Source organism: Mastigoproctus giganteus, chromosome 12, assembly GCF_048544385.1.
Source record: "Mastigoproctus giganteus isolate SK-2022 chromosome 12, ASM4854438v1, whole genome shotgun sequence".
Lineage (NCBI taxonomy): Eukaryota > Metazoa > Arthropoda > Arachnida > Uropygi > Thelyphonidae > Mastigoproctus > Mastigoproctus giganteus.
Window position 1 is genome coordinate 28,435,328 of NC_143586.1, and position 121,896 is coordinate 28,557,223.

At 37.4% G+C, this 121,896-nt stretch overlaps 1 protein-coding gene across 1 annotated transcript; it reads left to right on the top strand.

The window, feature by feature from the left end:
* Window positions 1-29,694: 29,694 nt before the first annotated feature.
* On the top strand, window positions 29,695-115,253 carry LOC150076821 (uncharacterized). The gene is made up of 2 exons (XM_090385691.1): window positions 29,695-30,174; window positions 113,995-115,253. The coding sequence occupies exons 1-2, from the start codon at window positions 29,695-29,697 to the stop codon at window positions 115,018-115,020; spliced, it is 1,506 nt and encodes a 501-aa protein (XP_090241817.1). The 3' UTR covers window positions 115,021-115,253.
* Window positions 115,254-121,896: the final 6,643 nt, after the last annotated feature.

Here is a 121,896-nt window from a genome sequence, read left to right on the forward strand (position 1 = left end):
TCAGAGGATGGAATCATCAAAGACAATTTAAAATTAATTCTTACTAATTCAGATAGATTTTCATCCCATTTGGTGACTGTTGATGGAGCGTGGCTACATTTTTATGATCCTGAATCCAAATTAGAAACCATGCAGCGGGAAGAACAAGGGATCAATAACCCTGAATAAGTTTTTAACCCAACCATCAGCAGCTGGAAAAGGGTTGGCCTCAAATTTCTGAGACACAAAAGGATTTTTGTTAATTGATTAACTGGCACTTAAAACCACAATAACACGGGAGTATTATGTCAGCCTTATGCGAAAGTTAATAGCTACAATTCTGGAAAAAAGACGAGGTAAGGTGGATCATCAGGTTTTTTTTCTCCATAACAATGAACTCGTGCTCAGAGCCAGGGTTGCACAGGCTGAAATTCATGGATGTGGATTTGAACAACTAAGTCACCCCCGTATAATCAGATGTGACTCCAAGTAACTATTATTTTTCAGCCACCTCAAGTCTCATCTCAGTATAATTCATAGAACTCATTTTAATGATCATGAACAGCCATTAAAAGCAACTGTGGAAGCCTGTTCGATGCCCAATCTGAGAATTATTTTTGAAGAATTAAACCTTTTTGAAAGTTAAATACAAGTGTATTAAACTTCGGGCCAAATACATTGAAAAATAACAAAAACATATAATTTTGTTCCTATGTGTTTTATAATCTGTTCTCAGAACTTTGACTATTCCTGCATGTGTTCAAATTAATTATTTAACGAGAATTCTAGATTCGAAAGCATGACATAATTTAAATCGTATATCGGAAAATGGAAATAATAATTACATTATTCTACTTACTGAATATATAAATAAATGTATAGAATTGTGTTTGCAATGAAATTTTATAAAACTAATTCAACTACAATCAAAATAAGATTTTTCTTTTATAGAAAGCAACATTAGTGAGTATTAATGCACGAATAATTTTCTTATATATACCAGACTTCTAGTAATTGGAATAATCTTCCTCTTCATCGGGGCTGTTGAATTAGTATTACTGAAACTGAAAATTTAACCAAAGAGAAGCTGATTTTTCGCAGTCGAACATTATATTATTCCGAAAGTCAGCTCTGCTTTCAGTCAGCAATAACATTTACATACAGTTAAGCATTCCAGTTGCAGCCCAATCAAATTGAACGCAAAAATATACCCCAAAGGAGTCGTTATCCAAGATGTGCATATGTCGTGTTGAGAAAAATACACTAACTTTCTGAAACAATCCGAGCCACGCATTGTTCCCACCAATTCCCATAACATAAATGATGCACACTGCAAGTCGACATCTAACTTGAATTTGATAACTGACACAGGCAAAACTCTACAGGTTTTGCGTGACTTGATTCCAAGGTAAAATATTTGTATATTTCTAATCTCGCTACCTTGCATGTTACGTTAAAAAACTTAAGTTACAATAATCGTATAAACATTAATAGATCCCCCTCATAATGTTCAAACTATTTGAAGATTTTCCACGAACGTTTAGGAAGGCTTGTCAGATGTAGTCTTCTTCAGTACTGTTTGAAAATAATGCTAATAATATGAAAAGTTCTTATTCAAAGCCCTCTGTACTACAGTGGTTAAAATCACTGTCCTCCGATGCCGGGCAGGAAAAAAAACCTAAGTTTGAATCCCATCAGCGATGTGAGGAATTTTGATGGGCTTTTTTCATAGCGTGGTTGAGTTAGTCGGCCTGAGGTGATGAGTTTTTAATCCCGGAAACTCGGGGTTTTGCTCCAGCAAACAGCAACTCGACCGAAGAATAAACGTAATTACCAGACACAATATACGTAAACCTCATAGCCTTAGTTGCTTTGGCGCTTAACATCCTGCCTTTCACCACCCAAGTCTATATATCAACTTATTCAAGAATCCAATGAACATAATGCTAATGAAGTAGATACCTTTAAATGCTAATGCTAGCACTTATCCTCAACCACCAGTTCAACTATATGATTAAAGATTATGATGATCCAATATCTCAAATCAAAATACATTACAAGTGTAATCTCTGAATAGAAATTGTTGATCGTTTCCCATTCATTTTCAGACGGTCGGGTGTCATCTACTAATCTGCTATCAGGTAAATGTGTTGGTGAGATTATTTTTGCGCTTGCGCAAATTATTGACGTCACCCAGTTGGCCAAAAAGCAATCGATAACCTTATTCAGCAACCTCGTCACAGATGATATAGGGCCCACTCTACTTTAAAACTCCGCCTGATGTACTTTATGTCACTTGCGATAGAACTCTAGCAGTTTATTATGTCGTACGTGCATGCGTGGGCATTCTACACACCTCCCTCCCTCCTCCCCGTTCCTTCCATGAATACATCAGGGAGCGAGAGAGATTTGTAGTTTATGCTTATTATCACCTGTCAAAAATCAAAATACTGAAATTTTATGTTAATTATATTATTCATTATGTTAATTAGATTTTGTACAATGAAACTAATGTCAAAATTACTCTTCTGTTTTTCTGAGAACGGAAATAACTTAAAAACACTATCTTTGTAAAATTTACAGTACAGAACAGTAACTGACGTTGCAAACTTAAATGGGCTCTTTAATGAACATATTCTCTTTAAATTCTCCTTCCTCTCGACGATTATTGTGGACTATTTTAAACTGTTATTTATTTAATCATTATTTATAGTTGAGCAGCAGATGAACTGCACATTGTAATGATTTTTACCATTTAATTATTGACTTTCCCCTTTACAGATAAGAAAACATGCTTCATGAGACAGAGAGATAATGTCCTTGAGGTTGTCACAGACATTCTCTCAGATATGCCAGACAAGCTGTTCTTGCTACCTGGGAGTCTAAAACGCTGATGGAACTGATATTCGGGTGACACTTAAGTCAAGTGGACCCAATTTCGGCGAAGTCCGGACAGTCTATGACAGCCAAATCCTCTGCTTGCGCCTTCACGATGGTGGGACTGTTAGTAATCCTGGGTATAACCTCCATGCACAAGTACATGGTGGGTGACCACCCAGGTGTGAACCAACGTAAGCAGGGGTCGAGGTGTGGCGCCCACACCACATGGAGGAACGCCGCCCCGCTATGTTAACAGGCAGTACTAGGTGGTAGATGACTCTCATCAACCGGTGAAATACCACCACTTTGCTTATTGGAGGCTTGAAGTGGTGGAACCCATGTTTAGTCTCTAGAGCTAAGTTCCGGCCAACCCTTCCCTATCTCTTGCATCATGCAGTATGATTGATGATTTTTGAGGTTATGATGAATGTCGTGGCGAGATCCAATATTCCTTACATTTCGAGGGTACAGCTCTAAAACGGTGTTCGCAGGCCGGCCGCTAGATAGTACACCGGACCAAACCTATTGGTAACTCTCTAGGAGGCTTCCGGATCAGCTAGTGTATAATCTTGCTACCTCTACTCTGCCAGATAGTGACTGGAGGGAGTCCGAGTAGTGTGTATGCGGGGAGCATTGTCGAGGCCACGTTATGTCAAGGATCTGGGTATATTCTTACCACATGTATGCCATATCCAAAAATTTCATTACTTCATACAGCATGTCCCACCCACTTTTTCTTACTATTGAATACACCATGAATTGTCAAAATAATAGAGCAAGCTTATCTGCGAAAAGACCTAAACCTCCCAAGGACTTCCTAATTCATTTCACAAATATACGTGGTCTCAATTCCAATCTCAACGATGTCCATTTCCACTTGCAGTCTTCCAAACCCCATGTACTTTTTCTGACTGAATCTCAGTTATCAGTTGATTCAACTACTGCTCATCTCAGATGTCCAAATTATTTGCTGTATGATTCCTTTCGCCTCAAAGGTGGTACTTGTGCATATGTCCGTTCTGATATTCCCTGTCAGAGACTTGGCAATTTGGAATCTCCTCTCTTTGATCTTCTCTGGCTTAAAATCTCTCTACCTCATTGTGTCAAATTCATCTTTTGTCTCTACCGTTCTCCCAACTCCACTAATCACTTGGAGCTCTTTGACTTCCTCTCTTTGCAACTTGACTTTCTCCAGTCCAACTTTCCTAACAGTGAGGTAATTTTCCTTGGTGATTTTAACGTTCACAACTCCAGCTGGCTTCCGTTTTCTAGTTACACCGACCCAGCAGGTCGAGATGCTGAGGCTTTTGCAATTACTAACGACCTAGCACAGATTGTTCATTTACCTACAAGAATACCGGACAATCCTAATCATACAGCCAATACGCTTGATCTTTTTCTCACAAACAACCCTTCTAAGTACAAGGTCGAAGTGAGAGGTCCTTTAGGCACTTCAGATCACAACTTGGTGATTGTCTCTTCTCCAATGGAACCTTTATCTCATGGCTATTCCCAACCTCGTATTGTTTGGCATTACAAGAATGCAAAATGGGATGACCTGCGAGACTTCTTTTCTTCTTTTCCTTGGTCTGATTACTGTTTCAAAACTTCTGATGTCAACGTTTGCTCAGATCGTGTCAGTGAAATTATTCTTGCAGGAATGGAATCCTTTATCCCACACTCCACTTTAAAATCTCGTCCTTTATCTAAACCTTGGTTCTCCAACAAATGTGCTAAGGCTGTCCAAGAGAAGAATGTTGCATATCGTAATTGGCTTGTTTCTAATTCTTCAGTTTCATTTTCTGCCTACACCAAAGCTCGCAACAATTGTAAAGCAGTTATTAATCAGTCCAAACTAGAGTTTGAACAGGCTAAGAGTAGAAAACTTGCTTCTTGCCCTAATGGTAGCCGAGCATTCTGGTCTCTTGCCAAAGCTATTGGCCGCAACTTTTGTCCATCTCTGCTCCCACCTCTGTCCAAACCAGATGGTTCTGTTGTCACTTCAGCCAAGGATAAAGCTGACCTGCTAGCATCCCATTTTTCTTCCAGCTCATGTATTAATGATCTTGGTAAAACACCTCCCACCATTCCTAACACGCTCCATTCAATGCCTTCTGTGGTCTTCCGTCAAAAGGATATCAGAAGGATTTTGATGAATCTTGATGCTAAGAAAGCTCCAGGTCCTGATGGTATTTCTCCACTTGTTCTCAAAACCTGTGCTCCTGAACTTACTCCTATTCTTTGCCGCCTTTTTTCACTTTCTTATTCCAAAGGTGTTTTTCCTTCTGCTTGGAAATTTGCTCATATCCAGCCAGTTCCTAAAAAGGGTGACAAATCCCTCCCATCCAATTATCGTCCCATTGCAATTACTTCTACTCTTTCTAAAGTAATGGAGAAATCAATTAACCGGCAACTCTTAAACTACCTAGAAACCTTCCGTCTGATCAACGATCGCCAGTATGGATTCCGTCAGTGTCGATCCACTGGTGATATTCTGGCTTATGTTACCCATTTATGGACTAATTCAATGGAAAGGTTCGGTGAAACACAAGTAGTTGCTCTTGACATCTCAAAGGCTTTTGATCGTGTTTGGCATAAAGGTCTTCTAAACAAGCTTCCATCTTATGGTTTGCCAACTGTTTTTAGTATTTGGTTATCCAGTTTTCTCTCTGATCGCTCACTGAGGGTGATGGTAGATGGCTCTCTGTCTTCTAACTTCTCCACTAATGCCGGTGTCCCCAAGGTTCAGTTCTTTCCCCCACTCTTTTCCTCTTGTATATCAATGACCTTCTTCCACTGACTGGAAATCCTATCCATAGTTTTGCCGATGATAGCACATTGCATTCAACTTTCCATTTTGAGAAACCTTGTCCTGCCCAATCAGCTTCAAGTTTTCGAAAATCTGCTGCCAATTCCTTAAATGCCGATCTTCAGGTAATTCTCCAGTGGGGCAAAGACAACTTAGTTGATTTCAACCCTTCTAAAACTCAGTCTTGTCTTATATCTCGCAAAAAGGATTCTTCTGCTCCTATGCTTATCTTTAGTGACACTCCGATTTCTAGGCAAAATGATATATCTCTTTTGGGGATTACCCTGACTTCTAATCTCTCTTAGCACAAGCACATTACAAATATTGCTTCCTCTGCATCTAAAAAACTTGGTTTTCTCTTTCACTCTCGGCGTTACTTTTCTTCCAAACAGCTGCTCACTCTGTACAAATCGCAAATCCGCCCTGCCATGGAATATTGTTCCCACATCTGGGGTGGTGCCCCCAAAACCTCTCTCAGGCTTCTAGATTCCATTCAGAAGAGGGCAGTTAGGTTAATTAATGATTCATCTCTAACAGAGTCTCTCCACTCGCTTTCTCATAGACGTACTGTTTCTGCTGCATGCCTCTTCTACAGATACTTCCATGGGCACTGTTCTTCTGAATTGGCTTCTATAATTCCCGCTCTCTCTTTCAAAACAGTCCGAACACGTGCCGCCACCAGTCAACATCCATTTACTGTCCAGCTTCAAACCCACAGAACCAACTTTTCATCTTCCTCATTTATTCATTCAACTGCAGTTTTCTGGAACAACCTTCCTTCATACGTATTTCCTGAAAATTACAATCTACAGAAGTTCAAGTCCAATGTCAACAAATATCTTCTTTCGTCTTTTCAACCTCCAACCCAAGCACGGTACTAAGTACTATAGGTTGTAATACCTCTCGTGTTTGGGGTTCTCATAAAAAAAAAAAAAAAAAAAAAAAAAAATGTTCTCTGTACTTCAACTTAGGGGCAAACTTAAACATGCTACGTTTATGAACTCACACCATTTTCAACAGAATGCCTTTCAATAACCTCGGAAACGTTCCCTATTATCTATAAGTCTTGGTTAGCATAAGATACTCTCCTACATTTTCCAAGAGTCCATCATGATCTTTATCGCCTGTAGTACAGCTAATTTCAATCAAAATTTCAGTAACTATTTGCAAAAATTTCACTAATTCACACGTCACTTGAGAAAGATTCCCCTTTCTCAAATGATGTGAGGATTCTGGTAAGTTTGAAATGTGCGTAGTTGCTCATGGTGCACTTCAATCAAAACTATTAATAACAACTTTTTTTTACATACTAAAAATGCAGCGGAAATCCACGTTCCGCAAGTATTCAGAACGAGTTCAGGTAGCAGTGAAAAGTCCAGGTGTAATTTCCTTGAACACTTGTTTACGTGTGGGGCTTTCACAAAAATCTCCTTGTCATTGGTATGTGAACCAATGAAGGAAATGAATTTCAAGGATTCTCGCCCCTTTTTGTATTCAAGGAGCATTGGTCAGGAGTGTTAGGATGTTATTGTACTTAATTCCAGTCGACCAAAGCATAGAAACAACACCAGTTGCTATTTACCTTTTCATGCACCTCAGAAGAAAGTGAGAGCTTTTTTTGCCTCCACGGTTTCAATGATTTCGATGACAATATACCTTCCCACATTTACTGTCTCGTCGGTGGAAACCTAAATATTACTGCCGAGTTAGGGGGATCTCGCACGAGGCTTTTTCCCGAGTTTTCTAGGAAAAAACTCGGGTTTTCCATCAAGTAAAAAGAGCCGAACCGGCCATACAATAGACGTAATTTAAAGACGCAATTTAATGTTTTGTTGAAGTACGCAACAAAACATGAGTATAAAAAGATCATTTTTTCTTAACATTCGTTTCTTAAATCGCTGCCCTCGCGGATAGCACACCGATTATAATCACCATTCCCACGCAGTGTGGAAAAAGCTAGGTACCCCTACCTTTTTCAATTTATTAGGTACACCTACCTTTTTCATGAACTATAACACTCCTTCGAGTAACAGCATCACTTGTTCATACCCATGCAGTATAAAAACAGATGGAGAGATATACAGGGATGATATACATGTACAATTCAATGAAGGGATGGGCAAGATGAAAGAATTTCACCGTGGAAGTGCGAATTGTTAAAACAAGTATGGTAATTACCTTGTCAGTTGTCGTGAAACAGGAGTTCACAATTCTGTACTGATTATCAAGGATTTGTTAACAAAGCTTAGGAATGTGGAGCTAAACTCTCCCCCTTATTCTTTTGACTTATCTTCTCCCAAAGTACCAATTGTTTCCCAAAATCAAATTCACATTGAAAGAACGATATTTGATGGTACAGAAGACATTAAAAGAAATACGATAAAATAATTGGTTCTGGATTTAATTCTACCAAATTCTATAATTATGCCATTTTAATATTAAAAGCTTTTCTTCATTCTAACGTCTAGTTTTCTTTAAATTGACTAACTGGAACTTAATCGTCCAACCCTGTAGAACTCAACCGTTGAACCCTTTGCGATTATAAGTCTTACGGTATGTAATAATTATAATTGCAGAGACAGAAAATGTCAATTTTTTGTCTCTGCAGATATTTGAAATTTAAAAAAGCAAAGCTAGAGATATTTGAAATTTAGAAAAGCAAAATCGATAGTTCAAAACACATCCACATTATTGCTACATCTCCTTTTCGTCATTCGGGTAGGACTTCTAAGAGTTGTTAATGTAGTACCTGTGAATTTGTATGAGTGTGAAGTGAAAATAGCCTATTCCTCTTCATAATGCCTTTTCTCGGAGTTAAAACAATGAAAACTGTTCTTTAACACCGTATGGTCAAGGCCTTGGTTCTTATCTGTACTGGTAGTACTAGTAGCCAAGTCAAACGGAATTGCACAATTTTTTCCTCTTCGATTATATGAACATAAGAATTACCTTTTATTATTCCATCAGCACCCCTTTAAGCTGGGAAACAACAACAGCTATTCGTAAATCCTCCATTTCAACAAAACACTGCGTCGAAAATGTCATGAAGGAGTCAAAAATACACGGTTTGATTAACGAGCCTGTGAATCTGAAGTGTGAGTGTCATTGGACTATTAAAGACTAAACTTGATTAACGAGTTTTGCAGACTAGAGATATTTGTACCAACGCAGCACAATCACGTATGAATAATGAAAAGCATTACCTCATCTAGACCAACCTACCACATTATGTACGGTGACGTGCGGTATTCGGGTGACCAGTTAGAAGAGTGCACTACGGCTGCGACAATAAATGTCATCTAAATATCACAATGTGCGTGCGTGTCAGCCTCCACGCTTGTGGAAGCACAAAACAGTTCACAAAATGTTTTCCTGATTGGACTGTGTTTAGAAACTTTCCGATGGTGTTTCCTTCCGACGAATAAAAAAGTACTTCGCATCTTTACAAAGGAACTATCTCGTATTTTACATTATGAAATGGGTATCTCTCTCTCTCTCTCTCTCACTCATACACAACGTACTTTTTGTCATTAAGTGGTGCTACACATATATAATTTGACCAAGCTCTCATTTTGCATTCTTGCGGTGCATTTGGAAACTGTATCCTACACTTGAGGTTGGTTAACAGTAAAGGCATTGTGCTGTCTACGTAAAATATTAAAACACGCGGCTAGGAAACTGAGAACATGTAGCAACCAAGAATATGTAATTATTCTAGAGTATAAATCAATACACCAATCGAAGTTGCGATTGCGACATAGCTTTAAAATAGAAAGTACATATCCAGATTCTTCTTCCCAATTTATACTTGTTTTATCAAATAAGTGTTCCACAATCTTCCTAATTAAACTAGCTTTACTTTCAGTGACTCAAAATTCAGTAGAAATATCCCTAGATATTTTATGCGTACTGTAAACGATAATGCATTGCAAGTGGAGTTGGGAAAATAACACGGTGAAGCTTCCATCAAAATAAGAGTTAGCCTCCATAATACAGGTGGACTCAGAACTGACTTTGAACCTATAAAATCATCTTCGAGATGAGCTAATAGGCCAGGTATTAAATATTTCCAGATATGTCATCTTTAATATTATTAGCTCTGAAACAATATAAATAACTTAACCCAGCGTAAGATTAACAAATAGTAATCGATCAAAGCATATCGAAATGAAAAGAAAAACTGACGCTTTTTTTCAGATGAGTTTAAAAGAAGGGTCAGCTTTTAATTCTCTGGGAATGATCCTAATAAATTTAAACATTTTTCAGACTTGTATTATAGTGTAAATTAAATTACATAGAAGTAAATCTGCAATAAGTCTCTATCTGTATTCTCTACTTAGACGTTATGTTGATTCTGCAGCTCGTTGATTAACTTAGGAGTCTGGGTTCGAATGCCATCTGGATGAATCTCTTAAGTCTTTTCGCTCAAGCAGAGACGCTGACTTTCCCTAACAACTGACATTATAATCGCTGTCCTTCCATGCTATGTTGAAAAAATCTAGGTTCGAATCCCGTCTCTCTTATGAACATTTTTCACAAAGTGTTCGTAAAACTTCGTTGATTTTTAAAGACTAAACTTGATTAGACTATCCCTCCAGCAAGCCCTCGCGGTAGAATAATGGTTATAATCACCATCCTCCCACACTGAGTGGAAAAGGCCTCAATTAGAATTCTTTTTCATAATGTGGCTGCGTTAGTTGATCTCAAGTGATGGACGCATATTTTTTTCTCCAAGGAAAATCGGAATTTTCATCCAGAAAATAGAAAACTGGCCGAAGAATACACGCAATTATAGATACAATTTATAGACACCTCACAGCCTTAGTAGCTAATAATAATTATAACATCTTAAACAATAAATTTTAAATTTTCAGAGTGATCTACAGAAGATTTAAAATTCCTAAACCATGTTCATTAACTTCATAACGTTAACGTGAAACATTAGCCAGCCCACCATGTTTCATTTCCATATCCTCGTCCATCAGCTAACCGCTTCAGTCGATGAACACACACACATACATACATATGCGCGCACACAAGCACACACACCCATTCCTTTCCTCTAGCAGACACTTCTAGACTGTTGTAATGAAACTACGACGCCACTGACCTCTACTGACATTTCCTCCTATATTCCTGAGTTCACGTGCAAAGCCCGCTCACATACACGCACACACAAACACATGCCCTTATCGTGAGGTAGGCTGATGGCACGTGCTTTATATCCTACCTTCGCAGGAAAGTAGAAAGAATGAAACACCAACCACAATACGTATCAGGAAGACTCCGGTGAACAATATTTTTAATGGGCGCGCCATTTCTTATTTACGGAGGATAATATGAAATAGATAAGGATGGAATTCAGGCTTCTCATGGGTTAATTTACCGATGACTAAGAATTAGACTACCTCCACGGACTCCTAGTGGATATTTTTCTACTGGAAAGCTACCACAGTTCTCATTCCAGTCGAATATCGGATTAAAGTACTTTTGATTCTGCTCTTCAGTACCGCTCTTACTTTGTATTTGGATTTTAGAAGGTTTTTTTTTTTTTTTGGTTTAAAACTATTAGAATTATATCAAACTGTTATTCTCAAAATATAAAACGACTTTTGAAGAAATCTGTTTTTATAACAGACATCTTACAGCCTGAAAATAAATACTTAAATAAAATTCATGAGCATAGAATATAAGCGAAATTTACCAAAGATGGACCGCATAACTTTCCACTAATATTTGTAATTTATTTTAATGTTTAAATTTGATTCAGCTACATAAACTAATTTGGTAATGTTTAATTATCATTAAAAAAATAATTTAGTAAGCCAGCTTTTTTTATTTTTGCGCTTTACATTTTAATGCAACTAATTATACATTTCCCATCTTAGGTATACCCTCACAAGTAACAAAGTGGTTATAATCCTTCCACATTGGGTGAAAGAAAGCTGAGTTCAAATCCCCTGTAAGCAAGAGGAAGTTTTTTTTTTTTTTTTTTTTTTTTTTCATCCAGAAAAATAGGCAAGCCGGCCACATAATATACGCAATTTGTAGATAGAATTCCTCCGCCTTAATTTCTTTTACACAAAAACAAACCTCATCGAATTTCCAATATGCTAAATTTCTTCCACAATTAAATTTCACAATTTTAGTTTATCATCTTCACTAAGATCTTGAATCTGGAGCTGTTCCAAACTTCCTTTTTGTTTAATCCATGCAGCTATAGGGTTTTTAGAGTTGGGCGACTTTGGCCATATTGCGCCGTATATAGTGTCTATGAATTGCATATATTCTATTGTCGATTTGCTGTTTGCTGGACGAAAAAACCCAGTTTACGAAAAAAAAAAAAACATACTCTCGTCTGAGACCGACTAACTTAGCCATTTTGTAAAAAGGACCATAAGAATTTCTCATGTGATCGACGGGATTCGAACTCAGGTCTTTTTCGCCCGCTGTGTGGAGGGCTATTCTACCAATGTGCCACTCGCGAGGGCAATCTATATGGAAATTTTCTTATTGAACAACGTGGACTACGCTAAACATTTTCAAGTAAAGATTCATATGTAGTCATGGGTCGCTCTAGAGAAGATTATTCTGTTCCTGGAACAATGCCCCTATTGTAAAATTATTTTCAATTTTCTTTAAGCTTCAGTTATTTTTAATATAGTTCTAGGGTGATCACAGTGCTTTATAGCCTCATTTTCCGCTAAAGTATATAATTCTAAATAAGTCAAAACAGAATCCTTGTTCTCTCAATATATGCCCGCCCACCACTGAAAGAAAACTTATAAGGGTCCTTTAAAACCCTGAAACTAAGTATCTCAATATTAAGGTCCTTAGATGTCAAACATCAGTTAACGGTACAAACTTACTGTACAGTTGCGAGATGGTTTTTGCTTAAAAAGAAGAAACGTTAGTATAAAATGGCCTAAGTATAAGGAGTTTTATTTATTTAAGCCTTCTAAAGTTCATTGAGTTCGTCCTTTATCATGCAGATATTCGAGTAACATGTAAATCTGAAAAACAGAATTAAGCAGGAAGTTTCTCTATAACTTATGCAGATTACCAAAATATGTTGCATAAAAGAGACTCTTTATAACCATTTGATGAAATCGTTGTAGAGGACTGATCAAAAAGGAAATCACAATTAGTCGGAGTATCTAGTTTTAAAACTACGTGGAACAGAATAAATCGAGGAAATTATTGGTAAATACGGTGAACAATTGCTCTATTTTTCGGTTAAAGACACTTTAAAAATTAAAATAGCATGTGAACGAAGACTGACTCCGGATATTCATCCTCAGTATGGCAGAAGTCTCCATCAGTGCGTCCATTACTGCGATGCAGATATAAGTTATGTCTGGGAACCACACCATATGACAGTCTTTCTATGTGCATAATAGATGAGTTATCTTCTGCACACTGCGCAGAGAAAGCCTTCATTTCGGTAGCGAATTGGTGATACAGACGCTGGCACGGATAGCGTGCAGCAGCCCTCAGAACGTCACGAAGGTCGACTTTTGGGGCTGTCTGCAGACTTGGAGAGGAGACTGTGTGTGTGTGTTGTTTTGTGTATAGGGTTGAGGTGCGTGAATAGAGGCGGAGGAAGAATATTGCATCTGTCAAATAATTATATTTATATTAGACTTATTAGGTTCAGTTTTATTGACACTACTACCATCACGTAGAAGGCGCTGTTAGTCCCTTTTGTCACGTGTGGAAAGCTATAACACGCGTACGCGCACGCGCACACTCCCACGCAAGACAGAGGAATTTGTTCGCTCCTACGTATATATTATATTGAATAGACTGTGGTTTCTAATTTGTAGTAATAAAGAGTTCGTAATAACTGAAATTTTCAAAATAAAAAAAAATTAAAGAAACTGAACCTCTGAAGCCTAAAATTGTAATTGGGTCGTACTTTCAGCTAACCCGGCTCTTCTCTTATCGTTTTTTATCATCTCTTTTCTTAAGCGTTTCAGAATAAATATTAAGTAGAGTCTGAATCGTTTCAAATACTTCTACGTCCTACAATCTTGGTATTATTGTACAATACAGTATTTGTATTTACAATGATTATTCGTGTGCGTTCTCGTGCTACGTATGGTGTAAAATCCTGCCTCATCTTACGGTATGTTTCTCTGTAAAGTTCATCGCGTGTACTGTAAAGCTATCTTTACGTTTCCTAACAATGGCCGGATTAATGAGTGGTCGCCAGAAATACGAGAATCGTACAATTAAAACACGTTCTACTATAACAGTTCTCAGCAGGATGGGAAAATCCGATTCTTAAACCAATATGTCAGTATGCTGTTTCATAACATCACCAGATTCGTATCATTTGTTCTGCTCTCTTAGATAGCACAGTGATTATAAGCACAGCCACACTGAAAAAGTGCTCATTTCCAGCGGGGGAACTGTTGTCGGCTTTTTTTTTTTTTTTTTTTTTTATTAACATGGCCGAATTAGTCGGTCCCAATCGAAGGCTGTACGGCTCCATCTCCAGGAAGCTTTTGTTTTATTCTGTTTGCTTATTTTATTCAATAAACAGGCAAACCGACCGAAGAATATACTGAATTATGACACAATATCTGGCGCCTCACAGCTTTAGTTGCCTAGGCACTTCATACACACATTATTGTTACAGTTGTCCGTGCGTTTAATTTTTGGGCAAATATTGGGATCGGCAAAATTCTACAAGGAAGCAAGCTTATGGTGCAAAATGTAGCCAATATATATATATATATATATACGCAGTGATCACTGAATTATGACCACCCCATCCGTAACTGACTATGCTGCATAGCTCGCAGCAATGTGCGTACCCTGGAGAAGTGCTAATTTGCATCTTTTCGTGCAAGTCAAAGTGATAAAATAGCAGTTATGGGATACGTAATAAAGATATCATGATTCTGGGAACTCGTGAGTCGGGTGCTTCCATATCGGAAACGGTACGTCTTGTTGGTTGCTCACAGCCTACTGTGGGTTAAAGTGTACAAAGAATAGCGTCGAACGGTTATACCACCTCCCACCAACAGAAATTGTAACGGATTACGAAAGGTGGCTCGTGGCGAGCGAAAGCTGCAGCAGATCACTGTGCGACAGTTGACATCGCAATACAATATGGGCAATGCAAGAACAATATCCCAGATGACGATGCGCGGCACACTCAAACGTATGGGATTCCACAGCTGATGACCCAAGAGACACCCTCTCCTCACCGCTTACCATTGTCAGCGGCAAATGCTGTGGCGTTAAGAAGAAGAACAGCAACACGCTGATTGGAAACTGGAGGACTGGAAATGATTGTGCTGGTCGGATGAGTCCAAATACTGTACGAGCCCATGGGCCTATCGTGCACGGTGCCCACTATCCAGGTAGGTGACGGTGGTTGTTTAATACGCAGGTTTTGCTGGAAAGAACTACTACTCTTGTTGCATATAGACCAACGTTTCACACGCGAGGTTTACCGGAAGCTTTTAGACCATGTGCACCCTGGGATCTTCCAAGACGATAATGCACCGTGTAATTGAGCCCGCACTGTGCACAAGTGGTTCGAGGAACACAGCGAAGATATCACCCATCTTGATTGGCCTGAAAATTCGCCTGACCTCAATCGGATTGAACACTTGTGGAATGTTTTTAAATGGGAAGTGAGGCGTAAGGACACGCAACCGTCATCTATTTCGATACCGTGGAAAGACTTTCAAGCAGCATAGCTGCTGCTATCCGTGCGAGCGGTGGCCGAACACGATATTAGGTAGCTGGTCATAATTCAGTTGTCACTGAGTGTATATACAATAAATAAATATAATTTAAATTAAATTTAAAAAATAAAATAAAGTAACTACTGTCACCTTACCACTTATCATTTACCTATTTCCTCAAAATATTTACCCAATCTACTTTAAATTTAGATAAAATTCCAAATTACACAAGTGTAGGTGGGAGTTTATTCCAACAGCCAATCACTCTTTGACTAAAGGAAAATTTTCATGTGGCATTTCAAATGTACCGTGCGTACAAACAGCTTCATGTGCACTGATACAATTTCTAATTATTTAAATGCAAGAATCACAAGAAATCCAGAATAGAATGTTGGCTAAGTGTGGGTCAAAATCTCCGTCGATGAACTATAGTCTAAGTTTTTCCAACATGCAATGAAAGCATCCAGTCTCCTTTTGGTAACTTAGCACCTTGGAGGAGTCATAATTGAGATGCATAACTCTCTGAGAGGAGAAAGTAAAAGTGAATGGGGTAAAAGTTTTTCACTGTTTTAAATGAATCCAGTCTAAATCTCTTCCCCGTAATCTGAATTTATATCCCCTAGTTCAGGATTGCAGAACGAGTTGATTACGTTGAAGACAACAGAATCATTCCATTTTATGATAGCACCCTGCCTCAAATGATCAGCTGGGAAGCATTCAAACTCCAGATTTGTCACCATGTGTTGGCCCACTGAAGCTTTCATGTTTTGGTTCATAGAAAACCGATTTAAAAGAAGTTTTAATTCGGACTCTGAAGTCAAAATAACAATCGAAGAGTATAATAAAATTTGAAAAGGATTAAATGGATTCAGCAACCATTGTCAATAAAATTAAACAATAAATAAAACGCTAACGTTAATTAAGTCTGCACTGACATTTTCCGGATAATTTCTTGTAGAATAGTTAAAGATCGAGTTGTAATAAGAAATAATATCGAATGTTGCACGCTAATCCTACAATTGAATTTCGCATTTTATCAGTTATAATAATTCCTAGCACGCATCTAGGGATAAAGGACATTTATGATGTTGAGTCTGATAAGACCAAGACTCCTCTAATGTTCCTACAAGGACAGAGTTATCAGTGATGATCTACAAAGATAGTTCTTCACTAGAAGAACTGATAAGGTGAATACCTAATTTTTCCGGGCATAATCTTCGTCCCACACCAACATCCACCCACTTATTGTTACAATAAAGAATCTGTTCTTCTGATGTTGCTGCTATTCTACAAATATTTATTTTTTGCTATATCAATTCACTACTCTTAGAAGCCATTTAAAGATAACTGTAAGGGAAGATAAACAGATATACATGTAAAAAAGGATGCTTTTTTAAAAGTGGAATTTTTCTTCAGTTCATGGGTGCACTGGATGGAAATATAATAGCTGTCAAAGGTAATGATATAGCGTTTAAAAAGGATGCTTTTTTAAAAATGGAATTTTTCTTCAGTTCATGGGTGCACTGGATGGAAATATAATAGCTGTCAAAGGTAATGATATAGCGTTTTGGATAAGTAATATTTGAACTACAAGTAATTTTGAAAATTTGTATATATGATAGCGCAAAGTTCAAAACTCTCTTTCTTTCTTTTTCATATTCACAAGCAAATTCATTTAACTTGCGAAATAGATACACCTTAATTATAATCTTCGTCGCTGAGGTCTCCCGTTTGCTCTCTCATTTTCGAAATAATCTCCTTCGAAGTGAACATGTGCGCTATCGATGATCCCACTCGTAGAAACACTCCCAGAAGACATTTCTTGATAAGTCTTTGAGAATAGTCATTGTGGCTTCTTTTTGAGCCTGTGACACGTGAAAATTTCGATTTTCTTCACTGACATCTCTCTCTCTCTCTCTCTCTCATCACATAATTCCTTCATACTACGGTGAATACAATAGCAAATAGTAAAACGCTGCTCAGACTTCAAATCTTCCATTACGCAGCTTATAAAACTGTTTATACTTACAACACGCAATTGAAGCCTATTTTGCAACACTAGACCTGTTAGAATGTACAACTGTTTCAGCGTATTCTTAAATATACACTCTCCTACCATCCCATCTATAGGAAGCTGGACGAAACTTTGAGTGGTTGTACGGTGGCGCTGCCATTCCGCGAGTTAAATGATCAGACTGTTCTACGTTTTTCTTGTGTTTTGGCCTTTTCATTCTCGAGAGGAGAAGGTCTTGCTGTTTCAAGTATACTTAAAGAAAAGGGAGAAGAAAACGATATCGTAGTTAGCGTTAAGCGGAGTTCCTAAATTTAAACTGAATTCGTAATTAATGTAATATAATGACCGAATGTCTGCTATCATAACGAGACTTCGAAGCCATTATAACTTATAATGAAAGTGTATCTGCTGAATATCTACCATTAAGGAAAATTGTTTATTGATTAGAGAGGGTTCTTCCAATTTATTATTACATTTGTAAAAGGAGTACAGATCTATAAGTAGAAATACAGCCGTAAAAAAGTTGCGTGATAAACATTTAGAACTTATTTTGTGATATCATAAGTTTGTATCTCATAAAAGTTCATTTTATTCAAAAACTATTAAGCCATCCCTGTTTATTAACTGTGCCTATGAACACTTTTTAAGTATTTCAACAAATGAACGAATATTTTCAAAATTAGGGTGCGACATGGTGGGATATGTATTTATTTATTATCTGCAGGAAACAGAAGAGAGGATTGTTATTTGGTTTTTAGGAGCATTAGCAACTAAGGCCATATTGCTCCGGGATATGCGGTGGTCATTCCTTGACCTTTCCGCATACTCCGTATTTGGTGGTGACGGGCTCGAACCCCGGTCTAATCAAGAAGCATGTGCTACGCACTGCTGCTCCTTCCCACCTGGCTACGGAGGCGCCCAGGAGAGAGGACTAACTGTTGAGCGGTGGCCACAAGGGCATTGAAAAGTAATTTTTAATGATGGAAATTTAGAAGTAGCTTTTAAAAACTAAAAAAGTTGTTGTTGTTGTTGTTGGGGTTTAAAGTGCAATGGCTACTTAGGCCATATTGCACTTTTAAAAACTAAGGAGAAAGGCTTAATTGAAACAGAGAAGTGTGTAAGGCTAGGATATTATGAGGTCGGTGTGACAGGAGAGATGAAGCTCAGATATAAACAAAAGCCCTAAGTCATTTAAGGTACCTGTAAATTCAGTAGGAGAGGAATCAACCGCGTAGTTGAAAAATAAGCGTCGGACTACTCCATAAGAACGGAGCGACATAATTTACATTTCAACAGCTTCAGAAATATGTTATTTTTGTTAGATTATTAAGAATAAATAGACGTGGACCTAATGAGCCTTAAGGGACATCTTTCAGTAAACGAAGGAAATATATTATTTTCTCTCATAATAGATATTTGACTATTACTCAGCAAATTATAGAAAAATTAGTTTGTATCCATTTATGCAGAGGTAGTATGAATCAGAGCTGTACTACTCAATATGTTCTGCGTTGATAATAATATTAGTAAAATAATAAGAGGAGTTTACCTCAATATAGTACGTAGAATACTTCCGTATGATACTCTCCAGAAATTAAAACGAATTTTCATTCCTGTGATCACGACATACGGTCAAAAAGCGTTGTCAGCTTCAGGAAGGAAAATCATTTTGAATATTTTCGTTAGATTCTTTTAATTGCGTTAATTTGATTTTTAATTGTTTTAAATTGATTTGAATTGTGTTAAATTGATTATTTAATTATTTATATTTTACTCTAATGTACCGGTAAGTTGTCGTTTTTTTCGTTTTAATTTCTGGAGAGTATCATACGGAAGTGTTCTACGTACTATACTGAGGTAAACTCCTCTTATTATTTTACTAATTTATGCAGAGGATAAGATCCTTAAAAATATTTGTCAATATTAGTGGGGATTATTATGTAGTACAATAAATTCGATAAAAAAGGCGACTATTCTTTTTAATAAGTATATTATTTCGATGATAAAACCATAACTGCCGCCTTAGTAGTATTTCCATTGTACTTTAAGTTTTTTTTTTTTTTCGAAAGAGTAGTTACTAACAATAATAAAATACTAAAATATTCCTAAATATTTGTTACTAATATTCTACAGCTACTGTTATTTCTTAAAATGTTCCAGACTTCAGAGTGCAGGCTCTAATTGCAGTTGTGTTTTATTTTATCATGATCGATTTACTCCCTGCAGTTTATGAAATCATCACAACATACTCACCTTCCCCGCTTCAGTTCGGAGTGTTTGTTATTAACATACAAACGACTTGATGAATCACCACCGACACTCGATTTTAGTGTACCCATTAAATTTGGCGCCAAACCAGCACATGAAATTTTTGAAATTTTCAGTTATAATCTCAGCACTTGCCATTTCAGACTATAAAGCGAGAGAAGAGTTGTATTCAAGAGGAAGGAGAGCTTATGAGATATCACTATTGTGTGTGTGTTCATAAAACAATTCTCCTTGTGACAATTAAACATAATCCATAGATTAAATATTCTTGAGTGAGAGGAATGTTTGTATTATAACAATTACCTAACTCTTATTTACAATTAGCTTTAAAGTTCAAAGTTAATCGCAGCACATATAGCACAACCAGTCAGTTCAGTACAGAAGATGGGGAAAATATCTGCGATATGATCTGCACTCTGTATGCTTTATCGTGGTACAGTCTATCAATATCAAGGTGCTGCAAATTCCAATATAGAGGTAGTATTTGATGGAGAAAATCCACTTAAGTCGCTCCAAATTGTAGAGTTTGGTGGACGGCCACTGCATGTTACGGGCGGTGTGGTTTATGGGTCCATTCCTGCAGCCCAAAATAAGCTTTCTGATGTTCTTTTCCACAAAAGTATGAGAGCAACAGTATTTTTTCAGAAAAAGTTGAGAAATACTCCTCTTAAGAACAAGACAAGAGATTTTATGGGTTTTCTACTACATGGTCCAATCAGCTCATCGGCGATGATTATATTTTTTTATCTTGGACTCCGGTTTTTCATCCGGAAAACTAATACAGAATACATGCAATTAACAGAAAAACAAATTGACGCCTCACAGCTTACCTTACCTCGAAATTATTAATTCTTTACGTAAATTTCCATTATAAAGTCTGCATGCACTCTAATCAAAGAAAAAAATACAGCGATACGCGCCAATGGTTTCCTTCTTGTCTTAAAATATATGCAGGTAAAAGTAACTATCTGTATTTTTATTTTGCGATATCCAGAATTAATTACCTAAAACGGAAAAGGAAGCATTTACGTAAGACTTCACACAAGAATACTGAAATCTTGTCTATTCACCCGTATTTTTTTATATACAGTATTCCTTTTGTAAAACAAGTATGCAGATATCTTCAAAGAATCATAACAAATAAACGTAGATTTTCCTAGTTTCCCCTAACTCCTACTGCAGTAAGGCATACCACCTACATTACTCACTCGCCCTTCCTGCCACCGTCAACCCCTTCTGTGACCTCTAATCCTTCATCGCAAGACTTTCAAGTTATTTGTCTTAACGGGCCATCAGACATTTGTAATTTGCCCTACCTTCCACATTAGTTCCGGGAAGAATAGATTTCGCGTGCCAACGCACAGGTGTGGTCAGGGACAATGCCCTAACGTTGCTTTTATGCCGAGTCGCACGGCAATAGCACGGCCATCACTGTTGTGAGAGGTGTCGAAATGCACGCGATCCTTTCATTAAAAGAAGGATAAACGCTTAGTTTCTCCTTTCTGGAGATGTTTTTCTGAGCTCTGCTTGTCAAAGCAATAAACAGCCTTCTTCTTCTCTATTAGAAACAGATTTCGATGGAATAAGATTGCTAAATGACAACGCGTTAGGAGAAGATCCTTTTGTTTCATCTATTTACACTTAGCTGGGAATCCCCATTTACACTAAGAGGAGAATTTTCCGCCACTAATAGGTGGAAGATTCTCCTCTTAGTTTTGCCTCTCATTGACATGAAGCCATGACAGTTCTCTTGTGAAAAAGGTAGAGAAAAGTGGATAAGTAGAATCAAAGCTGGCTACTCCGAAGTGTACACAGAACGATCCAACTGTCACTGCAATCAGAATTTGGACATTTCAGCTAATAGGAGGACACCAGAAGCAAGCAAGCTGGAGTTAAATTGTTCTCAGCATTGCTCATGCCACAACTGGAAGGCAGTATCGTTACTGTAACGATAGAGCACTAGTTCTACCACTGCTAACAGTAGTAATTTTGAGGTACAGTAGTTATTAGTTTCTTAGTTGAGAATAGGTAGTGGCGATTTAGAACATCATAGAAAAACTCAATTAATAGGAATTAAACATTATTAATGTGACAGAGAATTGGCAGACCACAAGAGCCTTGCGGTAAAAAACTAATCACATTTGTACAGAGGAAAAAAAAGAGAACCAAGTTCCAGTTGAAATTATTACAGTTTAAAAATTTGAAAATATCGATCGTGCACGCCAAGAAAGTTTACGCAAAAAAAACCTCGTATCCAGAAGCACAATAAAATCAATTTTGATGGATTTGAATTACTGTTAAAATCACACATACTAACGTAATATGAGTATCAGAAACATAGTGTCATCCTGATAACGATTGCAGAATTTTAAAATGGTATTTTAAACTAGTAATGGCATAATGAAATGATTAGTAAACTGGTGTACAAAACTTAAGGACCAACACTATTTCTAAAGTTTACAACCACGAAATCAAACGAAAGGGCCTGTGGCGATTTGCATAACTGTGACCGTTCAGTAGGAAGCTGGTGCACATGCAAAAATTTGAATCGTGATGAGAGGGCTCACATCAACAGATAAAAGCAGCAGTTCAGCAGTTATGTGCAAATTACCGAATGGTGAGCACGATTGTTATAGACGTTCGATTGGTTTTATACCGTGCTACAGACAACAAAATGGCCACTAGACAACATCTGGATGATTTTACCCGGGGTCGAATAATTGGGAAGCTCGAGGAAGGTCGAAGTGCGAAGAGTGTGGCTGCAGAGTTCGGTATCGCCCATGGCATCGTCTCACGTGAGTGGTCGGCCTTCAGAACGACAGGTTCAGTTGTTAGAAGGCCCAGTGGTGGTCATCCACGAAAAACAACGCCCAATGATGAAAAAAAGTGTAAAGTGTATTTAGTGTCTAACGGCACCAGGGGTTTCCCCCAACTTCGCGTTGCTTTCATTGTGGGTGTACCAGTTCACTGGGAAGGCCAGAGATTTAAAAGTGTGTGGGAATTGTTCATGTGTTGTGTTCTGTACCGTTGTTCATCTGGCCATTTAGCCGCTGGACCCCTACTGAGGCCCAACGTTGCCCACACTAAGCCCCGTGGAGGCAGACCAGGCACACCAGTATTTTTAGATAAGTACTCTGGCAGGTCCTGCCACCTAATTTCCTGAGATTTCAGTGGCTAGGACCTATATAAAAAAAAAAAAACCTATATAAAAAAAAATGATGACTGCTATATACTGCTACAAGCCAAGAGGGACCGACACCAGACAGCGGGATCCACTGCAAGCTAGCTGCACACGACGCAGGACATCGCGGTTTACTGTGGCCAGGCGACTCCATAAAGGTGGACTGTTTGCCCGACGGCCAGTACGCTGTGTCCCTTTAACACCTGCCCATCAGAGACACCGTTTACAGTTGTGCATCGAACACAAGGACTGGACAGCAGCGCAATAGGGTAAGGTACTCTTTACTGATGAGAGTAGATTCAGTCTCAGCAGCCATTCTGGATGTCAGGTAATCTGGCGAGAGGTTGGCACACGGTATCACCCCCGCAAACATCACTGAAAAGGATCGATATGGCGGTCGAGGTGTTCTCTGGAGAGACGCCTAACGGCACGTCCACACCCACCAGAAAATGTTCACCAGCTGAAGATGGCGCTGACAGAGGAATGAACGATGTTACCGCAAGAACTTATCAACAACATTGTTCTAAGTATGGACAGGCAGTGGAAAGCCTGCATCGACATTAAGGGTGGCCATATCTCCTATTGAGGACCACCTCTTCCCTTTGTTCCATCTTTGGCAGTGATGCATCTGTATCATGGCAGCCAGTCCTATGTTGCCATTTTTGAATAAAGTCCCTCTGTACCGTTTTGTTTCCGTTGTTGTGTCGGTGTTGTTTCTTTCATCATTTCTGTACCTCACGAGATTCCTTTGGTATGCTTTTCCCATATCCAGGCCACTCCTATGTAGTATAGTATTTTTTTAGTGAAAGGGAACGTACGTTGAGCTATCGACCTGGGCGCCGGGTGCCCTAAGGTCGGCTCTACGTATCTGCCCACCTACTTCATATGGCATTGTACCAACACCTGCTGCTGTTACGAGTGCTCCATTTTATGAAAAACTATACTAAAATTTACTCTTTAAAAAGGTTTGACAAATTATAAGTGAATAAAATTGAAGGTACGTAATAATAATTACGATAAAAACAATTTTTAGGATAACTTTAATACACAGTCAAAAGCTGTATAAAAGTTTATGCCTCTCTAACATAGTTGGAGGAGGACGTCACGTGGTGGTTTTCCATGGAATCTAGATTTCTATAATGACCACTCTAATACCAAGTGAATATTAAGACGGTTTTTTTTAGCTATTAGCAGCATATGTATGATCCGAGGGGGGGGGGAGTTCCAGCAAGGTTCCAGAAACGTTACCCTAATGTATAGTGATTTAGTTAATAGCTAAATAAACTATCTTAATATTCGCGTGATATAAGAATGGTCATTACAGAAATCTACGTACCCCTCTCTGATCCTAAAACATCAGTTCCTTCCAAACTGCTTTTCTTCAAATCCAATAAAAAATAATAGCAAAAAATAAATCGATATTTCTCAAACATTTAAATGACTTTTTTTTAGCTTTGAAAACCGAAGCCAAGAAAGTTCTTAAAAACTGTGGATAGTTGTAAAATTTTCTCCCATATTTGAAGTTCTCATGAAAAAAATCTATTGGATACACCAAAAAATGTCTTTTTTTCTCTATTAAGCATGCTACTGGCTAAAAGAATGTAAGAGAAACAAATGCTGTTGACCAGCGTTAATATATGTACATATTGATGTATTTCGTTAATATTATACACTGAGTGGCGACACTATTAGTCACACTTTTAATTTTCATGAAATGAAGAGCTCCATCAGTGACAGTCTCACTTGTTCGTACTATGAGATATAAAACAGGTAGCCAGATGATTTTGGCGCATCCGAGGTTTTCGGGGGAAAAATCTATGCTCCCATCGCCTAAGACCGACTAAGTCAGCCAGGTTGTGAAAAAGCCCATAAAAATTTCTCGCGTCATTGACTGTTTCGAAATGAAGTTTTTTCACCTGGTGTGAGGAGGTGGGCAGATACGGAAGATGCTATATTTGTACAATTCAATGCTAGAATAGACAAGATTACGATGACTCGACGTTTCAATTTTCCAGGATTTTCCCGATTTTGGGTATAGTGTCCCGGTGTTTCCAGAAAACGTCTTGGGAACACTTTTTGTCCCGATTTTCAAGTAAAGTTATTTTTCTAAACTTGAAATGATGATGTTAAAATTAATAATATACTAGACGGCTTTGCTTCTTTTGATAAAGTAAAACAAAATACAATAGCTTTCGACACTCCATGTGTCTCTTCCTCTGCTATGAATACATAAATACGTTACATGTGGAAATCAAGCATGGTACCGTGTGGTCATGTTAGATAAACATAGCGCGTGACCACGCTTAAACAGAAGCTTGTAAAACAAGATAATAGGCATCAAAAAACACAAAAAAAATGATTTATTTATTTATTCATTACATTAATAATAACAGAACTAATAATATAACAAACACAGTGTTGCATAAATCGTTGCAAAAACCGTTACATACGTAAAAGTAGATTTAAAAGTAATATAAAAAGGAGCAATTCGAACTGGGCATTCCGCCTGCTCATAGTAGTAGAGGCATGTGATGCAAGAAAGCAAGCTTACGTAGCATCAGTCAAAAAAAAAACATTTCACACATCCATTCCCTCTAAACGTTTGCCCAGTTCCTCCTTGAATTTATTTAAGCTATCAACTTCTACAATGGCAGATGGAAGTTTTTTCCAGCAATCAACTACCCGCAGGCTAAAGGCAAATTTCCGCACATCTATTCTACAAATGTCTTTCCTCAATTTGAATTTATGCCCCCTCAGGTTCGTAATCTGAGCAAGAGGAAGAATCCCATCAGAAATCAGCCTGTTCAACCCATTCAAGGCCTTATACACCTCAATCAGACCACCTCGCAGGTGCCTCCCGACGCTGCAATTTTCAGAACTTAAGCCTTTCTTGGTAAGACCACCCCTTCGTTCCTCTCAACAATCAAGTTGCCCTTCTCTGTACACGCTCAAGCAATTCTATATACTTCCTAAAATGAAGCCTCCCAACTTGTACGCAGTACTTAAGGCGTGGCCTGACAATTGACTTATACAGAGGGATAATCATTGACGTTATGTCGTGCTGTTTTCATACTACCTTTAATAAACATTTGTTTTCTGTCCATTTAGAAAATATTTATGTATGATTGTATTTATAAGGAACAATATTCGAACGCATGGACATTTAACAAAAATAGATCGAACGAAGTTGAATGCACCAATATACGTGAATATTTTTATTAGCGGGCATGGTGGTCGTGCAGCTATAAAACCTTAAAACAAATAAAGAAAACAGGAGCAAAACTGCAGAGACTAAATTCATTTCAGTCTAATCCGAAGTATTTGAATCTAATCAAATGAATCCATTATACCTCTCGATTACATCCATCATCAACTTTAACGTATACAGGTAAAACGAATATGCCAGGAGGAAGAAAGATTTTGCTTAATATCAAAAAGCACTTTTCGAGAATAGAGTAATGATAAAAGAAAGTTGTCAGTCGGATGATCAATCTGATACTGCATAACGACGAAAACGAAATTTGATAACTATGTAACGTGTTATGTTGTATTTAAGGACCATTCGATTATCAAATACGGTTTTTTATAAACATCCCTTGAGTACAGTTCTGTACTCAAGTGGTGTTAATAAAACTAAGTCACGTGGTGTTCACGTGAAGAATGACTGTGCGATGGGATTTATGTATCTGTACTTCTGAAGAGGGGCCTGTAAAGGGAAAACAGGCTAACTCATCAACAAGAAATTTGGTCAAAAGGGCCTAAAAATATTCCAAATCAGTTTTCAAATTCTGAAGGGGATTGGGGGCTTCTTCAAATGTATGATAATGTTTCTGCGGAGGGAAATGTGTAGAACCTTTCTGGGGACCAACAAAACGTCAACTTAAAATTTGATGTCGATCTGATTTGATTTATCAAAATTTGTCCGATTCTGAACAACTCTGGATCTATGACTGTTTTAAATTTAAAAAAGGCTAAGTTTTGTATGGTAAAAAATAATAAATAAGTGTAAGAATAAGCAGACGTACCCAGTATATAGTTCAATTCTAAAAATTTTATATGGTATATAGTTCTATTTTAAAATTTTATAGAGTATATAGTTTTTTTTAGAACTGGATATAGTATATAGTTCTATTTTACCTTAATATTAAAATCTCTCTCTCTCTCTCTCTCATGGGTAACACAGTTGGTATAATTGCCGTCCTCCCCAAACCGGGTGGAAAAGACCAAAGTTCAAATCCTGTCGATGACGTGAGGAATTTTTATGGGCCTTTTTCACAAAGTGGCTGAGTTAGACGGTCTCAGGCAAGAGTATAAATCATGTTTTTACTCCCGGAAACTCGGGTTTTTCGTCCAGCAAACAGAAAATCGATCACAGAATATACGAAATTTACAGACGGAGCAATATGGCCTTAGTTGATAATGCTCCTAAACCCTACTATAACAGCATCTTTATTTGAAATGTTTTTATTGTTTTCTCTTTCACATGAATTGCATACACTTTCGCAACACTTACGTATTTCGTGGAGCTGCTTGACATATTTGATGTACTTTATATGCAATCATTCTTTCTTCCTTTCTTTTTAGCAATAAAATCACTCGTTCAACACTCATTTCATCGCTTTCCTGTAATAAGTCTGAATAACATGCAATATTCTTTATTTGATTTTTTTCATTTTCGTTAGCGAAAATTTCAGTAACTTTGTGATATTAATGTAATTATTGTAATATTGTATAAACATTTATTTAATGTAATTATATTCATTATAATTCAATTTCTAACTGCGGATATTATTTTAACCCACTGTATAGGTCTCACCGTAAGAAACGTAACTTTTCGAAAAGTGCCAAACTGTTTAAGCGTTTCAATTGAGATGTGTTCAATTAACTTGTAGCATTTTCAGCAGCTTAATCATTACACGTTGTAGATTAATCACTCATTATGTTTCATATCCATATAATGAATAACCACGTTACACCCCTCTTTCAAGTAACTATTTTTATCTGCTAGTTCAAGCATTTCGTATGCATTGCAGTGAGCTTTAGACCAATTAAAATTGGTAACGTTTAAATTCAATAGTTTTAATTTCGTTAAAGGAACAATTAATATTCGGTATCACTCCTTGGACTATGAGGTAATATGCAGCGTCTCCACGAGAGAAGTTGCATGTTACCACAATCTAAATATCTCATATGAATTGAAACTGTTCTGATTAACGCAATATGAATTTTAATCTAATAATAAATTAAAAGTAGATAATTTTGGTAAATATCACCACAGCCGAGTGGTGAAGAGCGGAAATAGCTAGTATATGCTACTTTGAATAGACCGCAATTCAAACCTCTGACTTCCCTCAACATAAGTTATTGAAGAGAAACTCCATCCTACTGTGCATTCGTTTTTTTATTTATTTAATTTTGGTATACCAATAGATCTATAATAAAAATAAATATTAAAACTAAATTGAAATATTACAAATTTCAACAAAAAAACTTGATAACCGAAGAATCGATGGCTAAAAAATACCATTTCTTGAAAACAAAAATGAAAAAAAAAAAGCAATATCCTTAAATAAGAAAAGAACAATAAAGACTTTTATAAGTCTAAATGAAAACCACACTTTTCAAAGTTTAAAAAAAAATTATGAAACAGCAATTATTACCTTGCACAAGCACACTTCAGAGATATAATCCTTGAAAAAAACTTTCTGATGTAAAAAAAATATAAAATTTCATGAAAATCAGTCCACTGGAAATTGAGCTATTACATATAGACGGATGGACGGACAATAGGCGTTTGCGACTGTGCATAAAAATGAGAGTATATTGAAGACAAATGATCGCGATAAGCATGAAAATCATTTTAAACTAATACAGTGACAAGCAGATTGGTGTGTCTCATAGAGCTTTATTTTTTTTTTTTTTTTATAAATTTAATAATAACCCATATTGATTCCCACAAGGCAAAATAGTATTAGTTACACTAAGAAGTAACACATTAAGAAATAACTAATTAAGAAGAAACCCATTAAGAATTTTCAAAGTAAAGCAACCTTGAAAATGGGTCATAATTGGATTATTACGGGACATGTTGAAAGAAATGACGAATTCCAAGGAAAAGAAAAAAACTTTTCGTTTGTCTTGTTTGAGGGTTGAAACCGAGTTTTTTGAAGACCAATGCAAATAATGGCATAACTATTATGTCCACCTTTGCAGAAGGGCAGAAGAATCAGTAACGGTTAGAACAGTTTGTTGGAGAAACTGTTATTAAGGGGGAAGCAGAACATCTCGAAAATCTCGCAAAAGAATCAGGAATACAACGGTTTGTTGGAATTGCTGTTAAAGAGAGGAACGTTCCATTACAGTAATAACCTTCGGGACAAATACGAGCATGCCACAAAAAAAAAGAAAAAAAAAGCCGATTGCAGAACTCAGTAATCTTGGTAAGTTGTGTGCTGCATCCTACGTTCATTGACACAGATTCGCCTAAATAAAACATTTTCAGTATAATAAATAAAAACAATTATTATAGAAAACAAAAAAGAAAGAAGTGAAAGAATAAAAGACACAAAGAGAGGGAATTAAAATAAAAACAGAAAGAGAGAAACAAAGAAAGAGGGAGTGTGCTAGACAGAGTGAGCAAAAATTTTAGAACTAAAAAACTTATATATATATATACAGATCGATACATTAGTATCTATATATTCTTAAAGATGATCGTGCAATTAGTAGTCTAACTGATCAATCTTTTTTTTTTTATTATTCTTTATTTTTTCTAGGCAGATTGTTCCCCCAATTCTACCGCAACGCATAACCTCTTCCGTCCATATGCACTTAGCATTCTGGTAGTCACGTGACACCGATGACCTTCAAGATGCCAATTGTCTCCAAAGATGAGATGGCCCTTCGGTTCCAAAGGAACTGGCGAGAAAAGAATCCCGACGACATCTTGGCTAGTGACGGCTCCTCGAATGTCGATGATTGTCTTACGAACCTGAACTGGCTACAAAACCTCAACATAATGACAAAAATTGGCGCGCCTACTCCAGACACCCCTCCCGCAAGTCCGGTGCCGTCACCTGAAGGCTCATCGAAAGGATTATCACTGATCACGGGGGATAAGACTTTTCCGGGAAGTAATCTGAAGTCGAAAGCCGGTTGTAAAAGTTTCGTTGAAGACATCGATTACAAGACGAACGGGAGCGTCAAGCCGCCATATTCTTACGCCACCCTGATTTGCATGGCCATGAAAGTCAATAAGAACAAAATGACCTTATCTTCCATTTACAAATGGATAAAGGAGAACTTTGTGTACTATAGGAATGCTGATCCAAGTTGGCAGGTAAGTTTATTTTCATATCTGCAATTAGTAAATGGTTTTACGAGAGCTACCATCTTCGAAAAGGTCCAACTATTAAGCGTTATGAGGTTAAGTGTGATTAATTGTGTTGAGAAATATACTTATACCTTGCTCTATTGCTTTCACTGTTTTCGGAGTAAATATAATATGAAAATTTGTCACTGATTCCGCCTTACTGATGAACTGTATGGCTGGAAAGGGAATCAAAAATCCGTGACTCACCATTTCGTGTAATTTCCTGCCATCTGTTTCTCAGTAAAATTAGCCTTGTTTTAAGAACAGTAGCATAGATACACTTGAGGTGCTAGGCATTTACGAATACGGGTATTTCAGCAGTGTCCAGGGCTTTTTTCTTTCTAAGATTTTTTTGTTTTCAGTCAAAGTTTCATCTATTCATCTATTTTGTTTTCAGTCAAAGTTTCATCTAACTGTTTGTCCTGGCCTGCAGTGATTATTGAAAACAATTGCAAACCTCGAAACAGTTGCCTAGTCTTATATGAAAGCACACGCGCTGTCCCAAAAGATTTGTTCGTGTCAGTAGAGCAAAATTTTGTGTCCCTGAATACTTTTTTGCAATCATTTCAAGTCCTGAAAACCCGGACGATACGCCTTATAAAGCCCATATGAGTAGTACACGAATCATGTGATTAATATAGCTCTGTACTAAGATAATAGGTCACGACTGTTGATAAATACGAGGAAGTAGGCCACGGATTTATCTCTTTTACAGGCAGCTTGCAATCGATTCAGACATTTTATCTTACTGCCATATTTTAACTACGTAATCAGATGCTATTTCAGATAGGCAAGTGGAAGATACACGTGTCTTGAAAAATTTCGCGCCTTTCATTAATTATCTTTTATATTGTACCCTCTCTCTCTCTCTCTCTCTCTCTCTCTCTCTCTCTCTCTCTCGTTTCGTTTTCATTGCCTATTCTGTTTGGCTTGTTAAGCTCAGTTTCGTAAACCACACTTTATTAATGGATGAAAAGTCGCGAAACCCCAATCGTAGACAAACGATTTCAATACAGTATGTGGCATTCAACACAAAGCACTGTATGTAGATTCTACCGTTTATAACGAGTTTCAACCGGCTGTTGTTTTCTCCAGAATTCTAATGCTGCAGAGCATCTTCTTTTCCCATAAGGGACACTCTAAACAGACCCCCTCCTGTCATTTATAGTTTGTCAAACACGCTATCCAGTGATACATGTCTCGAGTACACGAGGAATTACTCCAACTTATTAACAATGGGACCGATGATCATTCCCTATCGTGTTTAGCCTACACGTGGGGCAGTAATTGTAATTCCTTCGTACCATCTCTGATTATGAAAACCGTGTATATCGTGTCACACCACTCCTCTAACTAAAGACCATGAGATACATATATGTTGAAGAATTTGTTTCCTAAATAATTTCCTGACACTTCAGGATATTTCTATGGCTGCGTGAGACAAAGAACATCCTCTGGGTTTTCCACAATTTTCAAAATACAGTACTTGCATTGAATAGAATTTGCAGAAAAGTATCACTAGGAAACTTCTAGCTTAAAAGAAATGCTATCATTTAGTCCAACAAAACAGGAAAAGCGACGAAACAATTTATGGACATATTACAAATGGGCAGATGAGTTGGTTTTCGGGTGGCCCTAATATGACAGGTTTTTTTTTTTTTTTTTTTAGTATTTTGAAACGACAAAGAAGATTTTTAAAGCAATCTAAAATAATCCATTCTACGATTTTTTTATTTTTTTTTTTTTGTTTCCAGAAGGCAAACACTTAGTGGTAGAAGTTTGGTTATGAATTGAGAAACACCTCCTTCTAACACGTTTCTATTAGTTGGAAGGTAATTCTTATGAAAACAGTTAAGTGGATTTTTAATATAGCGCAATTCGATTTTTTTATGTTTGGATCGTTTCCAGCTCTCTCTCTCTCTCTCTCTCTCTCTCTCTTTCCTGCTCATGACTTGTATTCCAGTCTTACAACTGAAAATTTCTCGATTAAGTGCTCTTTTGGCTGTCTGCCACTTTAGAAATGAATTAGTAGTTCTTTTTGTTTTGGTTTCCTGAAGTTGTAAAAAAGTAACAACTGGAAGCGAAAAGCCAAGAAGGAAAAAGCGATCGGTTTTAAAAAGATTTAAGCGAAGCCTACAAGTCCAGGGCAATGACAAATTCCACAGAGAAAATATCTGCGTAAAAAACAACTAGTTTTCAATTATTATCGTATGACTAACAATCATAAGTCGATTAACTGCAAAACCATGTTGTTATCTTATCCGAAGAATGCTGGAAGAGTCTTCAGAAAAATCAGTAAAGGTTGGAAAATTTGAATTCAAAAAATTAGACTACGCATTGTCAATTAAAATTATAATATTAAAAATGGAAAGTTTGTATAATATAAAATCGCATTGTACCATAATGGCATATATTTAATGCAATTTATGGCAAGTAAATATCTTGATAAATTTGCTATTTTTTTTTAGATTAGTGCATTTGAAATAATAATCAAACAAGTTTTGCAAGATCATTTTAACATGGATTTATACAGCCGATCACTGGACAATATATACATTTTTAGAAGGAATTTTGGTGTAAACACGGCCATGTCTCCAGTGAGCAACATGTGACTATTGATCATATTTTCTGCGATAAAAATTATTTGAAGAGATTGACATGTCACTAAAACGTAATGATTGATATTTATGACGATATTACTTTTAGGTGGGACAAGAAACAGTTCTTTCTTTATTTCTCAAAGGCAAAATTTATATACAAAATTTAATTTTATTACCTAATATATAAGCTTTCACAGCGGTAGTGAGAAAAATTTTAACCACTTCTGTACACTGGAGCGTTGACCAATGCCGGATTTAGGAATCTGGAACCCTGGCACAAGTTATAGGCTCTAAAATAAGTTAATGGGGTCATGAAGCAATTACAATGCAACTGCTTCATGATCCCCACTAATTACATTGTTCGGGGCCTCCAGCTACCTTGGGGCCTCTGAAACAACTGCACCTAGGTAAATCCAGCCTTGATCATGACAAATTGTTCAGCTGTGTTGCATACCTTCTCCAAACCTAACAAAAACAGTCCTCAATCCCCCTTAGAGATGGTGTTTGTTCCCTTAACATCACCCGCATCAAATAAATGCCGCCATCAATCAGAGTAAACAGAATTCACACCTTTGGCATCAGTAATTCATAGAGTAAAGGGGTGTCGACGATGTCAAGCAATATTCGAAATTACTTGTCATAAATTAGTCAGTTATTTTGGTACGGAGGCAATGGCCGATTCATCTGAACGTCAGAAAAAGAAGGCCAACGACCTATAGGTGTCGCTGCGACAAGTTTATGGCGTTGCGGAGGACGAAGAGGTCGAGTGGAAACGGTAGAACTCCCGCGAGGTCCTGTTTCATGAACCTTTCTGTGAATATTAATAACACTTTTGAACATTGACGAAGTCTGCATGGATATACTTATGGAATTGTGGTCGGAACTATGTGGGGATGATGTTTTATGGTCCTTCATATAACAGTGTGCGACAGCTCCGTTTTCAGACGAAAGCAATTTGCGAAAGTAGACAGATAAACAACATCTGAAAATGTATTGATTGAATGTCAGGCCTTTCCATTCCTACGACTCTTTATGAGAAACGACCACTTTAAACGACAAGAAGATGTAATACTGCACAGGGTGTGGCAAAAAAAAAAGAACACATTTTAAGATAGCATACAGCTTTAAATGAAATTTCTTGTGTAGATTACAAACTGATAGAGATTTTCTCACAAATGTGAAACACTAGGTCAGTGGACAGAAACTGGTAAACAGAACAAAGGTATATTTCGAAATGGCATGTTTATTTTGTGAGCTTAGTATAAAGAGAATTCTACGCGAATTTTGAAGTGCACCAAGTGGCTTTGTCAACTGATTAAACTTTGCGTGAAAATATTTTTAAAATTGAAATCCAGGCGGACTTTGCTAAAGCTTAATCCTCAACTAAGATATATTATTAAATTCCAAATTTTGCAGAAATTTATCTGAATTCTGTACACATGCCAATTGTATATAATTCAAATTATACAGAGAACCTTTAAAGAGATATTTCAATTATAAACGTATTTCACTTTCTGTATACATCATCTAAACGTGTATCTCAAGCGCTAAGACGGATTCTCATGAATTTTACTATTATCTGTTCGCCCTTCTCGTGTTCGAAATATTCATTACGACTTCTTCGTAATGAAAAGTTGGAACACAGTAGGTCGATAAACATCATTTCTTAAAATTCGTGCTGTTAAGTCTCAACTTAACAAAGAATCATAGTTAATAAATGATATTTAGTAATTTGTAATGAAACAGGGAAAGATGCTCACAGACATCAAGTAAAAAATAATACAGTAGAATAATTAATTTATGTGTAAAAGAAAATTTAACAATTTAACATACTAATAAGTTCAATTTGGAACTTTTTCAATTATCGTTCTGTATCGATTAAGTGAAGTAGCAGACATTTTCCAGACATTGTTTGACATGTAGAATCAGAAAACAAAGCATTTATAACTCTAAACCTTCAACGAACCTTCTTATAGCATATCCATTCTAGACTATCAGAGAGTCACGCAATCCATTGGAGGTTGGCCGTAGAGGAACCAACAAAAAACAACAGGCGAAATATTTCGAAAAGCCACGTCAATCAATTTTATTTAATAACTATTTTGCTCCTGAATAACATTATCATGTAAAATAGCTTATGAGTAGCTGTTTCAAGATTTATAAAATATTTTCGAAAGGTGGTAGAGATTTCTGGTTCCCATTATCCATACTTACAGGGCTTTAAAAATATAAAACCATAGTTTGGTCTTTGAAAAGAAATACTTGTTCGCTTACAGATTGTTTCTGCCTTCGGAGAATCGTGCAAAAAAGTAATTCTTTATGAACATCAAAGTAGTCGATGTGTCAAAAAACCTCAAAGCATCCAACCAACCCTTAATTACTGTGGCTGTGCTAAATGCATTAAAATTAATTATAAAATGTACATTTTTTTATTTTTAAATTAAAGAAATTTTAGAAATATATTTTTTTATTTGATTTAATTTAATTTAAGATGGCGAAGGGCAAAGTGCAATAATAAATGCCCTCGCACACAGCATAGTGTAATAATGATTGTAGAGACTTTGCGTACAAGCAGAAAATTATAATCACCGTCCTTCCTTCCACACCGGGTGAAAAAGCCTGAGTTTCAATCCCAGCACATGCGCAAGCAATTTTTATAGGCTTCTTTCACAAACTAGTTGAGTTAGTCGGTCACCCCCCCCCCTCCCGGGAAACTTGAGTGTTTCGTCCAGCAAATGAACCGAAGAATATGCGCACTTTAAACACATTAACTAATGCAGCAATAATAAATAATTTTTTACATATATAAACATTGATGGGGGGGGGGACTGAATATTGATTTACTGAAGGATATCTTTGCAGATGACCTTAAACGGATAGCTAATGAGATAAACAAATTTTTCGTATCAGTATTTAAATGTGATAATTCTTTTAGGCTTGACAGTACATTGAGTGACAGAAATCATGAAATACACTCTTAGTAACGCCCACCTTTCGCTCGGATAAGGACAGTCACACAGCGAGGTATCGAGTCCACTAGTTCACGAAAGCGTTCCACAGGTATTTTCATTCATGCTTTCTTGCTGCAACCGCTGTCCATAATTCCGTCACATTCCTTAGCTCGAAAGGACATTTCCACAGCATCCCAAACATGCTCTACAGGGATCACGTCCGTTGATCGGGGAGGTCGTTCCATGGTGGTAAAATCTGCGGAATGCTCTTCGAACAATGTTCTAGTCACCACGGCTCTGTGGGAAGGTGCATTGTCCTGCTGGAAGAGTCATTGCCCTGTGGGAACACGATGACCACGAAGGGATACAGATGGTCTGCAAGGATGGACACGTAACCTGGACCGTTCAGAGATGTGTCAAGACCAAGGGTTCCCAACCTTTTTGTGCTCTTGGACCCCCTGATTCCTAACTTTACGTATGTGGACCCCCATATACGCATATGTAATATTCCTAAATGAAATATTTATTTGTAGGTTAGTAAAAGCTAATAATTAAACAATTCCAATATAATATAAAAAATGTAAATTACAAATTTTGAAAATTTTAATTGATAAAACTGAAACATTTTTACTTGTAATGACAAAATTAGTAAAAAAAATTTAAAAAAATACTATTTCAAACAACATATATAAATTTATTCCTAAGGCTATTAAATATGATCCCATTAAATAGGCCCTACTAATGAGATCCTTGTGGCTGATGTTTTGATATTAGCATTTTAATATCTGGCTCCAATTTTCTGAGAGTCAGACGAAGATCACCTCTTTTTACTTTATCAAGTCAATTACGATTTTTTGTTAACAACTGTGTTATACGACTAAAGCCAGATTCCACAAGATAAGATGATGGGAAAACAATGACATACATTTTAGCTTTCTCCCATAAAAGCAGATATTTACATGCAATGTCACTATTCTTCCATACATCATGCTTTCCTTTTTTGAATATACTTTGGACTGTCTGATCAGACCGCAATTCAACAAATTCCTCTTGTAAATCAATTTCAACATCAGCAACATTTACCTCAAATGGGATCAGCATCCAATCTGGGATGTTCAGTTCTAGTATGTCCTTGAACCGAACTTGCATGCCTTCATAATTTTTTTTTTAAATGATCAACATACACAACACAATCATCACCTTTTAAATTACTGCTAACTGAAGCAAGGTTTGGAAACTGGTCAAACGCATGGCGTGAGATATTAAGATTGTACAATTTGAGTTTTCCCAGGAATGCATTAATGGCTTCTTTGCTAGATATGAAATCACAATTATGTCCTTGCTGCAGCTTATTAAGAGAATTCAGTTTTTTACACACATCTGAGAGGTAAAATATGGCTGTTTTCATGGCAACCAACTGTTTTCCAATCTCCTTTTCGTTTAGAAATGATACAATGCTGTCCCAAAGGACGACGAAGACAATTGCCTTTAGACAACCATCGCACCTCTGTATGCAGTACAAGACGATCAAATCCTTCTTCATTTTCATCACAAAATTTGTGAAAGAGACGATCTTGAAGAGCATTAGCCTTAATGAGGTTGACTACTTTTATTACAAGAGTTAAGGCTTCATGAAGACGTCCACTCAATCTCTTCGCCACCAGATGTTGGCGGTGAATCACGCAATATATGCAAAATACTTTTAGCAATGCACTTTTTAAATGAGTGATAAACCTCTGTACCTACCAACCATGGAAGGAGCGCCATCAGTAGCACAAGCCATTAAATTTTCGAGTGGAATATTTTTTTCTCTAAAATAAGACTGGACTTCCTTAAATATTGTTTCACCTTTAGTATCTGTTTTGAGGAATCTTGCAAAAAGCATTTCCTCTCTGAGTTGATTATCATCCATACATCTTACATATGCCAATAAAAGTGTTTCATTGCCCATCAAAGTTGATTCGGGCGCCTCCGTAGCCAGGTGGGCAGGAGCAGCAGTGCGTAGCACACGCTTCTTGATTAGACCGGGGTTCGATCCCGTGACCACCAGATACGGAGGATGCGGAAAGGTCAGGGAATGACCACCGCATATCCCCGGAGCAATATGGTTTTAGTTGCTAATGCTCCTAAAAACCAAATAACAACAACAAAGTTGATTCACCGAGTTGCATTGCAGACTGTTTCACTCGTAATTGAGCAATAAGTTGATTTTCTACATCTTCAGACATTTCATCAATGCGTCTGAATATTGTGTTATTGCTCAAAGGAAGGTTATCGGTAATTTCACGTGCATTTTTGTGTAACATTGTTGAAATTACAACTGATATCGAAGGCAAGATAACAATTTCACCAATGCTATGTGGCTTTCCAGATTTTGCTATTATTTTTCTGATTTCATACGGTGATAATAAACGGCTATCTTTATTGCTTGCTTGTTTACTAAAAATCTGATCCAATTTGTTTCTTCCTTGAAAATTGTCTCACAGTTTTCGGAAATACCCCACTGATTTATTTTTCTTTTCGCTGTGCCTTGTCTCCAAATGGTGACGAAGCTTACTTGGCTTCATGCTATCATTACACAGCACAGCACATTCATACATATAAGACACATTGGTTTTGTGATATTCTCTGTTGATTCAATAAAACCATACGACAGATATTCAGTCAAATATTGTCTCGTTTTCTTCTTTGCATGAGCCATGGGTAATCTGAAAACAATAATAATATTATTAACCTCAAATATTTAATGTTGGAAATGCTTGTAGGTACTAATGGAAATTTGTTCACTAGAACAATAACGTTCAATAACACAAACAATAGACTTCACCACGACGATGCCAATTACTCACTATAGAATGAAATGGCTGCCTCTGACTGACTCTTCCTAGATTAGTCGGTGCTTAAATAATGTTTTCTTCTTCGAGAATTTTCTATGGAAAGAAATTTTTTTTTGAGTCAACTAAAGAAGGTTCCAGAAAAAAATAGTATCTTCTAACTGCGAATTTGTGAACTTTTCTTTGACATTAGTTTATTTTATTATTATTTTTTTTATTTATTTATATTCAACAAATTATTTTATTTATAATATTTTATCATGAACTCCTTAGCTCATATTATGGACCCCCGAAATACAATTTTTTTCTGTGGATACCCTCAAAGTTTCTATGGACCCCGGTTGGGAAACGCTGGTCTAGACGTACGATGTGGGAATACAATGACCATGAAGGGATACAGATGGTCTGCAAGGATGGACACGTAACCTGGACCGTTCAGAGATGTGTCTAGACGTACCAGAGGTCCCAACGTGTGCCAGTTAAACACGCCCCAGACCATTACCGACGGCCCACCTGCCTGAACAGCTCTTTGTTGACATGACGGGTCCATAGCTTCAAGCGGTTTCCGCCAGATACGCACACTCCCGTCTGCCCGAAATAACTGAAAACGGGACTCATCGGACTAGGAGATACGTCTCCAATCATCCAAGGTCCAGTGCCGATGTTCTTTCGCCCAGTTGAGTTATTTTTTGTTATTTGGTTTTTAGGAGCATTAGCAACTAAGGCCATATTGCTCTGGGATATGCGGTGGTCATTCCCTGACCTTTCCGCATCCTCCATATTTGGTGGTGACGGGCTCGAACCCTGTTCTAATCAAGAAGCGTGTGCTACGCACTGATGCTCCTTCCCACCTGGCTACGGAGGCGCCGCGCCCAGTTGAGGGGTAGAGTCCTGTGTCGTGGTGTTAGCAATGGGACTCTGGTGGCTCCCATAACCTATAGCGGCTAATGATCGCCTGATGGTATTGGTGGAGACGTTTCTGGCACCGCCCTCATTGAAGTCGGCGGTGATTGACAGTGGCGGTGATTTGTGCCACTGTCACTCTCCGGTTGGCAAGAATAACCCCATGGAGATGCGGATCTTCCCATGATGAAGAGAACCACAGCCATTGCTAACAGACTAACAACGAACCTGACCAGTGTTCATAGCTGAGGACAAATCTGGATACCAAACGCTACCAATGACAGAGAAGACCGACGAAGATAGAGAAACTCCAAGTTGCTGCCTCAACGGAGCCATATTGGCTCAAGGCTCTGCACTCTCTTGTGCAGTGCAATTCTTTTACTCCCACACCCGGCAGGGGAGGGAGGTGACGGCTTGCTGTCTCCTCTCTTCCCTGCCACACCATTCCTTCCCTCTGGTGGGGCATGGGCATGCCTCACTGAATAATTGGAGGTCACCTACCCTATCGACCCTCTTCTTCCTATTTCACCCCCCAGCCTTCACTCTCCCCTCCCAGCACTTTCTCTTGCACAGTGTATAGCCCTACACGTCCAAATTTAAAATACACCAAAAAAAAAAAAATTTCGCCCAACCTTTTAGGCACTTCAGAAACAGGCCTTCAGCGTCAAACCCCATATTAGCGGTTTAATGTAAGTGAATTAAAATCAACCGCGGTCGTTCCAATTTTATTTTAGGTCCTAGCCACTAAAATCCCAGGAAAGTAAGTGGCAGGACCTGCCAGAGTACAATTGACTCAATGGTAACACCCGGCTAGCCTCCACGTGGCGAGGTATGGGCAACATCGGGTCCCATTAGGGGCCAGGCGGCCAATAAGCCGGATAAACAATGGGCACAACATATAACACTACTCATGACCCACACACTTCTAAATCTCTGGCTTTGACAGGGTACTGTCACCGATACATAGAACATTCGCGGAGATGGGAGAAATCCCAGGAGCCGCTAGACCCTCAATATACCTCATACCTCATCTCCGGTTGGCTGAAACAATGCGAGACAGATGTCGACGGCCACGTTCATCCACTACTTTTCCCCACTCACAGCGCTATCCACGATGAGATGTTATTCCGAAAATGGCGTATTCCCGATACTCTCGACACTGTCGAACGGGGATAGCGCAATTTCTGTACCACTTCCGCGACAGAATGACCCATGCGTCGGGCACCTACTATCATCCCTCTGTCAAAGTCGGTTAACTCACGACGTTTATCCATACTGACATCGAAATACAGTCTATGTGAATGCAATGTACCTGCCAAGCGGTGGGTTCATCCACTAGTGAGAGGGTGGACAGGGTGGCGTTGCCCAGGAACCAGTTATCCCATGAATTCTGTCCTTTCAGTGTACTACTTGCATAAATACTCCAGCGTTTGCTCAGTTCTCCTGCATGCTATGATCGAAATGTGGTTTGCAGCACTAAGAGCCATCTAAAGAAAATATGGGGACTGCAATTCTGGGCCTCGAAATAGGGCAATCGATGGTTTTACCTTCCACACGCCACCTTTTTTGTTTCTGATATTATTTTTTTTTTTAATTTCTTTTATTTATTTCTCTACTTATTTATTTCTCTCACAGCCGTATGAAAGGTCCCAAGATCATATTCATTTTGTCGCCTCTGAGGACATATGCCTGGATGTGATCGCTTCTACATTTCCATCTTAAGAAGACGGTCCCAGAAGTAAACTGCAAAACGCTATTATCAGGATAGCATTTTGTGATTTGCTAAGCACCAAGAGTTATGGAGCCTTCACGAGTAGCACAGTTAATATAATCGCCGTCCTCCCTATACCAAGTGGAAAAGAACTGAGCTCAAATCTGTCAATGACGTTAAGAATTTTTATGGGCTTTTTCACAACGTGACTGAGTTAGCTGATGTCAGGCGAGGGTAGCATGGTTCGCCCCCCCCCAGAAATTCGGGATTTTTCGCCCAGCAAGCAGGCTAATCGACCACAAAACACATGAAATTTACAGACAACATATATAAGGCGCAATGGGGTCTAGGTCGCTAATGCACAAAAAATCCTACACAACAACAACAAGAGTTATAGGTTTAAGCGTATTTCCGATCGAAAAAAAGAAGCCCAGTTCTCAGCCATATATAAAATTTCTAGATGAACGATCTGTTGCCCAAATATAAATTTAATTTCAATTTTTTTAAAAAAATAATAAATTTTTTTAAAAAATTTAAATTTTATTAAAATTTTAAAAAATTATAAAATAAATTACCTTCTCTGGTTGTCAGTCGGTCATTTATGATTTTATCCGTGTTCATATAAGTATAGTAGTATAAGTATTTGTCATGTAGTGCAAGGAAGCCACAAGCTATTGTTGCACCGGCCAAAAAAAAAAAAAAAAAAAAGTAGAAAAGAAAGTACAAATTATGCTTTTCCCTCCTCCTCCTGTAGGCAACTATCCAGTTGGCCTTTGAATTTCTTCGAACTGTCAGCCTCAACTACCTGCAGAGGCAACTTGTTCCAGTAATCAACAACTCACTGTCTGAAAAAAACTTTCTACAATCTGGTCTAAACCGCTTCTCCTATAATTTGAATTTATTTCTCCTAGATCAGGAATCCTTTAATAAAACAGTGAAATTCCACCTTCATTCATTTACTAACCACTCTCAGAGGGGTTAGTAAGTAAGGTCATAAACCACAATCAGGTCCCCAGTAAGGCTGGTTTCCAAGCTCTGTAGTCCACATAATCGAAGTCTTATCTCGTACGGTTGCCCTTTTTACGATCATAACATGATCGTAAAAAACTAGTTTCACGTCTTTAGACCCTTTCGAGAGCTCAATGTCTTTTTTTCCAGTACTTCGACACAATATTCCAAATGCGGTCTTACAATTGCCTTATACTGTGGGATGATGACCCTCCTATCTCTACAGGATATTGTTCAATAAATCATCGACAGAACACCATAAGCTTTCCTTGCCGCTTGTTTATACTGCTCAGAGAACTTCATATCTGCACGTATCGTAACTGCCAGATCTCTTTCTTCCTCTACTTTTTTAATTCAACCACATCAAGTGCGTAAGTTATTTTGGAATTGCTATTTCTCAAGGGTAAGACCTTACACTTTGCTATAAAAAAATAGGTGCCACTTTTCTAACCATTCCTGAAGCCTATTTAAGTCATCCTGAAGAAGCACTGCTTGGCACTGATCATTAACGACTCTCCCAATCTTTACATGGTCTACAAATTTTGACATCACACCCTCTACCCCTTCGTCGACGTCGTTTATCAAACAATGAGCCAATTATCGATCCTTGGGATCCACTTCTGACGTTAGATCAAGCTGAAGAATATCCGTTAATCACAACCCTCTGCCTCCTCCCCCTCAGCCACCCTGCGATCCATCTTAGAGTCTTTCCAGTAATCCCAACATGTTCTTGCTTATATAGTAACCTCACATGAAGACTGACCCAGATTCCTCGGTAAAATCCAAAGAAACTATACTGAAATAGTTCGAGTACATCCAGCGCATGAGTAACTGTGTCAATATAGCTTACCAGGTTAGACAAACATGATTTTCCCTTAACAGACCTGTAAGCTTGACTTCTGTTCCAGGGTAAATAATGGAGTCATTGGTTAAAGATGTAATGTAGGACCATCTAGATAGGAATTCAATTATACAGCAGTCACAGCATGGACTTTTTAAGGTGCAATTTTGTCTGAGCAATCTGGCAGGACAGTTCGACACAAAAGTAATTGGATGCAAAAAAGTAATTTTGACATCATATATTTATATTTCAGAAAAGCTTTTGAAACTGTTGAACGTAAAATATGGCTGTACAAGTTGGAATAATGTGGTATTAGGGGAAAGTTATTGCTATGGATAAAGGGATGGCTAGGTGGGAGAAGACAGAGTAGTTATGGCCACTGCTCTTCTTGAACTAATGTTATTAGTGGAGTCCCCACTGCACTGTTGTTTTTTGTATTTAATAATGATATTGATGAAGACACATTAGGCTTAATCTCCAGGTTTGCAGATGATACAAAATCATCTGCATGGTGTCAGGGAGGTTAATGACAGTAACTAGGGTATGCTACTGCAACAAAATTTGGAAAAATTAGGCAGATGGGCTTAGAAATGGCAAAGTGTAATACTGAAAAACGCAAGGTACTTAATATGGATAGCAGTAATGGAGAACGAAAAATACATGGAAATAACTGTGCAGTCGGAGATTTAGTTCTCTGAACAGTACAGGCGGCTGCCAGAACAGCTCATGGAGTTTTGTCAATGATATATAGGAATTCTGCCAGTAGGGATAAAGAGGTGATCATACCATTGTACAAGCCAATGGTTAGCCACATCTTCAGTACTTCATCATACACGTTTGGAAGCCTCATTTTAGAAAGGATGTGGATCAGTTGGAAAAAGGGCAGAGAAGAGCAATGAGAACAGTTAAAGGAAAAAATATTTCTATTAGTAAGAAACTAAAAGCTAAGCAAGATTATTAGCATTATCTGGCTAAATTATTAGCAAGAAATTTAAAGCTAAGCTTTCTTTTAACCAGAAAGCCTTTTTTTCTGAAAATTGCAGAATCTGGAGACTAGGCACCTGCGAGGAGTCTGATTCATGTGTTTACGGCTTTGAATAGATTGAGTAAGTTGAATGCTAATGGTATTCTTCCTCTTGCTCAGACTACACACACATGAGGGAGAATACATTTAGACTGTGGAAAAATGGTTGTAGAATAGTGTGCGGAAATTTGCCTTCAGCCAGAAGGTAGCTGATTGTTGGAACAACTGATGGAATAACCGACAGACTTCTAACAACAGATGGAAGTTTTTTTCCATCTGTGTTGTAAAAGTGTAGGTGGTTTGAATAAATTCAAGGAATAAATAGAAAAATTATTTGATAGGTTGTAATTGACATGGATCTTGGCGTATTTGCCAGATTTTTTTTTGCTAGGGGCCGCTTTACTCAATAAATGAAAAAAAAAATGAATGATCCGTGTATCTTTTCCATGATACTAACTGTAGAAAATGTCAACTGCTTAAGAAAAAGAAATTTTAACATATTTCCAGTTTAGAGTACCAAAACGTCGATGTGATTTATAATTCACATAAAGGATTTCGTATTTTTGCGCCTGTCATAGCAAAGCCTCTGAACAGTGATATGCAGTATTAAAGGTAACTTGTTATCTTACATTTACAAATGAAGTTGAACCGTCTTGAGCCCTTAAACTGCCTCCCTCTAGTGTATTCACGATACGCCACAGACTTACTTGTGAAAATAATTAAAAACACATATGACTACGAAGTTTTTATGAGAGTGTGCAAAACAGCAAGATTTTTGGATTTATTACTGTTTTGTTTTTTTTATCGTTCTATTAAAATTAGTAGTGCAGTTACAAGTTGTTTTAGTGAGTTTTGGTCTAACTGTAACTATTCTTGCAGTAAAATATAGTGTAGCTGAGACAAAGTAGAAGGAAGAGGTCTTCGTTGCCGAATAGCTCTCTCCAGCATATCTCACACATTCTTAAGAAGATTCAGATCAGGTGAATGTGGGGGCCAGGGAAGATGGTGGAAATCCGTGTCTTGTTTTCCGAACCATTCTTGCACGATTCTGGCATGCGCTGTTGCACTGTCATCCGTAAAGTGGCCATCACCTTCGGGATAAAAGTGTAACATTGTAAGATGCAGTAGATCTGATACAAAGTTCAGGTACTCCATAGATTACATTCGATTTTCCACTGGCATGTCAGCACAGTGTTATCGTCACCGTCCTCCTAACACCTGGTGGAAAAGCCCCGGGTTCGAATCCCGTCGATAACACGAGGAACTTTTATGGGCTTTTTTCACTCCGTGGCTGAGTTAGTCGGTCTCAGGCATAGATAGCAAGGTTTCTTCCCCCCCCACCGGAAAAACAGGTTTTTCGTCCAGAAAAGCAGGCAAATCGACCAGAGAACTCACGCAATTTACAGACACAATACACGTGGGTAGTTGAAAGTAGTTCTAGTTGGCCATAATATAATAGTTTACTTTTTAGTTCCAGTGGCATCAATGGACCCAGTCCGTGCCAACAAAACATTCCCCATACCATGATACCACCTCCAGATACTGAGTTGTCTTAACAAGGCAAACAAGGTCCATCGCTTCGCAAGGTTCTCGCCATACTCTCTGCCTAATATTTAAGTGCATCGTGATTCGTCTGACCATATGATCTTTTTTCCATTGTTCCATGTCCGATCACGACATTCTCGGCACTATTGCAAGCGAATTTTTAATTGCTTGTTTCAGGTAAAAATTTTTCTATTTTTACCTGAAACAAGTAGCTTCCGAATAGGCAGACGACTGCCAATACCCAATTTCTTCTGGACTTGGTTGAATTCAGATGTTATTTGCTGTAGATGTTATTTCCTATTTTTCCTTACCGTCCTCCTTGGAGTACGATGGCTTCGCTCTTGAAGTTTCTTTTCTGCCACGTTTTTTCCTTTGAGATATGGAAGAACCAATTTCTTTCCAGCCATTAAAAACCTTTCAGATAGATGCTTTTGAAAAACCAGTTATGTCTTTCGTTTCTTGAATTGTGGCTCGATAAAACCTTTTTCAAAGTCTGATAGATAACGCGTTTTCCCTATTCTGGCTTCAGATTACTGCAGTCTTTATAGTGAACGAGTCAGCACGTCATCACCCCATGTCACAGTGTTCTTTGCATGTATTTGCATTTATTCACATTTCTTTTATCTGCGACTGTCTTAATATAAAGTTTCGTATTTTTTTGGCCAGTGTATGCAGTATGACTATTGATTACATAAACTGATAGTAAAAGAAAGAGTAAATTTGGGATTCGCGGATTTTACATTACACTGTACAATTCAGAAAAATCGCAATCCAAAAATTACACAAAACGTCTAACATAGGAATGAGATTTAATTACGGCATCGTGACTCAATGTAACAATTGTTAAGTTTTATTCTAAAACAAAACAGTGAAAACAATGAGATATTGTCATTAAAACACAAGAGATTTAATTGAATACTACAATCAAAAGATTTTGTTGGTTTTTATGCGCATCAGCGACTTAGGTGATATTGTACCATTGTGTATTGTGCTATAGTAGCATGCGTTTGCCGGCGAATTTTCATGTTGTGTGGGCTGAAAAACCCGGAATAATTCATGGGACAAAACTCAATTCCTCCTTCTGAGATCGGCTAACTACAACTCCGGTCGCAGGAGCCTTTGACTCTCTCTGGTGGCCTGCTGTTCTGGCCAGGCTCCGGAAGGCTCATATCACAGGAGACATATCGATGCCTCAAATCCTATCTTGAAAACAGGCGAATCACTGTTACCACTCCATACGCCTCTGTTTCTAGGCCGGTCCACAGGGGCTGCCCTCAGGGTTCTGTCCTGGGGCCGTTCTTGTGGAACCTGGTTCTAGACGAGTTCCTTAATTTGGATATTCCAAATGTTAAAACCCAGGCATATGCGGATGACCTGGTTCTGATGCTGTAGGCTGACAGCCGAGCACGACTGGAGCCATAGCAAACCGGGCCACTAGCGACTTGCAAAATTGGGCTAGTACAAATCTCCTTACTATCTCCTCAGAAAAAACAAGTTCAATACTTCTCAAAGGATTCCTTGACCCTAGAAGACCACCGCAGATTAAGATAAACGGGAAAACCATAAAGTTGCTAACAGAAATAAAATACCTCGGAGTGATACTTGACAGAAACCTTAGCTTCACACCACATCTCTGCTACCTGAGAACAAAAATACGAAGATATGCGAGCCTACTGGCCAGAGTCACTAGGAAAGATTGGGGCCTGAAGAAGAGGGCCCTTGGCGTCTTCTATAAGGCATTCTTTATCCCAGCACTAGCCTATGCAGCTGGGGCCTGGTACACAAAGACTAGCACAGCTGTCAACAAGAAAAAACTGGAGATGACACACCGATCGATATTGCTCATAATGACAAGAGCTTGCTGCACTGTGAGCACCCACGCGCTCCAGGTCCTGGCGGGATGCCTTCCCCTGGACTTGGAGATTGCGTGCTGGGGGTTGCTGTACCAACATTCCAAAGGAAAAATAGTCTCTCATATAGGATTCACCACAGACCCAACAAACACCAAAACCGTGGAGAACAGACGGATTTTGCAACACGTGAAATCACTATGGCAAAATCGCTGGAACCTCACTAACAAAGGCTCCATTACTAAGAAGTTTATACCGGATGTAGGACAAGTTTATCCACTCTCCCCAGCCTGGTTTTCGCCCGGACTCAAAAGTACCTACCTATTGACCGGACATGGCTCATTTAGAAAGAGGCTATATGACTTTGGAATCGCAGCTACTCCGCAGTGCTCCTGTGGACAGGAGGAGTCCTGGGAGCACCTGGTAGACGAGTGTGACCAATACGAGGACCTCAGATATCAACTATACACCAAGATTCACTCGCTTCTTCGAAACCAGGAGGACATCGTTCTACAAGAGGAAGAGACCTACAAAGCATTCACACTTTTTGCGCAAAATCTGTTCACAAGACAACAGACCCTACCCTCCCCTTGAGTGGAGGTATTCCAAAAGTTCAAAAATCACGAGACAACAGCCATCCCTCAATGGCCCAGAGTAATGGAAACACAACTAAGACTCTGACTCAATTTGTTCAAAGACACCACAGAAGACCAGAAGAACCCCATCTTGCCCTGTTGGGCACCTGGACTAAAGGACATCCAAGGTTGTCATATAACTCAACATACACTGTTTCTCTCTTGAACGGTGCTTTCTTTCCCTTCCCGTGGGGAGCTGGGGCTTTGCCCCCACTCCTTCCCTTCCCCAAATATCTTCCCTCTGGTGGAGCACGGGCCTGCTCCACTGCAATCGCGGGGCTATCCTCTCTATCGGCCCCATACTTCCTTTTCTTCCCTCCAGTCTTCACACCCCCTTTACTGTTGACTTTCACAGCATTTTCAGCCCTATGCGTCCAATTTAACTACATCAAAATTTCCTGCCCGACCCATTTAGGCATATAGAAAATATTATTTCAGCATATAGCCCCTCGCAAGCATCTAAATTATTCTAACAAATGCTAATAACTAATCTCGAACAGCACTTTTTTTTTTTTTTAAGGTTCTAGCCACTGAAATCCCAGGAAAGTAGGTGGCAGGACCTGCCAGAGTACTATATAGGTAACACCCGGCCGGCCTCCCCGTGGCGAGATATGGTAACGTCGGGTCCCATTAGGGGCCCGGCGGCTAACAGGCCGGATGAACAAGAGCACAACATGCTAAATACCACATGACCCATATACTTTTAAATCCCTGGCTTGTCCGATACAGTGTACATATGCGGAGATGGGAGAAATCCCAGGAGCCGTTAGACCCAAATATACCTATACCTATACTCCGGTTGAAGAGACATTCAGTAATTCCTCAGTTGGTGACGGGATTCGACTTCAGATCTTTCTGAATATTGTAAAATCATGCTGCTGGAAGTAACCCTTCTGGCACTACATCGTCTATTTAATCAACAAAAGGCTTGGAAAATCTATAGATTGGGAAGGCGGCGTCAATTCTAATATATCAAGTTTTCCTCCTGCCTTAGTTTCTCTAACGCTCAGGAGATGACTAAAGTAATGCACCATGTGAACTATACAACAGGATTTTGGAAGGAACGACAGCAAGTTGCAAGATGCGCACGCTACGACTGTTAACTTGTTTTTCCAGCTTGAACTGGAGTTCAAGCCTCTGACTGCTAAATACGGTCGATCTGCCAACCTGCACTGGAAACAGCGTGGCAGATTATGATCCATTTCCCTCAACATGAATTGTTGAGGAGGCTTCCATCCCGCAGTGGGTTTATAATGGCTGCAGCTTTACCCAAACTAATTCAGGCAGAGCAAGTAGAGTTATGTTTTCTATCAAATTATTAAAGTCCAAAATTATATTATAACATCAACCAATTTCGATTGGGAAGGACTTGAATCAAAGTCAATTGAGGAAGCAACATTTGATTTGAACGAGGAGTTTAGATTAATTGCCGCATCAAAGCAAGTTAGGATCTCCCACAGAACAAAATTATGATTCAATAAAGAGATCAAAAAGGTCTTCTTGCGAACGTAGAAGAAATGCCGGAAGTAGTTAAAATCGTGCATGCAGGTTGGCTATGAAGAATATAAAACACGAAAGAGCTTTATTCTTAAGTTAAAGAAAACTGCTTAACGTAAATTCAAGGTAGCGAAAATCAGTCAGTTTAAAAGAATGGATTCGAAGCGTCACCTCCACTCCTCCACTAAGAAGTGGATGAGACCTTCAAAAACTGGACAGAGTGCAGCTAACAGGACAGACACTTAAACGCTGGACTAGATGAACTCACTGAAATCTTTTCAAGCGAGGATAAGTTTGTTCTCAGGCAGAGGTGCAAGTTTTTCCTGTGTTGTTTATTCTTCAAGCAGGTAAACTGTCTTTTGAATACTGGCAATTTACAGACACAATACATACACCTCACAGCCCAAATTATCAACTTAATATGCTGATGATATCGTATAACCTATTCAAAGTAATATCATTTTCGCCTTCCATCGATGATATATTCAAATTAATAAATTATCATAATAAACCGACAAAGAAGGATGACGACATAAGATTATTCTCTCTCTCTCTCTCTCTCTGTTGTTACTACCATGCTTCTCTATTTCTATAACTCGCTATGACGAAACATCACAGGAGGACACGTTTTTGACTGGTAGCGTTTCCTTGTGGTTTGCTTTGATTGCAGGGCGGAAGCAGTCAGTTGTATAACCAATCGATGCTTCATAATAGCATGCGTTCCTTGAGTCCGTTCCAAAATGTCCTACTTATCGATTACTTCTGTATGAAGTATTGCATCTGCACGGGTGTTATGTTCCACACGAGATGATATGAGGTAGCACAAAAATTGGGAAGTCGGTCCTAGGTGCCGCAGCAAGAGGTAAATGAATATCATCCTTTTTTTTGTTCATAAATAATGCGTTAAACCTGCAATATCCAAATTAAAAAGATTAAAAATACAAAGTCTTTATTCAACCATACGTTGAATATTTGCAGAACTAAAGAATAGCTTAAACGTTTATTCCGAATTTCAGAACAATGGGGTTAACGAATGTAATAAAGAATTTCCGAAATTAATTAGAAGGCACAGATGAATGATCAAATAAAAATTCGATCTGTACCCAGGAATAGGTAGCTTTATTGAATGACACAAGAAATGTGGGACAAATTCAGAGACCATTACAGGAACATGATCGTCCACTCAAGATTTAATAATTATCATTTCGTTGCTTTGTAACACATATAACGCTCCATCTGTAGATCGCTAAACTGCGCATGCAGTACAGCAACGAAATCCTGATTTATTCCTATGTACAGTTTTATCACTGTAGAAATAACCAAACATCCATAGATTTCAAATGTAACATTTACACTTCTGGGCTGTATGCTGTAGAACTTGACTTGGATAGTATGGATTATAGAACGAAAACAAACCCCATCAAAGTGTATCAGCAGAAACTGCAGATGAGACTGTATTACAAGGCGCGTTCGATTTTTATGATTTTTTCTTTTCTTTTCTGATTAATAAAGCGAAAAGTAAATAACTAATTATATTGTTACCAAATAGATACTTGATAACAAGATAATTAGGTCTCTATTAGTTTATGAACAGATAATATATGAGTAATTGTTTTCACTTCATTGAACACAATCTAATATCCACTGCACGTATTATAATACTTTATAGTCAACAGTTCGGAAATGCAAAACGTATTCCCGGCTCTGATTTAATAAACTAAACAGTCATTGCATACTGTCAACGCTTTCATAATGCAGTTTATTTATTAATTCCTGGATTTTAATAATAGTTGAAATATAACAAGTATTTAACGTTTCTGCTGTGATTAATATAACAAGAAAATAGTAATAACTCATGATTTCATGTACAGTATTTAGTAAACTGAGGACAAAAAAAAACATGCAAAATGCAAAGATTTTTATACGTGAACGAGAATATTTCATTTCTGCACATCCACCATACTGCTCATTCATTGGCGCCTGCGTAGCCAGGTGGGAAGGAGCAGCAGTGCGTAGCACACGCTTCTTGATTAAACCGGGGTTCGAGCCCGTGACCACCAAATACGGAGGATGCGGAAAGGTAAGGGAATGACCACCGCATATCCCCGGAGCAATATAGCCTTAGTTGCTAATGCTCCTAAAATAACAACATAACATAACATAACATAGCTCATTCATTCCTGCAATCAGTGTACGGCAACAGACATAATATCCAGTGCTTAAAGTATAAAATACATATATGGAAAGTCCATGTCATATGTATGAAAAAATAATAATAATAATTATCGGATTTCTGTTAGTCCCATTTTAATGGAATTTGGGATTGCTTGACAGATCTTTCTAAAAGACTAAAAAGACAAAAATAAAATTTCATGCAAATCCATTCGCTGAAAGTCGAGTTAAAAATAATTTAATTTTTATTATATTCGTACATTACAGGTCCTAACCCCAGTTACAACATATTGAAAAAGTACAATGAAAAATAGAAATAATAAGAAAACAAAAATAGACATGAATGTAAAACAAACATTTAGTCAATTAAGACTGTTAAAAAACATTAATTCAAGATTCTAATATAAACAAATACAAAATAAAACATTGAAGAAAAAAACCTAAACGTTATTTTGTGGATTAGCAAATGTAGTCGATTAACTCAAGACTTGAGGAACCTGCAAGGCTCTAGGAGGGAAATTTTTATCGTCGTGGTCCCCATTTTTAGGTAGAAGGAATCTGTTTTGTAGGGATGATCTTAATTTGAACAATGGTGGTGGTGCAAGGATTTTGCCAGTATCGTTGAGGATAACTTAAGGAGCCAGGGAAACTGCTTGTTAGGAGGGAAAATGATAATTTAGATCCACGTTTATTTGATGATATAGGTTAAAGTAATGTTGCACTCCCCTCGAGAATTCTTGTTTGTTGCCACAACAGCCGATGTTGATAAGATGTTGTGGGGGTAGAAGCGTTTCAAATGAGGAAGAGGATAAAGATTGGAATACAGCCCTAAATAACTTCAAGGGTAGTAAACTATAGAAGATTACTTAGTCTTAACTGTGTTTACAGTAATGTCAGGGGTATGTCAATAAAATGGCTGAATCTGAACTCCTGGTTAGGACAACTAATGTTGATATAATAGGACTAACAGAAATGTGGTGCCACACGGAAATTAATGATGAGTTCCACTACGGTATGTATAATGTATTTAGGAAAGATAGAAGGGTGGAGGGGTAATTCTTCTTATTAAAAGCAGCCTGAGCGCGAAAAGAGCTTTTGCTGATTCTGAAGTGACGCCTGCCAGCACAGAATCTGTGTGATGTGAGTTAGTTGGAAGCAAAGGTATAATGAGTGGGAGTAATCCACAGACCAGAAGATTTGTGAAGAATATGAAAAGAGTCTTTACATGCAAATGAAATCAGCAAGTAAGCATGAATGTATGATTACGGGTGACTTCAATCTGCCCCAGATTGATTGGAATAAGTGGGAGGGGAACTCACCTTGGGAAAAAAAATGTTCTAAATAAAAGCATTGTAATAACGGATCCTGAAAGCCATAAGCTTAAAGTTTTTTAACAAGTAGAGAGTGAGCAACGGAATCGAAAGCGAGAGAAATATCTGTATATATCACGTCTATGGAACGTCCAAGATCCATAAATCTGGTGACATTGCCAATGTTAATAAGTTCAATAGCACTGACTGATGCTCTAGGTCTAAATCCATGTTGATGAACTGAAATGAAATTGTTTCATTTGAGTTCTATAATCTTTGAAACCTATAATCTTTGAACAGACGAATGTGTCGAATAGTTTGGCTAAGGAGTTCATTAAGGTTACAGGACATTGAATAATTCTGAATCAAGTCACGTGGACCTTTTTGTATATTGGAATTATGTAACAATTTTTTAAAAGGTCGCAGGATAAATACCAGAGCCTAATGATAAGTTAAAGAAATATTCCATGTAAGGAGCGATCAAATGTGAAGAGCGTTCCCAAAATTCGTGTGGAATGGCATGCGGAGAAACGGACGGATATCATGAAGGCAAATAGGCGCTTTACCGATACGCTAAAACGCCTAAAAACAGTTGTCACTGGTCTTAAAAGAAAAATAAAAACACTTCATACTTTGGTTCCTTGATTAGTTTGAACAACTAACATCAAAATGTCTGATAATCAATATCACACAGTACTAAAAATTCATACTGTGCTAACAAAAATCTTTCTTTTCGTAGTACAAGGTGCAGAGAAAGGAGTAAGACAGTGCCAAATGAATGTCATTCGAAATAACTATCGCTTTCATTATTTTTGTAGTTTTTTTATTATTTTTATTTTTTATCATTCAAAATGCATCAAGGCATACGTCCAATTTAGAATCATGCAACCGAGTTAATATTTAAAACTTTTCCCTTGTGAGCATGCAGACCATTTCACACTCAGAAAGACCAAGATGACGGCTTTATGAATAATTTTATCTCCATCGTTTATACAATACTGTACTTTGCTCCACTTACTACAAACACATCAACAATAGCAATTATTAATGGAGTGGTACTGATCACGCGGCAGCCATTTGCTGAGCATGCGTATTATAGTCTTCTTCAGAAATAATGATGTAAGTGAAGGAGCAATCGAAACATTATTTTATGCACTGTTTTTTTCACATATAAATAAATCGTGTTTTACATTTATAAAGCAGAGATTTATATATATAAAACACATAAATCGGCGTTATGAATGACCTTCCGCGACATCTCACAAGAAATCATTTCATTAATGAGATGACATCATCAATGCGACAACTTATTACCAGTATCATCAAAAATTTCTCGTGGGTAACCAAATTGGTAGGACCACCGTCCTCCACATACCAGGTTGAAAAGAAGAGTTCGAGTCCCGTCGATGACGTTAAGAATTTTTATGGGCCTTTTTCACAACGTAGCTGAGTTAGACGGAGTCAGACGAGGATAGCATGGTTTTTTCTACCGTAAATTCGAGTTTTTCATCCAGCAAACAGAAAATCGACCACAATACGCACACACATACACACAGAGAATACACGGGGCAATATGGCCTTAGTAGCTGATGCTCCTAAAACCCTAATACAACAATAACAACATCAGTACACAGTGTGTTCTTGCAACAGAGTTTCCAAAATCTCATCAAGCCGTAGCCTAGTGGTCAGGCGCGCGGGTGCATAAGTCCACGTGCCTTGAGTGACCGGGGTTCGAGCCCGTGACTGCTGAATACGGTGCTGTTTCTTGTATTCTGTCTATCTTCTTAACTCCTCTGACTGTTTGGTTGTCCCGGAGTATAAACAGAAAATTTATTTATTTATTAAATGTTGGGATAAATGTTTAAACGTTCGTCACAATTATGTTGAGAAAGAGACTTGTACGTGTAATTATTTATAATTACACATAATTTATTTCCTATCTCTCACTGAACTTTTTAAAATAAAACACTGGACGCCCTTACCTTCCGATTTGCCGCTGACAAAGGAACTGGAAGAGGAGTTATAGCGCTAAAATATGAACAAGATACAAGTAGCGGATGGAATCCATCCAGCTGTATTAAAAGAAACGGAAATAGAGATAAAAAAATCCAAAGGTGCCTTAATAATAAGGGCCCCTTTGGATTCAAATATGTCAATATCTTTTCAATTCATAAAGATGGATAAAAGGGTGAAACGAACCAATAAGCTTTTGTGGTAGAGAAAATTATAGAGTTCGTAGTTAAGGATACAGTGTAAGTTTTCCTCGAAAATATGGAACTGTATCAGAATCAGAGTTTCTCATCTCTTTTGTTAAGGAAGAGTGGACAACAGGAAAATTAAATTAATTACAGCTTTCATTTGCCTGAAGTCTGCTTATTTTTTTATTTTCATAAAAAATGTCATATTAGGGTTACTCGAGAACAACCAAACGAGAACGCGAGATACATCTATGGGTGGATTTCGTTGTTCTCGTTTTTTCACTCAGCCACGGAGTGAAAAAAGCCAATGGAAGTTCTTCGCGTCATTGATGGGATTCGCCACAGTGCTACCCCGCAAAGACGCACCAGTACACAACTACTATGAAATTATTACACACAACGTCCTAGCGTGTAGCACAGTGCATATAAACACCGTCCCCCCCGCACCAGGTGGAAAAGGCCTGGGTTCGAATCCTGGTAATAACTTTAGGAATTTTTATGGGCTTTTTTCACAACGAGGGTAGCATGGGTTTTTAATTCCGGAAACTTGGGTTTTTTCATTCAGCAAACAGCCAAATCGGCCACAGACCACACGTAATTTACAAAAAAAAAAAAAAAAAGTATATATATATATATATATATATATATATATATATGAGGTGTGGCAATAAAACTCTCGGACTGTTGAATAAAAAAGAACACCAAGTGAAGGAAATCAAAAATGGCCTTAATTTTATTCATGTCTTTCCTTTGAGGGCAGTTTTCACCTTAGGAAAGAGAAATAAGTCTGTTGGTGCTAGATTAATCGGAAGAGTAGGGTGGATGGTTGATCTGTACAATGCCATGTTTCATCAGAAATATCTTCACAAGTGCGGAATGAGCAGGGGCATTCTCAGCTTATTCTTGTAGTGCAACAAGAATCAGCTGCCGTTTTCTCGAAATTGCAACTTCAGCTGGGAAATGCGCTTCAATAGTCTTTGAAGCACCTGTACATAGAATCAGGTACAAATTCCTTGTGAATCACACCGTTTGTCGCAAAACATAATCACATCGTCTTGATCCTGGACTTCTGTAAACGAAATATTTTGGGCCTTGGTGATGATCTTGAAGCCCACTGCATGCTCTGACGCTTCGTCTCTGAGTCGCACTGAAACACCCAACACGCATGTCCAGTGACAATACAGTTCAGGAAATTAGGATTGTCTTGACAAGCCTGGATAAAGTCTCGCATAATGACACTCTTCACGTATCCGTGAAGCTGTGCGACAAATGTTTCACAGACCTTCCTTTTCCCTAACTCAGGGGTCGGCAAACTGCGGCTCGCGAGCCGCATGTGGCATTTGAACATGTAACTGCGGCTCTTTAACTTTTAGCCCACATGAAACACAATTTGAAATGGAGTTAAGAGGACTTAAAAATCAATATGGAGTGCAAGACTAGAATGCCTTAAAACTGAAATTGAGGAGTTGGAAAGGCAAAAGGCTGCCCTTGCAATTCTACACAAATGGACGGCGATAGATAAGTTGAAAAAGCAAGACCAAATTGTGTTCAATGCGTGGAGTAGCTTACCGTACAAGTATATAAATTTGAAAATATTTGCGTTTGGACTTCTCTCAGTTTTCGGTTCGACGTATTTCTGCGGGCAAATATTTTCGAACATGAACTATATTAAAAGTAAATCAAGAAACCGTCTGAATAATGCGAGTCTCTCAGCATGTTTAAAGATGAAAATTACGGCGTACTCGCCTGATGTTGAGAGACTCGCTCAAGAAGTTCAGCAGCAAAAGTCACATGAATTCGTACCTAATTGGATGTTTGTTACGTTTTCGGTATCTCTAAATATATATTTTTTAATAAAACATCTTTCCACTCTATTTCATTTCTTAAAAAACTCCCCCCCCCCCAGCTTGAGCTGAGGTGCGGGTCTTCGGTTTCTCTTTTTTTTTGAATTAGATCAAAAATGGCTCTTCACTCTAAAAAAGTTGCCCACCCCTGCCCTAACTCTTCACGCAGAAGTTCACGAATCGTCTCCTTATTCACATCCAACTCATCAGCCATCAATCTGAGGGTCAAACGACGATCTCTTCCCACAATTTCCCGAACTTTTGCAACTCTGTCCTCATTTCGAGAGGTTGACGGATGACCACTTCTTGAATCATCGCGAACATTCTCACATCCGTCTTGAACCCGCTTATACCATTCAAACACATTGGTGCAACTTAATGTTTCGTCACCATAAACAGTTTTAAACATTTCATACGTTTCTGTTGCATGTTTTCTCAGTTTAAGGCAAAATTTAATATTCGTTCATTGCTGCTTTGCAAAATCGTGACACAGACCCTTACGCTATAACGAAATTAGTTATTACTTGCAACCTGTCAACTTACTGGACAATTTCTGTCCCACCATCTGTTGGAGGAAGTTTGAACTACAACGTACCACTTCCGTTTATTTTCACACTCATCGAACATGACCGCAACAGCACGTCTGGAAACTTTATTGCCACACCTTGTATATATACAGTACATCTGATAATTAGAGAGCTATTAAGTGCTCGATAATTCCTATATTCTATTATATTATGAATCAACAGGGAATTACCTTTATTTTAGATATAGGAAGCTCCTTTTCCAACTCTCCTAGACTAGGAGAGTTGGAAAAGATGCTTCCTATATCTAAAATAAAGATAATCCCTGTTGATTCATAATATACAGTACATCTATATTGTCAATGTCGCAATATGGTCTAAGTCGCTGATGCGCTTAAAAACGCAACAAGATTGCGCATAACACAGAAGAACGCTGTTGAGTTTCTATTTTGCAACGTAGACTACCACAGCATTCCTGACTGCGAATTCGCTAACAAAAAATAATCACAATCCGCAATTTAAAAAAACAAAAATTTTTTTAAAAATCCAATTTTTTTAAATGTAGTTTTAATTTTTTTTTTTTTTTTTTTTTTGTGGACGGAGAAATCTCAGTTTCTGCAAAAAGACACAGAAACTTTATCTAACCAACTACAGTATATTACGACGGTGAGACGGAAATGCGTAAAAGACGGATTCTTCCTCGTTAATCGGAAGAGCTGGCGGCTACGCTTTAAGTTTATGCATTGCTTGAATATATTAAGTCTACCTTATTTCGCGATTAGTAGCCCCTTTTAGTCCAACAGGCAGCATTCGTGAAAAAGAAAAAAAAAAAAAACTGGACACCCTTCATAAGTACACGTGCCTTGAGTGACCGGGGTTCAAGCCCGTGACTACTGAATATGGTGCTGTTTCTTGTATTCTCTTCTTGCGAACTCCTCTGACCGTTTGGTCGTCCCGGAGTATAAACAGAAAATTTTTGAAGGCCGCCGTAGCCTAGTGGTTAGGCGCGCGGGTGCATAAGTACACGTGCCTTGAGTGACCAGGGTTTAAGCCCGTGACCACTGAATACGGTGCTGTTTCTTGTATTCTGTCTATCTTGTGAACTCCTCTGACCGTTTGGTCGTCCCGGAGTATAAACAGAAAATTTATTTATAAGCAAAGAAAATCTTGAAAAAAATTTTTTAACTCTCTCAATCTCCAGCTAATAATGTCCAATATATTAATGATTTTTGAATTTTCTTAAACACGTTTTCATGGTGGTTTGTACAAGCTTAGTCCCAATGAAAAATTTAAAATTATAGCCAGATAAAATGTTAAGTATTTACGCTATGCTGTAACATAAAGGTATATGTTATGATGAAGGTATATCAGGCTTAATGTCGAAGTTCGCAGATGATACAAAGGTTGGCAGGGTTGTTAATGACAGTAATGGCAGTGTGCTACTGCAACAGGATCTAGATAATTTTGGCAGATGGGCTAAGAAGTGGCAACTGAAGTTTAACCTTGACAAATGCAAAGTACTGCATATGGGTAGAAGTAACCCCAGAGAAACGTACCAATTGTGTGGTACTACACTTAAGGTGGTCGAAAATGAAAAAGATCTGGGAGTAATTGTGCAGTCAGATATGAAGTTTTCTGAGCAACGCAGACAGGCTGCCAGAGCAGGTCACGGGGTTTTGTCAATGATATATAGGAATTTTGCTAGCAGGGAAAAGGAGGTGATTATCCCTCTGTATAAGGCAATGGTCAGGCCACGCCTTGAGTACTGCGTACAGGTCTGGAGGCCTCATTTTAGGAAGGATGTAGATTTACTTGAGCGTGTACAGAGAAGGGCAACAAGATTGGTGAGGGGAATGAACGGATCCACTTACCAAGAGAGGCTTAAGTTCTGCAAATTGCAGTGGCTGGAGACTAGGCACCTGCGCGGTGATCTGATTGAGGTATATAAGGCCTTGAATGGGTTGAGCACGCTGAATTCTGATGGGATCCTTCCACTTGTTCAGATTACGAACCTAAGGGGGCATAAATTCAAATTAAGAAAAGGCAGATGTAGATCAGATGTGCGGAAATTTGCCTTTAGCCAGCGGGTGGTTAATTGCTGGAACAAACTTCCATCTGTCGTTGTGGAAGTTGATAGGTTGAATAAATTTAAGGAGGAACTGGATAGGCATTTGGAGGGAATGGTGTGATTTTTTTTTTTTTTTTTTTGGCTGATGCTGCATAAGCTCATACACTTGCTTTCTTGCATCAAATACCACTGCTGCTACTACTACTACTACTACTACATAGGCAAACAATCAGCTGACCGTTAGAACTAAGAACGTTCCAACTGTCAAATAAACATGTCTATAAGTAGTTGAATACTACCTGATATGGTGCAAAAACACTCAACCCTAACTACAATGCAACTCGTTAACAAGGTGATCACTAAGAAAAATCAAATAACTCTTCTTAAATCACATTTTTATATCAGCAGTCAAAACAGCAGGATGTGGAGTAATGAAAATCCTCGTGTTTGTCATGAGACGGCCTTAAATCCCCACAAAATTGGCGTGCGGTGCGCCATTTTACGTCCCCAATTGATTGGTCCTCTCTTCTTCGAGAACACAGTTAAAGGGAACGTATACCAGGATTTAATAAGAGTTCATTGCTTACTTGACAGACAACGACGAACGTTACTGCTGGTTTCAGCAAGACAGAGCGACTTGCCACACATCCAATGAAAAGCGCCAATTCTGAGAGATTTTTTGGGTGATCGTCTTATTTCTAAAAATTTGTAGCTCCCAAGATCCCTGTATTTATTGTCTTATTATCTATCTGACTTTGCGGAAGTGCAGAAAAACTGGCATCCTTTATATTATAAGAAAGGACTGCGCTTTCTTGATACACTGGTTTCTTATAATACAAAGGACTAAGAACTCATAGGAATATTTACATCAATTATAAAACTGCTAGGGACAATTTTACATCATTAAACTGTTAAATAATCTTCTCACCCACCAAAGTACTATCCAGCACTGAAGTTCCTCTCTTTCTGAGTACACTGCCTGCAATAAAGATATATTATTACATGTACACTATAGAGATTAAAACTTGACCAAAGAGTTGCTGAATCGTTACTTGACATTACAGTATCTCAGTAAAGTAAGGGACGGGGAAAGACTTAATAATGCCACACTAATATATCACGTGATAGATTAGTTTTATTGAAATGTCACAATTAAATTGCAAAAAATACACGAACTGCAGTTCATGTACTTCTTTGTCCACTGTACTGAATTGAAATTCAGTCCAGTGACTCAATTTTTCAATTTCAATTCAGTCCAGGAGCCACTCCAAAAGGCCAGACGAAGGGAAGCAGAGTATTCCGAAAACATCGCCAGATTTGTTTAGTCGTCGGTATTCAGATGTTTTTCAATCTAATTGAGACATTTCAACAATACACAACTTAATCTATCACGTAATATATTATTGTGGCATTATTAATTCTTTCTCAAATGATGAACAATCATGTAGCGCCCACTCTTCCACTTAATTAGACAGGGTAAACATTTTGCATCCAAACATAGCCAATCATCTGAAAGAAAGAAGAGGCCACACAACATTTTATTTCAGTCGCACTACAATGAAATTTGAAGAACTCACGAACAAATAGACTGGGAGACAGACTTTCCAAATTGTATATTAGATATGCACTACACATTAAGTGTGCTGTTTGTTTGTTTGTTTGTTTGTTATTTAGTTTTTAGGAGCATTAGCAACTAAGGCCATATTGCTCCGGGGATATGCGGTGGTCATTTCCTGACCTTTCCGCATCCTCCGTATTTAGTCGTCACGGGCTCGAACCCCCGTCTAATCAAGAAGAATATGCTAAGCACTGCTGCTCCCGCCCACCTGGCTACGGAGGCGCCATTAAGTAGTAGTAGTAGTGGCATGTGATGCAAGAAAGCAAGTGTACGAGCTTATGCAGCATCAGCCAAAAAAAAAAAAAAAAAAAAATCACACCATTCCCTCCAAATGCTTGTCCAGTTCCTCCTTAAATTTATTCAACCTATCAACTTCCACAACAACAGATGGAAGTTTGTTCCAGAAATTAACCACACGCTGGCTAAAGGCAAATTTCAGCACATCTATTCTACATGTCCTTTTCTAATTTGAATTTATGCCCCCTTAGGTTCGTAATCTGAACAAGTGGAAGGATCCCATCAGAATTCAGCGTGCTCAACCCATTCAAGGCCTTATACACTTCAATCAGATCACCGCGCAGGTGCCTAGTCTCCAGCCACTGCAATTTGCAGAACTTAAGCCTCTCTTGATAAGAGGATCCCTTCATTCCCCTCACCAATCTTGTTGCCTTCTCTGTACATGCTCAAGTTAATCTACATCTGTAAGGACCCGTCCTTACATTAATTAATAAAATTTGTTAAATATTATGTGAATTTAACTGTAATACGAATAGTGGTTTTCTGGTACAAACAACATGGATTAAGAAACACTGGAATTCAAAAATACCTTCCAGTCACTCTCTGTTTAGTAGTAGCTTGTTTGTATAGAAGTTCTTTGACGAGTGAGTGAAAGTAATATACCATGACAAATCCCCCATTAAGACAGAGGCAGATGCACCATAGAAAGGGCCAAGAGTGCTTAAGCTGGCCCTCTTAAAGATTTCACGGTGAAACGCTATTAGAGGTGGGCGACGTCACCAGGTGTGCGCGCGTGAGGTCACGGGAGGAGCTGTGACGCTTCTCAGCTGACCGGAACTTCCGCCTCTCTTTCTAGATTGTTCTCGTATGTTCGAGGTCCACGGAAGTTGGGACACAAAGAGTAAGGAAGACCCGCCCACGGAAGAGGAGAGGAGACAAATGAGAACACAGGAAAAAGGATGTGCAGATCTCCTATTGGCCAGGAAGAAAGTAGAGGGAATTTTGAGAGGGAGATTTCGGAAGAAGTTTTTCGTGGCATTCTGGAAAAGTTTTCGTGAGATTCGGAAGAAGTTTTCGGAGGAGTCGGAAGAAGTTCTCGGAGCGGTCTGGGGGATGATTTGAAGGAGTTGGAGAACGATACAAAGCAGAGCAGTAGTCTAATTTGGGTGATAGCTGCAGACCTGAGATAGATGGAAGCAGTGATAGAAATTCGGCATATCCCGACAGCCCGTAGGAATGTTCACCTGTAAACATGGAAGCCGTAGTGAGGAAGAAGGAAGAATCACACCCTGAGAATTATATAGGCAAAGCCAGTCGAATGAGTGGTCGAACCATTGACCTACTCGAAAACCCCTCTATCCACGGAAGAAGAAATGCTGACCGGTAAAGAGTATGCGACACTGATTGATTCCAGCCGTGCAATACCCGGTAGGGAAACACCATAATCACCGAGATCCCCAAATGAGCGCCCCCGCATTCCAGTACCTGAATGACCGATACGAAAGGAAGCCGAGCAGAGAGGGAAGTTCCAGGCCAAACACGTAAGTGCTAGAGAGTTTACCGAAATAGGTGTACTTAATTTATTAAGGAGGGGACTTTAGGAGAAAAATGTGTATATTTAAGTAATGAATATATGAATAAAGGGGTAATGTATTTAAGACGGACGCAGCCTATAATTTGAAGTGAAGCTCCTCATATAAATGCTTGCTGGAAGGAGAGGGTATGATAGTTAACTGAGAATTGTTTAATGTTGGGAAAGGTTTTTATAATATGTATGAAATTGAAGGTTGAAATTTCAATTTATTATGAGTTGATTTGTGGAGAGTATTTCTGATTTAAGTAGGGGCTAATTAATAAGTGATATTATAAAGGTATAGAGGATTAACTGTTCAGAAGGGTAATGTTAAATTGAATTGATTAATATTTCCTGTTGACCTGATTGCAGAAAGGGTGTCTAATTGAATAAATGCAATTTTTTCACAAATTGAGACACGAACTCTGAAGGTTTTTGTGAGCCAGTTCATTGGCTGGTAGTTGTTGGTTTATTATACAGACTGTTCATAAGAAGAGTGGGAAGAGTCTATGTAAAGTGTATGACACGACCTATTGAAGTCCCTGTAAAGAACATGAAGAGACACCATGACATAATGAATAATAATGTGTATTAGAGTAGAATATCTGATGATGAAACAATTGAGTTTGAACAAGATATTTACACATATAAAGGTTAATGAATTAACAAGTCACCAGCCAAATATAGTTTGATCAAACACTATTGCTAATTTCTGTATGATATGTTAATAAACATTGTTTTATTTTACATTCATGTGTTGGAGTCTGTCATTCCGAAACTCAGCCAATCCGGTAGAAAAATACCTAAAATAATTGGGGTCCCCTTTGGGTCTGGTAATCTTCTGAGAACAAACAAGTCAGATGCTAAGTGGGAGGATTGGACTACGGGGATATACATATAAAAAAGGGGATAAATTATAATAATTAAAATATAAAAAAAAAAAAAAATTAGGGCAACCAAAAAAAAAAACAATAATACCCAAACAGCCCCACAATAACAAGCACAACCCCCACACATCCTTCCTAAAATGAGGCCTCCAGACCTGTACGCAGTACTCAAGGCGTGGCCTGACCATTACCTTATACAGAGGGACAATCACCTCCTTTTCTCTGCTAGCATAATTCCTATATATCATTGACAAAACCCCATGACCTGCTCTGGCAGCCTGTCTGCATTGCTCAGAAAACTTCATATCTGACTGCACAATTACTCCCAGGTCTTTTTCATTTTCTACCACCTTAAGTGTAGTACCACACAGTTGGTATGTTTCTCTGGGATTACCTCTACCCATATGCAGTACTTTGCATTTGTCAAGGTTAAACTTCAGTTGCCACTTCTTAGCCCATCTGCCCAAATTATCTAGATCCTGTTGCAGTAGCACACTGCCATTGCTGTCATTAACAACCCTGCCGACCTTTGTATCATCTGCAAACTTCAACATTAAGCCTGATATACCTTCATCAATATCATTGATAAATATACAAAACAACAGTGGACCCAACACCGAACCCTGTGGGACTCCACTAATAACATTAGTCCACGAAGAGCAGCACCCATTGATTACCACCCTCTGTCTTCTCACACTTAACCATCCTTTTATCCATTGTAGCAACTTACCCTTAATACCATTCTGCTCCAATTTGTACAATAGTCTTCCATGCGCAACAGTGTCAAAAGCTTTCCTGAAATCCAAAATTATTATATTTTGCATCCAATTCCTTTATAACCACATCATAATATCCTATCAAATTTGTCAGACAAGACTTTCCATTAACAAACCCATGCTGTGTCTGAATTATTGCTGCAGTCTTGTCTAGATGATCCTGCAATGCTTCTTTAACCAGTGACTCCATTATTTTACCCGGAACAGAAGTTAAACTAACTGGCCTGTAATTACTCGGGTCACCCTTCGATCCCCCTTTGTGAATTGGGGATACATTTGCACTTCTTCAGTCCGTGGGAACCTCCCCTGAGTCCAAGGATGCTCTCATAAATATGGCTAAGGGTTTGCTTAGTTGCTTTGCTGCCTCCTTTAATATAACTGGATAGATCCCATCCACCCCAGGCGCTTTTCTTATGTTTAACTTCAACAATTTCTCCTCAACTTTGCTCTCAGTTATTACGAAATCATTAAGTATCCTGCTACAATTTGATAACCATCTGCCATTTTCAAACCTTAATAATTCCTCATGTGTGAATGTAGATGCAAAATACTCACTCAGTTTGTTTGCAATCTGAGCAGGATCATCAACAGTCGAACCATCGATGTCAAATGGACCAATCAGATTCATCCCCTTCCTTTTAGAGTTTATATAAGTAAAGAAATCCTTGCTGTTTTTCTTAACATCTTTTGCCAAGGATTTCTCGTAATCTGCCTTCGCCTGCCTAACATCCTTTGTGACCTGATTGAAGACTAGCTTATATCTGCCATAGGCTTCTGAGTCGCTTGATAATTTATATGCATCCCGTGCATTTTTTTCTCTGTCACGAGTCTCATTATTTCATTTGATAACCATTTAGGCCTAATCCTTGAACAATATTTCTTAATAGGTATGAAACTTTTAGTAGCAACCACAATTAATTCTTTGAATGCTTCGCACTTAGAATTTACTGTTGGTAACATCGTCAGTTGATCCCACTGTACAGAATTTAAAAACTTTCTGAGACCACTGTACTCACCTTTACGGAAGCAAAAACCCTTTCCTTCACCCCTGATGGTAATTAAATCTTTAGGTAAATCCCACATCAGTACACTGTGATCATTGCCACCTAGTGGTTACTTTATCTGCAAATTCTTAATACAAAGGGTACTAGGAAAGTTTTGCAATACAGCTTTGTTTATTTAATTTTTTCAAAGTAATTTCCTCTACATTCAATACACCTCTCCATCCTCCGAAACCAATCTTTAAACCAGTTCTGCCAAGTTTCACTAGGGAGTAAAGCACACTCGTTGTCCAAAGCCCGTAGAAGGTCCTCATCACTGGAAAACCGCCTCCCTTTTAGCTTCATTTTCACATGCGGGAACAGTGCAAAGTCGCAGGGAGCAAGGTCTGGACTGTAGGGAGGGTGCTCGAGAAGTTTCAGTCCTGTCGTAGTCAAATATTCGTGTACAAAAAATTTGTACACGAATGATCACTGCTGATAACCAGATCAAGAGTATTACTCTCTCTGGTTGCCTCTCGAACATGCTGTTGCAGAAAACAATCATCCAATAAATCCACAAAAGTCTGACTAGTGTGTGAGTGACCAACCCACAAGTTCCAGTCAATATCTGAGAAGTTAAAATCCCCCATTATAAGACATTCCGAATTACTAGCCCACTCTATTTCTCTGTACAATTGTTCATTGTACTCATTCGAGTCAATAGGCCTATAACACACTCCTACTCTTATTTTTGCTTTAGCAGTGCTTATGTCACACCAAACTGACTCAATAGTGCACTGTTCATCTATATCAACTGGGTGCACTTCTTTTGATTTTATGTTTTTCTTAATTAACAGCATAACACCTCCTTCCTTCCTATCCTGTCTATCCTTTCTGTACACATTGTACACCCCAAATTCCAGTTCTGCATTCCTTATATCTGTGTGACACCACGTCTCTGCTATACCAACAATATCCGCCTTTGATGTCTTGACCAACACTTCAAATTTATTTACTATACTTCTAGCATTGGTATACATGCAAGCATACATGCTCCTATTCCTATTCACCCTAACACATCCCATATACCCACCACCTATTTCACGATGACTGCCATCCGTCCCTGAAATCCCCAACACCCCTCGCTCCAGGTCGCTACTTATTCTAATACGTAGAAGTTGTGCAAGAATCACCTTCACCTCTGCCTACGATTTTCTATTAATTTCTGTTAAACTATTAGTCCTTGTATCCCCCCCACAAGCTAGCAGTTTTCCGACCCACCTAACACTGCCTCGATATCATCAGCAAATATTCTTGCACCCTTTCTATTTAAGTGTATCCCATCCCTGTAGAAGCAGTCTCTCCTGTGACGTGTACGAATATAAAATGAATCTTGTGTGGGGGGGGGATTTATTTTTATTACTCTGAAAAATCCTATTGCTCAAAGGGGCCTACAATTATATTATAAAAGGTTATATTTTTTATATCCCCTTATTTTAACCCCTCCCACTTTAACACCTGACTTGATTGATTTCAGAAAATTCCCAGACTCACGGGGACCCCAAATATATTAAGGTATTCTTCCACTGGACTGGCTGAGTTTAGAAATGACAGACACACACACAAGAATGTAGAATATAAAATTTTTTTTATTGTCATATCATATATAAGAAAATTACAATAACCTTTAACAGAATACAGTATTTAGTTTGACACTTGTTATTTTACTAATTTTTTAAATGTGTATATATCTTGTAATTTACAGTCAACCTTGTTATCAAAAGAACTACTAAATCCTAATACTACACATATATATATATATATATATATATATATATATATATATATATATATATATATATATATATATATATATATATATATATATATATATCATTGTGTCTCTTCATGTTGCTCCACAAAGATTTCTGTAGGTCCGGGCATTTATTACCCCTCACAACGCACAATCTGTCTCTTTGCTCCTTAACAGTCCATGTAAGTCCATAAACCACCATCAGCCAATGAACAGACAAAATTATAATTTCATAAATGCTCGTTTCCCAACTTATTAGGAAATACATATATATTCATTCAAGAATCCTTCCTTGCAAACATGTCAACAGTCAACAATATCCAACCAATTTACTTAGTTACCTTTCCGTTCAATTAATCCACTATTTCATAATTAGGGCTAGAAGCTCATTTAATTGTTTACCTGTTTAATCATTTTCTACCCCAAATAAGTCATACTCACAGCAATTTAACATTCACAATAGGACAAAAATAGGACAATTCAAGGACAAAATTTTTTTTTTTCTACTACAGATTAACTTACTCTTAGATTGCATTACTCTGATCTCTATACTAAATTGAATTATCACTCCTTAAGTATTACACTTGTTCAAATATATATATATATAGTTAGTACTTTGACATTCTCTCTTAAAATTTATAGCGTCCTCCTAGAGTCCTTTTCATTATTAAATTAGTTCCCCCTTTTTACAAATTATATTCTCAGTACTTATTCTAGCACTTACGCAATGGTCTGGTATTCCTCCCTGCTCGGTCTCTCTTCCTATCTGCTCGGGGTGAGGACTGGAAAGCGAAAGGTTGCTCATCCGGGGAACACAGTAATCTATCCTGGGTTTCTCTACCGGGTACTGCACGGCTGAAGATAATACCGGATCTTATCTCCTTTCTTCCTCCATCTGCGTTGCGTCCGAGGACTGGGATACCTTCCGGGTCGACTAGTCACTCAACTGCTCAATCGAGAAATTTTCCTCTAGGGCGTTTCACCATTCTTCCTCCATAGACTGCATTAACTTCTTCAAGGGAACGATACTTCCAACTCTAGACTTTCACAAAATAAATTCTTATAATAAATTCTCCCACTACAGCTTCCATCTCCCCAGGACTGCTTCCACCACCCAACTTAGATCACGACTCCTCTTCTCACTCTCTCCACCAAAAAAACTCCTCTCCGAATGATCCCAGTATCAATATTTTCTTTCCTTCTCTCCTTTCTCTCAAAATTCCCACCGCTTTCTTCCTGGCCAATCGTTGACTTCCCCATCCTTTCCTTCGTGATCCTATTCGTCTCCCTTCATTTCCGTGGGCGTGTTTTCTTTTTCCTAGTGTGACCGAACTTCCGTTAGTCTGGAAATTACTGGCACATTCTAGAAATTAAACGTAAGTTCCGGTCAGCTAAGAGAGTTTCAGGCTTTCTTTGTGACCTCACCCCCATTACTACGTCGCCCACGCCTGTTAGAGGTCGAACCGTGAAATTTATTAATAGGGCCACTTCCGCACTCAGTGCCCTTTCTATAGAGTATATGCTCCTGTCTTAAGTGGGATTTGTTTCGGTCCATTATAATTACTTTTACTGACTCGCTTAAGGAATTCTTTACAACCGAGATATAACTAACTGGGAGTGTCTGGAATAACCTTCGAATTTCAGTGTTTCTTAACAAATGATACTTGACTGAAACTAACTATATACGCCACAATTAATTCTTCCAATATTTAACAAAACTTTATTAAATTATTGTAAGGCTGGGTCCTTACACTTGTACACCATTTTTTAAAAGTAACTCCAAAAACGAGACGAGGAGAACCAATGATTTAAAGTACCCGTTACTCTGACTGTTTATCTTTTGATGATAATTTATATCAATATATTTTGACTTCCTGATGTAGCTACTAAAGTAAAATCAAGCCTCATTACTACTACAAAATAATTGTTTCGGGTCAAGTAATCTGCCAACAATCTGCTCAAACACCCCAGGTACTGTAATTCATTGGGACTACGTGATCCAGAAGCATAAGCTTCTGCGCTACTCTAATTTTGCAAGCTCTCGACTCCAGCAGATATCTGACTCCGCAACAGAATTTCACAGAGACATTGCACTCTGAAAAAGATGACGTAGTAATTTACGTAGACTTTGCGTCAGTCGTTCACTTTTATATATTTATGATTCTGCAGATGGTGCAACTGCTATGAGACACGATATATCTTTTCAGCAACATGACTACGCTAGTTGTTTTGGACAACATCAGAAATAAAATTCTAATCAGCTTTCCGTAAAAGTGGAGATGCTCCATATTACTGGTATTAGATCTCTAATCACACAATACGGTATATCGTCCAAGAGAGAATGAGTGTTTTCCAGGAACTCGGTATCTAAGAATTGCTTTGCACTACATTATGTATATTTAAGTGATAACTTTCAGGATGACGAAATTTCAACAGGTGTACAGGACAGCTGCTGAAATATTTTATCTATTCTACTGTATTGCAGTTTTTATTTTTAGATGCGTCAGCACGTATGCATAACACGTCTATTGTCTTCACCATGTCCATCCGTCTGTCTCTCTATCCGTCCGCATGTAATAACTCGACTCCCAGTGAACGCATTTTCATGAATTTTATATTTGGGCCTTTTAGAAAGATTTTCAATTTCATTAAAATCGGGCCGACAGAAATCCTAAATTGTTAGTTCTTTGTTCGTCCGTCCGTTCATATATAATAACTCCACTTTTAGTAGGTGAAGATTTCATTAAAAGTATGGAAATTATGGGGATAAGATTGTGCCCAGATATTAACAAAATTTACAGTAAAAGTGATCTGAATGTGGAAAAACGGCGGATTCATGAATTATAATTATTATATTATTTAACGCGCCTGAAACGCAACGCACTACGACATTAACTAACTTGTTTAACTAGATCTGCACGTGGGTGTATTTGTGTCCTTTTGAGCGCCACTTACCGAAAGTGGAAAAAAAAATTATAATAAATAGAATTCGAAGCCGTAAAAGCATGGAAGGGTTCTTCATGTTATAGCGACACTTAGAGGAGTGGGCAGGATGTTTAACCAATTCTTTCATCTACTGCAGCTACTGATATATTGATCCGAAGACCATTAGCACTTCTGTTAACATTTTTAAGAAGTAAGAGCCGAAAAGGAGTTTAAAACCACTACTGAAGTGTGGGTAGAGTCACGCGAGGTACTGAATGATTTTATGCACTGGCTCAGTCGTATCATAAAGGTGTTATAGTGTTTAATGAAACGTTTTTGTTTTTCGAATAAGAGAATGGAGAGAAAGCTGACGCGTAAATGAGTTTACTACACCTGCTGAGATAATTTTAGTGATATGCGGTTCTCGCGTGTTCTTAAGTATTTCTTAGATCGCTTTTGAACTTGGCTGAACTAATGGATAAGAAAACGATCTTTGTACAGATACAAACGTTAGAGGTTTCTTAACTCTTCAAAATACACGATCCATTAACTGTCCGCCGTGTGTGAATGCCTAATGACTATGGCTGTAACCTCCTACTTTGTTAACTTCCCCAGAGTATAAACAGGATTTTTATTTTTATTTTCTTTGCTCTACATGAATGTCTTACCGACAAACAACTTGGCCGCGGGCAAAATCCGGCCATTTGCCTGTTTTTGTACGGTCCGCGAGCTAAGGATAGTTTTTACATTTTTAAATGGTTGAAAAAAAAAAAAAATCAAAAGAAGAATATTTCGTGGCAACGTGAAAATTTTATGAAATTAAAATTTCAGTGTCCATGAATAAAGTGTTATTGGAACACAGCCACGCCCATTCGTTTACGTATTGTCTATGGCTGCTTTCGCACTACAACAGCAAAGTTAAGTAGCTGCGACAGAGACCGTGTGTGGCGCTCTCCTCGCTTCGCACTGTCTCAGCGCACTACACTTCGCAGTGACGCAGTGATAACTTGAAAGCGTTTCGCTGTACCGCGACATTTTATTTTTATTTTATTACTAGCGTACCCATCATGTCAAAACAAAAAAAGAAGAGAAAAGTGGACTTTGAATGTCTCACTTTTAATGCTCTGTGGAGTGTGGATTATTTTGTTATCGAATTAAATACCAAATCATTGGGTTTATTATGCAATGACACTATAGCGGCACTAAAAGAATACAATATACGTGGACGTTACCAAAGTAAGCACTCATCACAATATTCCCAACTCACAGGAAAGCAACGGTCAGAAAAATTAGAAAATTTAAAACGGATTATCTGATCACTGCAGAATTCCTTCGAAAAAATAAAAAATGAAAATTAGGCTGCAACCAAAGTGAGTTTCCGTGTGGCCAAAAGAAGTTGAGAAAATACTAATTCAGTACAACCTGAAGTGGAATCTGCTAAGATGTGTTACAACTGATGGTGGTAAAAATATATATTGAGCAGGAAAAGGCTTAGTCGGACAAATTTACTTGTGAAAATGCAAGGTGTTTAAAGCCTATGGTTATTCATTGTATTATTCATAAGCAGGTACTTTGCGGAAAATATTTGAATCTATCATGAATCATTGAACCAGTAGTGTTAACGGTGAACTTCATTCGCTCTAGTGAACTTAAACATCGTCCGTTCCATGAATTTTTGTCAGAAATAGAAGATCCTTCGATGGCTTAGCAGTGGTAAAGTTTTATTGCGATTTTTGAACTCAGGGCCGAGACTGAAATTTTTCTGAATGAGAAGAACCGCCCTCAACCACTATTATCAAACACTGAATGGCTTTGGAAATTAGCTTTTGCTGTAGACTTGATAATGTATCTTAATGAATTCAACCTAAAATTACAAGGCAAAACAGCGCTTATGTGTGAAACTTATACTGGGGTAAAGTCATTTAGACGACAACTAACGTTTTTTGAATCACAGTAATGTTAAGCTGCGTTATACACTTTTCGTGATGTCAAAAGTTAAAACAAGAAGCGAGATCTCCAATCCCATCCAAATTTGCAGAGGACATATTTTCCGAGCTCAAACTACAGTTCCAGCAGAGTTTTTCAGACCTCGATGCAAGCGCAAAGAAATTAGCATATTTCAAAATCCATTTAACTGTGCAATTGAGGAGCTTCTCCCTAACTTTCGATCGGAAGTGATTAATCCGCAATGTAATGACATGCTAAAAGGCAAATATCAAGAGAAGAATCTAATAGAGTTCTATAAATGCCTTCAAAGCGATGAATATACTCAATTGAAATCAAATGCTTGTGGATTGATATCAGTATTTGGCAGTGAAAAGACATTTTCAAAGATGAAATATGTAAAATCCATTACAGACCAGCATTAACAGATGAACCTTTGCAATCGATTTTGACGATAGGAACACTAACTTTGAACCTCAATTAAGCAAAATATTTTCCCAAAAAAAAAAAAAAAGAATTCCATTCTTCTGTTCCATTCTTCATTAGTAGACCTGTATTCCAAAAATATTGTACTCAATTATTATAATTATATTTTGAATTTCGTCAATAAAAAATTTGTGGAAATTTGTTTTCTCTCTTATTATATAAGTACCTACATAATATCCTCGATTTTGCCTCTTGGCCGCAAAGCCTAAATTATTTACTATCTGGCCCGTTACAGAAAAAGTTTGCCGATCCCTGTCCTAGCGTATAAACAGAAGGAACTTTTATTTTCATTCGTAAATCATCCAGCCTTTATTATTCTTCCAGTCTGCGACGGGAATTGAATCTCTGGCCATAGGTAGCCGTAACCTCTATGCCGGTGCAAGGTCCGTTGCATTTGTAGGGATATAATGCATCTTCACTATTTTTGTCCGTCCACATTCGGCTCCTAGTGAATAGATTTTCATGAAATTTGACATTTGCCCCGACATCCCAAATTTCATTAAAATCGGACTATTAAAATCGGACAATTATTATGCCTTTTCACGAAATACGCGAAATAAATTTCGTGTATTACTCTAGAACGATAAGTCAGATCGAAACCAAATTGTCAACCTTCGGTCCGTGGGAAAATTTCAGGTCCAGTTACGATTTCGCAGCCCTCGTTTGCGCCGTACAAAAATCGTCATATATAAATGAAAATATGTTTTTGCATTAATTTACAAGAAAATTATGGATTGCTACCAAGTTTTCAACATATATTCCGTTGACCACTGGGATGGTTCTCAAGTTCAATTCCGATTTCATAGCATTCCCTCCCCAGTTTCGCCCCTACAGAAATATTACTATAAATCTGGAAGAAGAACTCTGATCCATTTCAAAATTCCAATGAATGTTTGCAACAATTTTTCATGTCGATGGGTTACTTATTTTTTTAAAGATCATGAATTACTACGATTTGCTAATGCGTCTGAAATGTTAAGGCACTGAGTACATTACTGTGTCAGGAAAGTTTTTGATATTGTTGCGCATGGAAGACTACTGTACAAATTGGAACAGCACAGTATTAAGGGCGAGTTGCTACAATGTATAAAAGTTTGGTTGAGTGGGAGAAGACAGGGAGTGGTGATCAATGGACGCTACTCTTCGTGGACTAATGTTATTAGAGAAGCCCACCCAGGATTCAGTGTTGGGCCAACTGTTGTTCTGTATATTTATCAATGATATTGATGAAGGTATATCGGGCTTAATATCCAAGTTTTCAGATGATGCTAAGGTTGGCTGGGTTGTTAATGATAGTAACGGCAGCGTGCTACTGCAACAGGATCTAGAAAATTTGAGAAGAAGGGCTGAGAAAGGGCAACTGAAGTTTTTAACATTGACAAATGCAAAGTACTGCATATGGGTAGAAGTAACCCCAGAGGAACGTACCAATTGCGTGGTACTACACTTAGGGCGGTAGAAAATGAAAAAGATCTGGGAGTAATTGTGCAGTCAGATGTGAAGTTTTCTGACCAATGCAGACAGGCTGCCAGAGCAGGTCATGGGGTTTTGTCAATGATATACAGGAATTTTGCTAGCAGGGAAAAGGAGGTGATTATCCCTTTGTATAATTTAGTACTGCGTACAGGTCTGGAGGCCTCATTTAAGGAAGGATGTAGATTTGCTTGAGCGTGTACACAGAAGGGCAACAAGATTGGTGAGGGGAACGAAGGGGATCCTCTTACCAAGAGAGGCTTAAGTTCTGCAAACTGCAGTGGCTCGAGACTAGGCACCTGCGAGGTGATCTGATTGAGGTGTATAAGACCTTGAATTGGTTGAGCACGCTGAATTCTGATAGGATTCTTCCCCGCTTGCTCAGATTACCAACCTAGGGAGGCATAAATTCAAATTGAGGAAAGACAGCTGTAGAATAGATGTGCGTAAATTTGCCTTTAGCCAGCGGGTGGTTGATTGCTCGAACAAGCTTCCATCTGTCGTTGTGAAAGTAAATAGTTTAAATAAATTCAAGGAGGAACTGGACAAACTTTTAGAGTGAATGAATGTGTGAAATTGTTTTTTTGTTTTTTTTTAGCTACATAAGCTTGCTTTCTTGCATCACATGACTCTACTACTATATTAACTTGTTCAGTTATAAAACAGAGAAAGTTACCCTTCTCTTCATTTCAGGCTGCGCCATCTCCAGAGGAAGAGGGCGAAAACCTAATATCAGCAAAAGTCCTCATAACAAAATCATTACTTTTTCAAGTGCTAATTCCGGTATTTTTTAATAAGTTCAAATTGCAAATAGTAAGATGCCTAGATCATTATGGCGGAAATTTAAAAACATGAAATTTTAGTTTGTGAAACTTGTACAAGATATGAGTTGTTTATTTATTTTTAATTTGTGAAAATCTAAAATTAAAATTAAAATTTCATAATATAAAACTTGGTAATTCCAACTTGTTCTCGGTCAGTGACGACAAATCAAAGGCACTAACAGGAAAATATACAAACATGTGGCTCCATATATAATTTTCACAGTATAAAGTATTTTTTATTTAAATGCAAATTTGTTTTTATGATTTATCAGCCACATCTAGCAGATAAAAAAAAAACGTAATACAATTGTGCGCAAAATTCGCAACGAAAAATTCTATTTAGAAACTTTAAGTATTATGAACTTTTTTAACTCTCCATTATCCGAGGTAGTTTACAAATAATTTTTTTCTCGGCTAATAAAACCCGGATAAACTGCAAAATTAGAAATATTACAGCTTGAGAAGATTTGACATAAAATTTATTAGATATATATCATTTTTTGAAAAAGGAAAAGCAATGAAGTTCGATTTTTCCCTTGGTTTGCCTTCCTGCGAATGGTACTACATAAATTTACAGCCATTTCATCTTATTAGCGAGAGTACGTCTTCTTGTTGATCCATGTAGTTGCGTGGAGATTCATTAAAGTTGTTTAATTTAATGTTTCCACTCGACTATATGGAATAACGAGGAGACGGCGTAACCCGACACATGCTAGGAAGGCATTACAGAAGATTATACACTCACTGGTCAAAAAATTAGAAATCATTCCCAAATGGCGTCAACAAATAATTAAAACTACGGTATGCAAATGTAACTTTCACATGGTATGATCACAAGTTCTTTTTGTTATCAGATCAATACTATACGCTTTTCTGACGCTTCTTAATCGATCAGGTCATCAAGAAGACATGTAATCGTTCCGATTTTCAGAAAGGTGTTATTGTTGAAGGACGTTTATCAGGAGCCGCAATTGAGAAAACAAAGGAAGTCACTGGTGTGTCGAAAGCAACCATCTCAAAAGTATACAATGGATGGAAAAATGCAGGTCTAAAAGGGAGAAATGCGGCAAAAAGTCGGTTTTTCCAAGAATGAGACCCAGGAATTTAAAGGGAATTTTGAGTCAGAATAGAAGGTCCAGTGTACAAAATGACTGAAAGATTGAATTTAGGCAAAGAAAGACACGTTTCCAACCGAACTATGCGGAATCGCTGAAGAATCTGGGATTTGGTTGTCGTGTGCCTATACGAAAGCCACCTCTGTAAAAAAATCAAAAGATTCGACTGGACCGTGGAACAGGAGATAAAGATTATGTAGTCTAACGTACCTTAATTTACATTTTTTGGAACTAACGGTAGGATGAAAGTGTAGCGTCAACCTCATTAAGCCATACATTTAGACTGTCTCGTACCCACCACTCAACGAGCTGGAGTTGGTATTACGGTTTAGGGTATATTCTGTTGGTACAAACTTAGTCGACTCATACCGCTGTAAGGTCGTGTTACCCTCCAATGATATATCTTTCTGTCGTATTGAACCAGCATCCCTCTGCAATTCATATTTTATCCAGATTGCAATGAATTCTTTCAAGACAACGCAACTGTCCACCCCGCAAAAATTGTATCTGAACAGTTCGAGGAACATTCTTAACATTTTCAACATTTACCATGACCTCCTAATATTCTAGATCTGAATCTAATTGTGAATGTCTGGACATGTTGTAAAAGGCAGTTCAGCTTCGCAATTCTCTGCGGGCCACTCCATTAAACACCTAATGGAATCTATGCCACGACAAAAGGTGGTCCTACTAGATACTGAATAAAGGTTTCTAATTTTTTGGCCAGTGAGTATACAAAAGAACGTGTGTAGTATATTATTGCACACATATTTAAACATACGAGGGCTGTCCAATGCATATAACGTATCCGTTACTAATACGAACATATAATCATGCAAGCACACAATACACAGTAATTGATCTTAAAAAGTTTTTTTGTTAATACTTGCCAATATGTATTACTAAGGAATAAATATAAAAAAAACATTTAAAAAAATAATATCCTCGAGAAGCTAAGCTAAGGCAAACCAAAGAAGTATTGGAACAGAGGCCCTAATAGGGTTGTTTGAAAATTGCTATATTTCGATTAGGTGGTAGAAGTCCTGTATCTTCTAACTGAATCTGTTTGAGTCAAATTGAGGAAAGACAGATGTAGGATAGACGTGCGGAAATTTGCCTTTAGCCAGCGGGTGGTTGGTTGGTGGAACAGACTTCCATCCCTTGTCGTGGAAGTTGATAGCCTAAATAAGTTTAAGGCTCAGCTGGACAGGTATTTCGAACGAACAGAGGAGTGAAGTGGAAAGGGGTATTTTTTTTTTTTTTTTTTTTTTTTTTTTGGCTGATGCTGCATAAGCTTGCTTTCTTGCATCAAATGCCTCTACTAATGCTAAAAATGCTGAGTCGATCAATTCAGGGGTGTTGTACGTTTCGAGGGTATTATCAGGGAAATACCCTCGAAACGTACAAAAGAACTTCTTAGCATCGTTAAATTCTATGAGGAGTGGACCACTTTTAGTCTGCAAGTGTTTTTTGAATGGTTCTAGATACATTTGGGACCATTCACAAAATTGGAACTTTATTTTAAACATCCATCTTTATGGATCATTGAATGGAATCCATAAAGATGAATCAACTCATAACCGGGAGGGGGGAACAGCTCGGTTGTTATTGTTATTTTTGGTTTTTAGGAGCATTAGCAACTAAGGCCATATTGCTCCGGGTGGTGCGGTGGTCTTTCCCTGACCTTTCCGCATCGTCCGTATTTGGTGGTGACGGGCTCGAACCCCGGTCTAATCAAGAAGCGTGTGCTACGCACTGCTGCTCCTTCCCACCTGGCTACGGAGGCGCCAAGGGAACAGCTCGGGTCTACGAAATGCATATTTAACAGTTTCCAAAATAAAAGTGCAGTAAAATTGAGGCTATCTCAGATTTCTTTGGTCAAAAAAATTAATGAACAGATGCGCAGTAAGCAAACAACAGATATGCAGTAAGCAAACATTGACATAAACAGAAATGCAAGCTTTTTTAAAACTAAATTTTTGTGACAATTCTTTATTCAATCCCAAGATTTTTCAGAATGGTTTCCTCCTCCAGCTATACGCATCTTCTATCGCAAAAATAATGCCCAAATACCCTCAGAGAAGAATTTCTTTGGTTGCTTTCAGAGCTACTTGCAATGTTTTCAGGTGGCTCTGCAACATGCATCGGAAGCAACAAGTTGATGCGCCCTATGAATATTGATGGCTGGGTGTGAAGCTCAATACGATGATTTACTATACCGTATTAAAAATGCGTTTATAGAGAATTGTTTCGATCTGCAACGGGAATAGATCTATCTTTTTCAAGCGAATAGCAGAGCAATGTCCACTACGTTGCTACGGACCTCATTAATTTCAATCACTGTCTTTCAAGCAGATTTTCAGATTTACTTCTTGATTTACGTTTACAGCGTGTATTTTTTTCGAGGGCACCATGGTCAATGCTTGAAAGACATACACTTGTCTTTGGTGCCCACGAAAAAAATACACGCTTTAAACGAAAATCAAGAAGTAAATCTGAGAAGACACGTTGTTGACACATCCTTATGCAGCGTTGGCATGATCGTTGGTTTACTTCCAAATCAGCTTTAGTTGCCAAAATAGTTATACTTTGTTTCCCTTGCTACTACTAAATCTGTTTCGCAAGGAAAATTAAAAAAAAAAAAAAAAAAAATATTTGTATTTACCCAGAAATAGCTGTGATAGATGGTTGAAACAAAACCATGCAGTACACTTTTTCAACGTAGTCACCAGACAAAACGACACATTTTTGTCGGCGCCTCCATAGGCAGGAGCAGCAGTGCGTATCACACGCTTCTTGATTAGCTCGGGGTTCGAGCCCGTGACCACCAAATATGCGGAAAGGTCAGGGAATGACTACCGCATATCCCCGGAGCAATATGGCCTAGTTGCTAATGCTCCTAAAAAACCAAATAACATTTTTGTCACCTCTCAATACACTTTGACTTGGCGCATTATAGCCTTAGATGCTAATGCGCCATAAAACAAACAAACAAACTCAATACACTTCCGTAGGCCAGTTTTGTAGAAGTCCTCTGATTGTACTCAAACCATTTTTTCTCCTCCCCAAAACAAGTGAGCTTTCGAAAAGGCAGGTGGCCTGCCTATTCGGAAGCCATTTTCACGACATCAACGCCTAAACAGGCTTGACAGCGGTGAACCATGCCCGATATACGGGCGTCTGTAAGATTCTGTGGCAAAAAATCCCATTCTTACACATTAGCCACCAAGTGATCGAGGAGTTGCTGTAGGCGTGCAACCTAAGGGCGTCCCACATTTTCGATCGGATTGAAGGCTGGTGATCGGGCTGGCTTCGTTGGTCGTTGTATATCTTCAGTTTCAAGATATTCCTCCGTCATTTGAGCTTTTTTTTATATTATTATTATTTTTTTAATTATATTATAATTTTATTTTTTTTTATTTTACTTATTTATTTATTATTATTATTTTTTATGTGAGCTCCCAGATTGGGTATCTGAGGGAGGGAATGCTGGCACCCACCGTTATAGCACTTCCTCCAGTGGATACGGGATTTTGTGCTTTAGCACAGTAGGATAAGTGCCCTTTCAGGCCGTTTCTTTTTTCTTTTTCCTGGAAGTTTTATCCAAATACAGGTGAAGTTAGGCGAGAGCCTGGGAGCCACCCATGACACGGACACATATACATCACTTGAGCTCTATGTGCAGTGGCGTTGTCGTGCATGAAAAGAAAATCTGGGCCAACCGCACCCCTAAAAAGTCGCACACAGGGCTCGCGGATCTGTTCCTATCAAAAAAATGAAGGGTGCTGCCGTTGATCATTATTACGCCTGCACCGTAAGTGTTCCTTTCTCTGATGTCGGAAGGATGGTACAGCATTCCTCGTTGTCTCCAGATGAAATAACGTCTAGAATCTGTTTGTATGCTAAAACGAGACTCGCCAGAGAACAGAACTGTACCCCATTTGTCAGAGCTCCAAGTCACGTGTTCATGGCACCAGTTTCGATGAGCTCTGCGGTGGTTTGGAGTTAATGGGATACAGACCACTGGCTTCCTTAAGTAGAGTCCACTTTAATTGAGCCTTCTTAACACATCCTGTTCCAAATGTTTTCACCTGTGGCCGCAGCAACTTCAAGAGACAGTTGATGACAGGACCTCGTAGGGTTCCGTCTTGCTGTTAGAGCCAGATAGCAGTCTCTTCTGGTTGACAGCCTTGGGCAGCTATTCTTGTATTCGTTCCTGTCTCCTGAAACTGCTTCCATAGTGCCGAGACAACACTGCGGGAAACATTAATCCAATGTGCTACCTCGGCCTGAAACTGCTCGGCTTCAAGCAGTCCAACGGCCCACCATCTCAAAGAATCATCTAAACGACGATAACTAGCCATCATGAGTACTGCAGATGTGGCTATCCCACTGAGCAAAACAAACAACGGTATGAAGTGATGTGGTCGCAACCCGTGTTTTTATAGGCACGAATAATTGCATGATGTGCGGCTCTGTAAGGTGGTAGATCGATTTCTATTGGATACTAGGCATGTGCATGCCATGCCTGTTATATCAAATATTCGCCTTCGGTGACACTGTTCACAAAAAAAAAATTCATGATAAACATTCTGTTCTATTAATTTTATCAAGCAATGTATTATTTTTCTGCCACATTAAAGTCTTTGAGATGTGGAAGAACTGCTTGCTTTCCAGTCATTAAAAATCTTTGCGAAGGATGCTTTTGAGAAACCAATCATGTCTTTCGTTTCTTGAATCATGGTTCCTGCTAAACGAGCATCCACGATAAGACCTTTTGCAAAGTCTAATAATAGATCACGCGTTTAGCCCATTCCGATTTCAGCTTACTGCAGTCGAACAGCCTGTGCAGCTTTATAATGAATGAGGCAACACGTCATAGTTTTCTTTGCATCTAATTGCATTCATTCGCATTAATTTGCACTCTCTGTGACTGTCTTAATACAAAGATTCGTATTTTTCTGGCCAGCGTGTATATTTTTAGCAAACGTTAACATCGTCATAACGGACAAAATCTACGAGATAAAATTTGCAAAACTGAGCTTTCGGAAAATCGAAAAAACAGTCCATCACCGAACAGCCGAATCACTGTATATCAGCGTTGAAATACGCATTCCACCATCCATGACAAGAATCACTTCAAATCTGTTCTCAATGGATTCTAAAATTTTGTCTAACCAATTTTAAGTGACATTTAAATTCGCACGAAAAATCTGTTGAAAGGATTTCAGGTACAGAATACCTGAAATCCAGCTCCTACTAGGGAAGGAAGTGAAAGTTGGATTCATCAATATGACCTGAACACAGAGAAATACGTACTAAGTAACCCAAATTTCGGTGTTCTCTGTAGCACAAAAGAGTCCTAGCTCGAGATTCTACAAGTAGTTTTTTCTCATAGTTTTTAAGATTATTGTGGCCCTCCTACCAAGACACTCATTACCATACAATTTACGCATCTCTGTTTCGATGCATTTAAGCCCCATCTGACACAATAACGAATCACATATCGCTGTTCAATCTGTACGTCCGACATGATACTTGCTTCAAAACAATCGTCAGTGGCACGCGACTAAGAAAAAACTCTTCATGCAATACTAGCTCGACAAGTAATGGCATGCGCATACTGAGCTGCTCGGTAGCGATCAGGGAGAGCGCCTCTAGCGGCAGTTATGGAAAGTTCGAGCAGTAAACATAAAACTTGCACCAGTCCGCGAATTAAATGATCACCCGTATATTTTTGAATTAATGGAATTTCTGACGTAAATTTAAAAATACTCTGCGCATTGCTACGACAAATATCGATCCAGATATTGATTAACTGATGAAAAAAAAATCAAATCTCATTAAATATTATAAAAATAAAAATATTGCAATTTTTGTTACTGGAATTATATTTGTATTTTGTTATATAATTGTATTTTTGTAATTTTTTCTTGAATTTGTATTATTTATTAATAAAAATAATTATATGTACGTCTATGTATAAATATCACAATAAATAACATTTTAAAGTAGTTTCTGACAAGTTTTTTCATTATACACCATTTTAATAATCCTAAAAATCGTGGAAAGCTAAAAAAATTTGGCCTGCGTGTACCTCACAGACATTTTATTTGGCCCGCCATTTATAAACGTGCCCACCCCTGTTTTAAATTCCTCTGATCCTATGTCGCTGTCCCAGGCAGAAATTTTATTGATTTTAAACACCCAAACCCAATTTTATTTTATCCCCCCACTCCCTCCTCTGTTCCTTCTGCTTAGAGACTTATCACATCAATTAATTGATTATACAGTATTCTTACGCCACAGAAGAATAGAACTTAATAGTGCCAGAAAAGCACAGAACAGACATTTGAATAAATCTTCAGTCGCAATGAATTTTATTTTGGGAAATAACGGTGCTGTTGTTGTGGTTCCTGTTTTTGAACTCTGTTTTTATTTTTGTATTAATTTAATTTGCAGTAGCATACTAGGTGCACCTTCAGCGAAGAAAGGATTTGTAGTGAAATTTTATATTGCAAATATGCTTTCGTCATACAGTCTGCAGCTCAGAGTCCTGTGGAAGTTAGCGTTTAGGAGAAAAAAAAGTGTTTTTTTAATTATATTTCTTTATTTAGCAATTAATACGAAGTAACACTTCACAATATAATGTATAAAACAGTGCGTGTGTGTGTGTGTGTGTGTGTGTGTTTGTTTTTCCGAATACTGCTTTACAAGCAATACAAAAATTCATTAAGAGATTTAAAATATGAAAAACAGAGAAAATTTACTTACTTTATTTAGCCTTTCTCGAAAACTTTTCATTCTTATTCTTTGGCCACTTGTATTTCCAATTAATGTCAAACAAAACACAAGCACTGATGGCTGAATTAGAAGAAAGAAACTGAACATAATTAACTATTAAAATATATCACAGCAAAAGCATAACGTCGTCTTAATTTTGCAAATCATTATCATTAATATACTAAAAGTCACTAAATAACCAACAAACTTTGCTTATAGCAGCAAATAGTCTAAGCCATTCTGCTAAGCAAAATACTTCTTTCACTATTTAAAGCAGACGACCTGATAGTTTATTGTATTGGTTCAATTTCAAGTTTGCCGTTGCAGGGCAGTTCGCAACGCAGCTAATAAGTTAAATAATTTTATTATTTAATTTAAATAATAAATTTATATTAATTTATTTCCTTTTAATTTAAAATAAATTTATTAAATGAAACTAATATTTATTTATTAATACACAAATAAATATTAGCTCGCAAAACAAAATTACAATAGTTTGACTAATATTTTATTGCCCGCATTATATTTTCACAGGACGTGGTTTTTCTGTTTACTGGACGAGAAACCAGGGTTTTTCGTCCAGTAAACAGAAAATCGGCCTCAGAACACGCAATTTACAGATATTCATGGAGCAGCAAGGCCTTAGTTACTATACAGGGTGTTTCAGTTAAACGTTTCAGAACTTCTAAGAGGGGTAGGGTACATCCTGACAACTCGAAATCATATAGCAATGTGGGGTCGGAAATGCTTTCCTGAAGCGGTGTTGTACACAGAAGCACCATAAAGAAAAGAGACCGTAAGTGAGAAATCGTTTTAATAATACATGAAATGAAGCAAAAGGTACATGGATTAAAGTAAGTGTTCGAAGTTTCTTCCACGGGCTACAATGCACGCCTCACATCTCCGACGCATGGACATCCGAACATTCTGGAATACTCCAGGCAGCGTGTCCAGACACAGCAACCGGAGGATTATGCACCTCGTATTGCTTTCGCACAGTGGTACCTTGGAAAATGTGCTACAAATCCCCTTTTTCCTGCTGAAGTGTTGTTTTCCGATGAGGCATCCTTCACAAGGGAAGGAATTTTCAACACGCATAACGACCATATCTGGGCGGTCGAGAACCCGCATGCAATACGACGTCGTGCAGCACAGATTCGATTTTCGGTCAATGTATGGGCCGGTATTATGGGAGATCACCTCATCGGACCTTACCTGTTATCGTGTCGTCTAACCGGACCTATCTACTTGATCTTTCTGCAGCAAGTATTGCCACAACTTTTGAGAGATGAACAGATTTCTGCATCGACGCAACAGACACTGGGTTCTAACACGATGGAGCCCCTGCCCATTATAGCGGAGATGTTCGTAACTACCTGGATGTCACATTTGGTCAACAGTGGATCGGACGTGATGGTCCTGTGCGTTGGCCTGCTCGGTCACCCGACGTATCATGTCTTGATTTTTATTTCTGGGGTCATATGAAATCGCTAGTTTATGACACCCCTGTTGACAATGCTGAGGAGCTGGTTGCAAGAATCGCAGTAGCTGCCGAAGAAATTCGAAATTCGCCTGGAGTATTCCAGAATGTTCGAATGTCCATGCGTCGGAGATGTGAGGCGTGCATTGTAGCCCGTGGAAGAAACTTCGAACACTTACTTTAATCCATGTACCTTTTGCTTCTTTTCATGTATTATTAAAACGATTTCTCACTTACGTCTCTTTTCTTTTTATGGTGCTTCTGTGTACAACACCGCTTCAGGAAAGCATTTCCGACCCCACATTGCTATATGATTTCGAGTTGTCAGGATGTACCCTACCCCTCTTAGAAGTTCTGAAACGTTTAACTGAAACACCCTGTATATACTGCAACCAGTATATATAGTTTGGACAGTATTTTAAAGTAAAAAACGTCTTTAACAGAGGACATTCATAGCTGAGTTCGTGTTTTGGTGACCCACTGTAATACTAAAAGAGGGCCACATATTAATACTTCGCATTATTCACTAAAATTCCAAGATTTTTTTTATTTTATCTCAAACTACCGATATAAAAATATGTTAGTACGTAAGAGATGGAGAATGAATATAAAAAGAGAATGATTCAATTTTAAAACTTCAAAGGAAACTAAATGAAGCCATCATGTCTTTTATTATTTTTATTATGTTAACGTTGAGGATAACTTCTTTTAGATACACCAACCGTCTTTTGGAGGTGAAGAAGTCTCATCTCTAAAAAAGATTTTGGCCGAAGCAAATTGAAAACCATTGTGCAGAAATAAATAAGATTTTTTTTATTTGGGCGAAGTAAATACGGTGACGTTAGTACATCATATCTTTAAAAGTATTCTATGGCCGATATGCACAATACCAGGAGAAAAATAGTATACCTCTGCTCGTGAACGACGACTTGGACACTTCTTCAAAAAGCCTTTTAAATGTTGTTTCGCAAGAAAGGGAATAACTCACTCTGGCCTGACTGCGGGAATCGACCCGACCATTTCCAAACGGGAGGCAAGAGATAAGCGAGTTACATGATCAAAGTAATGAATGTACTAAAACAACCCACCAGCAAGTGATAGTCACTATGCTAACAAATAAGTCGTAAAATAATGAAATAATTGAATACAAATACTTCAGCTATAACTTTTAGTCATAACATGCACAGAAAAATTAGCTAGTGATAAAAAAATTTAGCCTATAAGAAGGATACAACTCAAAGAGCAGCTATCTGAGTTAATGCCATGCAGTAAGAGGAGTAAATTAGCTTCCTTACTACAAAGATAAACTTTTCATTTTATTTCACTGTGAAATTTGGTGTTAACTTTTAAATACATCTAGTTGGTGAGGAATTCGTTTTCAAATTTTTGAGCCTTTATAAAAAAAAAAAAAAAAAAAAAATTCTGAAAAATAAGAAATGCATTAAAGTATTCTAGTCCCCGAAGATTTCCAACTCTCCCCAACTCTTCCTTCTCGGCCGGGTGATGATAAAGAATGATACCCATTCTGCTTCTCAGCAACGTTAAGAAAACAGCTGAGAAAAGCTCAGCAGCACTTTAATTCTTCATTGGAATACCGTTCAGTTCGGTATGGGCGACACTTTTTATGAGTAAGTCTAAACGTCAGCTCTTGAGGAGCGGGCAAAATTAGCAGCATTTGCTCTTTAAATCCAGCTATTGCGATGGCACGCAGCCCTGCCTGTAGTGGCAATTTTGTAATGGTCAAACCATGAGATGAGTGTTACTGTTTATTAGGATAATGTTAATTGATATGATTAACAAAATTATATTTTATTGATTTTAAACAAAATAAATTTAGTCCAGAAGAATAATATTTTTAATGAAAATTGGGACAAAACAGAATTCCCAAAACTTTTTTGAGGAGCAGATGTGGCCATCCCAGTGTATAAACAGAAAAGTTGTTCATTTATTTCAGAACTTGTTTAAAGTGTATGATTTCGTTATACATTAATACGTGTGGCGAATTAAATTAAGAAACTCTCTATATAATTTGTCTGTCGACTTGTTGTCCACTGCATTTGGAATGTCGCCTTCTAGCTCTCTTAGTGTATGAGAGACTTTTAAATAAACGCAGTACCGAAATTACCATATCGGCAGATCTGCACTGCGGAGAAGGGAGGGGGTAGAATCAAAGAGTGCGATGGCTGTTTTTTTAATAACCATTAAAATAACTTTATATTAAGTTGGCCTTGGCTGGGTACAGAATTTCAAAAATCAAATTTATTTAAGAAACTACGTTTTCAGGAGTTCATCTGGTTATAATGTTTCCACAAATGTTTGGACGAAAGCAAGAGAACGCATACTATTCATTTTCTCACTAAAGAAAGTAGTATTTTTCACTAAATCGCATACTACACTCTAAATTTCAGAAGCGTAGAGAAGGTTCATGAATTTCACGGCGATTATCTGTCGGCCCATATTCAAATTGTGATAACTAATATGCTCATCAAGATGTAACTATGGTTTGTCTGTCTAAAAATAATTATCCAGTCCCTCAGCAACAGGAATTATGCAATCCTGGTGTAGCTGTTGTTATAGTTTAAGGCGCATCGGCGACTAAGGATACATTGCGCCGTATATATTGTCTGTAAATTGCGTGTGTCCTGGGTTCGACTTTCTGTTTGCTGGACGAAAAACCCGAGTTCCGGGGGGAGGGAAACATGTTGCCCTCCCTTGACACCGACTAACTCAGCAACGTTGTGAAAAAGGCACATGTTTGTTTGTTATTTGGCTTTTAGGAGCATTAGCAACTAAGGCCATATTGCTCCGGGGATATGCGGTGGTCATTCCCTGACCTTTCCGTATCCTCCGTATTTGGTGGTCACGGGCTCGAACCCCGGTCTAATCAAGAAGCGTGTGCTACGCACTGCTACTCCTGGCTACGGAGGCGCCGAAAAAGGCACATAAAAATTCCTCATGACATCTAGAGGATTCGAACTCGGTTCTTTTCCATCCAATGTGGAGAGGGCAGTAATTTTACCAATTGTACCTACCTATAAGGTTTTCAGAATACCTTTGAACAGAACCGATAAACTCTTAGCTCTAGAACAAAAGCCTCCTTAAAGACTTCTTCGGACCCATTACTTCCAACGTGAATGTCCACGAGCTTTTCTACTTTAAGCACTATCGATCTCTCGCTTTTGTATGCATATGCGATACTCTCAGGCTTTTTTTTTTTTTTTTTTCAAACGGGCATTTTCAGGTAACTTGCTCGAGGAAGTTCATTCATTTCTCCATAAATGATGCACTCCCTTGCATTTCTCTAAAAATCCTTCTCTGATATTGTTTGATACAGATTGTATACCATTCCTCTATTTAATGATCTTGAAACAGAAAGAAATAAAAGAAATGCTTCCTCAATACGTTGGGGTTTTTTTTTTTTTTTTTTTTTTTTTTGAACAAACAGTATCAGCCATTTTATAGGTCCTCTGCTATTACTGATCCATTAATTGAGATCCTCATATCTGAAAAGTTTCCTTTGTTTCTTTTGTTTGGTGGTAAGTAATAAATTATAGACCATCTATCGAAGTGAATAGGTGGCTTGATTTCTTTTCTGTGTATTTTTTATTTTTTTCAGTTTGACTGCTCAATTAACTTTTGTTTTATAGAAATTTACTGCAACATAAGATTGCAAGTACTAGTATGAGACCGTATTTAATGCTTAATTTTATTTATTTAGCTAAAAGGCTTCGGTCGTCTGTAAACATATCACAAAAATTCTTGTGACAGCCGATAAGGAAACAAAAATTCTAAAATAAAAATAAAGGAGTAAAATATGAAAATAAAATTAAACCTAGTAAAATAAGAAAAGAACTGCTGAAATAATTAATTAAAAGCTATAAAGACATAAAAATGAGTATAGTATCTCATAAAGGTTTATATTAGCATAGTGTGTCACGTTGCCACGTGACCACTAACTGGGGAAAAGCTGACCACTAACTGGGTTCAAGGGGAAAGGAAAAAAAAGGAAACAAAGTTAGGATCTGGGCTCAAAACGATATGCATTAAAGGCTGCATAAACAGATCAGCAGCGACAATTACATTGAAAAACCGGCCTCCATACTAAAGTTATAACAAGTTTTCCTCCTACTGCGATGCGATTAATATTGAGATCCAATGCAAAACTATGAATTGTCACGAGCATAATCGGAAATTACAGGAACGATCAATCACTGCAATGACACCGGAATTAAGTTCATCGTGCTGCTCACACCAAAAGTCTTCAGCGATGAAGGAAAGGCAAAATTAGAGATACTAATAGCCTGTTCGTGATCAGACAAAACCTTATAACTGTCTACTGTATTTACTATGAGTAGAATAGCACATACTCCACAATCAGGGAATTTCATACTGTAAATAAAAACAAATCACTTTGATAAAACAATGAAATGGGAGTTTTTACACAAGTAACGATAGACTTAAGTTTCTTGCCAGGGTGCTGCAATCACTTAAAAGAATAATCTCGCAACAAAGATGTTTAGAAATGCAAGCATAGTGGGGGATGAAAGCGTTAGATAAAAATTCAATATTGTGAAAGGCAGAAATTTGTTATAAATCAAGTCTCTTATAAGAAACAGAATATTCACACTCCAGATGTTCTCACCTTAGAAATTTTCACTTGGTGTGTGACGTGGTTGTACTGTACAATGCAAAAGCAGTGCGACACAACAGTGCCTGGGAGGGTAGGCAAACAAATACAATAGTTCGCCTACACTCCTAGCCCCGCACGTGCAGCTTCTCTAAAGATAAAGTGGCTAAATTTTTTGTAACCAAAACAAGGACACCTCGTTATAACGATCGCGTTAGAACGTGACTGCGATCTCTAGACACAGGCCAACTGGCAGTATCATGATACCTAAAAATGATTATCTGCTTCGAACTCTACATGCATAACAGTCTTATGCAACACTGCTGACAAAATTAACAGAACACGTAAAAAACGTGGTGTATCTCGTGCAGCTTGAAATGAAGCGCGACATAATTCGGTATGGTGATATATCATAGACTAATGATGAAATGAGTAGACAGTGAGAAACTTTGGACAGGTATTGGGGACATTTATAGGGGGTTACCAAAAAGGTCACATTACGGAAGTCGACAAAAGATACTCGAAAATATGGTCACATACATCAGTGGGGAGGATGATAGCCTCCAACAGCTAAATATATGTGTTATGACTCTAAATTGCGTGTTCTCTCTGGTCGATTTTCCTGTTTTTCTGGACGAAAACCCCCAGTTTCTGGGGGGAAAAACCTTGCTATCTACGCCTGAAACCGACTAACTCAGCCACGGAATGAAAAAAACCCACTAAAGTTCCTCGCGTCGTCGACGGGATTCGAACCTGGGCCTTTTCCACCCGGTGTGGGGAGGATGGTGACGATACCACTGTGCTACACGCACAGACGGAGTTAATGGGATACAAATCATTGGCTTCCTTGCATAGGTTCACTTGAAGTGAACCTTTTTAACACCATCCGGTTGGAAATGTATTCAGTGGCCACAGCAACCTCAGGAGACAGTTGATGACAGGACATCGTAGGGTTCCATCTTGCACTTAGAGACAGACTGTGGTCTGTTCTGATTGACATTGCCCTCTGGCGACCTTGGCTAGCTCTTTTTGTAATAGTTCCTGTCTCCTGAAACTGCTTCTATAGTGCCAAGATGACACAGCATGAAACAATAAGCCAACGTGCCACTTCCGTCTGCGACTGCCCGGCTTCAAGTCGTCTAACGGCCCACCATCTGAAAGAATCATCTAAACGACGATGACTTGCCATCCTGAGTACTGGAGATGCGGCTATCCCACTGGGAAAACCAAAAAACGAGAATGAAGTGATGCGGTGACAATCCGTGTTTCTATAGTCATGAATAATTTTCATAATGCGCGGGTCTGTAAGGTGGTAGATCGATTTCTATTGGATACTCCGAATTTGCGTGTCTGGATGCCTATTACTCAAATATTCGCCTTTGGCGACGCTGTTCACAATGAAATATTAAAAAAAAAAAAAAAACATTTTGTTCTGTTAATTTTGTCGAGCAGTGTATAAAAAATCAAAATAAATAAAAATATAGTTGTTTATGGCAAAAGTCTAGACTTAAACATATCTATAGTAGTTCACTTACTGCACAATCTTGCATCTCACATATTATAAATATATCCCGTCATTGGGTGTTTTTTCCTCCGGAAACTGGGGTTTTTCGTCCAGAAAACAAAAAATCGACAACAGAACACACGCAATTTACAGACAATATTCACCGAGCAATATAGTCTTAGTCGCTGATGCCCTAAAACCCTACAAAAATCTCACCGGGTGGAAAAAGCATGGGCTCCATTCCTGTCAGTGACGAGAGGAATTTTTATGGGCTGTTTTCACTGAGTTAAGCTATGGCGAGAGTTACATGGCTTTATCTCCAGAAAATGGGATTTTTCATCCAGCAAACAGGCAAATCGACCGTAATTTATAGCAAAATGTACTGGCGCCTCATAGGTCTATTTGGTTTGGTGCTTAACAAACACATCGCACCGTATCCCCATCAGTGTTAGTGAGATCGTTGTCTACCACCAAAAAAAAAAAAAAACTTTATTATCTTGCCCTGCAGACTACAAGTTGCGAAACACTACCTTAGACCACGCATGTTCGATAATGTGCTTCTAAGATTTTTGGCTGATTCATCTTTAGCATATCCTTCTTCAGATTAGAGGACTGAAGAAATTAAAGAATTTGTCTGTGATGTGCCGAGGTAGATTACAGACAAATGTACTAAAATTCCCACAAAAATTTTTAATAAATTACCTTTTTTAAAAACTTTATTATATAATATCGGTGTAAATACACCATAATTTACCAATAAATTTAACTACATAAGTAGCGTAAAGGCATCGTTTGATTTTATCTCATATTGTGTTGCCTTTACACTACTTATGTAGTTAAATTCATGGTAAACTATGGTGTATTTATACCGATATTATATAGTTAATTTCAATCCATAACTTATTATGCCTTATGCATTTATTCTTCAAAATATTAAAAACTTTATATACAATGCAGTACACAAACGCAACGTACCAACTCGAATGTGCTTCGCTTCTGCCATCTATCGGTTTGTCTGGGCAAGCTTATTTTCTATTTCTTCAGTTCTGTTATTGGCATAATACGTAAGATGTATGTAAATTTTCTTAAATGATCGCTATATTTTTTACATGTGATTATTTATATTTAATGCATTTTATTATTTATTTAATGCGACGAAAGTTGACAAATACCGACATTGAAATCTGGACTTCCTTTCTCCCTAGTGGAGAAAGGAAATCGAGATTCTTTTAATTAAAACTTTTCTGTTGCTATGGTTATTGTTTAATCCATCACACAAAACTCATGTTCTTTATACCGATTATCGCGTAGAAATTTAAGCTACAATATCATACACAAATATTAATCCTAGATATGTAATTTTCTGCTACGAAATCCATTACTAGTGCAAAGATATTTTACCACTAAGTTAACGTTTCAAAATGCACTCTCTTCATTATATAAGAGTTTATACATAGATTTAAACAAACACTCATTTCAAAATAATTTATTTTCGCACTTATCATTAAAAATTTCTCAATTTTGCTTTTACACAAGCTGATAATCTAATTTGCTGAATTCTATCACCACCTTACAACCATTCAAGTTTCGGCGAATTTCCGGTAGATAACAGGAGAGTGTATATCTAAGAACACGCAGCAGCTGTTGCAAATTCTGATATGCTGTCTGTTACTTGCAAAGTGTCCATAAGTTTCGTGCTTTAAATGTAAACCATTTTGTGAGTTATTATTGTAGTAGGGTTTTAGGAGCATCAGGGACTAGGACTGTTGAGGTAGATTTTCTGTTCTCTGGATGAAAAACCAGAGTTTCCAGAGGAAAACCATTCTACCCTCATCTGAGACCAACTAACTCAGCCACGTTCTGAAAAAGGCCCATAACAATTCCTCCCGCTATCGACGGGATTCGAACTCAGGTGTGGGGAGGACGGCGACCCTACCAATTGTGCTTCCCACGAGGGTCCATTTTGTGAGTTGCATAATAAAAGATTTAAAGGCTGAGCAAAGTTTTGTTATACATTATTGTGTTTGATGAGGTATGAGTGCTACAGAAGTCGTTTGGTATATAATCAGAAAAAAGTCGCATGAAAATGTTTAGCCTCGCAGTCTCTATAGTACTCATTCCACATCGAATAGCGAAACAACAGCGAATAACAAAACGTTGCTTAGCCTTCAAATCTTCCATTATGTAGCTCATATAACGATTCACATTTACAGCACGTAACTGAAGGCCACTATGCAACATCAGACATGTCAGAACTTGCATGTATGTCACCCATATCCTTGGAAATACACTTTATTGCTGTCTACCGGCAGTTCACCGAAAACTGAATGGTCCCATTCAACAAATTAAATTATCAGCTTGTGTACATTATAAATTGTTGAAAGCCAAAGCGCCACTCCTTCATAAGTATATTATGATTTTCACTTTTTTAGTCTTCTACAAATAACCAGTTTCATATTGTCTATTTTAAGATTAGCACAACATGTCTAAGTTTTTCACCGACTTTCTCATCTTTTTCTTTTTTGAATACAATAATGGATGGATAGGTTGAGGATATAACAATATACACTTGTACAAGAAACCAATACAGTAAGAGCCTCCTTAACCAGCCTCCGTTTAATAGACTCGCAGATTAACCCCCCCCCCAATCCCTTTCCTCTTCAAAACGTACTATCTGATGCTCACCGCACACACTGCATTTTCCCAATGTACTGGTCCAGTATGTTTGCAACTAGTACTTTGTATAGTATACAACACTCGCAAGCATACTGAAAAAGCAAAATATCATTTTTTTCAATCTTTCACAACTTTAAAAGTTTGGGAAAAAAAAACACGAAAAATCTAGGATTTCGAACTTCGTTTGTTTTCCAAAGGTCGTTAAGTTTTTGCTCCACTATAAAGAAGCCAAAATTAAAGATTGTAGATGGCTGCGGTTTATGAAAGAAAGACAACACAGAACTCCACTCAACAGATCCATAACAGTAGTATCAAAGATAAGGTCTTCCATCAAAAGATTGATGATGCAGAAACATTTCCAGATGGGTTGGACGTTATAAAAATGTTATGGTATTCATGTATTGAGTATTGGCTTAGAGATTATCCGCTAATCAGTCTGCTGCTTAAAAATTTATAAAAAGTTTCGGGACATTTATCAACAGAGAAAAACTGACTGAATACGGTCTACCTTATAAGCCAAAATGATAGTAAAAAAGCGGAGCCTGCTGCACTAGGATATAAAAAAAATCCAAAGAGAGAGAATCATGGTAGCTGCTGCAACAATACCACTGGAATTCACAAATTGCCACTTTTTGTTGATGGTAAATCAACTAATCTTAGAGTTTTTAAAAATATACAGTATATAAATTGCTCGTCTTTACCAGTTTACCACCACTAACAAAAATCAGCATGTATGGATTCCGCACTATTCAAAGAATTGTTTTTTCATGAATTTGCATTTTCTGTAAAGAAACACTTCTAAAAGGAAATAAACATGCTTGAAAAGGCTATTTTCTATTTTTTTTATTCAAATTTTGAGTAATTTAAGGCGGAGACATTTAAGACGGAGACATTCAATTTTGTTAAAAAATAGACGACACCAATATGGGGTCTTAGAGAATCGTTAAAAGTTACCAAAATCAAATACGGGTTTACAATACAGCACTAGCATGGAACGAAATTCCGGGTTGAACGTTTGTTAAATCTTGGAGAAAAAATTGACCGAGGTTGAAAACGCTAGAAGAGTTCTAAACTACAAGAAGAATATAGTTTAACTGATTTCAGGCAAACTGAAGGTTCAAAACGCTTACAGCAAGAAGATATACAATAATTGATTCAACAATATTCCCAGCAGATCAGTAAATTTGTTTAAAAATTTGGACTGGATATATAGGATTTTTGAACAGGTTAATTGTTATTTATCCCAACATGTCCGAGAGAGTACAAAGGGAGAGGGGCCGAGGTGAGCACAATACCATAAAATGGGTTGTAACTAAAGAAATGTATGTGTCAAAAGTAAAGACAAGAGTCTTAATTTCAAGAGAGGAAACTATAAGGGAATGAGATATTTCTTGGGCTCAATTAACTTGGGAGATTATTGCATTGTGTTGGATATAAATAAATTATGGAAAATATTCAAGAGACTTATTCTCGAAGCTACAAACGTTGATGTGTTCAACAGGATTCTAAAATAGTTGAGCAGATGGCTCACTGGTGGCAACTGAAGTTTACATTTACAAATGCAAAGTACTGCATATGGGTAGCAGTAACCCCAGAGTAACGTATCAACTGTGTGGTACTACACTCAAGGTAGTAGAGAATGAAAAATACCTGGGGATAATTGTGCAATTAGATATGAAGTTTTCTGAGCAGTGCAGACATTCTGCAAGAGTAGCTCATGGTGTCTTGTCAACGATATACAGGAATTTTTCTATCAGGAATAAGGTTATTATCCCCTTGTATAAGGCAATGGTCAGGCGACATCTTGAATACTGTATAGAGGTCTGGAGGCCTCATTTTAGGAAGGATGTATAGCTGCTGGAACGAATACAGAGAAGACAAACGAGATTGCTGAATGGAACAAATGGTTTCTCTTACGAAAAAAGGCTTAAGTTCGGCAAATTGCAGTGTCTGGAGACTAGGCACCTGCGAGGTGATCTGACTGAGGTGTATAAGACCTTGAATGGTTTCAGCAAGCTCATTGCTGATGGAATCCTTTCTCTTGTCCTGATCAATCGCATGAGGGGACATAAATTCAAATCGAGGGAAAACAGTGGTAGAATAGATGTGCAGAAAATTTGTCTTTAGCCAGCAGGTGGTTGATTGCTGGAACAAACTTCCATCTGTCGTTGTAGACGTTGACAGCTTAAATAAATCGAAGGCAGAACTAGACAAACATTTGGAGTGAATGGATGGGTGAAATGGAAAGAGTTTTTTTTTTGGCTGATGCTGTATACGCTTGCTTTCTTGCATCATATGACTTTACTAATCCTATTAATAAATAAATAAATTATCTGTTTATACTCCGGGACGACCAAACGGTCAGAGAAGTTCACAAGATAGACACGATACAAAAAACAGCACCGTATTCAGCAGTCACAGGCAATCATATGTTGGATGTAATAATAATGTTCATATCGAGCATTACAAAGAATATGTAACAAAGCCACTAATTAGGTAAGACGGGAGAAAGCTGACTAGGAGGAAACGCTAACAAAGAGAAAATCAAATAGGCCCCTTAACTGGTTGCATTGGAAAAGCCATAGAAAACGCAGCAGAAATGCCAGATACGTCTAAGCGATATTTTTAGTCGAAAGCAAACAGCAGATCTTTGGGGAATATTAAAGAGTCAGGTTGCTATAAAATAATTGATATAATGATCTCGGATAAGCGTTTGTTAGAAAAGCTTCTGAGGTTAAAGGAGGGCAAGGCTCCAGGAGTTTTATATACAGTAGAGGCCACATAAATTGCATCCCTGTAAATTTTTCCCAAAATAAGCGTTACCTTTGCCCCACTAGCCTTAAATTGGTTATACACTGGTGTAAAATGATTATTCAAAGCATGTTTCTTCCACATGTATTTTAATTCTGCGAAACTTACAACGATCAATATGGCACAGATGCTTCAAATCTGTCCTGTACTGAAGTACTTTTCCATTTCGAGTTCCAGATTTTCATTTGACATTTTCGTTCTCACATTTCTTTGTAACCTTCACCCAGTAAGCTAGTTATAGCCGACTTTTGCAGATATATATATATGTCGACTGGAAATGCCCTCTGTATTAAGAGCAATTATTACGCTTTTCTTCCTTGGAGTTGACTAAGATGTAAGCCTTACTGCTACTGAATAGGAAGTGAAGACAGCAGCAGGTGGATACTTTTATAAAAAAAAGTTGATAAAATACCACACTAATTTCACAGGACGATGCACGGGTAATAGTCTCTTGAGTTTACATAATTTTATCTATAGACGGAGATATTAAGGAAATAATAAACTTTAAGAGGATGATGCAAATTATGTGGCCGCCACTGTATATCCAGTTATAAGTATAAAACGCGGCATGTAACTGTATCAAACTGCTGGGAATGTTAATGAGAGCGTCTTTAGAGTTCGAAGATCCATTTGGACTAGAGAAGCACTAATGACTCCCAGTCAAGAAAGGTAGTGCTAAAGAGGAGCTGAATAACTATAGGCCAGTGAATTTGATTTCTGTGGTACGGAAGATCTTGGAGTCTGTAGTTATGGATGTTATTCAGGACCATCTCAATAAGAACGATATCTTGAATAGATCCCAGCATGGGTTCATTGAGGGGAAGCCATGCCTGACTATGATGTAATCTTAAAACAACTGGATGCAGGTAACAATTTTGACTTTATATAATATCCAAACTTTAGTGAAACTTTTGATACGGTCCTTCATGGAATGCTGCTATATTAACAGGAGGGATTTGGAGTTACTGGTAAGATCCTACGCTGTACTGCAAGCTGACTAAAAGACAGGAGACAGAGGACAGTTCATTTGTTGTTGTATATTTGTGGGGTTTTAATTTTATTATTATTATTATTTATTTTTTTTTATTTGTAAGGTTTTAGGCGCATCAGCAACTTAACCCTATATGGCGCCTAAGTTGCGTTGCTGATATTATGTCTGTAAATTGTGTGTATTCTGTGGTCGATATGCTGTTTGCTGGACGAAAAACCCGTGGTTCCGAGAAATTGGTTGGTTGGTTTTGATTTTATTGGCGCATTAGCAACTAAGGCTATAATGCGCCAAGACCAGGTTCGAGAGAAAAAACCGTACTATCCTCACCTGAGACTGACTAACTCGGCGACGTTGTGAAAAAGAACCCATAAAAATTCCTCTGGTCATTGATGGAATTCGAACTCGGGTCTTTTCCTCTTGGTCTGAGGAGGACAGTGATTATATCAACTGTGTTCCCCACGAAGGCAGACAGAGGGATCTGCTCTGAAGACTGATCAGTCTTCAGAGCAGACCAATGTAACAAGTGGGGCTACTCACATCTCAGCTTTGGATCGCCTACTATTTCTAGTTTTCATAATATTGACAAAAGTATCCAAGGGAAGCCGTCAAAGTTTGTTCATGTTTTTAAGGTGGAAAGAGTAGTTAACAATTCGTGCCAGGCTATGATGTTTCAAAAAGACATGGTCCAAAAAATGGCAACTAAAGTTCAATGCTTCTAAGTATAATGGGCCATAAACAAACACAAACTTCCTCCAAACCTTCTTCCAACTGAAATGACCAGATACAAATTCACAGGCTCCTCACGCTGATTATGATGAAACGTCTTACCAGGACTATTAAAATAATCGTTGGCAAGATTTCGGTACCATCATTCTGGGACATGTGCTCTTGGAGAGTCCCTCAGAGCGACTCCAACTCTGTGCCCACATCTCAGCTGTCTCTATCTATCTGATAGGTTTCTGCCTTTTCAGCTACTTTCATATGCCCAATCATTGGATGCTGACTTTAATAAGTTTGCTTGTGATAGGGAATACAGTTCCTGATCCTTCTTATTCGTCTTTTTTTTAGCAACTAGAGAAATATAATTGATACGTTTTTTTCATGATAAAATTTTAATATTGTGAATAAAAAATAACACGAAATATTTCCCATATCACAAATAACATAAAAACTATCACAAAACATTCCACAATATAAAAACAAATATTACATAAAAAACAAACTTTCTAGAAAAAGTACACAAAAAAAACACAGATTACATGAAAAAAAATTATTTCACAAAATATTCAAGAAAACTTTATTCCAAAAATTGCCAATTTACTTCTTTATTAATATTTGTTGTCGATCTTCCGCTTTGCTCAATAGCTGAGCGATGATTACAGAGGTGATTTGACGTAACGATCCGGATCAAATTGAAGCAATGGTTTTCCATTTAGATGTATGGTCATCATAATCTGCAACGTGTTTAATTATCAACGTTATTCATTCATTCATTCACATAATAATTCATTACGCTGAAAACTTGCTCAGCTTCAGCACTACTAATTGGAATGGTTTCAAAGATATTTCCGGCTTTCTTAAATGAGAAGGGAATTTCACTCGATTTTAAAGATAAAACTGTCTTCGACAAAATCTCTAAAATCATTAATTTTTATTTCATATTTTATCAGAAAACTTAAATTTCTTATTCGGTTTTCACCGTCTTGCCACCGAGACGAAAGTTCTTTTATATTCCACGATTTCGGGTAGCATATATTTAAAATTTCTTACAATTGTATCGTTATTTAATTTAAGATCACCCTGTTGCATTAATAATGCATTTAATAACTTGTCACGGTGTATTTTTTTTTTATTTTCGATTTTGATTCCTTCAAATTCTTTCCACTTCAACATGCTCTCAAATTTAGCTTCATAATTTCCTTCAGAATTTTTTAAATTACTAATAGCATTGATAGTTCGAATAATTAATTTATATTCTTTTACCATTGTCATTCTGTAAAGCTTCTGAAAGGTAAGAGAGCCCCTGCAGGATATCGATCATTAGTGCTAAATGAAATTCCAAATTTAAAAGTCAATTTAATAATCCGGAATATTTAACTTCTGGTTCAAAATGTTTGCACAAAGCGGGATGTTTCCTTCAACCCACAATTTCCATCCGCAACCTACAAGCTGCTTAAAGATCGGTCGTGTGTTCGGGCCACACGACCGATCTTTATAGTTTCCACATCAAGTTCTTTGGCAATCATCTTTAATTCGCCTAGTTTTTTGGTAGATTGGTGATACAGTTTTTTTTTTAATTATTGCCTGTATACCATTATATTGATTATCCTGCTCAGGTGGCTAACAAACTAAATGAGTATTTTGCATCTACATTCACACATGAGGAGTTATTTAGGGAGGGGAATGCCAGAGGTGAACTCTGACAGTGAGCTAGATGATTTTGTAATAACTGAAAGGAAAGTGAAGGAGAAATTGTTCAAGATAAACATAAAAAAGGCACCATGGGTGGATGGGATCTATCCAGTTATATTAAAGGAGGCAGCAGAGGAAGTAAGCAAATCCTTAGCCATAATTATGAGAGCTTCTTTGGACTCAGAGGAGGTATCCATGGACTGGAGATGTGAAAATGTGACCCCAATTCACAAAGGAGGATCAAAGGGCAACACAAGTTATAGATCTGTTAGTTTAACTTCTGTTCCAGGAAAATTAATGGAGGCACTGGTAAAAGAAGCACTGCAGGATCATGTAGAGAAGGCTTTAGTTATAGCTCGGACACAGCATGGTTTTGTATAGAGAAAGTCTTGCCTGACCAATTTGATTAGATACTATGATGTGGTCACAAAGGAACTGGATGCAGGGAATAACTTTGATATCATATATTTGAATCTTAGAAAGGCTTTTGATACTGTTGCACATGGAAGACTGCTGAACAAATTGGAGCAGTGTGCCATTGGAGGCAAATTGCTGCTATGGATAAAGGGATGGTTGAGTGGGAGAAGACAGAGGGTGGTAATCAATGGTCACTGCTCATTGTGGACTAATGTTATTGTGGAGTTCCTAAGGGTTTAGTGTTGGGTCCATTGTTGTCTTCTGTATTTATAAATGATATTGATGATGGTATATCAAGCTTAATGTCCAAGTTTTCAGACAATACGAAAGTTGGCTGGGTTGTTAACGACTCTAATGACAGTATGCTGCTACAACAGGATATAGAAAAGTTGAGCAGATGGGCTGAGAGGTGGCAAATGAAGTTTAACATTGACAAATGTAAAGTACTACATATGGGAAGCAGTAACCGCACAGTAGCGTATCAACTCTGTGGTACTACGCTGACAGTGGTAGACAAAGAAAAGGACCTGGGAGTAATTGTGCAGGCACAATTACTCCCAGGTCCAATTACTCCAAGTTTTCTGAGCAGTGCAGACGGTCTGCAAGAGTCGCTCATGGTGTCTTGTAAATGATATACAAGAATTTTGCTAGCAGGGATAAGGAGGTGATTATACCATTGTATAAGGCAATGGTCAGGACACATCTTGACTATCAGGCCACATACAGGTCTCATACAAGCCTCATTTTAAGAACGATGTAGAGCCGCTGGAATGAGTACAGAGGAGGGCAACGACATTGGTAAGGGGAACAAAGGGAGTGCTCTTATCAAGAGAGGCTTCAGTTCTGGAAATTGAAGCAGCGTCTGGAGACTAGGCACCTGCGAGGTGATCTAATTGAGGTGTTTAAGGGTTTGAATGGTTTGAGTCAAGCTCAATGCTGATGAGATTTTCCCCCTTGTTCAGACTGCGCACATGAGGCAGCATAAATTTAAATTTAGGAAGGACGGTTGCAGAATAAATGACGGAAGTTTGCCTTTAGCCAGCAAGTGGTTGATTGCTGGAACAAACTTCTATCTGTATTTGTTGAAGTTGATAGCTTAAATAAATTCAAGAAAAAACTAGACAAACTATTGGAGGGAATGAATAGATGAAATAGGAAGTGATTTTTTTTTTGGCTGATATTGTATAAGCTTGCTTTCTTGCATCACTTGCCACTCCTAATGCTAATGCTAACCTCCTATAACCATGATCTTGAAATGGCATCGTCCACTACATCGTTTGACCACCTTGACCATTACAATGTCGTGCACAAATCTAGTTGAAACACTTAATACTGTTATGTGTATAGAGAAAAATTATATATCACAAACAGTCAACACTTCTAATATTTCAGAAAGTCACAAAACTTAAGGCAATTAATTAAAAAAATCCAATGCACTAGTACATAATGCTCAACAGCATTTTAAAGAGATTTTGTAAAAATTTAGTCGCGCGGGGGCCCGACTAAATGTATTTGTTGAAGCTAAATTTAGAATTTTTAGGGCGAGGGCCCCGTGCTCGCACACAATACAAAATGGTTAATGAAGTAATTGTTATAAATTATACGGTTTTGCACAAAATCAACAAGAAATGAAAGAATTGTTCTTGTTTGATGTGGTGGTCTCTGATTGGTCGATGTGTCGGCTATGTGGTAATTGCTAATTGGTGCTTACTGACACGTGACCAATGCCCTGATTGGTCTATACTTGTCATGCTTCAGCTCAGCTGATGGTGTCTTTTGAAGAATATTTTGTGTCTTAAGCGACTCCTCTAAAGTGGCTTAAGTTTTTGCGCTTGGTTTATTAAATACATGTTCTTCGTTATTTATTCATAGTGCCTATTTAAATTTTCTCTTGTGCCAGTGTGGCTCCTCTTATGACGGTTGCCTCGTTCCACCTATATTCCATATATAGATTGTCATAATTTGATAAGTTAAAGTGTTATTTTATGTTTACGTTTAATAAATTATTTAATCTGCGAACGATTATACCACGAGTGTGACGATCGAAAACGCATTTGCACGAGATTTAATATTATTGAATATGCTATATGAAGAAAAGTTTTTTGCATTTACAGTGAAATGGGCAATCGAGATAATATTATTGCATATGTTATATGAAAATTGAAAAAACGTTTTTTGCATTTACAGTAAAATGGGAAAGCGAGATAGAGACCAGAATCGTAAATATCCTAGTGGATCAGAAAAAATAAAAATAAAAAATTGAAAAGAAACAAGAAGCATCATCTAAATTTGAAAATGCAATACTGAAATTTGTTACTGTACCAAATTTGGAAACCGAGCAATGACGAAAAGCTGTGTCAAGACTATGCCAACGACGCCAATGGTAGCAGTTACTAGTGAAGAAGAAACAGGAGATCAAGAAATAAAAGAACACACGGAAGGAGAAGAAATAGGAGGTCAAGAAATAAAAGAACACAATTAGGCACAAGGCATAAATGAAGCTTCTGAAGCCCATTCCGGTGTTGGTGTCGATGAAAATTTTGCTATTGAAGATCCAGCAACTTGGCCAAAATATATAATATCCGATCAAATGAGAACATTAATAATTAAAAAAAGGACCAGTTCAAATAAAATCTGATTATTTTCCACAAAATAGCAATGGAAGATGCTTTTCCAAATACTATTATACAAAGCAGTTACCAAATGGTGAAATTCAACAACGACGGTGGTTAATACACTCATCAAGTTCGGGCAGCATATGATGTTTTGCCTGTAAACTCTTTTCCTATTTAGAAATCGCTTTTTTGTAGCAAAGGATTTAATGATTGGTCTCTCCTAAATCCAAGAATTCCAGAACATAAACGGTCACCAGTTCACCGAAAATGTATGAATAGTTTAATCGAAAGGGAACTAAATTTAATTAAGGGAACATCACTAGATGCGAGAAGTGAAGAACTTATAAAAGAAGAGACGGAAGAATTACGTCAAGTATTTGCCAGGATTATTGGAGGAATTATCTACTTGACAAAGCAGAATTTAGCATTAAGAGGAACAAGTTACAAACTTTTCAACCCCAGTAATGGACATTTCCTTGGCCTTATGGAACTGATTTCCAAATTTGATCCAGTTTTTAAAAACCACATAAATAATTACATAGAAAGGCAAAGCACTGGTTGCTAAAAAAATATATTACATATTTTCCCCATAGAATACAAGATGAATTAATTGAGCTAATTGGTTCAAAAATAAAGCAAACTATTGTAGACATGATAAACTCATCTAAATACTATTCGGTTTTACTTCACTGTACTCCAGACAACAAGAACAGTTGTATTCAGGTTCGTGTATATCAAAGATGCTAAAGTTGAGATTCGTGAGAAATGTAACATTTGTAACTGTTAACGATACAACTGGAAAGGGTTTATTCGACAGATTGAAGGCATTATTAAAAGAATTATGCATACCAATTGAAAATTGTCGAAGATAAGGATACGATAATAGGTCAAACATGAAAGGTATCAATAAAGGAGTTCAGGGGCGGTTTTTGAAGGAAAACCCTAAAGCGATATATACTCCCTGTGCATGTCACAATATAAACCTTGTTTTGGGTGATATTGCCAAATCTTCCGAACTTGGAGTAAAATTTATCAAGCCAATACAACGAATATATACTTTATTTTCATCATCGACATCTCGTTGGGATCTATTGAAAAAACACGTAACGCAGTATACATCAAAACCTTTGTCAGGCACTATATGGAAGTGTCCTATGAATAGCGTTAAAGCTATACGGCTTCAACTGGTAGAATTTTTTTCAGAATTGAATGAAATTCAAGAAAACGTTGCCGACGATGATCTAAAAGTAGAAATCAGGAGAACTGAGAAACATATGCACGAATTTGAATTTATTTTAAGTCTTGTAATTTGGTATGAATTACTCACAAAAGTTAATTTCGTTAGTAAATTGTTGCAAAGTTCAACGATGCATATACACTGGTGTTCAAAGAAAGTGCATCACCTACGAATTTCACATTTTAAACCATTTTTTGCGATGGTAGTATGTTAGCGGTCCCGAAAGTAATTTTATCATTCAACTTTGGCCGTACTTTACATCGTTTACAATTTTGGTTACTGAGTATATTTAGGGGTTCTTCTATTTATTTCTGTAACGATTATCAGTCATTTTTATGACTATAATTCTGAATTAATAATGGATCTATATCAAGTTAGCGGCACATGTCATATTTCTATCAAGCGGCACACTTCAATAATTTTTCATAACCCTATAGTTATTTATGCAACAAGAGTAAAAAGTGATGTATTATTTCACGAATTCGTATGAGTTAATAAAACACTTTTTTATTTGAGTTGCATATAATATTTTTTCTACGCCCATAATTAAAACAGTTTGAAAGAAATATTTGACATTTGTAATGGCATGGCATAACCTAACGAAAACTGTATAATTTGAATTCCATCATTTGACATTACTATTACCCAAAGTTGAAGATTATTGGCTAAAAATGACTCATAACCATGTTAATCAGTGCGTAGGAGTGAAATAATGACACGCAATGGACTTTTATAGCACTCTTCCTTACTTTTTTTTAAGTGTTAGAAAAGCCACTACTTTAAACACGCATATACCCCCAGGTGTTCACATCTGGTGAGTATGGGCTTGGCACACCCAGGGTCCTGAGCTGGATATTCAGAAATTTTTTTTTTTTTGCTTGGTTCAGCATAAGCCTCAGGCTTCCTTGCACCATATTGTTATTATTAGCCATATGGCGAACGGAAGCCTAAGGCTTATGCTGCATCAGCCAAAAAAAAATTCCTGGGTTACCCTGAGAGAGAGAGAGAGAGAGAGAGAGAGAGAGAGAGAGAGAGAGAGAGAGAGAGAGAGAGAGAAGTAGAAAGGAATCACCAAGAAAGAGAAGAATTATGATATTCAGCTCAGTACCCTGGGCGTGCCAAACCCATACTCACCAGATATATGGCTAATAATAATATGAATGAAATATAAAATACTGTTTATCTCGGGTGTAGAAAAAACTAATTTATTGATATTTTTCGATAATTGTTTGTTTGGATCATTACTGATCGTTTTTCTTTCTTTATTTTTGTTTTTGTAATTTGTAATGAAACTGCATGTGATATTTCTAGTGAATTGTTTATTATTTATCAGTATATTAAATAATGATCATAATATCACGTTATTTTCTTATATTCTTCCTACATGAAATAAATATGTAATAAGTATTAAAATCAGAAACATGTTTAATTCCCCCGCTTTTATAGTCCGAACTTCCTAGACTGTTTCACCTTGCACAGGGCCCCGCAAACTTTGCGGGGCTCTGTGCAAGGTGAAAAGGCTCTCTCTCTCTCTCTCGATCTTGCAAATAATTAAGCATACATCCTATAGATTTCCTTTGGGGATGATATCTTCATTCGCTTTTAAACAACGCCACATCTGTGAGAAAAAACACATGTGTGACAAAAACTTATTGTAAAAGTTACGCTTTGACTGTTTTTTTTTTTTTTTTTTTTTTTTTTCAGGTCAGGAATGTTCAGCAGCGTTTAGTATGCGTGTCGTAGTTCGGTTAGCCTCTATTAGTATGCTAGTCAAGCGAAACAAATAGAAAGTGTAGGAAAAAAAATTTCCCATTAATGTAGAAGACGTGTACTGAAGTTCGGAGAATTGAGCTGCTCTCAGCAGCAATAAGATATTCCTTGAATAAATGATACTGCAGAAGGAGGTAATCCTACACCGATGCTCTGAGCTGCATAATTAAATCATAACTTGTTTCTCTTAAGCTATTCTAGTCCTGCGCATTCTTTTTGTTTATTCTCCTGATTGAATACTTCTCTCCCAATATATTCTGTTATGTTTTTGTTTACAATACTTTACTTTTATTGTAATGATTCTTCTTTCTCTGATCCGATAAAGACGTTTAGTTACTGAGGCGCATATCTTTCTGAGTAAAACTTCCATCTACACTAATGTACTCATTTTACGTCCTTCTCCCTACTAGCAAAGGTCTATTAATCATACACAGGACATCATGTACCTTCCTGGTGGCCTGTTTACACGCCATGGAAAATTTCATCAGACTGAATCATAACACTTGAGTCGTTTCGTATTGTAGCACTTCTAGCAACTGTCCTTCTAGCTTATGGGCGAACTGGATCACATGACCTGGAGTGAAGTGAATTAAATTATTAACTTTCTTAGCTGCAATTTTATAGCTCTAAGAAAAAATAATAATTTGTAAATACATAAAATTCTTGTATACTTTACGTAAAATGCATGGGCCTGACTAATATATATATATATATATATATATATATGGAATTCCAGTGGCTAGAGCTATGCGAGTTTTATCTTGCAAGAAAGAGGTCTTTCACATACAGTATCTAGTTAAATGGTCTCGGATTGAGGCTGTACTGTTCCCCACCCCCCCGCCCACCTCTGTTACTTGGAGAGTTGATACTTTCATTTCAGTCGATAATTATTCAAGATGTTATTCAAGATTTACAACGGCCATATTGTGTCTTTCAAATTAAAATAATAAATTCCAGTTTGTTAAGTTTTTAGAGTGAGAAACCATCCTTATCTTCTTTAGAAAGGAGATAAAGTCGATAAAGTCATCTAGGTTTGCTTCATTTCCCAATATGTGCTATACTGTTATAGGTTCCTGTAATTATCGTTTATAAAAACAAAATATTCGTAATAGCATGTAATATACACTGAGTGATCACTGAATTATGACCACTCTTATGAAAAGTGAATGCGACCCGTTGACCACGTAAGGTACGCAGTGCGCAGTTAGTCGACCTACGTAGCATAGATAAGGTGTCAGTGGTTCAGTAGGTAGAAAAATTCCGAGCATGATGGGGAAAAGGAAGAATTTATCGGATGTTGATAAAGGACAGATTGTAGGAGCTCGACGAGCTGGTGCCTCGATTTCCCAAACGGGTGAATTGGTGGGGTGTTCGAGAGCCGGCGTAGTTAAAGTGTACCAGGACTGGCGTCGAAATGGTCAAACAATGACCCGACGGAAAAACTGCAAAGGTCAGCGAAAGGTTGAAGTTAGAGGTGAGCGCCGGGTCCGACGACTCGTACAGGCGAACAGACGCAGCACTGTTCAAGAGTTGACTACCCAATACAACATGGGCCAACCCGGAACAATATCTGGCATAACCATGCGTACCACGCTCGCACGTATGGGCTTTTCCAGCAGACGACCCCTACGGCATCCTCTCCTAAACAAGGTTCATCGGCGTAAAAGACTCTCCTGGTGCAAAGAGCATGCAAGTTTGACGTTAGAAGACTGTAAGAAGGTCCTGGTCGAATGAGTCACGTTACGAAACGACTCAAGTGTTATGATTCAGTCTGATGAAATTTTCCATGGCGTGTAAACAGGCCACCAGGAAGGTACATGATGTCCTGTCTATGATTTATAGACCTTTGCTAGTAGGGAGAAGAACGTCAAAAGACACTTTGGAAAGGCATATCAGGCGTCTGGATACACCAATCACCTCCATACCTGCATTGCTGGCCGCATTACACACAGCTTGGTTGGCCATACCTCCCGAAGGCTTCTAACATCTTTTTTGAATCAATGCCACGTCGAATAGCCGCTGTACTGAGGGAAAAAGGAGGACCTACGAAGTATTACGTAGGTGGTCATAATTCAGTGATCACTCAGTGTATATTTATAATATATTACAATTCTAAATATAATATATTACAATGGTACACTGAAAGGACAAAATTCATTGGATATCTAGTCTCGGTAGTGGACGAACCCACACTTGGCAGGTATATAGGTACACTGCATCATTGCATTCACGTAGACGGTAATTCGATGTCAGTATGGATAAACGCCGCGGGTTAACCGACTTTGAAAGAGGGGTGATAGTGGACGCATGGGTCACTCTATTGCGGAGGTGGAACAGAAATTGAACTATCCTCGTTCGTTTTAATATTTGTGGTTCTACCGTTGTCATCATTTTTTTCATTTTTTATTTTGTTTTTTAAAAATAAATGTCAGAAGCATATATTTAAGATAAGATTTTCCAAGCTATTTCTGTCCACATAACATCGCCTTCACCATGTCCGTCTGTCTGTCCGCATGTAACAGAGAGACTTCCAATAGAGGATTTCCTTGAAATTTTATTGAGCTTTTTAAAAATATTTATCGAGCCATTCTAAATTTCATTAAAATAGGATTAACAGAAACCCGATAATTAATTTTTCTTTCTTCCATAAAAATTGTATGGAAAAAAGAGATTCATATATTAAATGTAGTTTTAATGCAGAATTGCTAGCTTTAGACAGTCAGTGCACGCTTCGCGTGTATTGTTATGTAACTCCTAAATGTGGTGTCGTTTGTGAAGATGCATGTACACTGGTGTTTAGAGAAAGTGCATCACCCCTTAAAATTGTAATTGTCGTCCGAATAACGTAAGTATATGGCAATATTTCTTATACATTGCATCAGATAAGATTGACACGCGTAGATGATGACGTAATATTGCATCAGCTTTACTTTCAGCTATATAAGCACTCTCTGCAAGAGTTGCTGTCATTCCTTGTTTGTGTCAGGATAGCGAGTTACGTGCAGTTGACGCCACGAAGAAAGAGTGCTACTGTTGCTTTACGTGAGGAATGATGTTCTTCCCGTCATATTGCTTATAGAGTGTCTTGTAATCAGTCGACAGTGAGTAGATTTCTTTCCAAGCTCAAGAATACTGGTTCTGCTGATAGGAAAAAAGGAACCGAACGCAAACGAGTCTCTACGCCAAAACAGAACCGCGTTTTGAAGCGCTTATGCCATAAAAACCTTAAAGCTTCTTCGTCTGAGCTGAAAAGAGATTGGGAAGAACATACAGGAGTGGTAGCAAGTGCAGTAACAGTCAGAAGACGCCTCTTCAAAAATGGACTTATAGCCCGTCGTCCTATGAAGAAGCCCCTCCTCACACAAAAAATGAAAAAGGCCCGATTAATTTGATGTAAGGAGCGTGTCAAACGGACCCCCGAGCAGTGGAAGCCAGTTATTTCTCGGATGAAAAGAAATTCAACCTGCATGGCTCTGATGGAGACAAATGATTTGCCGTAAATGTGGTGAAGAATACGATCCAGACTGTATGGTGTCTACAGTGAAATTCCCTACCAGCCAAATGACATGGGAGGGCATTTCATATCGCGGAGTAAGTCACCTGCAGTTTATAAAAGGTTCCGTTTGGCTGCCAATGGATACCTGGCTATATTGGAAGGCAAATTGCTGTCAACCATTAGAGACCATTTCAACCTGCCAAGTAACTGCATCTTTCAGGACGACTCTGCTCGTTGTCATCGGGCGAAAAGTGTAAGTAGGCACTTCTGTAGTTACTTTAGCTTCATTTCTGCATTAGAGGTTCGACAGTAATGTGTTTACATTTGTTACAGGTGAAAAAATGGTTGGAATAACGGTCCATTACAACTCTTAGCCGGCCAGGAAACAGCCCGGATCTGAATGCTATAGAGAATTGTTGGCATCGTGTCGAATCTGCAGTTGCCAGAAAGAAACCAAGGACCCTTCGTGAGCTTCAGGAAGCCATAATTCGTGTTTGGAACCACGAAGTATCAGTTGATTATCTTCAGAAATTGATCTTGTCAATGTCTCGATGGTGTGCTGCTGTCATTTAGTTTGCACCTGGTGAACTTTTCATTTTCCATTTAAAATGATAAACTGAAGCAAATTGAGGGCTTCTGATAACATTTCAGCCATAATTGTCGTGTTTACCAAAACTGTTGTATAAAGGTTGCAAATGCTCATTTTGGAATATTTTGAGAGCACCTGTCAAATATTACTTAGCTTTGCCTTAACTATTAATAAATATCTTTTGTTTATATTTCTATTTGTGATGCTAGTCATTAATGTAACAAACCATCGCAAAAAAAGGTTAGAAATGTGAAATTCCTAGGTGATGCACTTTTTTTTTTTTTTGAACACCAGTGTATAAAGAGAAAACGGACTTAAAAAGAGAGCATACGGGAGAAGAGTAATAAATATTATACAGTTGTAATTAAAATAAATGGCTATTTTAAGTTCTCTAAAGAACATAAAACTATGGGGAGTGTTTTAAGACTTCGATAATGTTATAATCTTAGTAATTAATTGGTAAGGAGATAACTTTACTTATGTTTCCCTTCTATTAATCACAGAAAAAGAAAAAAAAATCATTTAAGAAAAAACTGAACGGACCTGAAATGTAACGCACTATATTAACCTGTATGATTGCTATTTGCTGCTAAAGAGATATCCGTAAACAACTCAGCAAAGTACAGTGTTCCAAAATGCTCATTGTTCTAGTATAATTTCGAGTTCGAATTATCTACTTTCTGTAATTCGAAAATGTTACCGATATGGGGATGGGTTCTTTTCTGCAATACACAGAAGTCATGAAGATGAGTTTCTTTCCTAGATCAAAGATTCATCCTCACATATACAATTTACCTCAGAGTCAGAAAAAAGAGGCCATTTTTCTGGGGATGGGGGAGATTTGGCGGGGCGATTTGTTTAAAGTACAGGCCTTAGGAAAGTACTAATAATTAGAGTAAACCTATTTTCCCCAGAAAAATCGTTTCGATCGTTTCAATCACCAGCGCAGAATAGTACAACTATAGATCCTTTGAAGGGAACTCGGATTTGTGCACCTATAAAAAGGATGGAGATTAGCAGAAATGATAAGTGCTCTTATCAGTTGTATTGGTTTCTAATTACTCTGGCATTCTTATGTTTCCCTCTTGCATATATTCTACATACAAGAGAGAAATGCAACCATTTCAAATTTCATTAAAACAGGACTAGCAGAAATCTGACAATTATTATTTCTTGTCCATCCATCATGTAATAATTCGACTCAGATGGATTTTCATGAAATTTTATATTTAGGACTTTTAGAAAGAAAGGTTTGGAAAGCCTTTCCTTTTTTTATCAAACGAATAAAAATACAATTGTAATTTCTTTGTCTGTCCGTCTGCATGTATTAACTCGATTTCCAGTAGGTGGATTTTTATGAAATTTTGTACTTCGGCCTTTCAGAACAATTTGTCGATTTTTCCCAAATTTCATTAAGATGTACCGAAAAGAAGTTTTCACGGTCCGAGCATAAAATTCGTTTCTTTTTGCTTCTGTTTTTTTTTTTTTCTCTCTAGTTTTTTTCATGAATTATTTGTCAATGCGCCTGAAATGTAATAGGCTGCTCACGTTAACTAACTTGTTTGATTTTTTAATAGCAGTAATATTCAGTGTTCATCTAAATATATACCCCAGGTACTCACATCTGGTGAGTATGGATTTGGCACGCCCAGGGTTCTGAGCTAGATATCATCATTCTTCTCTTTCTTGGTGATTCCTTTCTATTTCTGATTCTTGTTCTCTCTCTCTCTCAAGGTAATTCAGAAATATATATTTTTTCTTTTTTGCTGGTGCATTATGAGCCTCACGCTTCCTTGCACCATATGCTAATAATAATAATAATAATAATAATAATAATAATAATAACAATACGTATGGTATTTGGTTTTTGTTAGATGAAACGTTATGCTGTAGGCGAATGATAATGAAGCTGATAATGACATGCATGTGCCGGGACAACCAATGAAACAGCTATAGGGGCTTACAAGATAATAGAAAATAAACTTAAAATGTAACAATAAACTAATAATAATAATAATAATAATAATGAAATGAGATAATTTAAACAAAATTCTCAAGATACTTAAAAATTAGTTTAAAATATTGTTAATAAATTAAATGGAATTAAAGATAAATTAAATCAGAAAGACATAATATGCAAAAGGTAAGTGACTAAACCAAAGACTAAACTGTAAGCGAGTCTTAGGAGGTTTAAATTCTGCTATTTATAGTTTACAGTTAATACACAAGCTTTTAGCTCAATAATTGCTTGTATTTTCCATTGATAGGCCGGAAGAATAAAAAACAAGAAAAGAAAAGTTAATTTTTTTTTTCTAAATAACAAACAAAATTTTTCAATGTATAAATTAAAGTAATTTTACTATATCAATCAGCAATATCGAATTTCCAAACATATGGTTTTAAAAAACATACAGTACATACCATTTTCATTATCTGATGATTGAGTGGCAACAGGAATGGTGTGTATAAAAAAATACCTAAATATCAAAAAATATAAAGAATTGTTAAGACTGTTATTGTCCCTATTTTAAATGTGATTTCTGAACTTACTACGTATTTCTCCATTGGTGTACATATCTCTGCGACCTCTACACTCTTGCATAATGATAAACAAACGCACAAAAAAATAATAAATAATAATATTTTTAATAATAACTAGGGGGCTTTGCCCCCTGCTCGCTTCTTTTGATAAAATAAAATAAAATACTTACAGAAGCTTTCGACTCTGTGTGTGTCTCTTCCTCAGCTATAAATACAACACTTGGACCACACTTGGAATACTGTGTTCAAGTATGGAGACCGCACCTAAAGAAAGACATCGAGCTTCTTGAAAGGGTGCAAAGAAGGGTAACTCGCCTGGTGAGATCGGCAAAAGGGCGTCCTTATGAAGAAAGACTTCGAATATGTGGGTTGCAGAGTTTGGAAACTAGACACCTTAGAGGAGATTTGATTGAGGTATTTAAGGCTCTGAGAGGCATCAGTAAAATGAATGAGGACAAAATTTTCAAGATTATAAATGATGCTAGAACTAGGGGACATAAATTCAAGTTACGGGGGGAAATGTTTAGATTGGACTGCAGGAAGTTTTATTTTAGCCAGCGAGTTATAAATTACTGGAATAAGTTGCCTTCATGGGTGGTAGAGGCCGACAGTTTGGGGAAATTCAAAGGTCATCTGGATAGTACTTTCGGGTAAGGGAAGTGCATAGGATGATAGGATTAATTTCCTTTTTATTTATTTTTTTATTTCATTTTATTATTTTTATTTATTTATTTATTTAATTTTTGTTTTTATCATTGTTTTGTTCGGATTTTTTTTTTTTTTTTTTGGCTGGTGCAGCATAAGCCATAGGCTTTCTTGCACCATACGGCCGTTACTAATACTACTAATACTACTAATACAAAAATACGTTCTATATCTATATAATATCGGTGTAGGTACACCATAGACAACTCTAAAGAAAAACTACTATCGTAGTGTGAAAGGCATCATTTCATCTGTATCTCATATTGTGCTTATCCTTCACAACGAGTTACCATGTATTGCACTACCTCGAAGAAATAACGCTTCACTAATAAAGAAGACTATTGTCACTAATTCTCGGTGGGCATCACTACCCAGACGTCACCGTTTCAATGCTAGTTGGCTTTTCATCGGTGGGTGCCTTTCACACTACGATCGTAGTTTTTCTTTAAGAGTTGTCTGTGGTGTATCTACACCGATATTATATTGATATAGAATCTTAAACTCTTAAAATGGTATGCTTTGTTGCATTTAGTTTATTTAAATAAATACGTTACACGTGGAAATCAAGAATGGTATTGCGTGGTCATGTTAGATAAACATAGCGAACGGAAGTTTGTTTTACCACAGTAAAGAAATTTTGTGTTACGTTTTTTGTATTTGTTACGTATTACCACGTAACCCGCATCTCTTTTCTCCCATTGGCTGAATAAATATCATTAGGAGGGAAATTATTTTAATGTATAGAATGATTATAATACTGTTAATATAGGAATTTAAATGTATAGATTGCTGATGTAATTCCATTGATCCCATTGTTTTCAGAATTTTATTGGTGGTAAAAATGTTTTATGAAGCCATTATGACTTCTCGCTGCATTAACATTTTTAAAAAATCAATATATTTAAATGATAAACGTAAATAAAATTGTCTTCATACTAAAAGATTCTCCTGTATTTATTTTTTTCAGAACTCAATTCGGCACAATCTTTCGCTCAATAAATGTTTCATTAAGGTACCAAGAAGTAAAGATGAACCTGGTAAAGGAGGATTCTGGAGATTAGATCCAGCCTATGCAGAATCTCTAATCGATGGCGTGTTTAAAAAACGAAGACCAGCGCAGAGACAAAGTGGAGGTAGTTCCACAAAAAAAGCAAGAAGAGACAGGCCTGGAACAAAAGATAACAGTAAACGCGTTACTCAGGAACCTTTTCGAGACACTCCTCCAAATTCTGCAGGATCAGCAATTAGCTATGCAGAGACAGATGCACATGTGAATAGTGTTGAACAATTCCTCCCCAGCACAAGCATGACTGCGGTGGAATGCCACGCAACTCAAGCATGTCAGATAGCGCTAGCACCCTACCGAACAGGAACAACTAGTTGCTCCAGACCAGAATCAGTGATCGACATCGACCCAGTCCCTCAAGTATCAGCAGATGACGTTCCAGAAATGGGGCCAAGTATAACAACTCTCAAAGGAGACTTGTACTGGAATGCTGTGCTGGAAGATGCCGACCTCGACCTCGACAGTTTCTACAAATACCGCGCCGAAGATCCCATCTCTTCTGTTGTCAATACAGCACTAGCTCTCCATGACGACCTTTTCAGTTCTGATGGAAGCAGCTCGGATTTAGCAAACGAACTCGACCTCGCATCATCTTGCAACGATAATATCGATTTAGCCGTCCACAGCAATCATGTTCCTTCTTCTGACTGGTGGGCCTGTTTTCAACAACAGCCGATAGATGTTGCTCTACCACCTTTGCTCAATCTCCCCATTTCGTCTACCAACTGCACCAATGGCATCGCCAACAATCTGATGTATGGCAATGGCATTAATCACACCCAAAGTTCTGTGGTTTCCAGTTTCGACAGGCAAGTTCCCCTCCAGGATGCTGGGCACCAACCATGGGCCGAATGCAAGGCTGCCCTCGAAGCTGCCGCTCTCGATCTGGATGATCTCAGCGACTTAGATCCCGTCCATGCATATTAAACCACTTAAATATTTCCACTCCCTCCTTTAGTGTGCGTGCATGTGTGTGCATATGTGTATATGCGTGTGCGCGAGAGAATGTACATATCTATGATACTTATGTGACCGAGATGTAGTGAGGCTTCCAGAGTTGTGTAACAACTTACCCTGGCTCATCTAAACTTATAAAGACTTGTTTCGACTTGGTCATTGTTAGTGTTTGATACGTGTTAAATATTCCCCCAACCCCCAATTCCGTCCTAAAAATAATTCTTTAGCTTATATAGCTCTATTTACTTCATTTTTATGAGCACTCTCTTTAAAAAGAAAAACAAATGCGCACTCGTGAAAGTAATATGAAACCTTCCCTTAGTGCTAACTGTTAGATTAAAATTGTTCATAGTTTTAAAAATACTTTTTGTGATGTATATTACCCTTTTTTAACAACTAGAGGAAATCCATATTGTTTTTTCAGATTTCAATGATAAACTAGTCGCATGTATATGAACACTGTAATTAAGTATTTAATCAAAGTTTTGTGAGCTTTTTTCTGTTCGTTATAAAACTAGTCATTTATTCGAAAACTTACAATAATATTAAGTTTAGCAGCTGAAACATACTTTGGTATTTTGTCTCCAAAGTGACGAGTTTTTTGCTCAAGTTATAGATTCATTTCTTGGTTATGTTTAAGGTGTTTTGAAAGGGTACAAAATAGATTTTTTAAACAGAAAATTGCTTCTTGTGTATTGTGCGCTTTTTTATTGTCCAGTGGAATTCGTAATTGATAGAAACCCTCTTCTTACAATACAGATAATGCCTGTTACTTTCTAATATTTTCATATCGATTATTGTAGACAAAAATGGTTTTAATGTCGGTCATAACTTAAGAAAATGCATTACAAAAAATGCCCCTAACAATTATGCCTGTTGGAATAATCAAAATTAGAAATATTTCGATTGTGCCATGTTGATATTTAATTAACAAGTGATACACAAGGTGATGATAAATCATCCGTCCATATTTAAGCACAGATAATCTGTTGAATTACTATCGTTATTTTATTCGCTTCATCTTTTGAAGATTTGTGACTATTTTCTACACCTTTGCTGCTCACAAATTAACTATATATACTGGTCAAAATATTAGAAACCTTACCTTTATATATGATTAGGCAACCCATATATATGTACACAATCGACTGTACATTACAATACACATGGGCATCAGTAAATGGAAACATGCCCCTTCTGTTGTTGCATTACTTATACCTTTTCATTATAGACGCTGGCTAGCATAATGTAGGTCAATACTTGTAATGCACTCCAACAAGGAGAATATTTGAAAAACATATCCTAAAAAGTCCATCCTATCGTGATCCCACTTGAACTCACTCCATGTGAATTTCACTGTTTATGCATTAAAAAAAAAAAAAAACCTTCAGGCAGCGATGCAAAAGAGATGTGGATATTCTGCAAGCAATTTACAACTGGTTATATACAAAAAGTCCAGATTTCTTTATGTCCCATCATGTTAGCAAGGAAATAGAAATATAAGCATTAGTTTCATATGTATGATTTATTATTAGCAGCAGCTATATGGTGCAAGGAAGCCTGAGGCTTGTGGTTCACCAGCCAATAAAAAATTCTGAATTACCCTGAGAGGGAGAGAAAGAGAACAAGAGCCAGAAATAGAAGGGAATCACCAAGAAAGAGAAGAATGGCAATATCCAGCTCAGAACCCTGGGTGTGCCAATTTCAAGTTCTTCAATAAAGATTTCTTTGTCTCTGTATAAATTTTACTCTTTAGTCATTCCTCATATGTATGCTATACAGTATAAATATAACTAGTTGTTCAGACTGATCAATATTGACCCAGTTTTTCAAGTATTATTATTATTATTATTAGCTATATGGTGCAAGGAAACCTGAGGCTTATGCTGCACCAGCCAAAAAAAAATTCCCGAGTTACCCTGAGAGAGAGAGAGAGAGAGAGAGAGTGAGTGAGTGAGTGTGTGTCAAAAGTAGAAGGGAATCACCAAGAAAGAGAAAAATAATGATAGCCAGCTCAGGACCCTGGATGCGCCAAGCCCATACTTACCAGATGTGAGCCCCTGAGGTTATGTACTAGATGACATTCTAAGAGATAGGGCTAAGCATAGGTGGAGTTTGCACTTTATGCAGTATAATATAACTAGTTGCTCCAGACTATAATCAATGAATGACACTGACTCAGTCCCTCAAGTAACATCAGGTAATGTTTCAGAAATAGGGCCACATATTTCCGCACATAGATGTGCGGAAATTTGCCTTTAGCCAGCGGGTGGTTGGTGGGTGGAACAGACTTCCATCCCTTGTCGTGGAAGTTGATAGCCTAAATAAGTTTAAGGCTCAGCTGGACAGGTATTTCGAACGAACAGAGGGGTGAAGTGGAAGTGGTTATTTTTATTTATTTATGTTACTTTTTTTTTTTTTTTTTTTTTTTTGGCTGATGCTGCATAAGCTTGCTTTCTTGCATCAAATGCCTCTACTAATGCTAATGCTAATGCTAATATAGGATTTATAGCTTGATTAAGTTAAGCTATAAAACATTTGTACAAGGCCATAAATGCAGTTAACTCATTTTTTTGGCTGTGAGTGTCAAGATAGATATTACACTATTCTTATCTTGATCCAATTGTGTGATGATCAAAGGCAAAGTATTTATCAAAAATACTTGGACACTGGATTGAAGGACATTCCATAAAATAATTGAACTTTAATAGATGGAGGCAAGGAAAGTTTCCATAAAATGCTATAAGCCATGAATCACAGAGGCAATCTCTTCAGAATACCACTTATTAATTTCTAAGTGTTGAGTATAATATTAAGTTTAATCCTTATTAAGTCTGTGCATTTAATGTTTAATTATAAAAAATATTGACTCTACAGTGGGGAACCACCATATTGCCAGATCTGCCACTGCACAGGACCCGACAGCTGGTCTCATATGGCTGTTACTCATCATATGACAGCTGTTCAGTAATTTGGCTGGACGGGGGCTAGAATTGTTTTGCCTCTGAGACTCTGCAAGGTGTCGTGTTCATATTTTGCCTCGGGCAGCAAAATGTCAAGGATCAGTCCTGCCAAGAACCATTTGTAAATACCTCTTATGAGGTAACAATGTTGCCGCAAAAGTAAAAAATGATGAACATATTATCTATCACAATATTGTAGGATCCGTCTGCCTTTCAAGATGAGTGGAAAACTCTGAACATACCATGAGATATTATATACCTACAGCAGGGGTCTGCAATCCTGCTGTTGCTGAAGCAATTTGTGCTGGAGTTTCCCTTACCATCCATCTTGTTCCCTTAAATAAGCTGTTTTTCACTGGGGGGTTTATAGTTTTATAGTTTTTTATACACCTTTAGCAATGGGCAGTTTGATAGCAAATGTAATAGTCTACAAAAAAGCACTGCAACATGTGGCCATACACACAGCAATGAACCCCTTTTATTAAGTATCTGAGACACTTTTTTTTATGCAAACCAAATAAAAACTTTGAGAAACTTTTTTAGAGCTTTCTAACATTTTGACCAGTATGTATATTTCTAGAAAGGCTAATTTGGTTGAACAGTTTCTATCTAATTGCTTTCGCTTTCTCCAAAAAAGATTTATGCATCTTTTTTATCTAAAATTTTTGCTTGAGTAAATACCCTATAGAAATTTATGTAATGAGTAGCATTATATTGTATAGTAAAGAAATGTTATGCTAAGGGATATATTTTAGAAGAGAAAAAAACAGAACCCTGTTGAATTCCTCAGATGGTAAAAAAAATCTGAAAAATAAAGAAAGAAAATGTAATGTAAATGGATAGGGAATTATATTATATATATGGTGACTGAAAATTGAATTTGACATTCATCCGTCCAAGTGTCGATTTTTTGAGTGAAGTTGATTGTTTGATTGTGTTGGGGTCTTTTGGTGCATGGACATGCAATTTGTAATGTGTCAGTTCATATTTAAGTGAGGTCAAAGATCCCCAACTAGCTAACTCCCCCACCTCCCAATACAGTGCAATGCTCATACGTGAAATATACTAATAAAAAGAAAACTGAGTGCTCGCACTCCCTTTCACTTCAACAGGGATTTAAAATTCTCTCTTTTAGCCAGACAAGTTTAGATAAGCTGTGGTCTGTCCGCCCATCTACTTTATTTTTCTGCTTACATATCTTACTAATTTCCATGTCAGTCTTGGATAACCATGAATATATTTCAAGATACGGTTAATATGTACCTTGAAAAATGCATATTTTTAGATGATATTTAAGGTGTTCAAAATTAGTTCGCTGATATAAAGGAACCTTATACAGTACTCAGAACCACAGCTAGCCAGTTTCACAGTATGCATAAAAATAAAATATTTTGCCATTTTATCTCTAGTTTGTAAAATGCCTTTGGAACTTCACAAATGGGAGCAAACAGTTTTATTTGTACCATGTTTCTGGCATTAGTTATACTGCCCCTGCTACCTTCCCTTGTACTGAATATTTTTCTCAAAAAGGTTTGCAATAAAAGAAAGCAGTTTAGTTTTCATATATGCTAAGAAAAATTTTATTACTTAATTTATTTTGACTTTACTTCACTTTATTTTCATTTCTGGCTAACAGAATTTATGAAAAGTTAAACAAATTGAACAAAGAATAGTCAATTTTCATTTAATTTTTCTCAAAAAGGAGGAAAAATTATAGGTCAAGATATTTGGTTGATTTTATATATATATGAATTAAGGATATAGCAAAATCTTATGTATAACAGTGCTCCTCTGAATCCATGTAGTCCCCCACATATTCTTAATATATCAGAGAGTTCTTAAAACAAAATTGGTTCGTTACGATTTATCTGTTTACTCGTTTGATTGATTCATTATGATTTATTTGTTCAATTGATTCATTACGATTTATTTGTTCAATTGGTTCACTTCAATTTATTTATTAAATTAGTTCGTTACAATTTATTTATTCAATTAGTTCATTACGATGTATTTGTTCATTTATTCAATTAGTTCATTACAATTTAATTATTCAGTTAGTTCATTACAATTTATTTATTCAGTTAGTTCATTACGATTTATTTATTCAGTTAGTTCATTACAATTTATTTATTCAGTTAGTTCATTACGATTTATTTATTCAGTTAGTTCATTACGATTTATTTGTTCATTTATTCAATTGGTTTATTGCAATTTATTTATTCAGTTAGTTCATTACAATTTATTTATTCAGTTAGTTCATTACGATTTATTTGTTCATTTATTCAATTGGTTTATTACAATTTATTTGTTTAGTTGGTTTATTACAAGTTATTTGTTTGATTGCTCAATTTTTTCTTTACAATTTATTTATTCATTTCTTTTATTTATTTTTTTTCAAGGGCTAATGCTATTTAAACTGCTTCATTTTACTAATACTGATTTTGGCAGTTAGCTCTGGTGATTTTACAAAAACTGCTGCTTTGTAGTGTGGAGAGCATTATGAGAATAGAATATTATCCTTTAACTTGGCCCATTTAAAGCTCTGTTGTCTAATATTTTGAGAGAATAGACAAATTTGTTTATTTTAATCTGTGTTCACATTATTCTAATTCTAATTAACAGCTCTATATGTAGGTACAAAGGTAAAGGCCTAATACAGAGCTTTTCAGCCTAAGAGCAATGCTTTTCATTTATTGTACTTCTTTTCAAGTTTTGTACTCGTTCTCTATAACTACCACATATTATTAAAATAAAAATTAGAATAAAACATTTGAAGTAGGTTAATTAGCATCTTTTCTGGGTTAGAATTATTAGAAAATGTTGGGACATATTCTAGGGTCAAAAATAAGAAAAGTCATATAATAAATGTGTCCAGTTATAAAAGTTAGAGCTATGGCTGTTTGAATTTTAAAAAAAATGACTATGAATTTTGAATAGTTAAAAAAATAACAATAAATAATTAAGAATAAGCAGACACATACTTATAATGAATAAATATATTACATGTCTGCTTGTTCTTATTTATTTTTTATTATTTCTTACCATTTTTTTTTAAATTCAAACAGCCATAGTTCTGTAACCACTCAGAATTAGACACGTGGTGTTATATGGCTTTTTTCCCCCGTATTTTGGATCCCAGGATATATCCCATATTTTTTTTTGCATATACTTTTGAAAAATCCTGTATATATTTACTCAAAATATGAAAATGCAAATCAAGCAACATTTTAAAACTTTATCTAGAGAAACCTTTTTATTCTGATATATTCCTTCTAGTTTGTGGTTAGTTAGACATCTTAAACATTAATTAAAATTAATTAGACTTAAGCTTGAAAAGTAATCTTCTGTCAAAGCATGGAAATTATTAATTCAAGTTTTTATCAGTAATTGGAGATTACAATAACCCTTACTACCTCTTGAAAAATTTTACAACTCAATTGAGGCCAGTAGAGAACTTTTTATTTTTTGATAGATTTCTTGGGGACAGTTGTGTTTTACATATTCATTTAACTGTCCTCCAGTAACTAATGTGGCTGGACCACTAAATGAAAGCCAAAATGAAGAGCGACTGTAACTAATCTGTTGCCATTGTTAGATAAATCCACACTGAATTCCTCTTTTCTGTGTGCCAGATTTAACTACTTTCTTGTCACATATCCCCTTGTAAAAAAAACCCCTAATGAGTGCTCACTGTCGTACATTCCCTTTCCTAGTATAGCGTGGAGGCGTGGCAAATAGAGCCACATGCAAAGATTTTAATAAGATAGTGGCTTCCGAAACCTAAGGTGCACAGGTGGTCACAAATATCATTCCCATTTTCTTGAAGAATGAGAGTAGAATACCCCAATAGTAGGATGTCTCTTATATTTAAATTAAAAATGTT

Coding starts and splice junctions, on each gene's coding strand:
- LOC150076821 (XM_090385691.1), top strand. CDS start 29,695: ATGACCTTCAAGATGCCAATTGTCTCCAAAGATGAGATGGCCCTTCGG. Junction 30,175..113,994: donor ATGCTGATCCAAGTTGGCAG/GTAAGTTTATTT, acceptor TATTTTTTTCAG/AACTCAATTCGGCACAATCT.